The sequence below is a fragment of the Vipera ursinii genome (genome assembly GCF_947247035.1).
Source record: "Vipera ursinii genome assembly, chromosome: 2".
Taxonomy (NCBI): domain Eukaryota; kingdom Metazoa; phylum Chordata; class Lepidosauria; order Squamata; family Viperidae; genus Vipera; species Vipera ursinii.
The window spans coordinates 273044562-273166457 of NC_139513.1; the positions used below are offsets into that span (position 1 = coordinate 273044562).

At 38.5% G+C, this 121896-nt stretch overlaps 1 protein-coding gene across 1 annotated transcript; it reads left to right on the plus strand.

The window, feature by feature from the left end:
• Positions 1-7808: 7808 nt before the first annotated feature.
• On the plus strand, positions 7809-99523 carry FGF10 (fibroblast growth factor 10; the record flags this gene model as incomplete). The annotated part of the gene is made up of 3 exons (XM_083353166.1): positions 7809-8217; positions 92161-92264; positions 98509-99523. The coding sequence occupies 3 exons, from the start codon at positions 7809-7811 to the stop codon at positions 98725-98727; spliced, it is 732 nt and encodes a 243-aa protein (XP_083209292.1). The 3' UTR covers positions 98728-99523.
• Between the last annotated feature and the right edge of the window lie 22373 nt (positions 99524-121896).

The following is a 121896-nucleotide window of genomic DNA, read 5'->3' on the forward strand; positions in this document are numbered from 1 at the left end:
GGAGTGTACATGTTCTAGGCAAGATAAGGAAACAGAGATATTCCCTTTATTATCTTTTTCCTGAGCCCAACCAATTTCAATATGATATGTTTGACCCCATTTCGGGAAAGTGGTGAGAATGAGCCCACTTTTGTAGGCAGTATCCTAAACATTCACGAAAGGGGAAAGGGCCTTGTGTCCTTGACAGGCTGACTTGACTGTAACAGCCTGCTGGCAATTCTATTTTGCAGACCCTAAAAAAGAGCCCCTTGTGGTTTTCTAATGTGTGGGGTCTTATTCAAAAAGTAATTGGTTTGGTTAGGGGGGGGTTGTTTTGTCACTTTTTAGAATGCAAAGGCAACATAAGGATGCACAATTGTGTAGTTTGCAGTGGGGCAAGATGCACATGAAACCTAATGGCACATTCAGGAAAGACCTAGATTTCAGATCTTTCCATGAGGCTGGGGTCTGTGTGGCCAATTTATCAAAGATTTCCAAGATGGAAAGCCTACACTTCAGAAGGTTTTGTTAAATCTTTAACATGCTGGATGAATTTGAAATAATGCTCGAAAGAAGACCGTATTATTAAGCTTTGCTCATGCGCTCTGATGTTTGCATGAGCCTAAGCAATTTGCTAATAACTCTAAATCCTGACTCATTTCAGTATTTGGAGGTTTTGATTCAACCCGACATTTCCCACAATTTAATTAGATTATAGCCAGAGCAAACTTCTAAAATTATGGTCCATCCCAAGCCATATGGCCTACAGCAGTGGTGGATAATTAAGCTTCACATGGCTACAAAGAATAAAGATATCCGTGCTGGGAGGTGAGCACTGGCTTTTATACATATCTCAGCCTTCTCCAAATTACAGATGGTTCAGCCATCCAGAAAACAAGGACCTACCCTGATGGCCAACTGCCCACCAACAGTTTCTGAGAAATCAAGATCCTCTATTTCATAGCTTTCTTTCAAATCAGCAACCAGATACCTCTTAGCAGTTTCCAGGTACTATTACTCCATGACAATTCAAGGTAGCATGATTATGATTTATAATAACATGGGCTTTGGGAGGAGCACTACCTAATCCAGACATGGCTTCAAGTCAGGTGAAGTGAAGGAAGAATGTTGAACAAAGCAATTGCTAAATAAGCAACTGTCCTTTGTTACTTTTCTCTTGCCAATATAGCTTCAGTACATCCTATACCATACACTGTATGGAACACTGTATTGAATTATATTGCATTGTATTGGAATATATTATACGGCCCTAGCACTGTGTTATATTTGAAATTATATTATAAATATTATATTATAACAATTTACCTTCTGATATTTATACTCCATTAAGTCTAGATAAGAACTACAGTATGCTTGTAGCACACATAAAAATGACAATTGTAAAATAGACATACACATAAATAGTTCAGACAATGTCCAAACAAAGTTATTAAGCACAAATGAATCCAAAGTAGTCATAAAAGTGCCAAAAGTGCCACTTTCAAATCAGAATGGGTTACAGTGCTTTTGAGGAGGAAAGAGGAGGTAATGATTTAGAGCAGAAAAGTGGGAGTCAACTTATTTTCCACGGCACCAGAAGGCAAGACAGGAAACAATGGATGAAAACTAATCAAAGAGAGAAGCAACCTGGAGAAACTTCCTAACAATGAGGACATTTAACTAGTGAAACAACTTGCCTTCAGAAATTGTAGTTGTTTCATCACTGGAGGTTTTTAAGAAAACACTGGACAGCCATCTGTCCGAAATGGTATAGGGGGTTGGACTAGAAGACCTCCAAGGCCGATTCCAGTTCTATTCTGATTGATTGAGAATGGCAGCTCAGTAATACAATACACTGTGCTTAAATGATTTATGCTTTAACATCTGATAGATATAAATGTCTTATATCTTATTTGAAATTTTGGAAATGGTAACAGTCAATAGTTACAATATTGAATACGATGGCCAATGTGTTTCCAATTGCTAAAATTCTATGATATGGATATAAACTCACTGAACCTCAAACTTCATTGGAAGTACGAAGATGATACTCTCATTGAAATAACTACTGTAAAAATGTGAGGATTATCATTCACCCATGCACATACTTAACCCCCCCACACACACACAAACACACACACAGAGAGAGAGAGAGACTTCAGGTATTTGCAAATATAGCTGTTATGATGGGAATGGCTTATTAGATAAGATTCATTTTGCTGTCAAATAATAGAAAAGTTGATTATCTAAAATAGCCATTTCTTCTTTTTTGAGATTATATTATTAGCTCGTTGCAATAAGCAAGCCTTTTAAATGTTGGTAAAATGCACGACATGCAGATTTTCAGCCGTCTTGGATAAGGAGAAAGGGAGAGAGAAAGACACACAGTGTAGATGTATTCTTGTAGCCTAGGCCTTAGTCTGAAGATAGGTTTCTTTCAAATCTAGCAGGGGGAACAATTAATAAAGGAACCCATTAAGGTCTGATTGTTGCTGCTAAAAAGGAAGGTTGAATTTCAGTCCTTTGAAGTAACTGAGAATGATTCAGGCCTCATTATAGAGATATAATCTACATTCATACATTTATGTTAGTGATTCAGATCTATTGGGACAGATTGAATTCCGTTAAATAGTGCATCTTTCCTCTGGAACTTTTCTCAGGCTTTTTCAAACTACCCTAAGAGGGAACCTAACAATACGAAATAGTACGGTACTTAGGGATTCAACTGTGTTTCAAAAGAAAAGACTATAGAGAGAGCAGAAAAAAGGAATGAGATAGAATCTAAAAAGCTACGTCAGCTTTTCATTGGGCCTCTGTTTTGTAAGTGCCCATCTTGTCATCACTCAGTCGAGGGAAGAAAGAGGTCTATGAATGTTTCTTCACCTGCTCGAACTGAATTTTATAGGACAACATTTACCTTATTTTAAAGGAAAATGTTTTGTTTGTGACAACAGTTCAGTCTGATTGATTGGTTCTGCTTACATTCTTTTACGTGAAAAATAAAATCAGTTGCTCCTTTTTAAAAGAAAAATATTATATCTATCTCTCCCCATGCAAATGCACATTTAAAGACAGTATATAAAGCAATGTGTGACCGCACTTTGCTTAGTCAGGAATGCTACAGGGGTTCGGAGAAAGAACTCAAATAAAATGTAATGCTTGCAAATTAAGTGCCAGGAATAGATGGACCTGTCTATTTATAATGTTTTCCACTTATATATTTTGTTATTTAAATGAAGGCCACAGGCAGATTTACTTATTTGCAGTAAATTACATGCAAAAAAATATCTTTAAGATGTTGTCTCATGAATGAGACTTTGGATCTACCTAGGCTATTGTTATCATTGTTGGAGCAACTTTTCAAGTTTTTAAGCAGATTTTTTTTCCAGGCCAGCCTGGAGGCAATGAAGAACCTGGAGCTTTTTGCACCGGAAGCATTATTGTTTCTGAAGAACTTTGGAAATACTGCATCCACAGTTCCTACATGCTCTTCCATTGCCAGATCTAAGTATCTTAATGGAATGGATGAACACTGCAATAAAGAACTTCATCTAGTTAGGTTATCTATCCCAAAACATCTTTGTCTTGGATGACTAAAATGTGGTGAAAGCATATTGTAAGTCCCCAACCCCCCAACCTAATGCTTCTCCATTCTGCCTGGGAATTTTGGGGATTGCAATTCCAGTATTTTTGGAGAAGTGCACCACATTGAGAAAAGGCAACTACTGCTGGAAGTAGATATTTTGTGCCACTGAGTGAAATGACTGGTGACTCACAAATAACTGCCCTATTTATTTATTTATTTATTTATTTATTTAATTTGTATACCGCCCTTCTCCCGAAGGACTCAGGGCGGTGAACAGGGCAATACATAAAAACAAGATACAAAAATTAAAAATTATTAAAAAGTAATTAAACAGTGCCCGTAATAAATTAATTAAATAAATTAATACAGATTAACAGTTAAAATCCATTTATAAAATTAATGGCCTATTTCCAATTCCACGCTAATAATACCTTTACTAGACAGCTGAAGGCACAGAACTATTTATTGATCCCATGGTCAGAAGAGAGAAGGAGAAAGGACAGGCAAAAGCTACTGACTGATGCTCAAGTCATGTCGACCAGATGACATTTAAATTAGATCAAATAGCAGAGAATTGTTAGATATGTAACTTAAACTTCATCAGACATAGAAATGGTCTTTAAGCTGACATAAAGCTGATGTTGTTGATAAATGAACACGTACATAAATTGCATATATATAACAAATGATGCTACATTAACACATGTGCCTATACAACAAATGCACTTTCTGTATGTCAAAAAAATCCTTCAAATCAGATGCAACCTTGGTACTTTACGAAGGATGCAGCACATGCTTCAAATATGAAGACCAACTATTTCAAAGGAGCATAAACAATGTAATAAAGGACATGGATTCCAAAGCAGTCTTCTTTTTTTTTTCTTCTTCTTCTTCTTCATTCTGAGGGATGTATAAATGTTTCCTCTTGAATTGAAGTCCATAAATTTTAGAAATGAGTGTTCAGTAATCAAGTCCATATTGTAATTGGAGAAAATCATTTCAAATTTTCTACTGCATTACCAATATACTCAAAAGCCCAAGCTAATGAATCAATCCAATCTGAGAACTATTTGTTCTGTGTGTATGTTCTGCTAGTCAAGGAAAGATTGATTCCAAATGCAGACAGTATTATGCCCTGGCTGTTTTTCCATTGCATTCCATTGATCAGCATTTTCTTTAACTTGCACTTTATTCCAAGAAGTCCTCTGTTTATATATGATAGAATCCAATTGTGCTGTGTGTTTTTTAATTTTGTTTTATTTACAAGCTATTTTTTCCCTCTGTAGCATTTCCATAGAACATGAAAAAGAAGTCCACATTTTACATTTTGCAATATTTATTTTAGGCTGATGAATGCCAACCCACATTTTTATGGCCTGCTGCTGCAACCAAGGACCTTTTCCCACCGCTGATTTAGAGTGATTGCACCCATCCTTAAACTGGAGAAAACTATATTGCATAAAATGCATTGTTCTCATTCCCATTTCCTATCCTGCCTCCTCTACCTGTTCCAAGTCTCTGTAGGCACCTGGCTTCCTTCAGAAGTAATGGATGAGAAATTCAAGAGATTTTACATACCTTGAGGCTGGACTTAAATAGTATCAGAATAAAGGGAAAATACTACAATTGGCTTAAGCTAGTTTTTATTGTGGAATGGAGATGAGACGAAGGGGACAAAGCAGGAAAACACTGTTGCTCAGGAAGGTTACTGTGTTAAAAGGCCCTAATTGCCTACTGCAAGGTAATTTAATCATCATTGGAAAAGGACAGCTTCACTGTCTCTAGTCTTTTCTTTTAACCAAGTGGTAGGGATACAAATCTGGCAGGCTCCAATTCTGGAAGAGTATTAAAAATGCTGGCAGAAGTAGGAGCCATCACAGGAAAAACATAGTATATCTGTCATGAGGAACATGACAAACTTGCTAGGAAGGGTGAATAACAGCAGCACCTTCCATGGAAAATAAATCACTATCCACCCTTCAAAAACAATGGATGTTAGATGTGCAAACCAAGAACAACAATAAGCCAAAAGCAAAAGGCAGAATGATGGAAGAAAAATCAAAACAAAAATGTGTCCCTTTCTGGTAAAGGAAACCACATTAATAAAAAAACAGAAGAAAAAAAAAGACCAGATTTTTATGGGCCAAAGCTTTGCCATGCCAATAAAGCTCCCTTCTCCTAACTCTCCCCCCCTCTTTCTTTTGAAGTCATAGGCGAGATTCAGTAAGTTGAGCCATGTTAGCAATTAGAAATTTGGCCATCGCAGGGACCTTATTCTGCAGAGTTGGGGGGGGGAGATGTGTGATAAATCCCGAAAGCTCAAAAGAAAAAGTGTGATTTTTTCCTCCTCTGTGTTTTGCTTTTAATTTCAGCAACAGAAGCCAGAAATCGTGATTAATTAAAGCCAAGGGGAAAAGGGAGGCCAGGGCAGGCAAAAGAACTCCTTGGAAGCAAAGTGAGCTGCCTCCCTCCCCTTCTTTCTTTTTCTTCTAGCCACATTTTCTCCTGTCCAGCTACCTTGATTCTTAGCTAGACCACGGACACACACACACACACACACACACACACCCCTGGTCTTGCACTATATTGTTCTTTCTCTGTTCTTAACACACACACACACACACACACCCGTTCTTTTCTTTAAAGGGAGAAAGCAGGAGGGGGAGTCAGCAGGCAACATGCACCAGGTGGCTCTCAACTGCTGCCTGCCAAAAAAATGAAAATAAAAATCCTTCTCTAGAAAACAACTTTTTTTTAAAAAAAAAAAAAAAAGGAGGAGGGCTCCCTAGAGGGGATTGGCTGAGCCTGGAAGACAGGGAAATTAGGAAGGCAGGAGTCTCCCAGCCCTGCTGGTGGCCAGAACGGTTTGAGGAGCAATTAGCAGAAGGCGGCGGCTGCGGTGGCTCCTACAAAGAAGGAAGAGAGAGAGAGAGAGAGAGAGAGAGAGAGAGAGAGAGAGAGAGAGAGAGAGAGAGAGAGAGAGAGGGCAGATCTTGGGGAGTCGTTTTTCTCTGTGTGGGTCTCTTCCCCCCCCCCCGCCAGCAGGCGCTTGCTCTCTGCAACTTGCGAAAGGGTTTCAGATGTCCCAGCACCGCCGCTTGACCCCCCCCTCCCCCCGCAAATAAAACTTGACCACCAGAGGCACGTCTCACCTCTCAGCTTTGTAATCTTTAGCATTTAAGATACAGCCTCCAACCTGCCGGCAACCCAAGGAGAGAAAGGCGAGCAGACGCGTCTGAAGCCTGGTTCGATCGTCCCTATTTCCTTAGAGAAATAGAGCGCGGCGTGTACAGATTGCATCTCGCTCTCGGGAGGATTCCAGAGAGGGAGGGAGGGAAGAAAAAAGTGTATCGAAAAAAAAGAAAAGAAAAACCGGCAAAGGAAGAAGGCGATGCCTATCCCGCTTAGTTTTCACTAAGAAGACCGGCGCTTGAGCGAAGATCGCTGGGGTGCAGAAGGTGCAGAAGCCAGCCGGGGGAGGGAGGTTGCGGGGTGTGTGTGTGTGTGTGAACAGGGGAACTTCTCCACCCCTACTCCTACCCACCCCGGATTTGCTAACCCGTTTTATTTGGATTTTTAATCGATTCGATTAGAGAGCCATTCTTTGCCTCCGGTTGCTGACTCGCCTGTCATCTCCCTCTCCCTCTCTCTCTCTCTCTCTCTCTCTTTCAGAGCTTCGCCTGCCTCCTTGGGAAGATGGTGCGGAGACCCCCGAGGACCCAGCCGCGTTAGCCCCGGCCGTGGCGCGTGGGCTCGGCGTCCGGATCGTGGCCTCCGCCTGGCGGGGCGCGCGTGGTTTTCCTGGGGCTCCCGTCTCTCCCGCTCCCTAACCCCCACCCCCGCGCCCCCCACCCGCCAACTTGCTATCCAGTCGGTGGGTCTCCGCTTCGCCGAGAGGGACCGTAAGGCAACCCGAGCCGCCTTCCCTGCGCGGCGAGCGGCGGAACCGCCCGCCGCCCCCCGCCTCCCCCTCGAGGCGGAGAAGGGCCAAGTCTCCGCAGGGCAGACGTCAGGCGCCCCCCCCCCCCCCCGAGGCAGAGGGGAGGGGGAAGGCCGCCGTTTTTCGGAGAGCTGGCCCCCTGAGGCATGGATGTCGGCGCCCTCCCTCCAGGCCAGATCAGCGCGCCGGAGGCTCTGAGCGAGAGGGCTCCCCACCAGCTGTCCGCTCGCCTCGGCCGGGAGCTCGCCCTCCCAGCATGTTTCTTTCCATGAGGCCTCTCCCAGCGCCCAGAGCTTCAGTACAATGTGCAGATGGAGACTGATACAGGGTGCCTCCGCCTCTGCCCACCTGCCTTCCTCCTCTTCCTCCGCCTCGCCTTCCTCCTCCTCCGGGCGCGGCGGCTGCGGCTTCTTGCTGCTGCTCTGCCTGATGTCTTCGCTGACCGCCTCCAGCCATGAACACGGGCGCGGTATGCTGCTTCTCAAGGCCACCAACGCCTCGTCCCCCTCTTCTTACTCCCCTTCCTTTTCCTCCTCTTCCTCCTCCTTCTCTTCGGCCTCTTCGGCAGCCAGCGCGGGGAGACACGTGCGGAGCTACGATCACCTCCGAGGAGACGTGCGCTGGAGGAAACTCTACTGCTTCAACAAGTTCTTCCTCCGGATTGAGAAGAACGGGAACGTGAGCGGCACCAAGAAGGACAATTGCCCCTACAGTAAGTGCGTTGCTCTCTGCTTTGACTCTCAGGTGGTCTTCTTCGACCGCCCGGTCTGAGGCACCTCGTATCCCCCCTTCTTAGTTAAATGCAGTTATTAAGGTGACAACTTTGAGTCGTTCGCGGGGACAGGGCGGTGAACCTCTGCCTGAAGTCTACTCCGAGGGCTTTCTCTCTGGTCGAAGGCGGCAGGACCCTGCTTTTCCCCCCCTCCCTCCACGTCCTCGAGGCACCTGAAGGAGCCGCTTGAGGTAGAAGGGGGGTGTGTGTGGCAGGCCCTTTGCACATGCTCAGAAGCACTACACCTTGTGCGTCTTCCTCGGGTATATTCAGTTTTATTTTGTCTGATTGATTATGGGCAAACTGAAGTCTGGCGCATCTCGGTTGGTCCGAATAACGGTCGTTGGTCCTGATAACAATGCTGGGTTCCCCCCACCCTCTTCCCCCCCCCACCTCTCCTTGCTTATTTTTCCTCAGATCTAGACTTTTTCTCATCACTTTCTGGCTGACGCCCTTAGATCTCGGATTTTCTTGAATCGTCTGGGTGGATTAACGGGCTGGGACTTGATGGTGGGGGAAGTAAATTGGGTTGCTGAACGGAAGGGAGCCGACAGATTATACTCCAAGTTAAATTTGACTAAACCTGGCGTAGCCTAGATCGCATCTGGCTCTTCGTTGCCCATCTCCGTCCACTTGGAGTTTGCTACTTTCCTGGACAGTTTTGATCAGCTCGCTTGCTGCCTGGGGTTGCTGGGATGCGCAATCTATTACACGACCTGGAAGGCGTCAGGTTTTAATTAATCGCCACTATCATCACTCCGTTCCTCCCTCTTAGCGGGAGCGTAAGGTGGGGGATGTGGCAGAAAGACACACACACACACACACACACACACACACAAACCCCTTCCTCGTTGTCCCATCTGGTACCTGCCCGCCGGAGTGCGGTCCTGCCTAGTGGTTCCCCGAGCCCGGGAACAGACGGGAATGCCAGCTTCAAAGCTGTGGATTGCCCCCTTCGCGTGAAAAATTGACCGCCTTTCCTTCCACAAATCATCAAGCAGAAGGAAGGTTGCCTGATCTTCAGTAGGTTAAACGTGCAGAGAAGCTGGCGGTTGGGCGGTGCGGCGCTGTTCTTCGAATAACCGAATCTTTTGGCACAGTTCACTGGCCAGTTTTCGATTTAGAATAACCTCTTGAAGAAGAATGGAAGGTGGTTGTTCTTGGCGGGTTTGTTGTTGTTGTTGTTGTTGTTGTTTAAACGGCAGGTTTAAATGGTCCTTTCTTTTATCGTTAACTGGCTGGACAGCGCAGATCTTTTTTTTTTCTTTTCTTTTCCTGGAGTGTTAAATTTTTTAAAAGGGTATGCTTGGAGGCATTTGACATGAGTTTTTGCCTGGGTTTTGCCTGGGACATTGTTTGGGTGGCTTGGAGGCATCTGCCATGGAGTTTTGTGCATTTGGTCAGGTTTTCTCCGCTGCCCCTTGTCCCTGACTAAGGGTCTTAGGCTGCAAGGCTGAGAGAAGCCCTTTAAACATCTGACACTGTAAGGGACCTCACACACCCCTCCTCTTATTCAAATCTATTCAGATTTAAAGTTAAGTAGACCTGTCTTGGCCCTGGAGAAATGTCCCCCCACTTGTCTGCACAATCTCAGCAGAAGCAACTGTTGTAAATCACAGCCTGTTTCCTTCTACTTTTAAGTGACTCCATGCTGCTGAAATTAAATAAATAAATAGCATGTTGGGAAAGATAGCCTCTACTAGAAAAAATATTTGAATAAGCTTCTTTATTGCCTCTGGGTGTTGGGAAGAGCAGCTGGTGTTTCCCCTTCTGATGCCTTGGATTTCTACTTATTCCTACCCAGAGCCTGCCTTTTGTCAAGAATTTCCAGATGACAACCTTGGGGTTTTCCTTTTTTTTTTTATCCTTCCAGTAACTCAGTGAGGTAAACTGGGGACATCAGCAGGGCATGGCAGGGCTGGCTTTAATGTTGGCAGCTTCAGACAACTATCTTAGGCAGCACAGTCTGAAAAAGCTAGCACCGTTGCCCTGTGGTTGACACTATTGGGATGTCTCCTTTATTAGAGGACAAAATTGTATGGCCTTCAAACGTTTCCTGCGCCAGGCATGCTGGCTCAGGTCTCTTAGATGCCACTATTCAGTCTCCAGTGTTAGGTAGCACCTTTTAATTTTATTAAAAGCATATGCAAAAGGTTGTTAACACAATACACTTGTTATTTGGTAAGACACTTGGAATCTGTCTTACATGTCATTTGCATGAGTATAATGCAAGTGTAAGCTTCCACTACTTCTCACCTCAGTTTAAATCCCACATCAGACTAAGTGAGCTGCAGATGCTGAAAGCTTTTCAATAAAGGTGTTAGTTAGGTGTTAGTTTAAAGTGATTAAACAGGAAGATGGCATACTGCATCTTTGTTTCCAAGAATATAGTATACCAGACTCCAGAACAGATCTGTATGCTTTCTTAGAAATTTTTTTTAAATGGTATAGCCTAAGATTTGCTTGGAAATATTCTTTTCTGCCCAGAATACTGAAAGAAACTGGTCATTAGACAGTCTTGGGGAGATAGCACACAGCAACCTTGTCTGTTTGTCTTCTGGTGGATGGGTTTTTGTAAGAATGTCCACAAATGCTCTTAAGATGTCTGTATATGTCCACTTAATCAGAAAATTATCTGTTCCTTAACTTAAAGGCCATCTTGAATTTTTTTTTGCAAAAGTATATCAGAGTTCAAGACAGAAAACTTATCACTTCTTTAAGATTCCAAAGATATGACAGCTTGGCCTCAGTCTAATAAGATACAATAAATTAATGGTTTCCAGATCAACCCTTTGGGTAGACAGAATGAGGCAGCTGCCTTAAACAGTACATTTTTGGAAATGTGGGATTAACTACACACTTGTCAGTGAAATAAATTAAGGTGAGAGGTACTCATTGATCCAACTTGCATTATCATTGGAGAACTATGCAGTTAATTTGGACACATATACTGTGGGGAGGCAGTCTTACTATTTACTTCAGGAACTATAATAATTATTAGTGGTGTTTATAAAGCTGCCTTTCCTCCAAGAACTCAAGGAGGTTTATTTGTTATTCTTTCTTCATTTTATGGGCTGTGCTGAGAGAGATGACCAAAGTCAACCTGCCAAATATTTGTGACTGAGGGTAGAAGACTGTACCCTGTTGTCTCCAATCCTAACTTAGCACTTTGCAAACTGGCTCCCCACACCACAACTTGCCATTTGGATCTGTAGCCCAATTGTCTCCAAGAACACAATGAAGCTTACAATTTCATAGGAATAAAGTGTACACAGGCAGTGGAAAAAATAATCAAAATATTCCCTCGAATAAAGGGAAAGATACTTCATGATTCATCATCATCATCATCATCATCATCATCATCATAGCAAAAGCAAAAGCAAATCAACCAAAGTAACAATAATAACAATCAGTTGGATTAGTGCAATGGGTACTCCATGGGGCTGTCTTGTAGCTTCATCCTGAAACTACAAACTATAGGTTATCAGTTTTAAAACTCTGCAATTCATCAGAAACTCTGCCCACTCTGCCAGGTTGAGTAGGATAGTGCCTCATATCAAATGTTGTCATCGAGTGGGACCTTGGAAGCAGACCTTCTCAGTAGTAGTCCCTACCCTGTGGAGCACCCTTCCCCTGGGATCCAACAGGTGCCCGCTCTTTGAGTCTTCCAGAAAGCTTTGTCTTGTCACCAAGTATTGACATAGACTGAGGTTCAAACCCAGTAAAAATGACTTTTTATGTATTGGGAAGTATTATTTTACAAAACTGAGAGGTTATTTTAGTGGGGAGGTTGGTTTTTATCGTATGTTCTTATCATTGTCATATCAATGGCTGTTTAGCATCCTGGAATATTCTTATGACTGATGGAGTTACAAAATTCATGCAGTTGACTTTGGGTTTGTGCTCAGTCTTGCGCATGTTTTGCTCTCACACACAAAACAGATAATCAAATTTTAATTATCTTTATTCATGTAGTCATCTTTTCTTGCAGGTGTTATGCTTATGAAAAGCACAAAACTGAAGTACAGTATAACCTTTCTTTGTGTCATGTAAGCTTTAAAGTTGAATTGATGTTACTAAGCCTCAACTTATGATGGCAATTTTCTGGTAGTCCCAATTTTCTGTCACTAAGCCATTCAGTCATAAAGTGTAACTATATAGATCTTGAAAGGTGTTCAAGGGTGCAAGGAGGTATGCAAGAGACATGGCATGGTCTGAGAGGACAAGGGGGGCACAGCAAGGCTTGGTGAGGGTGCATGATTGGCTACTGCAGGATGAGCATTAAGGAACCAGGAGAGATTTACCATAGCAACTTGCAACCTTCCCTGCCAGCTTCTGCATTGACTTTCTGGGAAAGTCATCAGGGAAGGTTGCAAATGGCAATTACGTGATCGCAGAGCGCTTCAACTGGTTGTAAGTGCAAACTAGATGCCAGGCACTAAGACTGCAATCATGTGACCACAGGGGTGCTGTGACAGCTATAACTCCAAGGACTAGTCATAATCACCATTTGTTCACTGCCTTCCTAGCTTCAGTTGCTAAACAAATATTCATAGGCCAAAGAACCACCTGTAGGCAAATACTGAACATTGTTACAGAAAAGCCCCTTTTTAGTTGCTTGCTCAAGACATTTTGAATTAAAAAGTTACTTCTATGTTCTTGCTCTAGGCAGGTAAATACATTGAGCTAGTGCTACGGATTAATGAACTTGGGCATATTTATCCAGAAGCAAGTTAATTTTGATGGCAAGGATCCATATTGTCTAGTGTATGTTTAAATTATGTTTCCCTGTTGATTAATCAATCTCAGGAACAACAGGCGCAATGGCTGAAAAACAGGTTGTCAGAGGCGCAGTGTGTGGTGATTAAGATGTGCAATTTGAATCACTTCAAGTCCCTATTCAACTACTGAACTCACTGGGTGACTTTGTATCAATGATTATATTAGTCTGGACCAGGGGTCTTCAAATTTGGCAACTTTAAGACTTGTGGACTTCAATTCCTAGAATTCCTCAGCCAGCCATGCTGGCTGAAGAATTCTGGGAGTTGAAGTCCATAAGTCTTAAAGTTGCCAAGTTTGAAGACCCCCCTGGTCTGGACACTTCATAGAGTTCTAAGCCCTGTAGGTTAAGAGATTGTTAGCTTTAAAGGCAATGACTATATAAATGCTAATACAATTGAAGTTGGGAAGAGGGAATACTCAATGCCAGATTTAGTAGACATATTGTTTCTCTTTAGTGTCTCATCTCAAAAGAAATTGGCCCAGTTCCATTAGGCTTCTACCACTCAGGCTTATGACAACTGTGTTAATGGACCACAGTTCTCACTGAGGGTGCTCTCTGAGTTTGGTTGTTTTCTTGCAGATGTTTCATTATTCAAATTAGGTAACATCATCAGGGTTAGTGTTCACGGCTAGCATCAGGATGCTCACTGATAATGTTACCTAGTTTGGTAATGAAACATCTGCAAGAAAACAAGCAAGCTCAGAGAGCACCCTCAGTGAGAACTGTGGTCCAACATATCTTGAAGGTATTCATTTCAACCCTGAGCTACAAATAATCTCCTTTAATGGTACAGTTTTCATTACTTCCAGCCAACATGATACAAGAGGGAGAAAGACTAGTTTACGCCTAACAGAGAAAGAGAATAAAAGACTTAGGATTGATGGGAAATATAACCCAGCTTCAACAAGATTCATTTTCAAAACAGGTTTAACGTATAAATACTTTATATGAAGCCCCTAATAAAGGTTTACTTTGGCAGATGTTTCCCAACTTGATTACACAAAGCTTACATCAGCCTTTTCCCTACCTTTAGGATAATGGGAAAGTGGGATGAATTATGGTGGTTCTGTCAAAAGTCTGGGACAGCTTGCATAATTTAGCATTGCTGGAGTATATCTGTCACTTAAAATGTGTAGGATGACTTGAGTTTTGTTTTATTTTCTTTACTGCTGAAGCTTTATCCTGAAACTTGACCGCTTGGCTCTCCTTCTTACCTCAGTGGTGCAGCTGCAGAAGTCTTCCTGGGAAACTGCTCTTGAGAAATGAATTTCTAGGGAATAAAGCAGCTGTAAGGCTCTATCTTGAAAACTGCTAACATATGCAAAGTAAATAGTTGAGAGTAAGCACTACAGCTACTAAAGATTGCCTAGAAGGAGAAGGAGAGGGAGAAGGAGAAGGAGGAGGAGGAGGAGGAGAAGGAACATAGATATTCAGATTCTGGGAAGTTTTCAGTATGTTTCTACTCATTCTTATTCTGAAATAAACTTACTGGCTGTATTTTCAAATCAATTTATAGAGATCCATTGGGATTATATCCTGATCTTTCAGGTGAGGGCTTAGTAGCCCTCTCTTTGCAACATCCTTTGCCCCTGTAGCCCCTTCTAACTTCCATTGTAAGTTAATGACCAGCTTGGTCTCAACACAATTATTAAAGACTGCAATTTTTGACTAACAAAAATGGTCAAGAAAAGAGATTAACATAGAATATATGTAAGCGAAAAGAAGAACGATTGCAAGATTTGTGTTTGACTAGGCTAAAGAAAAGAAGGACTAGGGGGGACATGATAGTAATATTCCAGTGTTTGAGAGGTTGCTACAAAGAGAAAGGGGTCAATTTATTTTCCAAAGCACCAGAATGCAAGAAACAATGGATGGAAACTAATCAGGGAGAAAAGCAACCTGGAATTAAGGAGAAACTTCCAACAGTGAGGACAATTAACCAGTGGAACAGCATGCTGTCAGTTGTGGGTGCTTCATCACTGGAGGTTTTTAAGAAGAGACTGGACAGTCACTTGTCTGAAATCCTATACAACAGGGGTGTCCAACTGGCCGGCTGTGGCCCAGATGCATCATGTAGACTACACCTACCCCAGCTCCACAAAGGCAGAAAATGTTGCAACATGTCACGATATGTCATGTGACATGATCGAGTTTGACACCCGTAGTATATGATCTCCTGCTTGAGCAGAGGGCTGGACTAAAAGACTTCCAAGGTCCCTTCCAGCTTTATTCTGATTCTTAACAGCTACCATATTGGGGGAGAGCAATCTGGAACAGAGAAGCATAAAGAGTGAAGTGCCTAATCTTTTTCTTGTCCTCTCTTTTTCTGTGGCATATAAACCAAATGTTTGCTTCGTACTTTACTGATTCAAATCATTCCTTCCTGATGTTTTCTGCATCATCAGTAGATGATAGATAGATAGATAGATGATAGATAGATAGATAGATAGATAGATTTAATTTAGTCATATTTAATTTATATTTTAATTTATTTAAATTGAGTTCAAATTTGTGAGCTTAAATTCTTCACATCTGAAAGCAACTTATTAGCCAGAGGTATGATGGTTATAGTTCAAAACTTTTCCGTTTTTTCCCCCAGAATACCATTCTTTCTTCTTCAACTTCTTTGTTGAAGTGCCTCTTCCTGTTTTACCATGACACATGCATTTCCAAAGAATTTGGATAATATCCTCTGAGCTGAAATGTGGTTGGTTAGTTTGTAGCATAGCACAAGGAGTGAACCCAGCCAATGTAGTGATGATTCAGTGTGTTGAAAAAACCCAGACAATTTGATTAATTCAAGGAATCATAAGTTAGTATGATATTTTATAGCATGTTGTTTTACATTTTACCTTTACTACTGCTTCAAACAGATACTTCCCTGTTCCTGCACAATTTAGGAAAATCAGCAATAAAGATATATTTCAAGCAAATTCTTGGCCATGCTGATTTCACTGGAAATTTTTAATAACTTAACACAGCTGAGATCACTGCTATAGAATCTCCAGTGTCTGGGTTGAAATCCATCAAATAATGCTTTACAGCTAAGATGTGTCTGTTTATTGCCATCATAGAATCTGGTTGTGAGACATTTTCTCTTGATTCTTTGCTTTCCTTATTGCAGTATTTTACAACCTTGGTGGCTTGAAGCTGTGGCTTGAATTCTGGGAATTGAAGTCCACACAGCTTCAAGCTGTCAAGGTTGAGAAACATTGCATCATCTTTAAGAAACGGTAATTAGCAAGGCTGATTTTGATTGATTGTATTAGATACTGGTTCCTGGGGATTTAAAGAATTGAATTACAAATTGATCTGTTAATTTGCTTGCTTAAAACACTGATGTAAGAAGCCCAATTGAGTTTTCTATACCAGAGTTAATGTTCTATTCCTTGGGTTCACTGCCAGTATTATACATTTCAATGACCCAGAAGTATATCACTTAGAGTTGGCTAAGTTAATACTGTCCGATGGATAACTTTAAATGTAACCCAAGAGCAATAAAAGCACTGTTTAACTCAACATCTCTTCAAAACAGTACCTTATTATTACAGTACGCCTTCAGATTAAATGATTTATATTCAGTCATGTTTAATCATATTTAAAGGCAACCTGATGGTTTGGATAATGGCTAATTCTTATTTAAGGAACATCCACTGAAATTAAGGGAATAGATTACCAATGGTGAAAGAGTCACTGGTGTCTATAAGTGTCTTTTAAAACTAAATCTGGATACTATCCATCAACTTAGAAATAGATCTTAAAATTTAGTTTCCTCTTTATTGAAGCTGTAAGCTTTTTGTTATACCAAATGCTTTCTTGTTTAAGTCTAGATTGTTTCTGGATTTATAATCAGCAACTTTTGCTTGTGGATATTTGGGATTTATGAATGCAGAATGGATTGCACTCTATACTATTTACATGACACTCCTGTTATTTTTATTACATTCCCATAGGATAGATTCTTTATAGCCATCTGCTAAAGATGTCTATGAAAACATTTGGCAAAAATTACCTTGACAGCCTAAGAAGAATATGACACAACAGCCAAAGAAGCTCAGTTGTCCTACAGTATTTCAACAGATTTAAGCTTATGACCCCTTAGAAATTCATCTTTGATGGAAGGAATTCCAAAATATATGCTTGGCCTAGAGGAAAAACAGCATTTTTTCATACATTTTTTCAAAAGTTAGTGCCTTTCAATGATGTGGAACTTTGTCCTGTGGTAGAAGTTGAATAGATGTAGAAATGCTATTTAAAAGTTGTCCCTTTGCATGGTTTAACTTAAGGTTGAATCCTTTGGTCTCTTTCCAATTTTGTGGCTGCTTTTTGCAAAATACAAATTTGACCAGGACTACGCTATTTGACTATCCAAAGAAGGTTGCTATCTCAAGCATATTGATTACTTAAACCTAATAATGATCTTCATAACTCAATAGTTCATGAACCAGTTCAACTATGTGGTTCAATGGTTAGAATACTGTATTTTAGTCTAAGTCTGCCCATTGCCAGGAGTTCAGTCCTGATGGGCTCACGGTTGACTCAACCTTCCATCCTTCTGAGGTCAGTAAAATGAGGACCCAGATTGTTGGGAAAAATATGATGACTCTGTAAACCACTTAGAGAGGGCGGTAAAGCACTGTGAAGTGGTATATAAGTCTAAGGGCTATTGCTATTATTAAAACATCCATGCCCTTTATTGAACTTCAAATACAAAAGTTTCTTTTTAGCTTTAAGTCACCTGATTAGCTGTAAATATTGATGATTGAGAAATGTAGGGTCCATACATGTATGAGCCTGCCCTAATATGCTCTTTAAGCTTACAAATAAATATTTTATACCAGTAATGTAAAATAACCTTTGGGTATTCCTCATGTTTATTTGCTGGGGGACTGTCTATAAGTAGTAATACCTTTGAAGCAATCAATTTAATGAATTGCTCTCAGCTGCTACCTAGAAATATGAGAATTAACATTGGGTTAGATTTCATGGAGTTCAAATAAATGCTTCAATCAATACTGCATTTGTTAAAGGTGTCATTTGATACAGTCTGTTGATATCTTTGTTGGTCTCCTATCCTCCTTTGCTGCATTTTTACATTGTTTTTATTGATACAGCATTTGTGTCAAATGCTGAAAGCTGCAATTTTTGTGATAAGCTGTATAAAAAAATATTACCCAAAATAACTAAATTACCCAAAATAATGAAGACATGGTGAGAAACATAAATGATTCTACAGTCTCAGTATATACTTAGTATTAATCTCCACACTTCAGCATGCCTAGATAGGATCACGTTCTGTACTGTTTACCCCAAAATTTGATGCATAGATCTCAACTCTCAGTAATTTGATTCCTATTTAGTGGCAAAAATATTGTCCACCTTTCTATTCTCTATTCAAAGTTACAGCTAACCTTGTATGACCAATTTTTTTATTCTGATAAGGTCAGAATAGTTGTTACCAGAGCAAGTATATTTGTAGTTATTCTACAATTATTTGTGCATTTCATTTCTATTTAAGTCTACCCCAAGTCTTTTTTTTTGAAGAACTCTATTCTATATTACATGGAATTTGAAGAATAGGTGGGTGGAAGATACAGTTTCTCATAAATCAAATCCTTCTCCTGTGATTGGATTGCTTAGTTAATTCCACATGGTCCTGATTTTTACTGAGATGTGATTGAGGAAATGTGTGAACATTTATAATGTGACATGTGTCACATATTTAAAGAATGCTTTTATGGACATTTTTTGATTTTCAGTTGGGTCACCAGCATTCTTTCTTTGAACATTCTGTTCTAATTGTAGCTATAAATCACTGAAGATACAGAATAGTTTCCCTTGTAAGGTGGACAACTGGACATTGCCTTTTGCTGCTCCGGACATATGCTGCAAATTCTGTTACTGCCTGCTAAGAGACATGGTGTCAGGAAGAAAGCATTGCCTTTTCTTTATTTGGTCATCATTCAGAAGTTATCTTTGTCATTCATTGTCTTATAACAAATGAATAGAGGCATAGCTGTATGTAAAGACTCTGGTGCAATAACAGCTTTATGTGCACAAGTTGATTGAATTAGACAGAGAGGAAATAAGATGTACATTCAGGTAGCATTTCAAGAAAACCTATATTGAAGAGAGTTAACAGCCACAAATAATGGTCTCCCTCATGCATTTGTAGGTCATGACCCATTCATCCAACAAATGCTTGCAAAGAATTCCCCTTATGTAGTTGATTTCTGATGTTCTCCTTTTGTGTCCTGTACCCACAGATTTCTGCTTCTTATCTGGATGGAGAAGTGAAGGTCTGGAAACATTCCAAATTAGGAAAGAGGGGGAGGATTTTATTTTTTCAGAATCCAAAATGGAAAAAAGATGAAATGGAGAGAGGAAGAGAAGGCTGTACAGAGAAAGTAAAATTAGGTTGATTCTACTTTAAGAATTTATTTATTTTTTTGAAGGATTGCTTATCCAGCCAAAGAATTTTCTCTGGCTTTTTCAAAACTATTCACAAGTGCCACAAAGTGATGGATTTAGGTCTGTTAGAATGAACATCTTAGATCATTTATAGTGTATCTTTTCATAGTAACACTAAAATATTACAATTTCTTACTAAATTAGATGAACAGAGGTATTTTATGTAATGCTATAGAAGTGACCATCAAAGTCTCCATCCCTGTAGTTACAGAAGTATAGCTTTAGTCACAATATCATTGAGGTTCTACAGACAATCCTCAATTTATGATCACAGATGAGACCAGAATTTCTGTCACTAAGTGATGTGATGAGTTGCACTCAAGTTTACAACCTTTTTTGCCATGGTTGTTAAGTGAATCACATGGTTGTTAAATGAATCCAACTTCCTCCACTGATTTTCCTTGGTGGAAGGTTGCAGATAGCAATCACATGACCCCAGGACATTGCAACCATAATAAATACATGAACGTTGCCAAGGACCCAAATTTGCATTACATGATGTAAGTCAAGGATTATGTATTTCAGGGGTTTTCAAACATATTCAAGTCTTAGAACCTAGTAGATTTTTTTAAAAAAAATATCCTAGGACCTCTGATCAAGATTAAAAAGTTTACTGATAAAAAATTGGCTGCATTGCAGTAAACTATTTTTAATTTCCCTTTAGTGTCTTATGTAACCATCAGACTCTGCTCTAATTGAAGGAGCTTTAAAAGAATGTTTATATGTGACTAGTTATTCCAGAGTGTGTCTACGGAGAGGGAAGTAAAAAAGTCTTAAAATGCCCACAGGACTTGAAAATATAACACTTTAACTGACACCTTGATATAATTTTTTAAATGGGCATTTGTTCATACTAGCATATAGTGCAAACAATACATGGATGAAATGTAGATTTTATTGGGAAGGTCAAGTGATTGATTAATTAACCCTCAGCTTAATTTCAAAAACCCTGTAGCAATCATTTCAGATGAGTGCCAGGTGGACAACTGCTCTTGCAATTTCTTTCTACAAGTTTTCATTTCTTTTGGTGAGAAATAATTTCCTTTCAAAAGAGTGGAGAACTTTAGATAGATTCTTACGATGTGGCATTCTTGCATTTATTTCATTGTAGCGTAGATATCCAGCAGAGAATGTCTACACTTTCATTACATAAACATTTCTCTCGTAGACTCCCTTCCTTCTCACACTTCTATTAAAATCCGAAGGAAATTTCTTCTCTGGCTTTTTTCTAGTAGTGGCACTATTGTGAGCACCAAGGGGGTCATGCTGTCTAGTAACGGTGAAAATGTTTACTTTCCCTAGAGAAATTCAGTGAAATTTTCCACCCAATTTCTTGCCCATAAACCAGTGAATAATTTTGAAATATTGTTCATATCCAACTGTAGTTCAGATTTTTAGCAAGAGCAATTTGTCCAACCAACAAAAAACAGTGTACATGTAGCATTATTCAGTAGCATTCCCAAGGGGTGGATCAATGTTCAAAATAGGCAAGACGGCAACCATACTGTGATTCAGGACCTTCCCCTTTTTTGTAAGCGCTTCAAAATAAACAATATGTACCAAGAGCTAGCACTCGGATAACAATGCTGCAACTATCATTTTGCTTTTTTGACTTCCTTCATCCGAGAGCCAATTGGCAACGTGAGAAAGAGAGATGAATGAGAGAAGAGATAGAGAAAAAAGGAGAGGGAGAGGGGGAAGGAGGGAGGGAGGGAGAGAGAGAGAGAGAGAGAGAGAGAGAGAGAGAGAGAGAGAGAGAGAGAGAGAACAAACTGCACTTTTTTTCTATCCTTTTCATTACCAACCAAGTGCCCTCAAGGGAATGCAGCCTCCAGACATAAATAGTCCCCCCTTCTTTTAAATGGATTAGGAACTTGGTCTTAGATTTTTAAATGAAATATGATTTGATAAGTGTGTATTGTACTGTATATAAAATGGGGATTCCCATAATGTCTGCATTTTATTCTCCAGTGGTGTCCGCAACAGAAGAAAAAGGTTCTATTTAATTGACCCCAATACACGGCAGATTTCCAGAAATTTTACACCTCTAAGCCTGATATGTACGTGTCTCAGAGCCTTGGATTCAGGCCAAGGCTGAATGCATTCAACAACTATGTTTGCTTTGCAAGCTTATATTAGTGGAAAATAGCAGTCTCCTGTCTAGTCAATTAGACATTTCAGATCTTTCCTCTTCTGTCATTTCTCCTTCCATTCTTCAGCATGATTGTCCATCCTATCCCATCCTATTACTCCATTTCATGAGATCATACAAATGCCCTTTGCATGACTTTGTTCCAATCATATGCCCATTAACGTGAGTAGATCCCCCGAAATTAATCTGAGATACACCTGAGTAAATAATGCATTGAGTTGAACTGTTCATTTGTCAGGTTTTATTTTGTACTCATCAACTACTATCTAGACTATAAACAGGAGAAGCAGAACTTTATAAAATGACCTAATTCTAAAACTGCTTAAATATGGGCAGATTATTGCAGTTGCATGCCCTAGCTGGAAATCACGTAAACTATTGCTGCTACCAATGGCATACATGTAGTCCTTGACTTACAACCATTTGTTTAGTGACATTTGAAGTTACAATGGCACAGTTGAGAAAAAGTGGCTTATGACCAGTTTTCACCCTTAAAACCAACATTCAAAAGCTAAGCAACTGGCTCACATTTATGATAGTTGCACTGTATCAGGATCCTATGATCATCTTTTGCAACCTTCTGTCTATCAAGCCATTGGGGAAGCTAGATTCACTTTACAATTGTGTTACTAACTAATCAAGAGTGATTCACTTAACCTTGACAAGACAGGTCATAAAATGGGGCAAAACTCACTTAATAACTATCTTGCTTTGTGACATAAAGTTTTGGCTCAATTGTGGTTGTAGGTCAAGGACTACCTATATTTTAGCATAACTTATGTTAAAATTTTAGTGCATAGTTCTTACTAGGTTTTTGAGAACTCATTGGACATATTTAGCTGCTGCTGATTTTACAGGTCACATGTACACGTTTCTAGCACATGTGAACACATGGAAATAGATCAAATTATTCCAATGAGAATTGAAATAGTGGACCGTTTTTATTATGTACTGACAATATTTGTGTGTGCTGATGTAAAAATGCTACATATTTGCAAAAGAGATCTAAGTGGCAGATAGACAGGATTTTCCCAATACCATTTTGCCATGCTTGTGTTGCAAAGGAGGAAATAAACTGGGAATAATTCATGGAAAAATGATCTTATCAGCCATGAACTGTTCTGGTCGTGGCTGATAAGCCACCTTTAGTGGTGGAAGTGTGGAAGGTGTTTTTATTTTTCTCTCAGGCATTCTCATGAGAGCTGCTAAGCCTGCTTAATGCTGAGACCAGGTTATATTTGCCAGCTGAAGAGTCTAGATTTTAAGATTTTTACCAAACTTTGGTGTTTTGCTTTGACAGTGTTTCACGCAAATCATTCCTTTGAAGCTGCTTCCTAAAGCAGCACATACTGCCTTGTAAAGCAAAGTGGCCACATTGCTTCATTTCAGGCCTTGACTAAAATGCTTCTCACAATGCATAGGAGCTTCTACCAGTAGTTGGAACTGCTAGCAAAGGCCTGAGTTCAATACAGAGAACCTAGACAAGGCAAGTTGTATCACTTTTGTGGAATGATGGGTCTTCTCATGACAAAGTATAACTGCCTTGCACAAGTCTAGTGGATATGTAGATGACATAGATACATATAGATATGTAGCTATATAATTCATCCATAATGCAGGTTGTACATTATTACAGCATCTCTAATTTATGCTTTTTAATTCTAACAAAACAGACTCTTCACTTGGTGTAAGGAATAGAATAGAATAGAATAGAATAGAATAGAATAGAATAGAATAGAATAGAATAGAATAGAATAGAATAGAATAGAATAGCTTTATTTGCCCAATAAATAAAGGAATTTGTCTCCAATACAGAAACACTCAGCATACTTGCAAAACAACCGAGATAATAATATACTAAAAGTATACAACTAGTATTAGGGAGAAATAAGAGATAATAAAAGGATAAATAATACTACAGCCATAGTATATGGATTTTACACAAGTAGATTCCAACACCACTCCATGATAGCTACTAATTTTGCAATTCTAATTCTTGTGAGAAGCCACTGCATTTTAACTGTTATTAACCTATTGCACAGAAATAGAATAAAGTCAGAGCATCTTTCTCTTTCTCATAGTGGCTGGATAGCACTGAAGTTCTTTTTGGGTATGAAGCACTATTGAGGAGCAATTTTTCAAAAAGGAAGTTTTGCTCAGGAGCCCAGTACAGTGTAATATTCACTGGATTTTGATCATGAGGAGAGATAATTATGGGCGAAATAAGAGTTGCTAGTAGATGTTTTTGGTGACAGTAACAGTAACTACAATTGATAAGTGTAGTTGCTACAGTGTTTATTTTAGTTTAATTTCTGTGATAAGCAGAAATTGAACAGAAACCAGTAAATTAGCACGTGGAAAAGTAAGAATTGTGGGTGTTTCTTTCTTCCCCTGTTCCATTAGTTCCATTGGTATTTCCAATAGCTGTGGACTATGCTTAACATTTTAGGGCTAAGAATAAACTGATGAAGCTAAGTGGCAGAGTGCTTCATATACGTGGTGGTGGCCAACGATTACTGACTTTTTAAAAGTTTTTGTAGAGGGTATGTGGGGAATCTTTAATTTCCCACAACTGTACAAGTTTTGTTCTATAAACTACATGGAAATCATAACAACAAATTTTGACAATGATGGTCAGAGGCTGCAAAATTTAAAAAAATACAAAAGAGGAGTAATTACCAGAAGTTACCAGCCTCAGCCCTCTCCAAATCCTGTGTAGTATTTGCTGCTGATACCAAGGAGAAGCCTGGCAGTTCAGACACATTTTTGGCCAGCATGCCAAAAATACAACCAAGGCCCAATTTTACACTAGGCATGGTCTCCTATTAGCATTTCAAATTTAAAGACACATTTCAACAAGTAGGGGCATATGCTATGAAATGACAAAGAACACTGTATGAAAAACTGTATAGATGAGATAAAAGCAAGGATAGTTTACAAAAATAGAACAGTATGGAGAGATACATGGAAGGGTGTTGATGTAAACTAGATTTAATTAAATTTCCCTTCCTTTTCTCTTATCTTCTACCTTTGGTTTCTTCTCTTTACTATTTCTCAATCTTCACTGCTTTGCATGAGATTGCTTCTCACAAAGAGGTAATAGATGCTGGGCTATCTCTGCAGTTTATGAATGTGCCCAATTTCCCAATGCTGATGGAAAAGTATATTGCTTAATTTTTCCTGTTTAGATGAGTAAATGCACAAATTCTTTCTAGTAGTATTCTACAAGTACAACTAGTGCTTTGGAACAAATTGTACCTATTGGTACATAAAAATTACAAGCATCCCAAACAATTATCATTAATGCAATAAGGAAAAATTGATTCTTGGGAGAAGTGGCATTTAAAAGATTGTATGGAATGTATGTATACATTCCGAAAATGAAGCAGTCAATATTTCCTAGTGGGAAATATTAATCAAACAGATCTGTCTGTAGAATTTATGCTATGTCTACAAATAGCATCACAGGCAAGAACCCCTATTTTATTGTTCCCTAAAATGCTTTCTGTGTTTCTGGGGTTTATTATTTTTTTATAAAATAATAACCTTTATTATTTTTATAAATAACTCAAGGTAGCAAAAATTATTATTATTATTATTATTATTATTATTATTATTATTATTATTATTATTATTTATTGAATTTTTATACCGCCCTTCTCCCGAAGGACTCAGGGCGGTGAACAGGGCATATAAATAGAAATACAAAAGTTGAAAAAAAGGATTAAATAATTGCCCAATTAAAACAATCAGAATATAAAACCCATTAAAACCCTAACATTCCCCCATCAGGCCAGGCCAGCTTGTTCGAATAGATGAGTCTTTAACCCGCGCCGGAAGGAGCAAAGATCCGGTGCCATCTGGAGCTCAACCGGCAGTTGGTTCAATAAAGCCGGGGCACCCACAGAGAAGGCCCTCCCCCTGGGGGCCACCAGCCGGCATTCTCTGACCGGAGGCACCCTGAGGAGGCCCTCTCTGTGGGAACGCACAGGGCGGAGGGGAGTCGACGCCGGCAGCAGGTGGTCCCCGAGGTATTCCGGACCCATGCCATGTAAGGACTTAAAAACCATCACCAAGACCTTGAACCTCACCCGGAAGACAACTGGTAGCCAATGCAGCTCGCGGAGCAAAGGTGTAACATGGGAGTACCGGGAAACTCCCAAGACAACTGTCGCGGCCGCATTCTGTACCAGTTGGAGCCTCCGGGTGGTCTTCAAGGGAAGCCCCATGTAAAGAGCATTGCAGTAGTCCAGATGAGAGGTCACGAGCGCATGAGTGACCGTACACAGGGCATCCCGGTCCAGATAGGGCCGCAGCTGACGCACCAGGCGAACCTGAGCGAAAGCCCCCCTAGTCACGGCTACTAGGGGCTACTAGTCACGGCTACTAGTCACGGCTACTTCTAGAGTAAGCTGTGAATCTAGGAGGACTCCCAAGTTGCAAGCCCTGTCCACAGGGGGTAAAAACTCACCCCCCATAGAAAGAGATGGAACATTTTGAATGTCCCGGGATGCCGGAATGTACAGCCACTCAGTCTTTTCAGGGTTGAGCTGAAGTCTGTTCCTCCCCATCCAGACCCGAACTGCCTCCAGGCAATGGGACATCACAGCGAGGGCATCACTGGGGTGGTTTGGGGTCGAAATAAAAAGTTGGGTATCATCGGCGTATTGATGATACCCAACTCCAAAATCACGAATGATCTCACCCAGCGGTTTCATGTAGATGTTAAACAGGAGAGGCGAGAGGACCGATCCCTGAGGAACTCCACAAACGAGAGCCCTTGGGGTCGACCTCTGCCCCCCTGCCAACACCGACTGCGAGTGTCCCAGGAGATAGGAGGAGAACCACTGAAGAACTGTGCCTCCCACTCCCAATCCCCTGAGACGCCGCAGCAGGATACCATGGAATGCTAAATAATATTAGTCAATGTCCATTAGGGAATGTGCATTTGGTCTCTGCAAAATAGCTAGAGATAATTCTTGGATTCAAATGTGTATACATTAAGACACCTTTTCAGTACTAGCTTGACTCATTCATATTTTTGTTCGTGTTAAATGTATATTAAATGTATATAGCGTTAAGTGTATATTTAAATTACAATGCATAAAGAACTGTGTAATTCATAATATTTGAAAATAAGGAAAACCAGAACGTGTTTTACACTGTAAACACGTGACTCCAAATGAAGAGGGAGCCATTTTACTGGACTTTAATTAAGGAAAGAAAAAAAAGGAAACAAAAAAAAATAAATAAATAATTCAACAAGTTAAAAATTTGCTTGAGACTTTCAGTAATTAAACTCATATATTTGAAACACTGAGATGAAATACTATATCTTTTCATTAATATCAGAAGGTTACATCTAGTTCTTTGTGTTTATTTTGAATTGTGTTGCTTTTTTTTAAAAAAAAAAGGCAAGTTGAAAGAGAAAATTACAGTTTATCCTGCCAAGCACAGAAGCCTGTAAGATGCCAAAGTAACTATGTTTGACATAGTCCTATCCAGTTCTGGAACTAGGTAATGAAATTCTACCATTGCCTGGTTGGGATTGCTTGAAAACTGGGCATCGTACAGCCTCAAATGTTTCTTTAGATTGTTTATTATGGGAAATTTACTATACAACCTCATTTTACAACAATTTAAATCCAAGACAAGATTGATATTCAAGATATTGTAGATAGTTTGTAACTTGGGTACTGTAGACAATGCACAATCTTTAGGTAAGACTTAAATATTAATATATTTAGCATAGTATAAACTAGGGAATCACCTAATCTTTGGGAACCTATCTGACCATGGTGTGACCAGTCAAAAAATGCACTTTACCAGAAGTAATCCTAATATATATTTGGTTTGGAGTTGCCAGTAAATCCAACAATGAAATAAATAAACTTCCCCAGAGTACTCATTATCCTCAGAGGTCAGGTTTGGTTTGGGGAGGATAGTTAGTCCCTTAATAATAGGATTTAAATAATTAAACAGTGAGTGATACAATTGATCAAATGGGTTTTTAATTGACTTAAATGTTTCTGACTATTTACAAGTATGAATATGTGGGTACACCAAAATAGGTGCCAAAATAGGAGGAAAAACTTCATTTAAACGTTGGGTGCATTATCTGAAAATAAAGAACAAGTTTTCTTGACTGGGTGCCTACGAGCTCTATTGGGAAACATGGCCTGCTGGAATTTCAGTCCAATTCATCTGGAAGGAATCACATTGAAAAAAAGTAACAATGAAAATAGGCTTCTTTCTCAATAAATCTTTTATCAATGCACATATTTAGTAATTGGATCTATTGACCTACTAAAGCCCAAATAGTGGCTCATTAAAATTTATTTAATTGAATTGCAGTACCAGGGTGGAGTTAATTACTTGTTTTGTATTAATCCTAATCCTATCCAGACCCAAAAACCTCAAACAGACTTGGTAAAGTAAGAATTTACAGCATAAAAATAACTCTTTTCCAGCCTAGTATGATTTTTGATCATAGGTTTTGCATTGTTTTTAAAAAGCTTAACCTAAAACCACATGTTGAACCTCTCTTATCTGAGACAAACAGATTCCTAAAGCTATATGTTGAAATTGTGTCTGGTTTCTCACTATTCATTACACTAAAATGTGATTATCTGTTTTATGATTCAGCATATTGTGCAAATCCCATCCCTACTGTTAGCTTAATATAGAGGAACACATTGTACAAATCTAGAATTTGTATTAATTGAGAAAAGTGTGATCTAATTAAATATAATACATGTGTGGTACAGCATAGCCAATCTGGAGGTTGCAGATATTAGGATAAAGCAGTTTAGAGTAGCTTCTTCTGACACTTTTTGTTCTTCAGCAAATGTTTCTACCCTGATGATGTTACCCAGTTTGGGTAATGAAATGTTGTAAGAAAACAACAAGCTCAGACAGCACTAAAGACCCCTCAATGTTTCCCAAGGTCCTTTTCCCAGAAAAAGTAGTAGAATGGGTAAAAGATCTATGTTGACTGGGAAATTCTGGGAGTTCATTCACAACATGTCTAAAGAATTCCAGGTTGGGGAGTGTGGGTCTTGCAGAAAGATTTCCCCTACTTCTTCTCCCTCCCCATTGCAAATATGTATCTAAAAATTTGAATTAGGATTATAACATTCTCATATCTTTGTCAGATTTCTCTGAAGAACTGTTCTATGGACATAGCTCCTGGTAACTAACTGTCTGAATAATTTAAAATCAATGCCATTCCAATAGTCCCTTTCTATTTTTTCCTTCCCTTCTCTCTACTTTTAACCTCCAAACCCCCACCCCCCATATTTCAATGGTACATTCTGTACCATGTCCAAACTAATTAAATTCCTCTCTTTAAAAATGACTTTTTTCACAAGTAAAGGTTCATACATACATATTATGAAAGAAACAAATAATAATAAGATTTGTGTAATGGTTATCTGTTTTGCAACAAGTATTGACTTCTCTTTATGCTTTAAGAGACAATGTTGCAACTGTGTTGTCAGAAAAATGCAAATTTTCACTGTAGTTTTGCTTACCGCAATTCTTTGTTTAGTTATAATTTGGAACCTCCCCTTTAGGCACAAACACATGACTTTAAGGAATTTCACTAGACAGTAAGAAAAGTCCATTGACTAAACACTAGGGATCAGTTTATTTCTGTTAAGTGTTTTCAAGATTCCTCCTGGCTGGATTTAACAATATGCATTCAATGCTAGTTGGAGGAAAAGTATCCAGAAGATGAGTAGGCCTCTGTCTCCATGTTACAAGCACCCTAGAGGCCTCTGGTTGACAACTGTGAGGAAACAAAATGCTGGATTAAAATATACCTTGATCCAGCAATCTATTATATTCTTACAGTATATGTAGCTAGTAGGTAATTGGACCTCACCCTATCAACAATAGGGAAATTTACCATAGTTCTACATAGAAAATTTGAGCCTGAGAAAGGAAGGCAATTGCAGTATAATTTTGAAGTTGTAAACCTTTCCTTTCCCATTATTTTTTATTTTACTTTCTGTACTTCTATCTATGCCCACACCATTTTGTTAGACTCTAACATTAAACCTTATGTTAAAATGGATGTCTTGTCCTCATTTAAAGGGAAATTCTTTGGCATTAAATGTACTTAGCTTTAGAGTTGATATAACTTTAACTATAGTGAGATGGGATGGAATATTCTCAAGGTGTAAAAAAACTGAGGAAATAATGTATGATTCTTGATATCATGTAAAGTGATCTGACGGCATTCTAGGAAAGTGCTGATTCATTTATATAAATTAATGTACTGTATTTATATGAATTTGTAGCTAAAGTATTTATATGAACAGGTCTCATTCTATTACCCAAATGCTAAATCAGTTCCTTTCAAATAAAATCCCATAAAACAGCTTTCTCCAATTTGGTGCCCTCTATTTATACAACAGGGACGCACGCGGTGGCTCAGTGGGTTAAGACGCTGAGCTTGTCGATCAGAAGGTTGGCAGTTTGGTGGCTCGAACACTGAGTGCCGCGTAGCAGAGTGAGTGCCTGTTACTCGTCCCAGCTTCTGCCAACCTAGCAGTTTGAAAGCACGTAAAAATGCAAGTAGAAAAATAGGGACCACTACGGTAGGAAGGTAACAGCATTCCATGCGCCTTTGGCATCTAGTCATGCTGGCCACATGACCACGGAGACGTCCTTGGACAAGCGCTGGTTCTTTGGCTTTGAAACGAAGATGAGCGCCGGCCCCTAGAGTTGGAAACGACTAGCACGCATCTGTGGGGGAACCTTTACCTTTATTTATACAACTCCTAGAATTCTCACATTTAAAGGGCAGTGGATTGGATAAAGCTGCTCAGTTATATTCTTGGGAAAAATATTCCATTCAAATCAAGTCCCATTAGTATAGGATCACACAGCAATCAGATAGTTATCAAAACTCAGGATGAAAAATTAACTTGAAACAATGTTGCCTTGAAATAGATGTGCTTTTGTTGTCAACAAACTGCCTTGATGTTCTTTGCTAATAATGTTTTTGTGTAAGAAAATTAGTACTACTCTGGTATTGTAAACATGATGAGTTTCATTATTAGTGTTTGATGATGAGCTTCATTATTTTTGTTATAAATATATAGAATAATTGTAGGATTATAGACTGAAATGATTTTGAAAGTCACATAGTCCAATCTTTTGCTTAATTTGGAACTGATTGATTTATGTGCTATCAAGTTGATGTTGACTCTTAATGGCCACATTGATAGATTTTTCTCAACAAAAACCTGTTCCCAGTGTGTCCTTTCAAGTCTCCCAATAGTGCACCTATCACCAGTATAAATGAATCTATCCATCTTGTTGCTGGTTGTCCTTGTCTCTTTTCTTCATCAACCAGCATTTCTCCAGAGAGCTGGGTTTTCATATAATATGTACAATATATGGTGATATGAGTTTGGTCATTTGTGCCTCAAGTGAGTACACTGGCTTGAGTTGTTCCATGTTCAGTCAAATTCAAAGGCATCAACAGTTTTTCTATTCTGCTTCTACAATATTCATAACAAAGAATTCAAGTACACAAATCTGAAGTGGATGACTGTGTTTCTACATTGAACCTAGATAGGTGGAAACCCTAAGCCAAACGTGTCTGATATTAGAAAAACAAAGAAGGGTTGAGGATGTCTAATGTTTTGATGATAGATCACCAGGAAATCTTAATTCTATATATTATATTAAGAAGTTTAAAAAAAGATCAGAAGGTAATGACAAACCACTTCTGTACTGTTCAAATATCTATAAAATAGTTAGAAATCAAGTGTGATTTGCCAGAATTGTTATCTTTAGTGAAATATGTTCAGGGATATCAGAATATTTATTTATAAGTATTTATAAATAATGTAGGTGTTCAATCATTTGAATGATTCAAGTAGTTTATATACAGTCTAAATTATATTATTCAATTATAATATTCCTTTAGTGCTGATATGGGAGGGAGAGAGGGAGAGAATACTGGTTTGCTTAAAGCTTAAGGAAACCAATATAAGTACAAAGTCATAAACCTCTGAATTTACGATAGACTAGTGTATGTGATAGACATGTAAGTTGCCATTCTTGATCCATGCCTGAAATAATGCAGTTCAAGTCTGCCTTTGTTTACCTTTTGGGAAGCATCATTTTAATGATTGTGAAATGCTGCCTCAATCCTAAATATTTATTTACAGAAAATCTTGTTTGAGTTCCAGGGCGAAGAGTCACATCATGCAATCACTGACCAATGAGACAATCTTAGAAGCTCTGATTATTTACATTTAGGCTTCTTAGATATTTTCTGAATTAGAAGTTTATTTTCCAGAATGGTACACTATGGCAAAATTGCAATCAGAGTTTTGGTAACAAAGGTAATAGATATTCCAAGGCCACACTTGGAACACTGCATACAGTTTTGGTCACCATGATGTAAAAAAGATGTTGAGACTCTGGAAAGAGTACAGAGAAGAGCAACAAAGATGATTAGAGGACTGAACGCTAAAACATATAAAGAACGGCTGCTGGAATTGGGTATGTCTAGTTTAATGAAGAGAAGGACTAGGGATGACATGATAGCAGTGTTCCAATATCTCAGGGGCTGCCACAAAGAAGAGGGACTTAAGCTATTCTCCAAAGTGCCCAAAGGCAAAACAAGAAGCAATGGATGGAAACTAATCAAGGAGAGAAGCAACCTAGAACTTAGGACGGAACAATTAACCAGTGGAACAACCTGCCCCCAGAAGCTGTGAATGCTCCAACACAGGAAGTTTTTAAGAAGAGACTGGACAGCCATTTGTCTGAAATGGTATAGGGTTTCCTACCTGAGCAGGGGGTTGGGCTAGACCTCCAAAGTCCCTTCCAACTTTACTCTTATGATTATGATTATGATCCTGGCTACCTGTTATGTTTTGAGGCTGGGCCATTTCATATTTAGTACCCTTTGCAGCTATAAAAATTATGGGGCGTTGCATCACAGTAGAAGCTGCCTATGGTCATCCTAATAAATCTCCCCATGCTGCCACAAACTTTCTTGTGCCTTTTCCAAATCTTTATTTTATTATTTTATTTTACTATTTTATTGATTTCATTGTGTTATTTTATTTTTTGCTAAAAAACTGCTTTTTTCTTTTTTTTGTGCCCAAATAAATACCAGCTATTTATTTGTTGGTTCGTTTGCTTGCATCCTCATTTAGAAACCATTTTCCCTCCAGGCAAGGACCATAATAATTTCCCCCTTCAGCAGAGAAAGTAAATTTAATGGCAAAGTCGTGATTTGAACCTAGTCTGAATCAGATCTTGCCCAAATTCCAACTATACCATACTGGCAGAACAATAGCGAATTCCTAACTCCTTTTGTTATCATGCAATGTCTCCTTTGTTTGCTTATTTTTCTCCTTCCTCCTGTCCAACATTTTATCACTCGGCATTTTTTAATGTATAATATACAATTCTATCCTTCCTATTTTACAAGGAACTCAAATCACTAAGGATCTTTGTGTCAATTTTGCTGTTGCAATACTGTAAACCTGTAAGTTAAATTAAACTTAAATATAGTAATTGTCTTACTGAATATTTGAACTATATGTCATCAATTCCAGTCTGAAATATAAGATACTACATCACGTTGACCCACATTATTAATAAGAGAAATAATAGATCTGGTTTTAATTTTTCCCTTAGTCCTGCAATTTGGTTTTGCTGCAAAATATCCCAGGAACGCACTAAATATTGTTCAACAGAGAGGAATGGAAAAACGAGAGACCTCTCAGAGTGAAGGGTGGAGATGTAATCTTGATTGGATAATTACCTTAAGGAATACAATAAAATATAGTTGGGAAATTTCACTCAGCACAGAGGCCCTGTAGTAAGGTTAAATAAGGTTCATTAATAAATCTAAGTTAGAAACCAAATAAAAATGGAATCATTTGCTTGAAATAGCCTTGAAAAAAACCAAAGAACCTCATTAATTTAAGAACCAAATGTCATAGAACTTTTTGGAAGATCAATTATGTGCCAAACAGAGATATACCAGGATTGTTCATTCTGTGACCATAGAAAATGTTCAAAGTAAAGCAAAAATAATGATGGGAAAGCTAAATAAGCAACCAGAAATAGTACCATATTTGTTTACTACTGACTTTGGTCATTCCACAGACTGCTCACTATAATAAGAGTATTTTAGGTAAATTAATCCAATAAAACATAGCAAGGGAGCAAAAGACCATTTTGCATGGACCAAACCAACAAATGCTTATTTTTCAATTGTCTCCATGCAGTCATCTCCATTATATTATGGGAGATCCTTGAGGAGATCTATAATTTACAAATCCACATGATCTTCCATTAGCCAGCTCTAAAATATTGCTGCATCAAGTAATGGTTTGAGCTGAATAAGCAGTCAGCCTTCTCATGGCTTTAAGGTAATCTTTCTCATCCTGGGCAATTTTAAGATGTGTGGACTTCTGCTCCCAGAATTCCTCAGGCAGTCTTGCTGGCTGGGGAATTCTGGGAGCTGAAGTCTACATATCTTAAAGCTGCCAAGGATGAGAAACAACGCTTTAGAGCTTTAAACCAGCCAAACCTACCCAGCCCACGCCCATACTAAGTCAGCTGCACCGAGAAAGCGACATTGAGCTGGCCACATCGAGCCACTCACTCAGTGTTGCTGACTCAGTATGGCCAGGTGGGTGTGGCTGGGTAGGAGTGGTGGGGTAGGTGCAGCTGGCCCAGCTCTGATGATTCAGGATAGCTGGGTCGGCATGGGCTAACTTGAGTGGGGACAACTCAGTTCCCCACAAGCTCCTCACCTTCCCAAACTGCTGGCAGCCAAGCACACAAACACACACACACACACATTCCATGTTTAGGGACTTTTATCCAGAGAGAAAGCAGAGTTCCTGTTAAGTCGTGGGCTCTGGTGAGCAGGAATGAAGACACAAGGCTGAGTACACAGAAACTCATTCTTTTATTCTTGCCGAAACTGTACTTGAGCTTGGGCCGCACCTGGCCACAATATATAGCCTAGCCCTAAGGTAGCAACCTGGGGCTGACCAATTGCAGGACTGGAGACGCCCTATCTGGGTTGCTGGAGAACCGTTAGCTCTCCAGCAACGCACGTGGTATAGTACCACAAGCCCAATACATAACACCCCTCCCTCCTAAGATCAGGCTATAATTTCCCTTAATAAGCTTGACAACAGTTAAGACTTATGAATCACTCCCAACAACCATAATAAAATAATAACAAAATAATAATAAATAATAATGCTTATAAATTCAAGGTGGCTAGAATGACATTAAGTGACCTTTACAGATGTGCCATTGTAGTAGGGACTACAATAAGATTAAACATTGGCTAAACGGCTTGCCAATACAGTAAGGACTACTATGAGATTAAACAACGTCTCAATGAACATGCTTACAAACAGTACAGGCAGTTTCAAAATGCCCCAATTTCTGTAGGTAGTGGTACAACACTATACATGTGGACAAAAGTCTCCAGCATGTGTGCAGCATGCCACAGTTCTTGCTTGAATTACAAATATCTCTGAAGAAGGTGGGGTGGCGGGCAGCTGCTTGAGGGATGGCTGCCCCAACAAGCCAGCATCCTTCTCAAAAGGATTCCCTTTCAAGGCAAAAGTTTGACTCTATACTTCCATGCACAGCAGCATCACCCTCCAACTCCTGCTTTGCCAGGAGGGGGCACCAGCCAGGGAAACACCAATGCTCAGATGTCTGGGATTGAGAAAAGAACATGTCCTTTGGCATGCTGTGCGCATATCTGGACGCGCACACCTTTCCAAGTCTGGAGACTTTTATCCACATCTGGGTTGGCAAGCTGCCAATCATGCCTAGACTTGGGGAGAAAGACTTTTCCTTCCTCTGTGGATAAAAGTCCCCAAACTTAAAATGCAGAGTGTGTGTGTGTGTGTGTGTGTGTGTGTGTGTGTGTGTGCATGCGCTTGGCTGCTGTCCCCATCTCAAATTAGCTGGTATGACTTGTTCTGTGCCAACCCAGCCATCCTGAGTCAGTGAGGCCAGGCCAGCTGCACCTACCTGGCCACGCCTACCCATCCATGCCCACCTGGCCACTGTGAGTTGTCATAGAACCATGCTGGCCTGCCCCTGTGGCTACCTCTGCCGTACAGCTCCCTGTGTTGGAGAGGCTCCACTGCCCACCCTCTGCTAGCATTCTGCCACTGACAAGACACCCAAAGAAGCAAGGAAGTAACTACTCAATCACCTCCTCCTCCTAGTCTGCTTACAGGCCAGATCTAAACATATGGTGGCCTGGATCTGGCCTGCGGATCTTGAGTTTGACATGTCTGCTCTAAAGGAAGCATCCCTTTCTTTGAAATGCTGCCATCTATTGAAATATGAAGGAATAATAATTGTTTACCAAACTTTTATCCATTCTGAAGGGAGTTAAACATATTTTCCAATTGTCTCTCACTTACTCTGTTCTTTCCAAAAAGTTCAGATTTTGATCCTTACAATACAGACATCAATAGAGACTCCTTTCTAGGAAAAAAAAGTGACAGATATTCATGACATTCCCAGAAGACCACAATGCAAGTTGATGGGCTAAGCATAATTTTTGGCTCTCTTTATCTATTTTTGTTATGCATTACATAGATCCACTTTTTCATGCAGAAATAAAACAAAGTCACATTTTTATGTATTCCGTGTTATATATTTATCAGCTTGGTTCTGTCCAACTCTCAAGATGCTGGGTTATTCCATGAACGTCTGCATGTTGATGAAAACCTGTTGATAAAGACATTCAAAAATGGGGAAGGGATTAACGGACACTACTATTAAAATTATACTGCTCTCTTTTTTCTTCTCCTATTTAGTCACTTCTCCATGACTTTGGATAGTCTGCAGACTAAACGGGAATATGCAAAATCTATTTCAACCAGCAAAAAAATCAAATAAAAAAATATGGCTTCATGCCTCAGACCACACACCGAACAGCACAGAGAGTAGCATCCAGATTTTGCACAAAATTTACCATGCTGGCTTTGCTTCTCGCTTCTGCCACATACATATTTGTGGACAGAGTCTACAGCTGATTCAGCTTATGGAGCAGGAAGTGTTTCGCAATGGTGAAAGGTTCATAAAGGGAACTGTAGTTAAAAATTTTTTGCAAAAGAAGTAGAAGACAACTGAAAATATTCTCTTCATTATTGCCACATGCGCCAATTTGACTTATGTAACATTTGGAGAGATGTTTGATCTTATAAGAAAGGTATAACATTCTAAGTACAGTGTAATATAAGAAGATATGTTTACTTGTTGTCCAGAAGGAAAGATCTCAGGAGCTTGAAGGTATGTTCTAACTTCTTCTATCATACTTTTATCTTTAGAGATTTGTGATTTGTTATTCAGTTAGGTCTTCGATAAAGACTTAGTAGAAGTCAGATTTTTTCCCCCAATGAAAGAAATATCACATTTAAGCATACTTTAAAGTGAGAAAAAACACAACAGACATCCAACTCTGCCACTTTTATTCTTAGTGATATGCCATACATCTGATACAAGTCATCATATACAGCTTTCATTGTCTTTCATTCCTGCAATTTGTAATATTCTTTCGGTTAGCAGTATTCACTATCTGTCTTGCTCAATCTTATAATCATAAGATTGTAATACTGTGGTGTGGCATCAGTTCTGAATGAACCCAGTTCAGGCCTTTATGAGGGTTATCCATTGTGAAGGAGTCTGTCTGAGAAGTCCAATGCTAAATTTGAGGCATGGTGAAATTTAGTTACTGATTTAGATTTTCAAAGGGAAGCAGTGGCTCAGTGGGTTAGGACGCTGAGCTTGTCGATCAGAAGATTGGCAGTTTGGCGGGTCAAATCCCGAGTGCCGCGTAGCAGAGTGAGCACCTGTTACTCGTCCCAGCTTCTGCCAACCTAGCAGTTCAAAAGCACGTAAAAATGCAAGTAGAAAAATAGGGACCACTATGGTGGGAAGGTAACAGCGTTCCATGCGCCTTTGGCGTCTAGTCATGCCAGCCACATAACCACGGAGACGTCCTCGGACAAGCACTGGCTCTTCGGCTTTGAAACAAAGATGAGCACCGGCCCCTAGAATTGGAAACGACTAGCATGCATGTGCAGGGGAACCTTTACCTTTACCTTTAGATTTTCAAAATGATACCTTTTCATAATAATGTTAGAAAAATACAGTGGGAAAAGGAGAGAGATGAAGGAAAGCATAATTTATGATTGACAGCTCTTTGTTGTCATGGTGAATAATTTGAGTTCTCCAGCCATAGTTGGTGGATTATAATATTGTTTGATAATGCTAGATTGTTCCTGTATTCAGTAGTTTTCTTCACAAGGAGCAGTTTAAAATGGTTTGTGAAGACTGCAGTTTATAAAAATTGCATCCTTGCTTTAAAAATATGCCCTTCTCCTTCTCTTTTCCTTATATAAACCATATTTCAAGCCATATTTACCATCTACCCTATCTAAGAATTGGTTAAGCTCAACTCTTGGTAGATCCACAGATAGATCCATCTAGTTTTTTACATGCAAATGTTTTGCATTGCTCTTTCTGATCTGTTTTTTCAAGTTTCCAGTCTAACTTGCAGAAGAAAAATATATTAAAGAACAGGTTAGCAGTTTTTTCAGATATGGACATCATGATGTGCAATTCTACAGTACATGACAATGAGGAAGTCAAAATATTATTATTACATTTCATCACACAACCAGATGTTTAGACTGGATTTGGCATTTTTAACCACTTATTGAATCCTTCCCAGGGACCTGGTATAGGCAGATGTAGTTTGATGGTGTTAAAGGTACTGCTGTGGTTGTGGTGTTGGGCTTGAAATTTTGCAAAAATATCAAATCTCTATGGTTTTTTTCTTCTTCAATACCTCTGCCATTCTGAGATTTTATGATTTTCTTGGCAAGGGACAATTTTGTGACACTTTTTATGGATTTATTGTAATTTCTTGGTTTGGTTGTTGTGATCTGCCTAGAATTTATGAGGCTGAGGCTGCAAGCAGTATAGGTTTAATGAATTGTTGTTTATGCCATTTTCATACAACTTGTCAGAAAAGGAAAGGAAATAGAGAGGAGGAAATAAAATTAAAAAATTTCCCCTATCACAGATTTTTTTTAAAAAGTATATGTTAATTGCCACTATCTTAAAGTAAGATGGATAACCAATAAATTAGATAGATAGATAGATAGATAGATAGATAGATAGATAGATAGATAGATAGATAGATAGATAGATAGATAGATAGGGTAGGTAGGTAGGTAGGTAGGGGGAGGGAGAGAGAGAGAGAGAGAGAGAGAAAGAGAGAGAGAGGCAGACAGATAGACAGACAGACAGACAGACAGACATAGTCTACGTAAACTATGGCACTAGTGAAGTTGTGTGATTCCAACCACCATTATCCCTTGCTGTGGTGGGCTGATGCATATTAAAGTTCAATAGCATCTGGAAAGCCATAGGTTCTTTGTGTCTGTTCTGTATAGCAAGCACACTCACATAATTTGAGGTCACATGGAGGTGTCATCAAGCAGGGTTGAACTTCCCCCTCCCCGATTTTTCCTGTCTGGATTGATTACTCTCTCCATTGTTTATTTTAACATGACGAGTAAGTCACGGCAATGATAGCACATATAATTCACAAAGGGATGCAGTATCATTTCAGCTTTAGGGGAAGTGCTTTTCCCTCTTCCCCCAACAAATATTATTTTGTACAGATCCAGTTGCGCAACAGAATTCATCAGATGTGCTTAAGGGTCTTGGCTGTTTACTGCACTTGCTATTAACTACAATCTGTAGACGATTAAGGGATGTGGAGGGCTGATCAGACTAATGAACTAAATGTGACTTGATGCATGAATAAACTCTTCTCTCTTTTTCTGGGAGGATTATTGGGGAGAGTTATGGAGCTCGAGAAGACGATTTGTTATATCCTACTAAGTTACATCTAATGCTATAATTGGCCTAGTGCCTCTCTATGATGCCATTTTGTTTTACTTCTGACATCCAGTTTACACAATTTAAAACAAATGGGATTTTTCCCCTCCGCAGCCATTCATTTCCCACAAGGGTAATTTGCATGAGTATGCAAAACCCCGGGATGTGAAATTTCTGCTCATACTTCAGTCTAAACAGGTAGCTCTAAAATGATAAAAGCAAGGCAACGTTCATGCATCTAGAAGGTTGTGTTTTTTTTTGCTGTTCTCATTTATTGCTTATCCTTTAGCAGCCTTTGATATCCTTCAAATGGATTGGATTTTGTCACTTATTAATTTATATACCACCTTTCAGGAAGTCATTGCAGTGTATAGAGTGTTTCTTTTTCTATTTTTCCCATAACAACTATTATTTGAATTGGGTAGACTGAAAGAAAATAGCTAGCTTAAAGTCACTCAATGAACTTCCATGCCTGTGAATGAGTGAGTCTCTCTGCTCCTCATCCAATATCTTAAGCAAACTGGATACTGGCCCATAGTTGTGCCGGATGGCTAGGGTGATTAGAGCTGAGATCCAATTTGCTTAAGTAAAGGAGAAAGGTGGGGGGAAAATAATTTTTAGTCAGCCTGTGTAGCGGGAGGCAGACAGCTCACTCTCTCAAGGGCAGGGCCTGACTCCAACATTTCACTGGATTTCAAGCCTGGTCAGGAACAGTTTCAAACCTGACAAACATTTCCCACCCTCAGAAAAAAAAAGCTATTTAGGTACTAGCCTTGTAGAGTGTATTTAATCCCATGCTTATTGTTTCCACGTCACTTTTGTAAATATGGTCTGGTATAAAACTAGTAAAGCTTTAAGCAGACGTAGAAGGTAACTCCCTAAATGACACTAAATCAAATGCCTTCTAGGACAAGAGGAACATTGACAGACTTGTGTGACACCAGGTTTTCCTCCATCTTGGTAAAATTACACCATTCATGATGTGAGCTGGTACTAATATATATTTTGTATATTATGTGAGGTGATACTAATATTTGAAAGACATAAAGAATATCTAAAAGAATCCTAAATTTGACTTGGTAAGGCCCTTCCTACTCCAGCAAATAGTCTTTCTCTATATCAGTTTATCTTGTGGGGAAATAAGAGAATGTGTTTGGTGGGGGGGGTGGAAATCCTTCACTTTCTATGTACAAATGATAATTTGTTTTCTGTGGTGTGCTAAGAAAAAGAGTTGCTGCTCACAAATCGTATGTCAGAAGCCACTAAAAGTGTCAGAATCCCACAGCAGGCCTTTGGTGGCTTGTTAACATCTTCTCTGTCAAGGAAGCAGCCTAATTCATTTAGCTGTAATAAAAGCCATGCCCGTTTGGGTGAAGCCTCAAAACCGTGTCAGCCTTAACAAGCCCAGCCTTTTTTCTTCACCTCCTTTTTTGGCTTTAGCCCTTAAACAAGAACTGTGATGTTTTTGTGTCTGTGGTCTCTCAGATGTCACAGATGTAAAAAAAAAAAAGAAGAAGAAGAATTTGCAGTTATTGCAGCAGGGGAAAATATATACATTTACGATTTTTTTCCATTTCACTCCGTTATTGTTCTCTTCTTTCCCTCAGAATGATTGTCTGCACAGTGTAAAATTGATCAGTCGAAATGTTAAATGGATAGACCAGATGTATTCCTAACCTTTTGCCCTTGTATTTGATTCAGCTTCCATTAAGTCAACCCCAAATAACAACTTAGCAGCAAGAAAAAAAATAAGTGACAAAAATTATATAAGTAATTTGACTGACAGGTTTTACAGAATATAAAATAAACCCATTGCCCATTAAGCTTACAAACAGAGATGGCCCGATGCCATCCTCATACCTAAATCCTTCTATCCAAATACTTCCCAGAACATAGCAATAAAATAGTTATCCTGAGGTGAACAACTGATATGATTATTAATCTCTCATAGTGGTAAAAACATTGTAACTTTAGTACAAACTTGCAGCACTTTAATTCTATCACCAGCACCACACCACTATATGCCATATCTGCAGCCTTCATAAATTTTTGTACTATATCAAGTCACACAACTGGAAGTAATTGCATGGGGTAGATGGAGAGTCTTTTAGGATCAGTCTTCAGGGGAAGAAAAAAATAATCCTTACCACTCAAATACTCAGAGTATTGTTTGAATGAGATGCATGTTTACAAACCCACAGAAACCTTTGCTAAAGTTGTATTGTGGAGCTAAATGCAGATTCACAGAGCATCTGCAAATCTGGTTTTCAAGTACTGTATGTGTCAGCCCTTTATCACTAGATGATACTTTTGAAAGGTAAATAGCTAGCTGATGACAGCATCGAGCAATACCTGCCCTTAAGTTGTCAGTATCTATTTTGCAGCTAAAATAAAAATCACTTCAAAATTCTTTGGAATCCATAATATCTCCAGAGTGATTATGTTTGTTCCAATAAAAAAATGTACCATATGTAGTTCAAGTTTGAATTGTTCTTGGTACTCCCTAACTTTGAATATATTCTATTTCTCACCATCTTACATCAACTAATCAATAATACAGTATAACATTCTTATTTTCTATTAATTTCCAAATGCCTTAACTTTAGTAATCAAAATTTCTCTTATTTCAACATTAAATACTTCCTCTTTTTCTCTTGATGTCTACTATCTCATATTTAAGCTAGTAGTTTTTATTATAACAGCTAAGTAAAAACATATTTATTACATTTATCAATAGATTTTTAGCTTATATATATCTTAATTACTTTTACATTCAACCTTTATAGGCAAATCAATATTCAAAATTAACTCCCTAACTTTGATGTTTGCTTGCAGACATTTCATTAGCCAAGGAGGTTACATCATCACTGCTAGTGAGTGTGGGGTTTGCTCGCTGTTTATATACATTAGCTTACCCTGCCAGTGGGGGTGTGATTTTCTCTTGGTAAGTCCTTGAGTAGGTATTGTTTTCTGCTTGATTGTTTGGTATTAATCTGAATGTTGGTTGTTGGAGAGGACCTATTCTGATCTTATTGTTTTCTTCTTAGTTTTTTTTATTTCCTCTTTTAAATCGTATGTAAATGTAGTTCATCTCTATTACATCCATTCATGGCTGATGTGTCTGAATTCCAAGTTTGTTCTTTTCTTTTTCCACTTATGAATTTTATTACTTTAAAGATGTTGTTAATTGTTTCATGTGTCTTGTCTAGTTCTTTTCTATTATGATGGTGTCATCTACCTACTGGATCCATACTTTTGCTTGTATATGTGGGAGTGCTATAATTTCTAGATGCTACATTATAGCCTTGCTTATGAGTCCTGAGAGTGGTGATTCCATGGGTGATGGTGATCCTCTGATTTGTTTGTATGTTTGTTCATCACAGGGAAAGTAGGTAGTGAGACAGATGTTGGTGAGGTTCATGTTCTGGGTATTTTAGTCCCAATGTATTTGGCTAGATCAAATGTTACAGACTCAATTGCAGTCATAACCAAGGACTTTTTGTATACTGCTTCCTATGATGATCAACTGCAGACTCTGAAGAAGCCACAAGGAATAGTTCTTCCTGTTTATAATTGGGAACAAATCTGAATACTGAATACTGGATTTCACTTCTAGGAAATTCTATGAGGGATGGACAGAAACACAAATTATTATTATTAATTATCGTACAGTCAGACTGGGTTTAGCATTTTTGTCTACTTATCGAGTCCTTATCAAGGACCTGGGATAAGCCGATCTGGATGTTTGATGGTGTTACAGATATCATCGCAGGATGGAAGCTGTTCCCAGTGAGGCCGCCTTTTGCAATTGACTGATGGTGAATTTGTCAATGCCAATTATGTTCAAGTAGTGCTCCAGTTGCTTTGGGATTGCACCAGAGGCACTTATCATCATCATCATCATCATTATGTTTATTATTATGTTTATTATGTGTATATCCTATTTAAAAAAATGATCTTGGGGATTTGCACTTACTTTAGTTTGCAAAGTGGTTAAATCCTTTAAAAAGTCTCAGCCACTTTATAAAGTGCCACCTCATTTGTTCTCACATTAAACTGGATAAATTTCCTTAGATTTTTATTGAATAAAAGTCCAGAATTTGTTGGATCAGAAATCTCTCTATAAAAACCAACTATTAGAATGAACAATGTCTATCAGTAATTGACTCTGAGGCTGGAGATCAGAGCTCTTTAAAAGCTCTTTAAATTAGCAACCATGATATCTCAGAGCAGCAGATTTTGTGCGGGTGTTTCATGAGTAAGGGAGGCACATTCATTACATACTGCACTTTCCAAGATACAATTGCTCGGGTTACTTTAAAATCAAACATTTGGAAAGAATTAATCTTTGCATGCCGAGACTCAAAAATGACTCCAAAATAAAGGGTTGGGGGGGGATTTTCCATGTATACAGACATTCCATAGCTTTCTACTTATTTGGTTATGGACACTGAATTACAGTTCCTTAGGCTATTACACTGACACTAGTACCAATGTTGTAGTAAGTAGTTTGATGATTCTTTTTGGCATTTCCTGTTTTTCTCCAGTAATGGATAAAACAGGTATAAATTGGACCCCAGGGCTAGGAAAAAAAACTGTGTTGTGTGGCATACTCAGGTTAACAAATCCAAAGTAGTATTCCAGCTTTGAACTGAGAGGGTGGGCTTGGCCCTTGATTTTAAACTTGCAAGCCAAATTCTTGATCTTTTTTTTTCCTTTGTACTTTGAACTTGGCAAACCATAAGAATTAAAGTGTTTTCATGCTGTGAGTTTTGTATCTACCCCACATACTTTTATCGGAAGGGGGGGGAAGAATAATGATAATTTTTGCCAATTTGACAGAAATTGGGAGAGCATGGCATATTACAATATAAAAGTAAAATTGCTAGCTACAGGAAGGGAAGCTAGACTGTAAGAGAGTCCTTCCCAGATCTGATTCCTTCCAGACTCTTTGGATAATAGCATAGCTGTTGGTCATGCATATTGATATGGATAGTAATTTGAATCTGAAGGCAGCAAATTGGGAAAAGCTATTTCAGCACTACATGGGATAAAGTATAAAAGGGAATTTGAATCCACTGTTTTGGAGTAGATTATTATTCAGAATTCACTGTATATTTGCCAAAAATACATAGGAGTGGTCAATGATCTAGGAGGGGGTTCACCAACCATTGTTCCCCTGTCATGGTCAGATCATCATCTCCTGCGGCTAGTCTTCCATTATGCCACCCCCCACCGCTGGGCTGCGGAACCGACCAGGTGGTTCCGCCCCAGGTGCCTAATGGACCCAGAACGGTTCCAGATGGTGCTTGGTTCTATACCCATCACCCTCACCCACAGCCCAGTCGATGCCTTGGTGGATGCCTGGGAAAGGGCAGCCGCCAGGGCACTTGACTGTGTTGTACCCTTATGACCTCTGACCCAGCGCAGATCCCGCTGGGCTCCATGGTTTTCTGCAGAGCTCCAGGAGATGAAGCATCGGAGACGGGGTCTAGAGAGCGGTTGGAGGTCCAGCCGATCCGATTCTGACCAATTGCAGCTAAGAACCTTTATAAGGTCTTATCTTGCAGCGATGAGGACGGCGAAGTCTAATTACTTCGCTGCTCTCATCGCGTCCACAGATAATCACCCGGCCACCCTGTTTAGGGTAACTCGCTCCCTTCTTAACCAGGAGGTAAGGGAGAATCCCTTACAGGGACGGGCCGAGGAGTTTAGTCACCATCTGACAGACAAAATCGCTCAGATCCGGGCCGGTCTGGACTCTGACAGGGTGGAGTCTGACGTGGAGGAATCGGACGGTCTTGAGCATGTTATCTGGACTGAGTTCGATCCTGTTTCCCCTGATGATGTGGACAGGATCATGGGGAGGCTGAGCTCCACCACCTGTTTGTTGGATCCGTGCCCCTCCTGGCTGGTTTATGCAGCCCGGGAGGAGACACGAGGCTGGTTTTAGGCAGTAATAACTGCTTCTTTGAAGGAGGGTGTCTTCCCCACTGCCTTGAAGGAGGCGGTGGTGAGACCCCTCCTAAAAAAGCCTGTCCTGGACCTGGCTGTTTTAAATAATTATCGTCCAGTCTCCAACCTTCGCTTTTTGGCGAAGGTTGTTGAGAGTGTGGTGGTGCATCAGCTTCCTCTGTTCCTGGAGGAAACTGATTATCTGGACCCGTACCAATCGGGTTTCAGGCCTGGACACAGCACGGAGACGGCATTGGTCGCGCTGATGAATGATCTCTGGCGGGCTCGGGACAGGGGTTGTTCCTCTGTCCTAGTCCTATTAGATCTCTCAACGGCTTTTGATACCATCTACCATGGTATCCTACTGTGGCATCTCAGGGGGTTGGGAGTGGGAGGCACCATTTTACGGTGGTTCTCCTCCTATCTCCTGGGCCGCTCGCAGTTGGTGTTGATGGGAGGGCAGAGGTCCACCCCAAGGCCTCTCGTTTGTGGAGTTCCACAGGTGTTGGTTCTCTCGCCCCTCCTGTTCAACATCTACATGAAGCCACTGGGTGAGATCATTTGTGGTTTCAGGGTGGGGTATCATCAGTACGCTGATACCCAACTTTTTCTTTTCACCCTGAACCAACCCAGCGATGCCCTCGCCGTGATGTCCCATTGCCTGGAGGCGGTCCAGGTCTGGATGGGGAGAAACAGGCTTTGTCTCAATCCTGCCAAGACTGAGTGGCTGTGCATATTGGCATCTCAGGTTAACCAGACCATTCCGCCTTTAACGATGGGGGGTGAGGTGTTACCCCCCATTGATAGGGCTCGCAACTTGGGCATCCTCCTTGACTCCCGGCTCAATTTTGAAGACCATATAGGAGCCGTGACCAGGGGGGCTTTTGCCCAGGTTCGCCTAGTGAGTCAGTTGTGACCCTACCTGGACCAAGATGCCCTACGCACAGTCACTCATGCGCTTGTGACCTCTCGTTTAGACTACTGCAATGGTCTCTACATGGGGCTGCCCTTCAGGACCACTCGGAGGCTTCAGCTGGTGCAGAATGCGGCCGTGCAAGTTGTGATGGGGGTTTCCCGATACTCCCATGTAACACCTCTCCTCCACGAGCTGCATTGGCTCCCGGTTGCCCTCCGGGTGAGATTAAAGGTGCTGGTGATGACCTATAAAGCCCTAAATGGCTTTGGTCCGGGATATCTGAGGGAACACCTGCTGCCAGCATCAAGTTCCTTTCGTCCAGTGCGCTCCCACAGGGAGGGTCTTCTCAGGGTGCCGCCGGTAAAAGATTGCTGGCGGATAACACCCAGGGGGAGGGCCTTCTCAGTGGGTGCGCCTGCCCTCTGGAACCAGCTCCCCGTGGAGCTCAGGACTGCCCCCGACCTCCGTTCATTCCGCCGGGACCTGAAGTCCTGGCTCTTTGAGCTCTCTGGCCCAGGCTGAGAATTTTAATTTTAATTTAATTGGGGCTTTTACTTTTTTCAGGGATTGATGTAATTTTTAATTGTTTTTAACTTCTGTATTTCTTGTTTTAAATACCCTGTAAACCGCCCTGAGTCCTTCGGGAAAGGGTGGTATATAAATCAAATAAATAAATAAATAAATAAAATATCTGGCAGCGTGCATGCCAACTCCAAATTTAAAAAAATCCTTTCTTTGCTTTCTACTCAATTAGAGGAAGAGGAGGAGGAGGAAGAGGAGCCCAAAGGGCTTCTTATTAATTTGTAAGATTACTTTTCCCCATATTTTTCTCATCTCCATTTCCATGTTTTTAGGCAATTGGAAATATAGCACTGTCACAGACTTAAATAACCTAGACAAGGTGGAGAAATTATAAAAAGTAGAGTGACAAAAGCCAAAAGGTAAGAGATGAAGAGTGTGCGTTTTTGCAGTTTGGGTAATATTTTTTGAAGCTGGAAAAATCTTGGTAAATGATTTTCTTCATTCTGATATAAAGTCTGATCATTTCTGAAATACCCACTAGCATTTATGAATAAGCCACTGCAGTTTTACAGATAAAATAATACTGGGAGAGGAGGTAATGAATCTCTGCATGGAAAATTTCTGGTGATGCTGATCAAAAGGAATGCTCTACCTGTTCTTCTCTCAATGGATTTATATTTATACGATTAAAGTCAGACCAAAATACTATTGGTGGACCAAATACTATTGACAGGCAGGGGAACTGCATGAGAAGTAAAATCCTGATTTAAAAGCACCTCATGTGGCTTTCAGATCATAATGATTGTCTCATAGTTGTACTGCATGATTTTACAAATGTTCTGGGGTACTTTAGATGCATAAATATGAGAATGCATGGATAATGTATGGAATTATATAAGGCATCTAGATAGAAATAATTATTAGAAAGAAAGAAATTCTTCCAAAACTACTTATTTTCACTTTGATCTATTCAGGAAAAATGATTAGCAGTGCCCTTCTTAAGTGAAACGGTTGATTTTCAATAGATATGCCAGTTCTTTGGCATGGTCTTTCAGTAGTTGGCTCCTATTCTATGCCAGTTCTTTGGCATGGTCTTTCAGTAGTTGGCTCCTATTCTATGCCAGTTCTTTGGCATGGTCTTTCAGTAGTGGGCTCCTATTCTATGCCAGTTCTTTGGCATGGTGTTTCAGTAGTTGTCTCCTATTCTAACTGCTTTCCAGAAGCTGGTCAAAATACTGCTCTGTCAGAAGGCATTTGGGCCTTGCTTTTGTTATACTTTCATTTGGTTAATTTAATTTTAGTCTCTATTTTTCATTAGTTTGTGGACCTTTTAGTTTTATACATTTTCTTCTATTGCTTCTTATGTAATTTATCTGTGAACTGCTGATAGCCCTTACAGATCTAGCCATCTGTAAATAATAATACTAATTACTGTAATAGGTACCTTGGGCGCAATTCTGGAACATCTCAAGCACCACTTGAATGCCATCAACATTGACAAAATCACCACCAGTCAATTGTAAAAGGCAACTTTACTTGGAACAGCTTATGTCCTGCAACAATACCTTTAACACCATCAAATAATAACATCTGTCTAATCCAGGTCCTTCGAAAAGCTTCTAGGATCTTCCATCTTCTTACAGTATCTCACCTTATATTATAGAACACATGTGGTTAAGATGAGCCAATGTACTTCCATAGAAAATATGATAAAGGTTCATTTCATTCTCAATTAGAAACATAGTCTCATATGTCTGGGTTAATCTGAGTATTCCTATCCACAGCGGGGAATTGAACAAGAAGACCTCCAATGTCTCTTTCAACTGTAGGATTCTGTGATCTCCATACAAAGTCTTCCTACATTAAGGTCCCTAGTCCACCTTTCTCTAACAATACCACAAGCATTCCATATGCCTTTATCCATAAATACATTAAACAACCAAGAGAACTCCACACATGTTTGTCTTACTTCCTGTTCAGTGTTGAAACTATTGTAAGCATTCCATTTATTCTTGTACATGCTTTATTTCCATCGCATACCATTCTTATTGTATAAATGGCTAATTTCACACCACACTTAAAGCCAAAAAACATGGCTGGATTTATATTTTGGCCTGGTCTGGTGGGTGAACCCTGTTACATAATAGACATGTTGTAATATCTAGATGAAGTTTTTAAGTTATGCATGAGAAGCAGGACACACATTAAGGTTCCTATTGAAGAATTTAGCTCTTCCATTCCTTTAGCTTCATTGTTTCCATCTGTTCGGGTAATCGCTTTGACAGTCAATTCTATATGTTCAGGATATCAGTATGATGGGAAGAATAGTTTTAGCACATCCCACAGTGATGATGATGGGGGAGAGAAATGTATGTATATGACCTCTTTCCAAATGAGCCAGACAGCATAAGTACTGTGCAGAATCTATGGCAGGAAAAGACCGATTGAATGAAACATCACCAAGCATTATTCATCTGTATATATTCTATAATAATTACAAAAATGATGAGTTTATAAAATTATCTCTTTTATCTCTTTTCCTTCCCAGACAGTCTGTAAGATGCTCCCGAGGGGGGGGGGGCAACCCTGAGTTTAGAAATATGATTCTGTTTCCATTCAAAGTCCAAGTATTGCAACCATGTTTCTTTAGCTTTGTGTCCATCAAAGAAAAGGGGGGATGACAAATAGTAAAAAGAAATTTATATGGTATGTAAGTATGCTGCAAGATAATTTAGTTGGCTCTTCAGAATGTTTTGATTTCTGTATGAATAGTCCATCTATACAGTTTGCTTCATTATTATCATTATTCCTTCCAATGAAGCCCAGAGCAATTTACAAGGGAACAATAAAAGTAATCTTTAATCATCAGTAAAATCACATAGTGCTTTAAAAGAAGTCCACAAAAATTTAAAAATAAAAACAAAATTCATTTTTTAAAAGGCCATTTAAAAAGAATTCTAAAAGATACTGATTATGCACGATTCCATGTTTGTTTATTTATTCAATTTCTATAGATTCCCAACTCAGGCAATTGCCTCAGTTATTGTCAGTCTTCAGATTTCTTCATATACTTTATTATTTAATGTTATATCTATCTATCTATCTATCTATCTATCTATCTATCTATCTATCTATCTATCCATAATTAATCTAATCTAATCTAATCTAATCTAATCTAATCTAATCTATCATCTATCCTATCAGAAGAGTCCATGGTAATGGTTAAAGCATTAGGCTAGAAACCTGAAGAATTTGAGTTCTAGTTCCATCCACTCTCACCCCTAGGAAAGAGGTAATGGCACTTCTGAAAAAGATCTTGCTAAGAAAACTGCAGGAACTCTCTCCAAGAATGGAAGAAAAAAAATCTGTCATAGCATTCAAGATGCAAAACCAACCCAAATATTACTCATTTGTAAGTGACTTAAGAATTTGTACACTACAGGGGTTCCTCAACTTATGACCACAATTGAGCCCAAAATTTATGTTGCTAAGTGAAACATTTGTTAAGTGAATTTTGCCCTATTTTCTTGCCACAGTTGTTAAGTAAATCACTGCAGTTATTAAGTTAGTAATACACTTATTAAGTGAATCTGGGTTCCACATTGACTTTGCTGGTCAGAAGGTTGCAAAACCTGACCCTGGGACACTGCAACCATCATCAATATGAGTCAGTTGCCAAGTGTCTGAATTTTGATCATGTGACCATGGGGATGCTGCAACGGTCATGTTAAAAACAATCATAAGTCACTTTTTCAATGCTGTTGTAACTTTAAACAGTCATTAAAGGAACTCTTGTAAGTCAAGGACCACTTGTACTATAAATTTCAGGGTAATCTATTCTATGTCAATGAAGATGCAGATAACTTAATAAAGCAATTACATTGACTAAAGGAAATACTGTACATTTTGAATCCTTCTTAAAAGTCCAAATTCCCCATTTGCAAGGAAAGTGCATTTCCAAGCTAATAGATGGTGACCAAAATGGATTTATCACCAGCTGATTAATAAAGATAGCACTTGACGTATGACCAGTCAGTTAGGGACTGTTCTGAGTTATGACAGACCCCCCCACCCCCAAAGAGTACTTATGAACTAGTTGCACAGTTCTGATGGCCAGATCAACCCCACAGGCCTGGGCATTCGGCAATTGGGCTGCGTTTACAGCTGTTTGTGGCATCCATGGTCACAATGTTTTTGCTGAAAACCAGCATTTACTTCTAGTTATCAGTAAACTGCCTATAGCAAACAATGGGTTCGCTTAATGATCACAGATTCACTTAACAGCCATGGTGATTTGCTTAATGACCACTATCTAGGAACAGCAAACACCTGTTCACGTGCCTGTACACATCAAATATTTGCACATGTTCAATTCAGCAATGTGGCATCCATCAGAGTCCTGAGAAAACTAATTGTTCACAACCTCTTGTGAGATCTTATATCAAAATTCCAAAATCTTCAGGGAATTCAGTCCTTTTATCCGGAGATACCTGGGTTTTTAAGGTTTCTAGCCATAATAAAAATTAATTAAAAGATTCTAACAGGCAATACAGAATATTCTAAGCACGTCATAATTTGACCATTTAAATCACACACATCTCTGAGCATCCATTTCAGCTTGATGCCTGCCAGCTTGCAAGGTGGTCTAGACAAGAAGTTCACCCAGATGTACTAGTTCTAACTTTATTGTAAAGTTACATTAACAGAATCTTGCATGACTGAAAGTACATCTCTGCCTCCTTCACCTTTTATGAACACTGCAGTCTGCCATGCCCCCATTCTTTCTGGGGTCTCTAACCATTGTCTAGTTTGCAGCTCTTCCTCCTGTCTCCCAAGCTCATTTCCACATACCATTACAATGCCCTGACAAAATGACCACTATTAACATGGCATGTTTAATTTGCAAATATACCACTTGACCTATTTTACTGACAATCCAAAATAAAGATAATTCCCCCCTCCTCTGTTTGCTTAACAGAAACTTTATGCCCAAAGGCAAATCATTTGGGATAAGCAAAGTTTTGTCTCTAGAAGAAAGCAGGCTCTTTGACAAATACCAAAAGTTATTTTTTTCCAAACATAACACTCAGAGTTCTCATTAGAAAGATTTATTGGGATGAAAGAGACAGGATTACACAAATTCCAGCAATTGAACTTAAAATCATTGTATACTTTCTGATTTTCTTTCTAACAGTCTTCTGTGACCCAGCAATTTATTAATAATGGAGAAGTTCACAGCCAATTGTTTAACAATCTCCTGAATATTTATTAGTTTGAAAACCAATGATTACATCTAAGAAGATAATGAGGAGTGACTAAGAAACTTTGCTGCCATAATTAACCCCTATAGCTGCTGAGGCAATTACTCATTTTATTTAATGGCACTGTGTCTATCTTTCCATTCCTAAAAGACCATCTTGTCTCTAGATAAAGTATAAAAACGCTGGTATTAACCAATATCTGGAATGTATTCAATTAGCAATCTCTATTCAATTCAATTAAAATATAAATTACATATTTATATCTTTTGATATATATTATATTGTGTTACCAACGCTAGGGGAAGAATTGCACTTTTACAAATGGATATATATGAAAGATATATAATATTCCCTTGCTTAGTATCTTGTTTCCATTATAACACTTTATGGATAATTTGAAATATATGACACATAATCTAATTTGGATTAAAGTTGAAATTATGGTATATAAATAAACCAATAATACATCATAGCAAAACTACATCTTTGTGTTACCATGTTATGCAATTCTTGCAGTCTCTAAAGCAGGGGTGCCAAACTGCCGGCCCACAGGCCGGACATGTCACCAGGAAACCGCACCCACCCCATTGCCAGCAATGGGGGAAAAGCTCTGATACGTTGTGTGGCATCACAGGAGGTTGTGAGTTTGACATGTCTGCTCTAAAGCAAAAGGAATCAGGCCATTCCCCGAGCAATTAAGGTGAAACTGCAAATTGACTTTTTTCCCTCACTTACAAAATCTGATCCTGAAGGCCTCCCAAAATCCAGAACATGTTTTGAAGGCACAAGGGGGAAAGAGTTTACAAAGGGAGGGAGAATTACCTTTCACTCAGTCTGGTTCTGCTGAGGGAAACAGATTTGTCAGCAGAAAAACTGCACTGGCATTTCATCTTCTATCTATAGCCACCTAAACTTCTATTATAGAAGTAAAGTTGATAGATGTGTTTTCCTATTGTGACAGATCTTTCTAATATAATATTTCCTGGGGCCAGTCTGTGCAATTTTATCTGTTCATCACTTTTCCTGACAGATATATCAACAGGGAATATTCTCAGCAAACTGGCTTTTAAAATATGTCATGAGTAGAGTGTTCACCATTACAAGCAATGTATACAGATAATGTACACCACATGGACATAATTCCATCTTTGTGTCTGGCTTTAATCATTGACTAATCCATGAAATGTTGCAATCTTGAATTGGAAGAGCCATTGCACTCTTCTGTAGAATATAACGGTGGATTATAGGTGCACTGCATAAACAGGCTACAGAAGTTAATTATGTCTGAAGGTTTCCAGGGCTATCTGCTTCAGCTGACACTCTCAGAAAGCTGTAGAAACAACCTAGTGACCATTATTATACTGTAAGGAATTAGCTGTTTTTCTCTAGTCTGCAATATGGTTGGGAAGTTGCCCTGCCATTGAATTAATAAAATCTTACTCTCCAGCCTTTGGCACTTACCTATTATAGAGGTCCCTCATTGTATGCTCCCTCATTTACCAGATCTATGCCTTATAGATCTTGCCAAAAATTAGTGTCCTCAGATGTGTTAAGATTACACATTCCAAAAATCTCTTCCAGCCATCAGAGGAAATAGGATGAAAAACACTTGGTCTAATCCAGCATGAATCTAATGTTCTTCTTACGTAGGCCTGCATCCAAGTCAGCCACTGATTCAACCTAGTCTTTTCACTAATGGTTCTTAAAGCATAGACTCACATAGATTCTGGGGGGGGGGAGAAAAACATTATTTGTGTAATATAGTACAGAAAAGTGTCTGCTTTCCTGTGAGATTTCATGGTCCTTTGTTTCTGTAAAGCCAAGTAATTTTATAGCCCGCTTTTCATAGACCTCAAAATATCTGATGCTCTGAACTCTGTACTAAACAATATAAAGGCTACCTTGGCTCTTGTACAAAATTCTTAGTCTTACTCTTCCATTTTTTTGCTCAGAGGGCAGTTAACAAAAGATTACCCATCATTTACTAAAACAAAACATTTACTAAAACAAACAGTTGTAAATTAAGGACTACCTGTTGTAGTGATGAACATATTATTGCTAAGGTTTATAAACTGTTATTGAATTTGAATATGGAAAATGAATATGTAAAGCATTGCATGATTCAGTGGACAAGGAACTTTGGATATAATGTAATACTTGAACAATGGGAGAATATGTGGACAAAAAGTTTGAAATTTACACTAAATTATAATTTAAAAGAAAACTTCTATAAGATGGTGTATTGTTGATATTTAACACCAGACAAGTTGTCAAAAATGTATAAAGGTATTTCAAATGAATATTGGAAATGCAAAAGTAAAGATGGGACCATTTATCACTTATGGTGGACAAGTGACAAAGCAAAGAAATATTGGAATAGGATTCACATCCTACTACAGAAGATTCTCAGAGTGAATATAGAGATAAAACCAGAAATTTTTCTTTTGTGTTTAATGGAAAAAGACTTGGAAAATTTTTTGGAACTTTGATGTTATATATATTGATGGCAGCAAGATTATTTTATGCACAAAAAGGGAAGGACACTTTAATTCCCACAGTTGATGAATGGCTGCAAATGTTGATGGAGTTAGCAGAGATGGCTAAACTGACTGCTTTGATTAAAGAAAAAAACCCACAGGTGCTTGGAAACCACTTCTGGACTTTGTGTGGGGAAAAAAGTGAAATTTTGAGACTTTCCAGAGTGTCAATACCTATTTTATATTACAGTGACCAAAAATGGATACAATATTCTAAGTGTAGCCTTATTAAAGAAGTATATGGGGTACTAAACTTCACACAGTATGATCTTGATACTATTCCTCTGTTAATGGAGCATTGGCTTCTTTGGCAGCTGTAGCACACAGCTGGCTCATACTTAAGCAGTTGACCACTAGAACTCCTAGATCCGTCTCACAGTTACTGCTTTTGAGCCAGGTACCACCTATTCTATACCTGTGCATTAGTTTTTTCTTGCATGAGTATAAATCTTACTTTTCTCACCACTGAATTGGATTTAGTTGGAGGCTAAAACATATAAGAAACGGTTGCTGGAATTGGGTTTGTCTAGTTTAATGTAGACAAGGACGAGGGGGGACAGGATAGCAGTGTTCCAATATCTCAGGGGCTGCCACAAAGAAGAGGGAGTCAAGCTATTCTCCAAAGCACCTGAAAGCAGGACAAGAAGCAACGGATGGAAACTAGTCAAGGAGAGAAGCAACCTAGAACTAAGGAGAAACTTCCTGACAGTTAGAACAATTAACCAGTGGAACAACCTGCCTCCAGAAGCAGTGAATGCTCCAACACTGGAAGTTTTTAAGAAGAGACTGGACAGCCATTTGTCTGAAATGGTATAGGGTTTCCTGCCTGAACAGGGGGTTGGAATAGATGACCTCCAAAGTCCCTTCCAACTTTATTATTATTATTATTATAATTTAGGATAGGACCCAAATCTATCTAGATCCTTCTGGATATTGTGCCTATCTTCTAAAGTGTTAAATATTCCTCCTAGCTTGGTGTCCTCTGAAAATTTATGATTAAATTTAAAGAAATCATTTATGAAGATATTGAAGAGTACTGGGGCTTGGGGTATCCACTGCTTTTTTCTCTCCATGTAGATGTAGCATGTTTTTCAGTCAGTTATTAATCTATCTGGTGATGATGCTATGTATCCCACATTGTTCTATCTTACCAAGAAGTAGGTTCTAATCTACTTTGTCAAGCGCCTTACCAAAGTCCTAATATATTATGTCTACACATCTCCTGGGTCCACTGATTTATTCACTTTGTCAAAGAATGCAATAAGATTTGTTTGGCATGATCTGTTTTTGACAAACCCATGTTGGCTTCTTCCAATAGCTATGCTTGATTCTAGATGTTTGTAGATCTGTTGCTTGGTTATCTTTTCTAGGATCTTCCCAGAAGTGCTAAATTTTTAGCCTGGAATACAATTGTACTGCCTTAATGCTTTAAAAAGTGGCATTTTAAGTAATAGGGCATGCAAAGGAACATGTTTTTTAAAACTTTTGTTAATACAAGTACATATGTATGTTAAAAACTAAAAATAAAGCTGGCAGTGATAATTACAGTATATTAAAAAGACTATGCAACACCTCCCAATGTCAAAATATAATTAGAAAGTACAACAAATGCTAGAAGTATGTTATTTAAAAGGAAGGTACAAATCTTATGACTGATTAGTGATTGTTTTATATTTGTTTATATATTAATTCTGCATTCAAAAACTAACATGGATGTGCTGTGCTGTGCTGTGCTGTGCTGTGCTGTGCTGTGCTGTGCTGTGCTGTGCTGTGCTGTGCTGTGCTGTGCTACTTGGTCCTTGTACTGAAATCTCCACCAAAATCATGTACTGTATACAACATTTTAATGTGATGTGTAAGACGAGAGTTGGGCAATTCAGCTAATCAAATGATTAATCTTTAATTTTGGCATGTAAAGTTCAGTTTATATCTTCTACTATTTGTAGAAATGGTTTAATGTCAAAGTAGCAAACAGTCTTGGCTACTGATGAAATGAAAAGCACTTCGAAGGTCATTTTAAGAAATTATTTTACTAACAAAACAACATAATAACTCTTAGCACTGATAACCTCCCCCAATTAGTTAATGCCCTTTCCCATTTTAAAAATAAAAGTCTTAGTATTGTTTTAAATTCTACCCGCTGAAACTGGATGGCACGTATAAACACTTTTCTTTCTCCCTCTGCCTCTTCACAAATAATGGCAATATTCAGTCTCAAAAGGGGATGGCAGCTTCAGCCCAACTGGAAGTGAGGAGAGTGAATCTCATTTTACAATGTAATTTGAGATTACATTTTTGTTATATTTGTATTTCACCTTTTTTATTAAATGAGGAAAGTTCTGAATACTACAATTATGCTATTCAAATTCTGATGCCTTACAATCAGGGTATGTGGGGGAGCTTGAGCCCCTTTGCATACTCTATCAGGAGAAAGAATTCCAAAATTTTATTTCTTAGTTTCCTAGGTTCAAGATGCATGTGTACATCGGCATGCAGTCCTCAAGTGGTACATTATAGTAATTTATAATGTGCATTTGTTGTGTGCATGTTGAGTTTTACAATTATAAAAATTGTATTATGAAGACTGTTTTTGTCCTCTGATTGACTATGCATCTCCAACATGGACCAGAGTTCAACATATTCAAACTGAAAAATACACAATGTTTGCACAAAGAGTTTCCTGTGAATTGATATGAAATATGGAGACCTTTTACCAAATCTGCCAGTTAATTAGACAATAGAGTAGCTTTTGCTTCAGCCTGATCTCTTTCAGCAGTACATCTTTGAGACTGTATGGTATATTCAAAGTTATGATGAAGTGTTCCCCCAAAAAAATATTTACAACCTTGTTCTGATAGCTGCGTCCCCATGACCACATTTTGGGCTGCTTTTACAGCCACTTGCAGCATTCAACATTCACTTGACCATGATTTATGGAAATCAGCATATTATTATTATTATTATTATTTTGGAAACCAGCATTTGCTTCAGGTTTCCAGTAAAAAACTCCCATGCTAAACAATTCCCTTAACAACCACTGCAAAAAAGGTCACAAAAACATGTCCAATCAAATAGTGACCTGCTTTACAACCATCATGACTTACAATTGTAACTGCCAGTCTTGATTACAGTCATACATTGAGGATTACCTGTATATAATATATCTTAGGGTCAGAATGGGGTATGACTTTTCCTGTTGCCAGAGAACTAGTGTTTCTAATAACTAGTATTATTAAGGAATTTTATCTTAATGACAATCTGTGAGAGAATATGATGAATAGCTATAAAGATGTGATATTACAAAGCTTGATGCATCATGAAAGGTAATGAAATCCAGATTAGACCCAAGTAGTATCTGAAAGTGGCATTCTTAACAGCAGATAAAAAGTGAGCTAATTATTGGATTAGAGCAGGGATGTCAAACTGCCAGCCCATGGGCCGGATGTGCCACACTAAAACCGCACCCACCCCATTGCTGGCAATGAGGGAAAAAATGTGATACGTCGTGACAAGTCACATGACATCGTGAGTTTGATACCCATGGATTAGTGTCTTTCGAATGGATACTATTGTATAACATAACTAAGATAAAGCAATGGAACATCCATTGTTTATCTATTATAAACTCAGACCTGAATTTTAGTTGTTTTGCATCTTATAAAAAACTATTTGTATCAAGTGAACATCATATTTATCCTTTTGCTCCATGTTTGCAGAATCATTAAAAATGCTTAGGCATCAATCGAAGCATTTTGGTGAGTTTAGATAAACTCACTGTTTTCTTAAATATTTTCTTAAATATTACTATATATTACTTAAATATTACTAAATATTTAAATACTAAATATTGCCTTTGTTGGATTTGTTGAAGATTTCATGTGCTTTATTGTCTAATGAATTGTATAAAAGTCTTTTTTTAAAATCTTAGGTCACTTTCCCGCTGCCTGAGACATTTTGTCAGAAATATTTTTATGCCATTCAAAATGCCTTGAAAACTTTTCGGAGAAAATTACCTAGCTTGCTCTGAAATTTCAGTTTATGCCAAATTTAGTGACCAGTTTCCCCCCATTAACATTGCTTGTCAAAAGCCAGTTGGGGAGGTTATAAATGGTGATCACATGACCCCAGACACTGCAACTGTCATAAATATGACAGTTGCCAAGTGCCTGAATTTTGAACGTGACCATGCAGATGGTGCAACAGTTGTAAGTGTGAAAATATAGTCATAACTGACTTTTCTCAGTGACATTGTAACTTTGAATGGTCACTAAATGAATGGTTGTAAGTCAACTACCTGTATTTCCAGGGACTGTCTTAAGATGTAAATATCTTCTTGCCAGATATCCACTTTATACTGTAATAATAATAATAATAATAATAATAATAATAATAATAATAATAATAATAATAATGACGATGATGATTATGATGATGATGATGATGCCACAAGTGAAGAACGGTTAACAGCTGGTTGAACATACTTGATAATTAAAGACCCTGAAAAGAGCACAGAACCAAGAAACTACCACCCAATTACTTGTCTCCCAACAACGTTCAAACTTTTTACAAGAATACTGGCAAATTCAGTATTCAATCATCTGATGGAAAACAATTTGTATCCCTCAGAACAAAAAGGAAATTATAAAAAAATCAAGAGGAACAAAAGATCAATTGCTCATTGACAAAATGGTACTTAAAAATGCAAAACGATGAAAAACAAATTTAAATATGGTGTGGATTGATTATAAGAAAACATTTGATTCATTACCCCACAGTTGGATTAATGCGTGTTTGGAAAACTTTGGAATCAGCAAAAACATCTGTACATTTTTGAAAGCAAATATGCAAAAATGGAAAACATTTATAACAGCAAATGGGGAGAACATTGGTGAAATCAACATCAGACGAGGAATCTTCCAAGGGGACTCACTTTCACCATTACTATTCAACATTGCATTAATTCCATTGACAATAATATTACAAAACACAAAACTGGGATACCACATCTCAAGCCAGCATGGCAAGATAAACCATCTACTATACATGGATGACTTAAAATTGTATGTGAAAAACCACACTAAACTTGAATCAATACTCAACACAGTTCATCAGCGACATCAGAATGGACTTTGGACTTGGAAAATGTGCTATTTTATCCATGCAGCGAGGAAAAATGGGGAAAATAGGAGTAGAACTGGGAAATGGAAGTATTATGAAAGCACTAGCAAAGGATGATGGTTACAAATACCTAGGCATATTGGAAGCAGATAACATCTTGAATGTAAAAGTCAAAGAGTCAACACAAAAGGAATACATCAGGAGAGTCCGCAAAATACTAAAATCAAAGCTGAATGCTGGAAATATAATTAAAGCTATAAATACATGGGCAGTCCCAGTGATACGCTACCCAACTGGAATTATCAACTGGACTTTGGCTGAATTGGAACACCTAGACTGAAAAACACGAAAACTCTTGAATATGCACCACGTTCTACATCCACGAAGTGACATTGACCTGCCAAGAAGAATAGGGGGCAGAGGGCTACTGCATATCCACCAAACTGTAGAAGAAGAAAAATGAAGTTTGAATGACTATGTAAATCAAAGTACAGAAAAATTGCTGCAGGCTGTGAAAACAGAGAGCATTATAAAAATAACAGAAACAAAGGCAGAATATAAGGAAAAACGGCTGGATGACAGATTAAATAGATGGAAAACCAAAGCTTTGCATGGACAGCATTTGAAAAACATAGAAGGAAAATGTGATAAAAAGTTGACATGGGCATGGCTTAAGATGGGAACCATCAAGAAAGAAACAGAAGGCTTAATACTGGCTGCTCAAGAACAAGCACTACAAACTAATGCCATGAAAGCGAAGATATAAAAATCTACTGACAATCCAAATTGCCGACTTTGCAATGACAAATTTGAAACTGTATCACATTTAATATGTGAGTGCAGAAAAATCGCGCAAACTGATTACAAAGCTAGACATGACCAAGTTGCTAAACTAATCCACTGGGCATTGTGTAAAAAAATACAACTTGCCTGTGTCCGAAAAGTCGTGGGAACATAGGGTGGAAAAAGTTGTCGAGAATGGGAGGGTGAAGATCTTGTGGAACTTCTGAATACAGACAGATCGCCATTTGGAACACAACACGCCAGATATCGCAGTCATAGAGAACCGAAGCGTACAGTTGATTGATATCGCTGTACCAGGAGATGCCAGAGTTGAAGAAAAAGAACTGGAAAAAATTACAAAATACCACAACCTGGCCATTGAAACTGCGTGATTATGGATGCAACGTGTAACAGTGATACCCATTGTCATCAGGGCACTGGGAACTATGTACAAAAACTTTGCAAAATACATCAGGAAATTGCAGCTTCCTGCAATAACTCCAGCAAAGCTACAAAAAACTGTGCTACTTGGAACATCTTACATTTTAAGGAGATACCTGGTTGATACCTAGGATGCTGGCAGCAACCCGTGTCAGCCATTAGTGCCAGTCAATTTGAGTATTCAGTTGACTGAGTTTCATGTTTTATGAATAAAAGCTTTATAATAATAGATGATCTGAAGCTGTATGGAAAACATCATCTGAAATAGAATTTCTGCTCAACACTGTCTGTATACAGTATATAGCCAAGATATTGCAATGGAGTTTGGCTTGGACAAATGTGCCACACTTACTCTCAAACCAGGAAAACTAGTGAAAACTGAAGGAATCAAGATGCCCCACAAAAATAACATTAAGAGTCTGGATGAGGAAGATTACTACAAATACTTGGGTATCCTTCAAGCTGACAACATCAAGTCTAATGAAGTCAAGAAAAAGATTAGAGGTGAATACATCAAGAGAGTGAAGAAGATCTTAAAGTCCAAACTCAATGGAGGAAATACCATGAAGGCAATAAACACCTGGGCAATTCCAGTCATTAGATACACAGCTGGAATAGTGGACTGGACTCAAGCAGAACTAAAAGCAATGGATAGGAAGACCAAAAAATGGTGACAATGAATCATGCCCATCATCCACACAGTGACATTATCAGACTCTGTCTATCAAGGCAAATAGGTGGACGTGGAATGTTGCAAGTACATCAGATGGTTGAAGAAGAAAAAATTGCCTTGGAAGACTATCTGAAGGACAATGATGAAGATGCACTGAAATTAATATATCAGGAAGGCTTACTGACTACTGGAGAGAACAAACTGGCCTACAAGAAAGACCAAATGAATAACAGAATGAAGGCATGGGAAGACAAAGCACTACATGGCCAGTGCATTAAAAAACAGCTGGGGAAGCAGATAATAACAAGACCTGGCAATGGCTAAGAGCAGGAAAGTTGAAGAAAGAGACTGAGGGACTAATTCTGGCTACACAAAACCAAGCCTTAAGGACAAATGTATACAAAGTCAAAATTGAGAAGAGAGCAACAGACAGTAAGTGCCACCTATGCAAAGAAGCTGAAGAAACAATGGACCACCTGGTAAGCTGCTGCAAGATCGCACAGACTGACTACAACTAGCAGCATGACAAAGTAGCAACAATGGTGCATTGGAAGATCTGCAAAAAATATTATTTGCCTGTAAGCAAGAACTAGTAGGATCATAAAATAGAGAAAGACATAGAAAATGATAAAGTTAAACTGCTCTGGGACTTCAGAATTCAAACAGACAAGCACCTACCACATAACATCCCAGACTTAACAATTGTCGAAAAGAAAGACAAAAAAGTCTTGATACTGGACATGCCAGTGCCTGGAGACAGCAGAATAGATGAGAAAGAACTGGAGAAAATAACAAAATACAAAGACCTACAAATAGAAATAGAAAGACTGTGGCAAATGCAAGCAAGGGTAGTACCAATAGTAATAGGCATCTTCGGTGAAATCCCAAAACAACTGGAGCACCACTTGAACACCATTGGCATTGATAAATTCACCATTAGTCAACTGCAAAAGGTGGCCTTACTAGGAACTGCTTCCATCCTGCGACAACGATATCTATAATACCATTAAACATCCACATCTGGCTATCCCAGGTACCTATTGATAGGTAGACAAAAATGCCAAATCCAGTCTGAACATCTGGCTGACTGTGCGATGATTTTATTATTATTATTATTATTATTATTATTATTATTATTATTATTATTATTATTGTTGTTGTTGTTGTTGTTGTTGTTCTTATTGTTATTATTGTTGTTATTATTATTATTGTTGTTGTTATTATTATTATTATTATTATTATTATTATTATTATTATATTATATTATATAATAAAAATTGGAAGGGACCTTGCAATTCATCTAGTCCAACCCCTGCTCAAGCAGGAGAACCTATACCATTTCAGACAAATGGTTGTCCAATCTCTTCTTAAAAACTGGAGCATTCACAACTTCTGGAGGCAGGTTGTTCCCCTGATTAATTGTTCTAACTGTCAGGAAATTTCTCCTTAGTTCTAGGTTGCTTCTCTCCTTGACTAGTTTCCATCCGTTGCTTCCTATCCTGCTTTGAGGTGCTTTGGAGAATAGCTTGACTCCCTCTTCTTTGTGGCATAACTAACATAATACAGCTAATGATGCCTTTAGATGAGGAGTTTGAGGAACAGAGTCACCTTAAGAAGACTATAAAATGACAATATGATTTTGAGGACTTGATTCTGTTATTCCTAAATGTTCTTAGCAAAGAGGGTTTTGGAGATAACCTTGGGCTGGGAAAAAATATTGTTTTCTGCAGTCTATTAAGGACGCAAACTATTTATTTGTGGATGTATCCCACTTAGTTATGGTATCTCCAGGGGTGGGATTCAGCTGGTTTGCATCAGTCCAGAAGAACCGGTAGCTAATTTTTTGTTGCCCAGGCCCAGAATGGATTTCCAGAAGCGGCATCCACACAGAGAACCGGTTGTTCACATACCTGAATCCCACCACTAGGTATCTTCCTTACTTCTTTCTTTGAATCTGTTGGTAGGTCAGTACTTTTAGCCACAATAAAATATATTTACATGAGATATATAAAGTATAGTTTTTGTAAAACAAGGTATCATTATTTTTCTCCTTTAAAATATATGAATTAGAAATCTAAGCATGTAATAAAAGTGAAACAAAAATCAAAGAATCACATTTGTCTGTGCAAGAAATGTTTATTATAATGCAGTACTTAACATATTTAAAGACAGCCTTTCACCCCATCTGAATGTCACATTTAAATATATTGATATTTAAACATCATGTAACACTTATCTAATAAGCTTTTAAGAATGTATGATTTTCTGGCAAGGCATAGCCACTCATCAGGCTAATTATATTAAGCATTTACACTTTACATTTATAAAAGTTTTCAAAACATAAATTAATTAATGTTGCAGGACCACAGGAAGCAATAAACCTTTAATAGAGGTTTAGTATGGGACAGAGTAGTGCAACTTTAATCAGTCTATTTGGCTAAGTGGAAAATTGGCTTAACTGAATGCCATGGTATGATATTCATTCGCTTTTACAACTGAAGCAAAAAAAATGCTGTGAACCCTTGTCTGAACAGTTTGCTCAGTGATAATGGCAATATTTTTTTTAAAAAAGGGGGGGAGACAGAGGCACATAAAGGTAACATGTGAATGTACCATGTTACTTTAAAAAACAAAACAATAATAGTATATTTCACATCAACCTCAAAGTATAAGGGGTGAGGCATTGAAGAAAATTACTTGCACATATTCTGGTGTGCCTTGTATTCTTCAGAATCAACCAAACTAATTGATTTCCAGAGTAAAGAATTAATATGTGTCTCAGGCAGTAACTTAAAAGATACTCAGAATTACAACACTAATTCATTTTATTAAAGCAGAGTACATATATTCAGGAAAAGGTACATAAATTGGCAATCCTTTGGTGAAAAAGGGAACTGCTAGCTTAGCATAAGGGAAATACAACTTCCTAGATTTGGAAAAGCCACAGTTTTGCATTTGAGAGCTAGGAATGTAGGAATCTATAAAATTCAGCCCTTTTAAAAAAAAAACAACTTACAGTTGGTTTTATCTTACTTTTGCCTGCAGCGCTCTCTCTCTCTCTCTCTCTCTCTCTCTCTCTCTCTCTCTCTCTCTCTCTCTCTCTCTCTCTCTCTCTCTCTCTCTCTCTCTCTCTCACACACACACACACACACACACACACACACACTCACCAGAGCAATAACCAAACAACTTTCCCTCTCAAGTATATTCCTTTTATCCACGAAAGCATCTGCAGCTGTCTTTAATTGTTACAGGCTGATTTTTATGTATTCACTTATTGGTGGATTCACTTAGGATGAGGCTGTTTTGGCTTTTTGATCCTGCTAAGTTTGTCCAGGATGCGACCCATCAAGTCGAAAATAGCATGTGAGTCATGGATGATCATCCAACCATATAGGTTAAGAAAAGTTTTAGTTTCTTTTGCCTCTTAGCAGGTGGGTGTGTGGAGGGCGAGAGCAGATGACAAAATTAGTGCAGAAATATGCAAACTTTGATGACAAAAATATGTACACTTATTACATGGTGAGTTCTCATAAAAATTTAATTGGAAAATTTCATGGGATGTAGAATTTGTATTAGTTAAATCAGTCATTGCTAAGTGTGCTGATTTCATTTTTATAGAATTAATGAATGAACAAACGAACGAATGAATGAACAAATGAATGAATGAATGACACAATTGTTGATAAGCTGTTGTTCCTACATAGGAATGTGCCAAAATAAAAATCACATTTTTAGCAGTGGGCAGGTATTTTCAAGTAAAAAGAAGTTATTATTTTTCACGGTTCTCTGACTGGAATCCTCATATCTTTGAACTATAAAATTATTAATAAAACCTTAATAATGCAGAAACACTGTAAAGCGATGACTGAAATTTCACTTTATTCTTGCATATTTTTATTTTTCATTTTCTGTTAATGAGTTACTCAAATAATTTAATAATTATAATAATAATAATAATATATGACTAATCACATAATGACATGATAAACATACAAATAACATTTTGAAAAACTGCATCAATAACTCACAGTACTTGCCAAGAACATTCGACATCTCACATTCAAATCAACTATGAAACAGGCTCACCAATGCTGTCAGCATGCCTGGCTAGATGGCAAAACCAAGTTTTTAATGCTTTCTGAAAGGCCAGCCAAGTTGTGGCAACTCTGACTTCAGGGGGATGGCACAAGACTAAATGACACTGGATTTTGGAGCCCACTGATTCTAGGACTGTATCATATCTGGTGCTGAATTGGATTGCACTGCTCCTAACAGACTCTGTGAAAAAAATGGAGGCCCTCCTGGACTCATGAATCCTGTTCAAGGAGCAGATGGCAAGCATAGCTAGAAGATCCTTTGCACAATTTTGTATTGTGTGTCAACTGTACCTTTTCCTGGATCAAGGGGCCATGCTCATGGTCATTCATGCCTTTTGTAGGCAGAAAAAACAATCTCATGGTTTTTTAGTGCAGGTGTAGGAATCCTTGTTTGCAGTCACGGATCTCGCTTTGTTTAAAAATATATAGTGGGGCCAGTGAGGACTACCAGAGATGTGGAATAACTTTTAAAATATTTGGCCCAGTTATTTGTTTTTGCCTTGATTTGTTTTTGCAGAATTCAAGAGTGATAGGGTGCAAAATAGCTTTTGTTTAATTTTAGGATATTATTTCATTAAAAAAATATTGGGAAAAACCATTATGCCATGGTGTTGCCAAAAACAGATGTGTTGAACACCAAAATCTAGTACAATAATCTGAGAGTGCACTGAAGGCTACAGAAATGGAGTTAGGGGCTGTATTGGGTCCAAATGTTGTGTTTTATACATCCTGGTTTACTGGGTCACAAATAATAAAGGCCTATAAAATGTAACTCTTAGATTCAAAACACTGAGCATTTTGTCTCATGGCCCTGAACTTGCCACTGACAATTCAGAAGGTTTGTTTCTTTGAGCACATCTTTATCTCAACAAAAGCCCTCTTGGATCGTGTTAGCTATTAAGGTTTTACTGATAATTTAAGGTCAGGTCACTGAAATGACCCTTCTTTAACCCCTTCATCCACAGTTTTAAATTCTTTTTCAGTCTGTACTGAATTGTGTCTGAAGATGATAGAATAGAGTAGATTATCTGGGACTTATTTTTTTTTCCTTCCTAGTGTTTTCTTGTAGGGACGCGGTGGCTCAGTGGGTTAGGACGCTGAGCTTGTTGATCCGAAGGTCGGCAGTTTGGCGGGTCAAATACCGAATGCCGCGTAGCAGAGTGAGCACCTGTTACTCATCCCAGCTTCTGCCCACCTAGCAGTTTGAAAGCACGTAAAAATACAAGTAGAAAAATAGGGACCACTACGGTGGGAAGGTAACAGCGTTCCGTGCCGGCCACATGACCACGGAGACATCCTTGGACAAGCGCTGGCTCTTCGGCTTTGAAACAGAGATGAGCACTGGCCCCTAGAGTTGGAAACGACTAGCACGCATGTGTGGGGGAACCTTTACCTTTACCTTTATCTAGTGTTTTCTTGCAAGTGCAGAGCCTACTTTTCTTTAGATCAACCAAGTATTGATCCATTTGGTTGCAATTGGAATTAACTGACCAGCTTGTTCCTTGAGCTGAGACAATGATTAGTCCAAAGTCACTTTCTTTCCTAAAACAGAGCTAGAACTCACATCTTCCTAATTTCTAGCCTTGTTCCTTAACACTGGACCAGTTTGGCTATCTGGGTGCCAATCTTTCCATTATTTAAACTAATTCCATGAAGATAAATGCTACAACACGTAGGTCTCAATTGTAAATCTGCCAAAAATGGTGGGGATTCTTTGTTGATTCATGCTTTCAAACCCAAGAAAGATGATATTCTGATATAATGTCAATTTATGGTTTTGGGGGGAAAAAATCTCTGGTATAATTTCCATTTCTGTAACTCAGCTGAAGAATGCTGAAGCATAAACTTTTGTGTGTGTGTGTGTGTGTGTGTGTGTGTAGAATTATATATTATATGTAGGTGATATCATCACAAAATTGTTTACTTAACAGCAGTCATCAATAAAACTAATCAAAGCACTAAGACAATGTAAAGCCAGAATAAAACTATTAATCACATTTAAAATATACCAAAACTTGAATGACTAAAAAATGTGTCTGCTAGTCTTCAGAAAATAAGAAACAATGAAAATGATCTTTCCTGGTAACATAACTCAATATTCTTGGTGTTCATGAAAACACCATACAGCATGGTTTATTTAACCATGTGCCAACTGTTGAGAGAAGCCGAATTATTTCAACATATTACATCAACACAGTAGTCTGAATGGTTTTTTTTAGAGAAGCATATTTAACTTTTTTTTTCTTTTACTATATATGTAATCATCTCCTTTTTGTCTGTACATGAGCAAAACCTTTACTGTACCAGAACTATGGTACCTATGTCTATTTTAATGCAAACACAAGAACTTTATTGTTTTTCATGTGTAATGGGGTAGGCAACATATTGTTTGCAAATGTTCAGGCATTACTTATTTACTTATTTATTCAATTTATACACTGCTCTTCTATTCAAATTGGCCAGTGGCAAGGGATTATGGGACTTGTTACATAAAATAAAACATCTGGAAAGTACAGGGTTGTCTGCTCCTGTTCTTTAGGAATAGAATTAGATTTGCTTATATTAGAAATTGCACTTCCTTTGATAGTTGGCAACCTATCAACAATATTCAGTACCTACCTGACAACTTAGTAACTGAAAAGTACTGAATATCTATTCTCCCATTAATTTGAAGACAAAAGTATCATCATTTTATGGTGATCAATTACTAATTCTTTTCAAATAATATTGTACGCTTTAATAAGCAGGGCTGCTTTCTGACTCCTCTAACTTGTAATTATTTGGGACAGAGACTAATCTGAGACCTGCATATAATCAGCAGTTATAGCACTATAATAACTTCTTACACCATTTTTAGATTTCAGTAGTTGATTGAGGGGTTATGAGTTCAAATAAGCTCAATCAAAAGAGATGAGAAATTTGGTTTACATTTCAGTGCGAACTTTCCTAATTTTTCCATTTCAGACCAAAGCATGAAGCGAAACTTGGATATCCTTTGAACTTTGCTCCAAATCTTGTGATGCAGTTTTGTAGTCAAAACATGTATGGATTGTAAAGTACAAACATTAAGCCAAAACTCTTACAAATATCTATCTATTAGGATAAAATTATAAAGGCGTATATACACATTTATATATAGGTACACAAACACATTTTAAAAAGTACTCACAAATTGTTGTGGAAGTAGATAAAAATCAATTCTTAAGAATAGAGAATTAGAAACTGAAAAAAGCAAATGCATTACGGGTATTAGAGTATGCATGGATTTCTTTTTTTAAAAAATCATGCATTCTTTAAATTTAGCTTTCAGATCTCTGATTTATATGCATACAGAATATAGAGCAACAGAAATGGAAAGGATCTCGGTGGTCTTGTAGCTGAACCTAGTTCAATGCATGATGAAGATGAGACTTGGTGGAGCAGTGGGCTAATGCCTCCTTAAGTAACACCAGCTGCCTGCAATTAGTGCAGGTTCGCATCCCACCAGGCTCAAGGTTGACTCAGCCTTCCATCCTTCCGAGGTAGGTAAAATGAGGACCCAGATTGTTGGGGGCAATAACCTGACTTTGTAATAATGCCACTTGGCGGGGGCCGAAAGCCCTAATAAGCAGGCATATACATAGAATGAAGGCTACTGCTAAGCTTGTAAGCCGCCCTGAGTCTTTGGAGAAGGGCGGGATATAAATGGAATTAAAAAAAAAAGTTTAGAAATAGATTAAGCCATTAGATGTCAAGAAGACACATCTTCTGGGGAAAAACAAACCCCATCTTCTGGATCCCTACTGAATTGGGTGACACTGTAGATGCTATTTTGTCTGGCTCTCTTTGCTGAAGAAGAAATTGTCCTTCATAACCTGCACAACTGTACTTTGCAATGCAGCTACAAGCACTGTGACTCATATTATCATACATTTATTCATTTTGTCTCTTGACACCAGAAGTCCATTGCATCTGAGTTACCCTTTGGAGTTGATGTAGTACCTGGCAGGCCACATAACCCTGAAAGATAAAGAAGGTGTCAAAAATCTCCAAAGCACTTGAGAGCACGGGCACTTTAATCTGTCAGCGGGCAATCATTAGGCTTATGGTGTGTGGCATACTTGTGATCACAGCCCTTGCTTTAGAGCTGATTCCTTGGCCTGCAGTCAGCTATTTATAATTTGCTTGCAGAGTTGCAAATCAAATATTGTTGAATTAATCCAACCCAAGGCTTATGGCTAGGTACAGGACTTGGAGCTGAGATTTTTTTTAAAAAAAAATATTTATTTATTTTTGGTCGTGGTTACTTTGCTGAAACCTTCCCTTGGGAGCTAAAATTATTCATTGCAAGTGGGAAGATTTGTTATGACTGGAGCTGAGTTGAGCTTCTGGCTTATATTTAGTCTTCCAAGCCACTTTGCCATTGCTGGGGCTTAGAAAAGGAAGCAGCAGCTGAACCTCTTTCCTCTTCGGAGATTTTACTTTTTTTTCTTTTAAGCAGGGCTAACAGCAGGGTTCTGCAACCTTGACATCTTTAACACTTGTGGACTTCAGTTCCCAGAATTCCTCAGCCAGCTATGCCTATCTCTAACCCCTGGCTTAGACAACCTTTCTAAAGTATAGGAGTATTGTGTGTGCATGGATGTGATTCCATTTAGACCAGGGGTGTCAAACTCAATTTCATTGAGGGCCGCATCAGCATTGCAGTTGCCCTCAGGGGGCTGGGTGGGTATGGCCAGGGTGGGCGTGGCCTACTGGGTGGGCGTGGCTAGAGTGTGTATGGCCTACTGGGTGGGCGTGGCCAGCTCTACATCATTTGCATCAAGGGTGCCTATGGAGGCCTGGGCAGGAGTGGGACAGATCTGAGGGTCTCTGGCAGAAGGAGGGTCTCTGGGCCAGGGCCAAGGCAGTGGGGGCCGTTCCCTCACTGTTTCCAGGATGGCTTCGTGGGCCGCATGAAACAACTTCGCGGGCCGGATCTGGCCCCCGGGCCTTGTGTTTGACATGTCTGATTTAGACAAAAAAATATCAGTTGGACCTTCTCTGGATTTTACTACTGCTTTTCCCATGTGTTTCAGTTTATAATTGCATTCAATAGAAACAACTACAAGTAGTCATCAACTTATAACCAAAACTGAGCCCAAAATTTCTTTGGCTAACTGAGACATTTATTTAAGTGAGTTTTGCCCCACTTTACAATCTTTCTTGCCACAGTTAAGTGAATCACTACAGTTGATAAATTAGTAACTCAATTGTTAAGTTAATCTGGCTTCCCCATTGACTTTGCTTGTCAAAAGGTTGTAACCTTGGGATGCAACAACAGTCATAAGTATGAACCAGTTGCCAAGCATCTGAATTTTGATCACATGATCATGGGGTTTCTGCAAAGGTTGTAACTGTCAAAAATGGTCATAAGTCATTTTTCAGTGTCATTCACTAAATGAACCGTTGTAAGTTGAGGGCAATAGCATTTGCAAATAAGCCTTTTTTGTTTCTGTAATGGTGGTGTGGAATTGCTTGTCCCCCCCCCCAAAAAAAAAAAATCAGATGGCCTCAATCCTACTGGTCTTCAAAAAGACTCTGGCCCAACACTCTTGAGTGTTGGGCCAGCATGTTGAAAGAGTTCATCTCTAGGGAGCGTCTTTAGTTGTCAGTTTGTTTTATTTGACATGATATGCATTATTTGTTATGATTGTTTTTGTTTGTAAGCTGTCTGGAGTCAGCATGACTTGGACAGCCATACAAGTTGAAGGAGGAAATAAATAAACCATTCCCCTCAGTGCTTCCATTAATGACTATATTCCCTTCTTGGATTAACTTTCTGAAACATTTAGATGTAGCTTATTTGGCTCTCTAATATGTATTCCAAATGTATTCCCAAATACTTAGTTTCTAGTCCTTCACCTTGTCTCATTCTTCCAATAATAACATTAAGTAATATTATCCTTCTTCCTCCATTTTGCATGGGCCATATACTATATATTCATTAACAGTATTTTAGAGCTACTAAAATACTGGTTTAAATCATGTCCTTTTGATATAACATAATGGATTTCTTCAACCTAGGGTTTGGTAGAGAAAATTATATTATTTTCAGAAAACTTACGGTAATAGATTATTTTCTATTACATTCTTGCTTGTAAAAAGTGATAAATTCTATGGATCATACCATTTAAATCTAGTGGCTTTATTTTTATCTTCATTGTAATTTCTTCTTGGCAGCATGTATAAAGACAGTACATTTGAAATATTTGGAACCAAGGGGTAAATGATTGTGTGGTGTGAAATAAAACTTTCTAGATCTTTCAAGTAATAAAATTGCTCATAAATATGACATTATAGCAGTAATCCTTAAATCCATTCTGTAAATTAATACTGCTGCCTTATTGTAAAAGGGCCCACTCTCATTGAAACAAAGAACATTGCCTAGAATTAGAGTTAATTGTAACGATGAAAATCTGACTGTGGTTTCCTTCATAGTTCAAGCAGTTTTTTACATCAGCTTTTTATATTAGTACTGGGACTTTATAGCTCAATCTCTGATCAATCCTGAACACTAGAGACATGCTACTGTTTTGATAATGATAGTGTCTAGTTTTTTTTCCTCCCGTAATATTTTAAATCTGTAGAAGCCATAGAACCTTAATTGCATTTCCTTTGTTCTTATAATATCAGCTATAATGTCTTAAAACTTCTTCCCATATTCAAAAGTTAGGTGGAGAAGGACATATATTATTGATGTAGACATCCTCATAGATGTGCACATCAGACTTTTATAATTATCCATCTCATCCCACCCTGAGGGATGGAGGAATGAGTGCTAGATGAAACAAAACAGTCTAATCATTACCCTGCTAAAAGTAATATACTAGGCTGCTTTGGCTTTGATGTGAAGGTATTTCAGACACTTTCTATTGCAATAGTTCAAAGCAATAAGGAAGTGTTGGTTACAACTAGCCTCCTCATACTTCTTTGAACTTCTACCTCAGTGACAGAGAAAGACAAGAGAAAGTGCTTTCCTGAAATGCTAAGTACATCAAAGATTTAAGAAACTAAACACTTTGTGCAGATGCGTTTGTCAACCTGAAACATATTTCCTCTTCCTACCTTCTCATAGCAGGAGGAGGATGACTTATACAGCATGAAGATAACAGAGAATTTGGGCAAAGACTAATCACTGGATCTGGCAGTTCAAGTCATGCCATGTATTCAGTGCTTAGTGAGACTATGTTGAAGCAGCATGTTCTGGTAGAACTATCCTGTAGGTGCGAGTGTCTTCTGTCTTGGCCTTCTTGCACATATTCCAGAGCAAAACAAAAGAACTGGGAAAATAGAAATAAACTTTATGCAATGGGCTACAGCTCAGTTTATTTCAGAAGAAATAAGAATTGGAACTAGAATTGTGCCTGATAGACAGAAGCTATTTTACCGGAGCACCACAATCCTGGTACTCCTGGTTTTGATGCTCTTTTCCCTTGTTGATATGGTGACTTTTCTGAGCCATGCGTAAAATAATCCTCCCCACCACAAACAAATAACATTTCATGCTTGAGATTTTGCAGCTAGCTGTGCGGGCATGAAGGTTTAGGAGATTTAATTTAGAGAGTGAAAGTGATTATCTAAGGTGTTCTGCTTCTAGAAGCTGGCATGACTTTTATGAAACCCTATTTGAAACTAGAATTCCTTGACCCAAGTAACTATTTAAAAAAGTAAGTTGGGGGAAAAAGCCAGTTCAGTCTAGTGGTTAAGACCTCAAGCTAGCAACAGGAGCTGTGAGTTCTAATCCTACCTTTAGGCATGCAAGCCAGCTGGGTGATTTTGGACGAGTTACTCTCGCTCTCTCAGCCTGACTCACTTCACAGGGTTCTTGTGGAGAAAATAGGAGGAGGAATAAATATTAGATATATTTTCTGTCTTGAGTTCTTTATAAAAATAATAAAGGCAGCTTAGAAAAATTTAAAGTTAAAAAAAGGAACTTTGAATTGGTAGGTCGACTATTTATTTGTTTCTTTAAAGCCATGTTTTATGCTGACTGGGGAATATTGAGAGTGTCTCTTAAAGTTGTCAGGGTTGAGAAACTCTGCTTTAAGTATATTTACCTCATTCTTTAATATCCAGAACACCTCACCTGGTCACAATTTTCTACACTACAATTTCTATTTCTACTTGAGTTAAAGCCTTTTTTTTCTAAATTGTGTAGTCTAGAGGTCAGCAGAATGGCAATCACAAATGCTAGGGTAACTGTTACCACCAGAATTGAGTTCTCAAACCTCTAAGATCAAATTAAAATAACTTTAAAAGTGGTTGAAATATTCCTTATACTTTGTGATCTTTTGAGGCTTCAAATTATTTTGTAAATTATGTAAACGTTACATGTCAAAAGTTACAAGTCAAAAGTCCCTCTGTCTTTTCTTTTTCTTCTGATGTTACGTTGTCTGTTCTGGTAAAGCCAGTTGCCATTCTAATAAAAGTATTTGTTTGGGAGGATGAGGAGGCAGAAAAATCTTCTATTTCAGAAATGCTCATCCATAAAATATAATACCGCTCTGTTTCTTGGCCACAGTTCTATACACAAGCAGTTCATAAATAACTGCTTTTTAAATTGCAGCTTCCAAATATCTCTCATTTTCCACAATGGGGCCTAGATTGCTCTCTCTTAATGGAGAAGAAAGATGTTGCCAAATAAATATTTTTATGTGGAAAATAGTCCAAAATCCTTGTGTTCTTGGGGTGAAGACAGAGCTGGTGGATTCAATTAAAAATCGAAAATAAAGATTCTCCATTCCAAATCAGTCCATTTTCAAGACCAGATTCCTAAGACCATCCAGTCTTATAAAATGAATCTGTTTCATGGCCACATAGATTATAACCATGTGTCAGCCATTATGTGGACCTCTGATCTGAGTTAAACCCATCCTCTGTACCATATTCTTGGGAATGTTTGACTCTTATTCTAACTGAGGCATTGATTTCCTGTTCATTTCCAACCCAATACAAACTACCACAAGCTTAGTAGTTTTTAAATGGCATAGCAGCATGGTGCTATAGCAGTGGTGGGATTCAGCCAGTTCATACCAGTTCGGTAGAACTTGTAGCTAATTTTTTTTGTTGCCCAAGCCCAGAAAGGACTTCTGGAAGCAGCATCGACACAGAGAACCATTTGTTCACATATTTGAATCCCACCACTGGCTAGCATGTGGCATTTTGGGGAGCGACAGCTAATCAATTAGCCCAGCTCATCAGGACTATGAAACATTTTTTTAATTTCTCACAATATCTCAGAAGAGTGTTAGGTACCATGAATATTTGTGAGAACTATAAATTGTATCTTCTAGCTGACCTGAAAACAGGAGGGTCCTTGCCCAGTAGGCAAAACCTTCCTCCAGTGCAGAGTTAGCCTTTTGACTGAGTATTCATATACCTACAGGATAACCTCTTTTCATAAAATATTTTTCACTGAGAAAAAAGAGCAGAACTTTCTGAAGCAAAGAAATCTGTCTTTTACATATTGCCCTGTTAACCGCCCTGAGTCTCTTGAGAGAAGGGCGGTATATAAATTAAATAAATAAATAAATAAATAAAATGAGATCCAGATTGGTATACATGTTGTATACTTCGACTTATAACCAGAATTAGGCCTGCAATTTCTGTCACAAGTTGGGGCAATCTTAAAGTGCATCATTATGTGTTTCTAAGTGAATCACATGATTGTTAATCAAATACAGCTTCCCCAATTAATGTTTTTTTTTGGTTGGAAACTGGCTGGGAAAGTCACCAAATTGCAATCACCACAGAATGCTGCAACTGGTCATAAATACAAGCTGGTTGCAAATTGCCATCATGTGACCATGGGAATGATGCAGTGGTCAAGCAGGGGTGTCAACCTGCCAGCCCGTGGGCCGGATGCATCACACGGAAGCCACGCCCACCCCATTGCCGGCAATGGCAAAACAGTCCCGATACGTCACGTGATGTCATGTGACATCATGAGTTTGACATGTCTGGTCTTAAGTATGAGGACAGATCATAAATTATTTTTTCCAAGGCCATCAGAACTTTGAACCATCTTTAAATGAATGGTCATGTGTTTAGGATTGTGATGATTAAAGGTTCTAGACTAGACACCTAGATCACAAATTAAAGTCCTGCGTGAGGCATGAAGCCAACAGGGTGACTGTGGACCAGTCATTCTCTTTTAACTTTTAAAAGAAGACAAAGGCAACCCATTCTTTTAAAATTTGCTAAGGAAACTGCAAGGGTTTCTAGCAGAGACTTTTCAGTATTTCCACCCAACTTGTGAACTTTTTCAGTTAGAAAGTTGCTGATTGATAGTCATCTTTCAATAAATAAATGTTTGACCTGCCAACATGAGGCTGTTTTGGTGATCCCTCTAAAATGAATTGCTGTTGTTTCATATATAAGTGAGATGTTATGATCTGATTTACTCTTCAGCTGGGCTACCTAACGTCAGATCTTCAAACAGGCATTGGTCTGTATTCTATGACATGTCCAGCCTTTGTTCTGCTTCTCTCTGCCATTTATTATTCACTAGATGAGATGGTATTTGTCATCCAGAAAGCTTTTACAGCATCGAGAGATAATGCCGCTTGGGGTGTGTGTGGAAGCCCTAATAAGCAGGCATATACATAGAATGAAGGCTACTGCTAAGCTTGTAAGCCGCCCTGAGTCTTCGGAGAAGGGCGGGATATAAATGGAATAAAAATAAAAATAAATAAAATAAGGACATATTTTTGGAGCTGAACACAAGGGACCAACATGTGCTGGAGTTCTGTTGCACCATTGCACCATTTTATGTGTTCTGCTTTGATCTGATTTGTGTGGTTTTTGCTGTGAAGAGGGGATTGTACACAGCTCAGAGTCCATTGTGACTGGAGCAACCTGTTAATCCCATAATATAATTTTAAATATGAGGATCTAGTAAAATGCTTTCCATTTCATTGTACTTCATTGTATCCATTCTGGGTTTTTTTCTCCTGTAAACACTCATTTTGTTATATCATTTCACTTTTCTCATATTCAGGATTGCATTTTTAATGACCTTGTTTTCCAAATGCCAGCAGTTGCATTCTCCTGCCATTTGAAAATGTAATATTTCAGTCCCCACCCTTTTGTATGCATGCATAGACCTTAGAATAAACCTTGCTTTAACCAGACATGAACTAAGAATGTCAACTCTGCTTTATTCTCCTATAATAAAAATCACAGCCTTTAATGATTACCAGCAATATTAATGGCACACCGGTGTTTACATCCGGAATATGCTTCCAATTTTCACAGTCAAAGGCAAGTTGTTGGCGATATCTTAGTGTTTTGTTCTCTCTAGGCAGTTAATGCCTAGAGAGAACAAAACCTCAAGGTTATGATCTTGAACTGAATATTTCCCAGATGTGTGGAAAAGTGAAAGGTGGCACGCCTAACAGAACCTGACTTTCTATCTACGTTGGTCTTACTTAGGTAAATTTTAAGTCAGGCTTAATTAAAGAATGAGTCTGACAAGCTTTCACCTTTGCATGGCTTCAGATGAAAGGTTCCTGGAGCTTGTATGACTGGTAACATAAGCCACATGTTGGGCAGTGGGGGAAAAAAAGAAACCTAAGAATTAGTTGTTGGTCCTGCTTGGTTTATGGAGACCTCATAGTCATTTTCCTGCCAAAAGTAAATGAATTTGGAAAAATGCGTTGTACTTGTATCTTCTCAATTCCAGAACTTTTCCTTCTTTGCATAAACAGGGCTTGCAAACTCAGATGGTTTGCCATGATCTGTGGAATTCTGAATTATAGTCATTTTAGTTTCTTTCAAGAAATACCTGGATATGACCCTGGCTGCCCTCCTATAGATTTGCAGCTACTACTACCATCAATTTCAATGACCTTATACCTCAAAGGACAAACACATGAAGGGATCCTGCCATTAGGCAGATGTTTTATAAAGACTGACTGTGTTGGCAGTTACTACGATTGGCAACTGCCAACTTTTAAAAGAAAATATCATTCTTAAAGATCTCCATGACTACTGCGTTAAAAAATAAATCATTCCTGAAATATGTTTTAGGGTGTGCAGAGGCAGGCAAATGTTGGCATTTAAACTATCTTGGGGTAGGCAAACTTTTGGAATTGGTGAATACAATAGGAATTTAGAAATAATTTTTGTGGGCGCCATCATAGAATTTGCTTTCATGCTTACTTCCTTGTGACAGTCTCCAGTAGGTCTATAATCATCCAGACAAAGATTAACTTTGCCTTTTATTTTTATGCAGAAGTAGATAAAAATCAAGACTATTTTTTTGGCCCTCATGGATGCCCACTGAGCACAGAAGCATTCTTGGAAATAACAGTAATGTGAGAGATTGGCACTGTGCTTCCTAGCATGATACATCTGATATTTTAATTTAAAAAATGTTTAGAAAGGCAATAGTTATGGAAAGAGCCTGATGGATGTCAAAGAAAGGTGACCTCCATACTGTTCAGTGCTGAGATCATTTATATTTTGAGCTAGATTATAGGGGGGAAAATCCATTTCCGTGGGCCTTTTCTTTTTTGAAGGTCAGTTACAATGAACAAACGTAATTTTGTGAGATGTAAGGAATCTGAGCTGGGCTGATCCATTCATTTTCTCTTGGTTTGAAGCAGAATTTTAATTGATGTGATTGTGCAACATCACATCATGTGGTAATGATGCTTTAGGATTATCCAATGCATCACATCATACTAGAAATTGGAAAAGGAAGACAAGAGGAAGAGCCACTGCTAAGACAGTGCTTAGGTAAAATAAACCTGAATCCAAGGCAGAAATGTAACCTGAGGGGGAAAAAACAACCCATAGTTCTCATGAAGACAAAGGAGTAAAGCATTCAGACTTGCAAGAGTCTGTTACTATAACTTTACAATAAAAGTACTATTGGCCTACATGATTTTAGTTTTCTTTGCTGGTCTACCTTGAAGAGCTGATTGAAATCTACAAAATGAATTTGCCATGGCCTAATCTAAAGCAATAAAAGAAATAAAAGAAAATGGCTGACTAGCTCAAACATCCCCATGTTAAATTTACATTAACAATAATAATTGTTTTGTGGTTGTTCATTATTGTAGATGCAATTTCATTTCAGCCTAGAGGTCAGAAAAGTATCAGACTTTAATAGGCAATAATTAGGCAGTGTTAAATTCTTGGGATCTGTGCCAAAAATCTGTGACTATATGGGAAAAGTGTACATTTAACAGAGGGAACAGAAATAACAGGCATAATCAAAACATGAGAATACCTCTTCTGTGTTATGTCTGCCTGAACTCATTAGTCATCTTTAGACTGCCAGGTTCAGATATCTCCATCAAGCAAAGGGAGCTAGATGGCTAAAAGGGAGAGGGCCTTTGGGATCCTTGGTGTGCATCCCAATTTTTCTCTATCTTTCTTCTCAATTTCATTTTAAGTTCCTGCTATTTGCTGAAATAATGAGCTTTATCTGGTGTATTTGTTTCTGTGATATTTATGTATTAATTGCCTTTTATTGTTTTATGGCAAAGTTTTTTTTACATTTAGAATAGAATAGAATAGAATAGAATAGAATAGAATAGAATAGAATAGAATAGAATAGAATAGAATAGAATAGAATAGAATAGAATAGAATAGAATAGAATAGAATAGAATCTGGAAAGGACTTTGGAGGTCTTCTAGTCCAGCCCCCTACTCAAGCAGGAGAACCTATACCATCTCAGTCCAGTCTCTTCTTAAAACCTCCAGTGATGGAGCCTCCATGATTTCTGAAGGCAAGTTCTTCCACTGGTTAATTGTCCTCAGTGTTTGGAAGTTTCTCCTTAATTCCAGGTTGCTTCTCTCTTTGAACAGTTTCCAACCATTGTTTCTTGTCCTGCCATCTGGTTCTTTGGAAAATAAGTTGCCTCTTCTTTGTGGCAGCCTCTCAAATACTGGAATACTGCTATCATGTCTATTTCTCCTTTTTTTTAGACCAGGGGTGTCAAACTCAATTTCATTGAGGGCCGCATCAGCATTACGATTGCCCTCAGGGAGCCGGGTGGGTATGGCCAGGATGGGCGTGGCCTACTGGGTGGGCGTGGCTAGAGTGCGTATGGCCTACTGGGTGGGCATGGCCAGCTCTATATCATTGGCATCAATGTCTATGGGGGCCTGGGCAGGAGTGGGACAGATCTGGCGGAAGGAGGGTCTCTGGGCCAGGGCCAAGGCAATAGGGACTGTTCCCTCACTGTTTCCAGGATGGCTTCGGGGGCCACATGAAACTACTTCGCAGGCCGGATCTGGCCCCCGGACCTTGTGTTTGAAATGTCTGCTTTAGACAGTCACTAGCCAAACCCAAGTCCTGCAGCCATTCTTCATATGTTTTAGTCTCCAGGCCTTTGATCATCTTAGTTGCTCTTCTCTGAACTTTTTCCAAGGTCTCAACATCTTTTTTGTAGTATGGTGACCAAAATTCTAGATGTGGAATACTAGGGTTATGCCTCTGTTTATGCAACCAAGGTTTGTATTAGCTTTTTTGGCTGCTGCTGCTGCTGCACATTGCTGGCTCGTAGTCAAGTGATTGTTTTAAGGAGCTATTGTCATCCACAACAGGACTTTGAACTGTTGGCTAAATTTGAAAATATATTCATAAATGCTTGCATCCAATTCTACAGAAAAGAATGGCAGGCCATTACCTGGCTCACTGTCAGTGGAGTGAGACAATTTCGGGATTGATTTGTGTGCTTTGAGAGCTGAAGAACTTTAAAACTATTGGGCTTCCCATCCCTGCCTTCCAGAGTATTCAGAAAAGCTAAGACTTTACTTTCTGATCTTTTTTTAAATGAAGTGTTGAAAGAATGTTTAGGGAAATGGTGCTTATTGTTATTACAATGGAGAGAATGTTAAGAGAGATAGGGAGCATAATCCAGACAAAGAGGAGCATATTGTGTATCCAAAGATAAAAACACTGTAAAAGGCATGATGTGCCTGATCTATGCAATGCAGGCATACCTGGAAGATATTGCAGGTTTGGTCTTGGACCACAGCAATAAAGTGAATATGGCAATAGAGCAAATTTTATTATACAATTATTTTTAGTTTCACAGTGCATATAAAAGTTATAGTTACACTATACATGATTTATTAAGTATGGAATAGCATTTTGCCTAAATAAACAACATATATGCCTTAATTAAAAATACTTCATTGCAGTAAATGCTAGTCATCCTCTTAGCCTTCAGTGAGTTGTAATCTTTTGGCTGGTGGAGGATCTTGTAAAAAAAAGTGCATAAAATGAGGCTTGAATTATGGGCAACTGTTTACATAGGTACACAGGAGAGCTAGCGTTGAGTTGCTTTGAATGTATTACATAGGGAAGTCAAAAATGAACCATTCAAAGTTGCCATCAGGGTACCAAGGTACAGATAACACAACAGAGCTGAAAATCAAATGATATTTTTATGAAGGTACAGTTTTGTCATTGTACCTTCTCTCATGCTGTGGAGTTAGAGAAAGCTTCTTATTTATCTATTAAATTTATGTAGGATATTCTTCATTTTTGCACATCCCTATTTAGATTTAGAACATTTCCCAGCATTGTTTGCAATTATACAGTAACCAATAATGCAAAATATATTTGCATGGCTATATGGAATATTTCACTCCAATCATTTCTATACGTTATTATCAAAGTTATTATCATAGAAAATTTCAAACTTTCCTACCGTGTCTTCACATGCTTAGTTAGACAAGCAGCATATGATAACAGTAGCCAGAACTGATTAAAGATTTCCAGAATCTGATATTCATCATTTTGGTGACTGATAGCAATTTTGATAATTGTTTTGGTAGCAGAGTTTTTTAAGTACTTTTGTTAGCCTTTGTAAGGCATTAAAATTGGGGAGAGAGTATACATTCTGGTATTTTTCTAGCTACAGCAATCCACAAATGACAGAGGTGGTCCCATCCTGCAGAAGTCTTAATGATCATCCAGAGGTGTAGAATGATTTTTGCAGCATCCAATATTTTAGTGAGAAACAGTCAAAGCATTGTTAATGCAAGTTTAACCAACTAAATGGCCTCCATTCTCAATGTTTCAGAGTTCTTAAAATATTTAACTAGTAGGTGACCATCTGGAGAGATAACAGGAGTTTTGACGAACTACTTTATGTAGTGATCTAAGACAGCTGATAACAAGGCCTCCCTGAAGTAGCTCTGCCACAGGGAAACCTGTATCTTCTCAAATCTTTGCCTGTCTTTTGACTTAATACAACAGCTGCTTTATCAGTGGTGCTTGTCACCCAGTTGCTTTGAAAGAAGGGAGGAAAAGAAAGTTTCTGGTCAGACTTTTAACTGAATTACTATTTAGCTACATTAACCACCAAATGAATGACTTATAAGGAGCATTTCAGGAATTTATGTGCAGTATAATGAACAAAATATAAATGGTTGGCTAAGCTTGCTTATGTTTACAATTCTTTCAGGATTAAGATGAGAAGGGAGAAAAACAAGTCAGAGTTAGAAAGATTAGGAGTAGCCATGGATGAATAGAGATGGGAGGTGTCTTTACTACATACATAAACCTATGTCAAATCTGCTGAATTGTGCTTAGCCAAGGGATAAGGGATAACTGAAACACCAGTAGCTGTTGCAGCTGAAACACAAGTAGTCCCAATCAGATTATTAGTATGTCTAACACTTATTGATAGGGACGCGGTGGCTCAGTGGGTTAGGATGCTGAGCTTGTCAATCAGAAGGTCGGCAGTTTGGCGGGTCAAATCCCGAGTGCCGTGTAGCAGAGTGAGCGCCTGTTACTTGTCCCAGCTTCTGCCAACCTAGCAGTTCGAAAGCACGTAAAAATGCAAGTAGAAAAATAGGGACCACTACGGTGGGAAGGTAACAGTGTTCTGTGTGCCTTTGGCGTCTAGTCATGCTGGCCACATGACTACGGAGACGTCCTCGGACAAGCACTGGCTCTTTGTCTTTGAAATGGAGATGAGCACCGGCCCCTAGAGTCGGAAACGACTAGTACACATGTGTGGGGGAACCTTTACCTTTACCTAACACTTATTGATTCTGACTGGAAGTAGCTGACTAAAATTTTAGACATTTTTCTCTTCTGGTCTGTGTTTTACTACTATCAGCCCTTTGAGTTAGGTAACATCAAGAAATAGAATTCCAGGAATGTGCTTTATTGTTGTAGGGTACCCTATTGTTGTAGGGTAAAATCTTGAAAATTTTCCAAGTTTCAATATGCCATATTTTATACCAAGCAAAATGAAGATAGGATTATTTTGAGGGTTTTTTCCCCCATGTGTTCTACTTCCTCAGGACTTGAATTACTATTTTCTCTTTCCTTAATGGTTCATTGCTCTCTTCCCTCTTTCCAAGGGCAGTGCTACATTATTTTACAAATACTAAACCAAAGATAGTAGAAGTTAGACAGAATTAGGCCAGCATTGCTGTATCTTGATTTTTAGTACAATTGATGTGGCCACTTGACTCAGAAGAATTGAAATAAAAGCACATTAAGACATTACTGGTTTGAGCATATACAATGTTGTACACTAGGTGGCACTTTCTCATATTCTTGACTAGACTGGTAGCAAAAACACCTAAAAAGGGTGAGTAAACCAGAGAAACTAGTTCTGTGGGAGTTAGAGGACTTTAACAGACAATTCACAGTATCATAAGCAAACTGTAATTTCCAGATGTTTTATAAGGAAACATCAATCAGTTTGTAACGGGCTTCAAAGTGATTTGTGTTTGCAATACAGATGTGTCCTTATATTCATGCGATGAATATAATTCTTCAGGTGATGTCACTGGCATATACTATTTTTAACAAAAGCAGACTTCGTTGGTTACAACACAGTAATATTTTTGCTGCTGAGTGAAGGAAAACAAAGCAAGGCAAAGTAAAAAAAAAATCCACACAGAATGGAAAATTGGTTCAAAAATAAAGTCCTTTTCAACCTGTCACAATGTTCCAACTAAAGACAACATTCAGATCTCTTCCTGTAACTGTCACTCCAGTTGGGATGAACTAATCCCTTAGAAAATATTCACTCATATATTCAAAGAACCCACCCATGAGAGCAACTGTGAAGAATTCATACATTGCTCATTTCATTTTAAACCTTAATACATCCTTCTCGAGGGGGTTTTTACTACAAAAAAGAATATATTCTCCAGTTATGTTTGATTATGTCTCCTATTTCTCTTGCCTCATTCTGAAAATTTAAGTTTATTTTAAAGATACTACAGCAAAGCCATTGACAATTAAAAGAGATCTGAATTTTCAGCCTTAGTCAATAAATGAGATAGCTGAAAAAATACAATATTTTCCAAAGAGTATCACCTCCAGGCTTCAACCTAAATCTTCAGAAGAATGAGAAGCATCCTTGCAAACTCAAATGGGCAAACAGGTGAGAATAACGCCATTTCCAGATGTGTGCTTTGCACTACTCTAGAATCAGTTCCAGAATTGAGAATTGCCATTCTGTCATCTGTGTTTGAAGTTAAAAAAGTATAAAGCTCTGCAGAGCTTGTGGGCTTTTCCTGTTGCTGGAAACTTTTAACACACACACACACACACACACACACACAAACTCCTGATAACTAGGCTTCAGTTGAGACCATATTCTGTTTTCTTAAAGCAGATTCAGGCGTTCATGGAGTTCCTGTTTATAACAAAGTTTCTCCCCAACTCCATGCTGCTTTCACTCCTTTTTTAATCCAAGTGCACATGACTGTAGGGTAACACAGATTGGTCTACCAAAGCTTGTTCCTCCAACACAGCAGCCCAGCCAAGGGAGCTCAGGTGCAACTCACATAAATTATATCCCTTCTGAACCTGCAAATTTGTCTTCATCTTAATACAACTTTTGTATAAAATTGTGAGATGTGAACTCTACAACGAAAGTTTTTGGCATATAACTCAGCTCAAGTTAGCTTATGTGCTTAGAAAATACTATATGGTCTTTTTGTTACAAAAAACATCAAGGGTCTGACCATCTCATTTATTTTCAAAGATTTTTTTAAAATCTTTGTCCCTAAACAAACCAGAAAACATATGTCAAAATCTGGACATATTCCTTCTAAAGCAAAATTTATCCTTCAAGCCAAAAAGTAAAAAGAATCAGATTTACACTGATTCACACATTCCAAGTAGGGGAAGCCAAGGAAGATGATCAAGAGATTTCAAGAAACGAAAACTACTGATACAGGGCCCATTCCCCTGAGCATCAGTTTGGGAGAAATTGTTTGGAAATCCATATGTGTTATGGCTGGGTTCCATAAGCAAGCAGAAGTTTCCAATTTCAATGCACAAAAGCACAATATGCTACACTATGTAGACTTTAGACATGTTGAAATATATATATATTCCACTTCAAAGGTAGATTATTTGATGCTTAAAGATTAGACTTAAATTAATGGCCAGTTAGGAATATTATACGGATTGTGCACACCATGTAGAGACAGCCAATATTGTATGAAGTTGAACATTTGTTGGATCACAGAGGCTGAGAATGTGCATACAGAGTATTCTGGTTATGGTTTTCCATGGGCACTTTTGGAAATCTGAAGCCTACAGCTAGCTCTCTTGCAGATCTTCATCAGAAGTCAACAACCTGTGAATATTCAAAGCAAAGTATTCCTTCCCATTCCCCAGGTTTATTCATATGCATTTAATATGATATTTGGGCATTTGTATCTGTCAGTCAGTGAGATTCCAGGCACATTTAGTGAAACGCACAAAACTCAATAATCTTGTGTCCATTCCAAGTGTTTAATTTTTTTTTTCTTTTAAGCATAAATTTAGAGACTGGAGGATGATGAATAGTGTTACAATCAAGAGTACTAAGTGGCTGAACCTTAGAACTAGTATTATCTAACTAGTCATTTGTCTTAATAAGAATTAACTAGACTTCTACCATAGCCTGTGATTTTCTGTAAGTGTCTTTTGTTTCTCTCACCTTGTTTAATAAGAATATAAAGAAGTGTGGAAACAATGTAAAAAATCACAGAGAACATAAGGCAACCATTCTTCAGTTTTCTTGTCATTTTGGATAAAAAGAATTTGTTTTAATTCCAAAGGGACAGTTGATTTTAGCTAGCATATTTGGTTGTTCTGGAAAGTATTGTCCTGAGTGATAGATCTATAAAGCAAGCATTTGCAATGTCTATAGGAGATATCTCATATTGATATTTAAAATGTTTCTAACTAACATAGAGTTGGAAATGGTTCCATTATTGAGAAACCTGCTTTTATAGTGGATGTAGGCAAGTAGAATTAGCCATAATTGTTGCCATTTTCTGATGTTAAAAAAGGATGAAAAATAGTATATTTGCCTGAAAACAATATGAGGACTGCAAATGTGTATTTCAAGACAGTACAAGCTAGAAAGAGTACAGAGAAGAGCAACAAAGATGATTGGGGGACTGGAGGCTAAAACATATAGGGAACGGTTGCTGGAATTGGGTATGTGTAGTTTAACGAAGAGAAGGGTGAGGGGTGACACGATAGCAGTGTTCCAATATGTCAGGGGCTGCCACAAAGAAGAGGGAGCCAAGCTATTCTCCAAAGCACCTGAAAGCAGGACAAGAAGCAACAGATGGAAACTAGTCAAGGAGAGAAGCAACCTAGAACTAAGGAGAAATTTCCTGACAGTTAGAACAGCTAACCAGTGGAACAACCTTCCTCCAGAAGTGGTGAATTGTGCATGTACTACTGAGAAACACCAAAGCTGTTTTCCTCCCTTTCTTTTCTTTGTTGTTAACCATCTATGGAGATTCTCAATCATACAGGTCATGGTTGTTCCAAAAGTGCTTTTTCAGAAACAATGGGAACGATCAGATAACTGCAAGAAATATAAATCCTTCCAACCTCCACCATTTCATCAGAAGCTTCTTGGATTGAAAGTGAAATGTCTTCAAGGAAAAAAACAAAGTCCAGTTGCCTTGAAAAAGCACTTTTGGGTTTGCTGTTAACAGTGAAGTCATCTGGTAACACATTTTTCAGAAACAAATACTTTGAAGGAGCAAAGGGTTGGGGTTTTTTTGTAATTGATTCACTCTTATAAGTCTTTACCCATAGAAATAAATAATAATAATAAACCGCCCTGAGTCCTTCGGGAGAAGGGCGGTATACAAATTTAATAAATAATAATAAATGTCCCTTCACAAAATAAAGGGAAAACACCATCTTAATGAAACCATGCTTGTTCATTATGAAACGTATACGAAGTGTTTCCTTTTTGCTGATTTACATACTTAGTCAAACAAGAAGACAAACAGCAAATTCATGAGTAAGCAGTAAAGTTTATATTTGGTCCACATTTGTAAAATTGACACACTATGGAAATATATGCTCCTATTTCACTTTTTAGCTTATTCGTCAGAACATTTTGTTTGTTTATCACAACTATAATAAATCCCAAAAACAGGTTACAAAGAGAAAACCTATTTTATACACAAAAAACTCTTCTCAAAACTGAGAAGAGATTTGAAATCAGAAATAACTAAACTCATGGTCTTCCCACATGCCATTCTGGTTGAGAGCCTTCTAGAAGCAGCATAAAATATTTCAGACATCACATCATTTGAATTAAGCAAGTTGAGGATTCTTTCAAATTTCTCTGTTTGTTCCATTGTACATCTGGAAATATTCATAAGGAAAATTACACTAAACGGGATGATAGATTATGATAGTAGAATATTAGATTATGCTATTACATATGAAGAGAGGGAACATATTTTAAATATTCCCTGCATTTTTCTTGGTTTCGATAAATATTTTCAAGATAGGAAGGAATACATCAGATTTTCACCAATCTACCCACTGTGCTTGTTTACAAAATAAAAGCATGCCATTATGTGGGATATATACATATATATATATACATCCGTGTGTGTGTGTCTGTGTGTGTGTGTGTGTCTGTGTTTATGCACTAACATGCATGTTTAATGTGACACCCAGCTTTGTGTCTGTTAAAAATTGACAGTAGATTATCTCAGAAAACATGGTGTCAATAAACTTTCCTGATTTATTCCTTTCTTACCAGTACATCTAGAAATCAGATTTAGTCTAGCAATGGGATTTGTATAATTTGCAACTCTGAACTACAACTACAACCTACCACCAGTTTTTCTATAGTTTGGTTTTGGGGTTTTTGGGGGGGGTTTTTGCCACTGCCCTTGCAGGACAAAAGGTTTGCAGGATTACAAATTAATAAATGGAGACCAGATCCCCAGAATTGGAGTTGAGACCACCTGAGGATATGAAAATCAATTCCAATTCATCTTTTACATCACAAAATCCAGAATTCATCCAAGTGCAATCAAAATTCTCCCTATTATTAAATCTAGCTTAATTTAGACAAACATAAGAGAGGAAAATCCAGATTTCATTCTTTCACTATGTGGCACAAAGGTCATAAATTCTGATCAGAACTACCTAAATATGAATATAATTGATTCATTTGATTAAATGGTCCAACTAGCCATTATTTTATTCTGTAATTACACTGTATTAGGAAGCTCTACATTGGTTAAATATTGGGTCAAAGCAAAATAAGTTGCTGGATCCACTTGAACTGCTCTACTTGCCAGCTTCATATCTGAACATGTTATCCAGCTCAAAAGTTGAACAGATGTCTAGTGCTGCAAAATTATGCTTATTAGTTAACAGAAATGCAGTTTATTGTAAAATGTTGCAATCCTTATAAGCAAAATAAGATAAAAAAAATTAGACAATTGGCACATAAACTAATAAAATTCCATGAAAATGTTAATGCAACAAGGAATTAATTCAGTCTGGCATTACTACAGAGGCCACAGCAAACAAACATATGCTTATGAAATAATTGTCTACATTCCCTATTGCTGTCTGACAAGCAGCAGAGTATTGATCACAAAAAGGAAAATGAGCCAGTTCAAGCTGCAGTGAGACATAAATACTCTTTTGATGAAAAGAAAACTGTATTGCTTGGATTACAACACAGGTTTTCAATGCAAATCATCAAACTGGCCATTTTATACCTCTTGCTAAACAAAGATAGATTAAGGTGGACAGGACCATTTTTCCTCTTTGTTTTAAAGCTGGAATGACAGTTACTACAATCCTTATGTGTCAGAAATCAAACGGCACCAGACTGTCTGTAAGAAATTTAACATATGATGGACTCTACAATCCATGAACCTTGAAGTATCACTATAAATGTGGCATTTCCAGGAGAAGAAAGCAATAGCTTTATAGTTGATTTCTGGGGGAAAAATAGTTTTGATTGATTCCAACTAGAAAACTCAGAGCAGATTCTATTTATTTTGTTCTCACTTCCGTATCTTGCCCTTTCTCCAAGAATTTAATGGTCAACAATTATTGGACAAAAGAAAATATTTCACATGATTACTTCCTGGAGTTCACTGTCACCAGATGTGGAAATGATCATTAGCTTAAATAGACTTAAAGAAGAAAAAGTCATGAACAATGGATCTTTACGTGGATTATGGGACCTACACAATGAGCTAGCAATCTGTCACTGAGTATCAGTTACTATAGAACAGGAGAAGATAACCTGTGCATAAACAGCTTTCAGTTCTTTCCATCTGAAAGGCAGCTATGGGAATAGAAAAACCTGGAGCCTGATACATCTGTTGCCGTTATCAAATTGGAAGATGGTATAGGAAAAGTTTGTACCATATCATTAATGAGCCTATTTTTAAAAAGGAAAAACAAATTGCCCCAGACTCAGAGCTGGTTCTAACAGTATAGAGAACAAGGAACACAATGTTAACTGGGAATGATAATGTCACATTAGAAGACCCATAAAGTTTTGAAGCAAATAAAACATTATTTATGAGTGTTTTATTACTTATATTGTAACCTATTAAATGTGGTAGGCTAATCAGATGCTAGGCATGGTAAAGAATTCACAAATCTTGTGGCAGAAAGGAAAAGAAAATTGTTTTGCCTGGCCCCATTCATGTGGATTGCATTAATGGCTTATGTCTGACAAAATGGATGGTTTATTATTGGAGAAGAGAACTGCGTCCCATATCTGTTGTCATTATGAAAACTACACAAAATATTACTAAAAACAAAAATCAGTTCTGATTTTTGTTTACTTCCTTTCATCTTATTGTATTACAATATTAGGGTAATATATTACTGGGCCCTGAATGGATGCAACTGGAGAAGTAAGTGATATTAGAATTAATTTCTATGCTAATTACTATGAGTAAATTGTATAAAATTAATACTGTAACATAATAATAGCCCCAACAAATTTCCAGATTTATACAGTTAGATGCAGACAACCCTGAACCTCCGGATTTTTCTAAAAATCATCATTTATAACTGTTTTATTATGACTTTACTCAAATGCTACTAAGTGAAAGGCACATGTTCTCATTACATATTGTATATTCTCTTTCATCACTACATTTCCCATCATGCATTAAAAGTGCACAGATGGAGAGAGAAGAGTTTGAATGGCAATGGTCATTTTTGGCATTTTTCCTCCAACTGCTTGTCTTTCTAATTTCTAATATCTCTTTCTTCTCCATTTTCTTTCTCTTCTTACACCAGAACTAAAAAATTTAAGAAAACAAAATCCAAGGTAGAGCAATCTGAATCTGTAACACAGCTGTCCTCAAAATCCCTTTTTTTTTTACTTGTATCACCAGTGTAGATTAACCCTAATTAATGCTAAAGCCCTGGTTTGGAATATTAAACTATTACACAGAACAATTCAAACAGCCTGTAGAAGAGGGTGAGCCCATGGGAGGGGGTCAAATACATCATCAGTCATGATTCCCTGCATGCCCACAAGGGATCTAAGACTCTAAGTCCAGTCTACCTTGAATTTCTTCTTAAATCCCATTAATATCACTTGACTGTTAGTAGTTCAGATTCTGGAGAAACCTGAAGCTTGCAATAAATCCTTATACTCATTTGAACTGCTTGAATCTCCTGATTTCTCCGGTGCTTGACACAGCCATAATGAGCCAAATAAATGATATATCTGTAAATAGGTGTTTAGATTGGACAGTTAATCTGATGTTTCAAAGCTATATTTGGCTCCCAGTAACTTTGGATGGGGCCTCAAGAATCTCTCCAAACGTTAGCACTGAATTGCAGTTTTCAGTACGAATAGAGAGTAATCCATTTAACTAAATAAAATTAATGTGATTTATGTTCAATTAAAATTAATTAAAAATCCATTTCTTTGACCTCTGTCCACCTACTTTTTGAAATATGACTGGCAGGTGCCAGTGAAATACTGAGTATAAACCTCAACCTACAAATATATTTTATGTACTCCTGGGACAATAATTTTCCAGGATATCTGCTTATAATGAGGCATTCCATAGACAGGGAAGCAGAATCAATCTGCCTTTTCAATTTAACGTTTATTGCAGGCAATGACTGTTTAATACAACAAAACAAAAATTACATAAACTACATGACAAATTAAAATATGCAGTATGTTATCATGCTAGAAGAAATGGGATGGAATATAAGCAATTTGAAATATATCACCTGGCCAAGATTTGAAGTTAAGTTGTTAATATTATCATTAAATAAACATAATATTGCTTACCCAGTTTGGGGAGATGTGGCGGGGGATAGAGAAAGAGGCAAAGACATCCACACTCCACAGAGAGGAAACTCTATGGATTACTTTTCTCAAAGAAAAAAGGTAAAACATATTTTACTGAAAACGAAATCGAATTTTATGTGAACAATGTGAACCATCAGATTTAGCTCAGCCATATTCTAAAATATAATTGCAAAAAACATAAAGTACAGCCAAGATATTTAATTTTATCTAAATATCCTATAAGGAATAAAGTGCTTGCCACTGTTTCTGCTTATCATAATGAATCTGCTATTCTATTGACATATGCTATAAATTTAATTCAATATTGTGGTTTAGATGTCTCTTTTGATAAATTTCATTGAAAATCTGTGCTAAGAAGAGTTGAGCTGTTTCACTAGTTAAGGAGTTTGAAAGGCAAAGAGAGGAAAGGAAAGATGATAATTAAAACAATGTTCATGCAAATCCATGCCATAAAAGTTTCTGGGGCTCATTGCCTGGTTGTTTTGGAAGTTAAAAGAATTTGAGTAGTTCTTGATCCTATTATACAAAAAAAAGTTTATCTTGGTTTCCCTCAATCTTTTCTTTGTTAGCTCCAAAGTCTTAGATCTTGATCTGTGCTTGTCTGACTTTCTATCTGTTCTTGTGTTATAGGCATATTGGAAATAACATCTGTGGAAATTGGAGTGGTGGCTGTTAAATCCATTAACAGCAATTACTATCTTGCCATGAATAAGAATGGCAAAGTCTATGGATCTGTAAGTATATTTCACTTGAGTTCAAATTCTGTACCTACAGGACTTGCAAGGCAAGTTGTTATATATAAACAGGGAGCAAACCCCACTGATGATGTTACTATAGTTCCATTGTCAGGCAATGCTCTTCAGACTGATTGTAAGAAGCTCACGAGTGAAACGTAGACCTTCCACATCCAAAGAAAATGCTCTTCAATTACTTATACTCCATTATTTCAAGCTGTTGTTACCCCTTTCCCTCATGGACTGGGAATAACCCTCTATAGCTCAGAAACATGGAACATTTTTTATAGGTTGCTTTTACCTGGGATAGCATTAAGCTAATGTTTATAGCTCCAATAAATGTTTTTCATTTTTTCTTGGAGTAAATAGCCTCAAATAGCAGTATTTTAACATTACTCTATCCGTAAAAATAAATTCTGCCCTGACAGGCATGTTTCAAAGTTATAAATAATGTGGATATGCAGCTATGTTGTTATCTATCTGTATACTACTAAAACCTGTAACCTTTAACTGGTTGAAACAGGGCAATGATTTTTGAACCAAGGTTCCTTAAGTGGATTGACTTACAGAATGTATCCAAAATCCAGGAGTCATGAAATGGAAATTTGACAAATTTTATAAAACATTTTATGAATAAAAATTATCAAAAACAGTTTATAACATAATACAAAATGTCATAAAACATTTTCTCTGCTAATGTTTGTGCTATGCTGTTCAACATGGGCTACTTTCAAGACTGGTACATCTCTGAAGAATGGGACAACTCACCATAGCCAACTTTCCACGGCCAATTTGCCATGGCCAACTCACCACAGAACAACTCCCTGTGGGACAATTCAACAATTCAGTTTAATTATTTAAAATAATTTTAAAAATATTTTAATTTTTGTCATTCACATTTTATTTTTTCTCTTCTTTGGCATCCTTTCTTCAATGATTCTATTGGACTATTTCTTTGATATATTAGTGTAACTCTTGTCCTGTGTGAGTTGTCCCACAGCAAGTTGGCAGTGGTGAATTGTCCATGGTGAATTGTCCATGGCAAGTTATCATAGACCCACATCTCTGAGTGTATCACAACTTTTCCAGGGAAAGCAGCACATTGTCATTGTTGAAGACATTGAGGAATGTGATAAGGAAATATCTCTGAAAAGATGACACAAGAATGACAGGTTGTCTAGGTTAATAATAAAAATAATGTTAAAACCCATAAAAGAAAATTCAAGTACATATTTAGCTTATATCTATCTAATTTTTTATCCTTTTACCAAGCTTACCCTGACATTGATAATGATATTGATTATATGATTGATGCAACATTTGGATTTGTAGACAGTTCATATAGCTTACAAATGTCTGTTATCCTGGGAAATGTTTAAAAAGGTAAACAAACAAATCAGATTCCCAGATCTATTATTTTATCGGGATAAAATAATAGATCTGGGAATCTGATTTGTTTGTTTACCTTTTTAAACATTTCCCAGGATAACAGACATTTGTAAGCTATATGAACTGTCTACAAATCCAAATGTTGCATCAATCATACAATCAATATCCCCTTCTATAGTAGAATATGGGGGACATGGTGGCTCAGTGGGTTAGGATGCTGAGCTTGTTGATCAGAAGGTCGGCAGTTTGGCGGGTTGAATCCCGAGTGCCGCGTAACAGAGTGAGCGCCTGTTACTCGTCCCAGCTTCTGCCAACCTAGCAGTTCAAAAGCACGTAAAAATGCAAGTAGAAAAATAGGGACCACTACGGTGGGAAGGTAACAGCATTCCGTGCGCCTTTCGCGTCTAGTCATGCCAGCCACATGACCACAGAGACATCCTTGGACAAAAGCTGGCTCTTCGGCTTTGAAACGGAGATGAGCACCGGCCCCTAGAGTTGGAAACGACTAGCACGCATGTGCAGGGGAACCTTTACCTTTACCTAATATATTTACCTTTACCTTTACCTAATATATTTCATTGGAACCCACAGTACCCCAGAATTCATTTCATTCCAATTTTATCAGACATTTTTCTTCTGGGAAATTTGTCAAATCATCTGATTTTTATAGGCTTTGAAATCCAATAAATCCAGAGAATGCCAGAGTGGGGAAAAAGACTAATATGCAATGTATAAAATATTTCTTCATGTTTAGTTTAGATCTTCTAATAAAAACCAGAGTCACTGATTTTTGTGCAACTTTACAAATATGAATAATGTCTTAACTGATGTTGCACATGTACAACTTTCACAATGACATGGTCCAATAAATTATGTCTAGCATTTATATAACTCATTATATTAATGGTCCTTAGTAGCCTTTATAAATTAATTTGCATTATTATGCTCATCTGCCAAACTCGGTACAGCAGATTTAAGGCTAAGAGATAAGTTTCTAAAGCTACTTGCTAAATTTATGGCAGAAGCAATATATTTATAAAGCAGATTAGACTAATGACTTTTATTTTTGCATTTTATTTCATCTATGATATAAAAATTGAAAATGTCCCAAAGATGGGAAGTATCACATGATTAATTTAATTGATTTGTTGCTGCAGTAGTCAACAACATCTACCTGGTGAGTCTAAGGAACTCCAAACTTTTTTTTAAAAAAATGAAATCTCTCAAGATCATTCAATAATATAGAAATGCTAGTGATATTGCACGAAGTCTTGCAAGATTTCTGAATTCTCATATGATATCAAAATATATAGATATTATGGGAAATGAGCAAAAAAATAAAAATGGCAGGAAAAATTTCATGGTGAAATTGTTTTGCATGCATGAGATATATATTAAAAGGGGATGAGGCTTACCATCTTGACTTTTCTTAACCTCACCCCCCAAAAAAACTCCATCATATAAAATATTATAAGTGAGATTACCAAGTTTCTTAAGATTTGACTGTCCATAGGATTTTGGCCATTTTAATTTGTATGGAGGAGATGGATCTGTACAGATAAATCTGAATATATTTGTAGAAATTAAACATTCTAAGAAAAACACTTTCATTTGGATGGGGTAGTTATGTCACATATATTCTAAATAAAAAATAGATAATTTACTTCCTTTAATTTTAATTTACGTTCAAAGATGAATAATGTTTCATATTTATTTAAAATAACTTTTAGTATTGTAACTATATGGTTTTGAGCCATTTAAAAAGACTCCCTATGTGCCATCACAAAAATAGTGATTCATTTATTCAGCAACTCGGTTACAGAATTTCTACACAAAGAGAGTGTTTTATGGGTTTGCTTTTTCTTTGAAAGTAAGTTCCCTAGTTAAACCTCTTGAGCAAGTCTTTCTGGGAGTGATAAGCAATGTGACAATACTTTTATAAGTGAAACAATAAATGTAATAGATTAATCTGATTACTTGACTAGACCAAAATTCTAGAAGGAAGGCTGTGTCCCATAACCATCAAAGCCCCTTAATATAGAAGTCAAAAATATCATACTTGAAATGGTACTGCATTCCCCTAGTATCCATGTAAACTTACCAGGGATTTAATTATTCTTTTTCCACAACCAAACAAGGAAATGCTGCTAAAAATATTTGTTTTTTTCCAGAGGTCATCATGATTGCTTAGATCCACCCTGATCTCATCTGCTATGATTGTCTAGAACTGAAATACAGCTTTAGTTTGTAAACTACTTTCCTACTTAGGGCTTTGGCTTACATAATATTCTTATAAAATCAATAATTATGTCAGAAAGATTTCTGCAAAAGTTAAGATTCCTACTAAGACTGTCTAGGGTGGTTACAGAGTGATATAATAGAGGACTCTGGCTTTTGCAAGCTGATAGATACCCAAAATAGCATCAATAATTTTTTCTTTAATTATTTTTCAACACAGCTTTTTCAAAAAAAAAAAGGAGTATATGCACTAGTGTTCACGATAAATACAGTCAAAGTTGTGTTTCTGATATTTGTCATCTTTTCTCTTGACAAGGAAGATAGAGCAGTGCCATTTCTAGAGATGAAAGCAATAATAAGTAAAAACAACAAAACTACTTCAGAAAAATGAAATTAAATCTGTTCTAAATCCATGCATACAGTAGTTCATGGTACAACTTTTTTCTTAGATAATTGAATCAATTACCAAAAGTTCTGAAATATATTTCAGAGCCAAACTTTAAACTAAACATGATGCCAAATGAATCAAAAGGAAGCGCTTTTGTTTGTTTGTTTGTTTTTAAAAAAAGTAATAAGAAATAAAGGGGAAATTTTAATTAGAATTGCAAGGGATGGAATTTTAGTTGAAACTGACCAGATATGCATCCCCCATATATTAATGCATAACTGTAAGAGATAGTTGTGAATCAGATTATGGATTCTGGAATGTAGGAAACCAGATAATACTGTTAAACATAATCTAAAATGCTTAATGCTTTAGAGCAGACACATCAAACGTGCGAAGTCACGTGACTTCACACGATGTATCAGAACTTTATCCTCATTGCCAGCAATGGGATAGGCACGGTTTCCTCGTGACGCGTCTGGCCCACAGGCCGGCAGTTTGACACCCCTGTTTTAGAGAAACATTGTATTTGATATGTCCTTCACTAGGTCATCTCACAAGTCAATCACTTCACTAAATCTATATACTATTTCTCTTATTTGGAAAATTGCTAATACAGACTTATCTGAATGACGTTAGAACCCTTCTTTTTTCCTTCTCAGTTCTTCCATCTTTTAATAGAATATGTCAAAACATTCCTTCCATAATCAACAGCCACTTTTGTTCCTAACTTCCAATTATTTGAAAAAGTATAAAGTATAACTTTAATAAATGTAGGGTCTAAATGGATATCAAACCCTATGATAAAAGTGAGGTTCAGACTGAGAAATGATTAGAGAAGAGCAATCACACCTGTGCTTTTTTCATTGTTTTTTGAAGAGTTTTAACTTGCCTACTTTTAAAAGTGGCTTAAGGGCTTAGTATGTTTATTGTGCATGCTAAAAAGCAAGCATAAAATACATGAAGAGAGAGAAAGAGATTAGTGGTGTTTCTCATTACAAAAATAAAAGCATATCCATATTTGTTATTCAAAGAGCAGAGTTTGGGATTAACCTTGCAATCTCTCTCTCTCTCTCTCTCTCTCTCTCTCTCTCTCTCTCTCTCTCTCTCTCTCTCTCTCTCTCTCTCCCTCCCTCCCTCCCTCCCTCCCCTCTCCCTCTCCCTCCCCCTCTCCCTCTCCCTCTCCCTCTCCCTCCCTCTCTGAATGCTATCCATTTTGCATTTTCATCAACTGCAGGTCTTAATCCACCTATCTAGAGAGATGTTCATTGTGATCAACAGTTATTTAAGGTTGCCTGATCTTGCTCTAAATCAAGCAAAACATTCAAGCTATATACTGAACACATTACTTAGAAGAGCTAGATCTATGAAACGCTGCCTCTACATTCCAGGCAGATGCGCTATGAGTTTGCATCCATTTTACTTTGATCTTCTTTGACAGATAGATGATACTGTTGCTGCTGCTGTTTCTGCAGCACAATGAGGCTGTACACTAATGTTTGAAATTAAGTGGCTAGGCAAATTATCATATTCTAACATGTGCGCTGCTTATTTGTCATATCTGTTTATCGAGCAAGAATGATACAAACAAGGGAGAAGAGGAAATGTCCAAGAAATGTTTATTGTGAGCTTTGAAAGTTGGGTCTGAAGATCCCTTTTCAGAGGCAAAAGAAACTTACCATTTATGGGCAATAGCCACTCTGACAAACAGGATATTTGACCTTTAAAATGGACCTTTTGGTCTGAAGCAAGTTGAGGCCATAAAATAAATGTTTTCTTGGATACTTTGATGACCATCTCTAGCTCTCTGTGCTTTTTGCATCTACACTGTGGTTCGAGCCTTAATGGTGCATGGAGGGACACAATCCTACAGAAAGGATAGCCTCCCTATGTATAAAAATCAGTTCTAAACTGGTTCTCTTGCTTGAGCAGGGGCTGGATTAGAAGACATCTAAGGTTCTATTCTATTCTGTTCTGTTCTGTTCTGTTCTGTTCTGTTCTGTTCTGTTCTGTTCTGTTCTGTTCTATAAATACCCCAAAGTTATCCACTTCTTTTTTTTTTAAATCCCATTTATATCCCGCCCTTCTCCGAAGACTCAGGCCGGCTTACACTCTAAGAACAAATCAATATGCTTAGCATTGATTGATTGTACTTAGTGGTCTTCACTCCTCACCTTCTGATATTGTCTGTGTTTTTGTCTGCTGTGGTTTTTTTTTTCTCTTTTCATACAGAAAGAGTTTAACAACGATTGCAAACTAAAGGAGAGGATAGAAGAAAATGGATACAATACATATGCCTCATTCTCCTGGAAAAATAATGGAAAGCAAATGTTTGTGGCTTTGAATGGAAAAGGCGGGACAAGGAAAGGACAGAGGACCAGGAGGAAAAACACCACTGCTCATTTTCTTCCCATGGTAGTTGACACACAGATGAAGGACCTCTTCTACTGATAGCAGCTGTACCAAAGATTTTGTCACAAAGACTTTGTACTCCTGTCAAAAGGCAAAGGCAAAAACAGAGCAGATGTCTGCTTGACAGAAAAGGGGAAGGTTCTCTACTCTGTTGAATTATGAGTACCTCTAATTAGTTGCGTGTCATATCTTATAATCAAGACACAAGCTGGATCAAATGAGAACAGAGCTTTTTCCAGTGCAAGGAAATTATGATGATTATTTGTTATCTTGCTGATAGAACTGAAAGGATATGAGACAATGTATGGGGAAAGTTGGGGAAAGTTATTTATGGAATACTAACTCAAATCAAAGAACTTCATTCAAGCCTAATGATCCAATGAACAGTTAAGCATTTACTGTAAAGCACATGGGTCATATGCAGAAAAAAGAAAAGATTTTGGAATGGTCTCATATGGAAGAGATGAATAGGATTAAGAAATATAAACATATTAAAATTGTTCTAACGAAATAAATAGTATTTTTCCCCATCTCTTTGTATGCTAATGCCATGCCTTTGTATTTCTCCCTAAGTTATTTATTTAATAGGATGTTAAATATCTTTCTTCTCTTTTTTTTGATTGTTTGAAGGATTTTCTTAGTTGCTTCCTCTTGCATAATGGTTCTTTTCCTGCTGTCTATATTCTTTGCAAGACTGACAAAGTCAAACCTTGAAACCTTGCCCAAATTTCCATAAACAACACAAAAGAAAAACATAGGATTGTAAATTGTGTTCAGTTGTGTTTTCCCTTTTTTCCCCCTCTTGAAACTTATTTTTTTTTAAGATTTGCACTTAAAATCAACAGGATCAGAAATGAATGGAAATGGCAACAGGATCTGTGTGTATTTTATCAGTATCTTTGATTATTGCTTCCCTCACAGATCCAAAACTTCCTATACATCTGAAGAGTTTTGCTGCTGTTTTGAAATGGGCAGAATTTATTTGGGTACTCAAATATCATTTAATGCCTGACCTCAAAGGTATTGAAATTGAATCATAATTATTCTCTTTTTTTAAGTGAGGCATATCTATATATGGCCATATATAGGCCATATATACCAGTGTTTTTTTTAACCTCAGCCACTTTAAAATGTGTGGACCTTAATTCCCAGAATTCAACTCTGGAAGCTGAAGTCCACACATCTTAAATTTGCTGAGGATGAGAAAGGCTGTCTATACTAATGCAACTTCTTTTCAGAAAGACATTGAATTAAGTCTATTCAGCTGATAACATCTGAGCAGATATTCCTTTACATCACCCACACCCAAAAAAGTAAAAAGAAAAAGCCATTCCTTTGATTGCAGCCTACTTCAGAAAATAGCCCTGAAATACTTGGTGTTGAAAATTGCATCCTCAGTCTAAATAAAATCCAATTCAGGATAGTTTCAAATATTACATAGGAGTTGCAGAAGAGAAAGGAAATTGCATTTAATTTATACTATAAAATCCAATGCAAAAGCATATTCCATAAACTCTTAAAGAGATGTCTTTCTTTCAGAATCTGTTATCTCTTTGCAGGAAAATGTACACTTTCCTGTAATGACTGGAACCGTGTGGTATCCATGCTGCTCCTCTGTAGCGGTTCAATGTTCTTGAGCATATCAGTTTAAGATCTCTGTACTTGGTTCTGTTAAAATCTTACTGTTACAAATGGGAATAATACCTTAATTGAAGATAAAGAATTGGTTGAGAATTGGATATGAGCATTCACCTTTACTTAGGTGTGCTAATTGTCAGCTGTATTTCTGGGAACCTTGATTTTAAAAGTTTTAGAAGTAGTAGCTCAATTGATGATGCTGAAAAACTTTCCATGCAAAATGTAAAAGACTGATGGAAGAATATCGGGATCATATTGATCAAAACAAGTGATTTTCCCTTTTTACTTTGGTCATTATTTGCTGTTAATTTTTAATGCAGAGGTGGATAATCCATGAATCACATATTCCTATGCTCCATGTTCCTTTTGTACAATTTCTGGAGCTTTTAGGGCAAAACTACCAAACAATTGCAATGTACTTACCACCACAATCCTGCTACATAAACTCTCAGCCATGGGCCACCAATAAAAGTGGGTTCAAAAACAAAAGGAAGGTCCAAATCTTGCTCCAACTCTTCTGTGACATCATTTCAATCTTGGCCTACCCACTACATCCCTTGGCCACTAGGAGAAAAATAATTAAGCATGGCTTCCTAAGCTGAGGAATTCATCACTCCTACTTTAATGTTTAGAGGCTGCGGGGGGGGGGGTTGGTTTTTTTGCATTATATATTCAAATTAGTAATCCTAGTTCCAACTCCTGTGTATTGAGGGTGTACAATCTAGAAAAGGCTTCACAATGTGATATGTTGTCAATGTGAGCCCCAGAGGGAAAGAAATGCCTTGTCATCTTGGGGTGAATATTTAAGTTCTGAAATGGACAGTGGTGATCATACGGCCATTTCTGTCCATTTTAGCATAGTCTACTATAACTATATTGATGAAAATGGATCTGGTATAAATTATTTGAGGATTGCAGCCACTATTTTTCTTCTGTGTGTATATAACTCTTAAGAGCCAATCTACAAGCAACATCTTTCTTTGTCTATCAAAATATAAGCAATGGCTCTAAAGTGTAATATTGGGCATAATTTTAATGGAGAGGTGTTTTTTCTTCATAGCTTACACTGAAAAATGCAGTCTTCAGTTAAACATAATATCAACTTCTTTCAGTCTGAAAAAACCTGTATGAGTTTTGTTTGTTTGTTTTATTTTTTCTCTCTTTAACATTAGAGAACTATGGATCAATATAACCATAACAAGATTCATTTTTATTAGAGCAAGTTAAGTAGAAACTGTACATCCAACCAGCATGTAGCACTCTCTTCACAGTGTATCCCACTAAATAAATGAAGAAATGCTTATGTCTTCTTTGCAGTGTCTATAGTGAAGATCAAATGTAGTTTGTTGTTTAATTAATATTAATATTAATATTCAAAATACATTAAGGGACTAAGTGTATTGATACTGCAGGGTTTTTTTCTTTAGTATTTTTTTCTCACAAAAAGAATGGGTTTAAACTGTTTAGAAATTGTAGTTTGGTACAGATGCTTTACAAATAGGGTCCTTTTTGAAATAATCATAGCTGTACAGTGTTGATCATGTTGGTGATCTTCACTGTGCTCTTTTCCATTCTCCAATTCCCTGGAAAATCAGCTAAAACTGTCCAATGGGAAAGTTATTCCAGAATGGAGAAGTTATTCCAAAGTATAATTTAGACTGGTATAAAATTTATAAAGGTAGTCCTTACGTTATGGCCATAATGTTGCCTGCCCATCATGATGGTAACTCATGATGGTTGTAAAATGTGAACCAACCTGATTTTATTACCTTTCTTATGGATGTCGATAAGCAAATCTGTGGTTGTTAAGTGAATACTGCAGTTGCTATGGGCACGGTTTTGCCAAAAACTGGAAGTAAATGCTAGTTTCTGCAAAAAAGTTGTAAAATGGAGTGATGTGACTGCAAATAGACAAAAATGCAGCCTGGTTGCCAAATGCCCATAGTGAGGTCACATGACTTGGGATGAAGAGACCACTGTCAGAGCTTCAAATCCAATAAGTACCCCCAGTTAGATCCATCAGAACTTCAAATGGTCACTAAGTCTAGAAATGGTCTACTACTTGTAGAACAAGGAAAATTCATCCGTAATAAATATAATATATAATACAATATACTAAAGATAATAAAACACAGTCCAACTACAATTCCTGTGATACTGGCATATGTGCATGATAGCGCCTGTACTATATCATATTATTCTCATCTCAACCTCATCTTTTATCTGTTATACAATATTATTTGAAGGGTTTTTTTAATTGTTCTGTGGAGCCCATTTGCCAGCTTTCCCCAACCTAAGTGCATTCTGGAAAAATAGATTTCAAATCCCACCAGCCTGTTTGTGTCTGGGAAATCTCAAAATCAAATCTGACTAGAGATCACTGTGTGGGGGGAGGGGTGGGGGGGGAGATTGCCCTGTACCAATCATCCTTATTTAGACACAACACCTACCCTCGGATGTATTTGGCCTTGCAAAATGTTCAGACTGCAGTTTCTTAGCCTTAAAAACAGCATGCTTTGCCTGGGTGTTCCCTCATGCAAGCCCCCCCAATAAACATGAGATGGTGGAATAATTGTCTTGCACAGCTCCCCCTGCTTTTCACTAGACGTTGCCGACTGACTTCTGCTTCAAGTCACGTGGGCAAAACAGTATTTGGCACAAGGCACCTTTCCTTGCCTGATAGAGTGAAATGCAGTTCTCAGAAGACTTGAGAGTTGCACCACACTGGGAAAGGCTGAGCTAAAGTATCTCTTTATTTTTCTTGTGGTTGAACAAAAATGCTATATGTAAAACTACCAATACGTAGTTCGATTTGGAGATGATGCATAATGAAAGGCTTGTCCTATTAGGAAAAAGCTTTCCTTGTGTTACCTTTGTTGTTTTGTTTTCAAAGTGATAATTGCAACTGACAAGGCATGATGGACCACCCACAACAAAAAATAAATGTTTGGTTGACAGAGAAAGGATTGGATGACCACTCTTCAGAAGAGTCAATACGGTGTAAACGAGGTTCTCATGTCACAGAACGATTAGCATTGGTTTGGGGTCTTGGGGAAGGGAAGAAGAAGTGTAAACATTCATAATTACAGGACTTCAAAACTTTGTAGAAAAGCTTCTTGTGGAAAAAAAAGATTGGATATAAAACTATTTATTAATAAAACATAAAAGTTAAGGTGAACAGATGTAAAGATATACAAAGTGGGAGGTTAGAAATGTTGCTCTCCTTATAATAACGTCTATACTTTTCTTTCCAAATGTCTTTGATGTTTATTAGAGAAGGAAAAAGAATCATTTTTTTTTCCTGGTTTCAATTTGCTTTTACTGTGCAGAATGTAACCTCTGCCTCTGAAATGAGAATTATGTGTGCTGAAAATACAGTACATTAATGAAAGCAATTTTTTAGAACTTGGGAGTTTGAATTCAGAGTCATCCTTTCAAACAGGTAAAGTAATTGAAAAGGTTGAAAATAATGTAATTTGAAGGAAAAAAACTGAGAAGGAATGACTACATGTATTCAGAGTCTGCTTAGGTAGGTTTTTGAAAGACCTCTCAGCAGAGGTTCACAGCTGTTTCACTGATCATTGAGCTTTAAAACAAAACTTTAAAAATCCTGCTGAGGTAATGCGCTTTGGTGCCCACTGTAGCAGTTCTTTGCTGAAGCTGGGTTTTTCAGGAGTAATATTGTTCTACCAGAAATGGTGCATGTACAAGGAACTTTTCAATGTGAAATATTGTTTGAAATTAATCCAAGCACTGATATGACTCCCATCCATTTTAAAGGGACTTTGCTAGAGAATTCTTGGGTAGATGTAAAGTATCTTTCTGTATCCATCATAAACCTGAGACAATCTGATCATAATTTTAAAAAAGGATGTGCACGTATGTGTGTTATTGTGGTTATTGTTTTTTTTTAAAAAAAAATAGGTTGAACATGTACAGTATATTTAATTAATAAAAGTAAAAAATAACTACAGTTCTGAGAATAAAGACTGATTTCTTTGTTCAATTATCCTCAAAATATGAAGTGAGAAATGATTTTTTTTAAAAAAATTACACTGAAATTTTGTAGAAAAATGGCAAATTTGATAACCTGCCCTATGGAATCAATTGCCGGTGGAACTCCGGATCGCCCCCGACCTTCGTTTGTTTCGCCGAGACCTAAAAACCTGGCTTTTTGAGTTAGCTGGCCAGGACTGAGGGGTTTTAAGGTTTTTAAATACTAATTTTAAATTTTGGGGCTATTAATTTAATTTAATTTTAATTTTTATATTTTATTTTTTAAATTTTGCCCTGTAACCCGCCCTAAGTCCTTCGGGAAAAGGGCTGTATATAAATTGAATTAAATAAATAAATAAATAAATAATTTATTGAATTTCTATACCTCCCTTCTCCCAAAGGACTCAGGGCGGTGTACAGGGCAATAAAATACAACATACAAAAGTTAAAAGTAAAATTAAATTAATTTAGCCCCAACAATAAATAGTTAAAAATAAACCCAAACCCTTAGTCCAGGCCGGCCTGTTCAAACAACCAAGTCTTCAGGTCACAGCGGAAAGAGCGAAGGTCGGGAGCCATCCAGAGCTCAACAGGCAGTTGATTCCAAAGGGCTGGCATGCCCACAGAGAATGCTCTCCCCCTGGGGGCCACCGGCTGGCAATCCCTGAGCGACGGCACCCTGAGGAGGCCTTCTCTGTGGGAGTGCACAGGACGAAGGGAGGTTGACGCCGGCAGCAGGTGCTCCTATAGGTAATCCGGACCCATGCCATTTAGGGCTTTATAGGTCATCACCAGCACCTTGAATCTCACCCGGAGGGCAACTGGAAGCCAATGCAGCTCGTGGAAGAGAGGTGTTACATGGGAGTAGCGGGAGACCCCCATCACAACTCGCGCGGCCGCATTCTGCACCAGTTGAAGCCTCAGAGTGGTCCTCAAGGGCAGCCCCATATAGAGAGCATTGCAGTAGTCTATCCGAGAGGTCACGAGCGCATGAGTGACTGTATGCAGGGCATCCCGGTCCAGATAGGGCCACAACTGGCGCACCAGGCGAACCTGGCCACAGCTCCTACGTGGTCTTCCAAACTGAGCTGTGAGTCAAGGAGGATACCCAAGTTGCGAGCCCTATCTATGGGGGGTAACGCCTCACCCCCCATAGTTAAAGATGGAATGAACTGAATTTCCCGAGATGCCGGTACGTACAACCACTCAATCTTGTCGGGATTAAGCCGAAGCCTGTTCCTCCCCATCCAGACGCGGACCGCCTCCAGGCAATGGGACATCACATCGAGGGCATCACTGGGGTGTCTTGGGGTAGAGATAAAAAGCTGGGTATCATCAGCATACTGATGATACCCCACTCCAAAACCACGCATGATCTCGCCCAGCGGCTTCATATAGATGTTGAACAGGAGAGGTGAGAGGACCAACCTCTGAGGGACTCCACAAACAAGAGGCCTCGAGGACGACCTCTGCCCTCCTGCCAGCACCAACTGCGAATGACCCAGGAGGTAGGAAGAGAACCACTGCAAAACAGTGCCACCCACTCCCAACCCCCTGAGGGGCCGCAGTAAGATACCATGGTCAATGGTATCAAAAGCCGCTGAGAGATCTAATAGGACTAGGACAGAGGAACAACCCCTGTCCCAAGCCCGCCAGAGATCATTCACCAGCGCGACCAATGCCGTCTCCGTGCTGTATCCGGGCCTAAAGCCCGATTGGTACGGGTCCAGGTAATCAGTTTCCTCCAGGAACAGAGGGAGCTGATGTGCCACCACACTCTCAACAAACTTCGCAAGAAAGCAAAGGTTGGAGACCGGACGATAGTTGTTCAAAATAGCCAGGTCCAGGGCAGGCTTCTTGAGGAGGGGCCTCACCACCACCTCCTTCAAAGCGGCAGGAAAGCTACCCTCCCTCAAAGAAGCAAGTTATTACTGCCTGGAGCCAGCCTCGTGTCCCCTCCTGAGCCGCATACACCAGCCAGGAGGGGCACAGGTCCAATAAACATGTGGAGCTCAGCCTCCCCATGATCCTGTCCACATCTTCTGGAGTCACAGGGTCGAACTCTTCCCAGATAACATCACCAAGACCGCTCGTGTCTCCTCCATCAGACTCTGCCCAGTCGGAGTCCAGACCAGCCCGAATCCGAGCAACTTTGTCCACCAAATGTAGGCTAAACTCCTCAGCACGACCCTGCAAGAGCTCCCCCCTCACCTCCTGATTGAGGAGGGAGCGGGTCACCCTAAACAGGGCGGCCGGGCGATTATCTGCGGACGCGATGAGGGCAGCGAAGTGGTTAGACTTCACCATCCTCATCACCGCAAGGTAAGACCTGGTGAAGGTTCTTAATCACAATCTGTCAGATTCAGACCAGCTGGATCTCCAACAGCTCTCTAGGCCCCATCTCCGACGCTTCATCTCCAGAAGCTCCGCAGAAAACCACGGAGCCCAATGGGATCTGCACCGGGTCAGGGGCCACATGGGCACAACGCAGTCAAGTGCCTCCGTGGCTGCCCTTTCCCAGGCTTCCATCAAGGCATCAGGCGGGCTGTGAGCGAAGGCAGCAGGCGGAGACCCAAGCGCCACCTGAAACTGCTCAGGGTCCATTAGGCACCTAGGGTGGAACCATCTGGTTGGTTCTGTAGCCCAACGACGGGGGTGGCAAAACGGAAGGCCAGCCGCAGGAGATGATGATCGGTCCATGACAGGGGCATAATAGTTGGAAATCCCCCACCCAGATCATCTAACCACCGTCCAGATAAAAAAACAAAATCGAGCGTGTGACCCCCCCCATGAGTCGGGCCTGAATTATTTGCATCAGGTCCATGGCCATCATGGAAGCCATGAACTCCCGAGCCAACTCTGATGATCCCCCCAGGGATGGTAGATTAAAGTCCCCCAAATCATAAGCTTGGTGAACTCAATCACCAACCCCGAGAAGATGTCGAGAAGTTCAGGCAGGGCTGCTGCTATGCGACTAGGCAAAAGGTACACCAGCAGCAAGCCCAACTGAGCCCTAGGGCCACATCTCAGGAGGAGTGACTCAAACCTGGGTATCTGGACAACTGTGCCCTCCCGCAGACATAAGGCCTCCCTCACAATCACCGCCATACCCCCGCCCCTACCCTGAGCCTGAAGCCAGTGGAGCACCCGGAAACCTGGTGGGCAGAGCTCAGTCAGAGGGACACCACCCTCTAGGCCCAACTAGGTGTCCGTAATGCAAACCAGGTCTGCACGCTCCTCCTCAACCAAATCTTGGATGAGAGGAGCCTTATTAACTACGGACCTAGCATTAAAATGCACAAGCCTAAGCTCAGGTGACTGCTTACCCTCACTCCTGGAACCACGGGTCGAAACCGGAGAGTCGGAGTGCATCACTGCTTGGAGATAGCAGGGATGCGCTCCTGGATGTCGATACGGCCCTCCGTAGAATCGCCTGCTGCCATTCCCAAACATCATGGGGATCTGCAATCCCCCACCCCGCTCCAGAGCTCCGGAGGCGCCCGACCTAGGCCCCATCCTGCCGTGATCTGTCCCGAACCTGGACTGAACAGCAGTTGGTGGACACCCCCCAAATTCCAACCAAGGCCGCGATCTCTCATTCCTTCCCATCCTTTAAAAATCTAGATAACAAACAAACCAGGGGTCTCTTCCTAAATTTATACCGGAGACTCCTATCCCTGCCCAACCATGTCTCAGGGTCTCAACAATTGGGCCCGTCATCAAGAGGGGAGGTAAAAAAGAAGGCGGGTAGCACCCAGGAAGGGGGGGCACCCCTGAGAGCAAATAAATCCGTGCTAGAGTAAGATAGGCGAGCCATAATTGTCCATGTGAGTCCAGCAAAGGCAGTCCCATGATCGATAAAGATGGTCCAAAATCAGAAGGAAGATAGACATCCAGTCCGCCAAACCAGCTCCACTCTCACTCGAGCTGGATAACCTCCAAAGCAGGTCGGCCATCGTCCTCTCACGACCGTAACAGGCCTGATCGGGGAAGCGGAACGGAATGAACGTCCAGGGGAAGGCATACCCCCCCCATAGATCTCTCACCTCCAGGGGGGGTAGTGGTGGTACATCTGAGCCACCCTCTCACAGTGACTCAACTCCCGGGTCCTTCTGAGTCCTTTGGGGTCACGGAAGACAGAGGCACTAAGCAGCAATTGTCCAATGGCATAAAAGCCTTCTGATAACATAATAGAAAAGATGTCCCGGCTGCAAAAAAAAAAGTCCTTCTCCGTAGCAGGAAAGGGTCAGGCAACAAGCGGGTCCAGCACCAGCCAACAGAATGCAACAGGCCTGAATCCAGCACAACACGCCACACCAAGAGGAGCCATGGAAAACCATAGCTCCAAAATGCAGTTGGCAGGCCAATGTTAGCCTAAACAGGCCAGCACTCAGCCCAGCTGACCACATATCCACGGTTACCTTAGGGCAGGTGGGGGGGGAATTAAAATCAAAATCCCCACGAATCTTCCGCCAGGCCACAAACTTGGTCTGACTGGCTTCACAGAATGCAGGCGACGCGAAGATGGCCTGTGCCGCCCAAAAGCCAGCAACACGGACCATTAACAATCCAACTCTGGGCCGTAGGTCCCCACGTCGGAATGGCCGCAGCACTCCGACTCACCTCCCTGCCAGCCGTTCCTGCCATTCCTGCCGTTCCTGCAGTTCTTCCACCATCCTAAGCTGAGCAATTTTAAGCCACGGCTCTATCGGCTCCGAAAATCAGCTGGTCGGAGCCTTACAAGCCGCGGCTCTTCCGGCCTCGACCGAGGCCTTTCAGACGGTCGCAGGAACTCACAGGAACACAGGACCCATTTCCTGGTACGGAGGGCTATGCCGCCGCAAAAAAAATGGCGACGTGGAGCCATCCGTCCATCTGTCCTAGCCCTAACACGGAGAGCAAAAAACACCACTGTAGGGCTCCCAGGGCTGCAACAATAGCTGGAACTCCTCACGGAGCTCAGCCAAGCATGTCCGCCATCTTGGGCATGCGCAGTCTCTAAATAAACCTCTATGTGACTTTGAGAGGGATGCGGTGGCTCAGTGGGTTAGGACGCTGAGCTTGTCGATCAGAAGGTCAGCAGTTTGGCAGGTTGAATCCCGAGTACCGCATAACAGAGTGAGCGCCTGTTACTCGTCCCAGCTTCTGCCAACCTAGCAGTTCGAAAGCATGTAAAAATGCAAGTAGAAAAATAGGGACCATTACGGTGGGAAGGTAACAGCGTTCCGTGTGCCTTTGGCGTCTAGTCATGCCGGCCACATGACCACGGAGATGTCCTCAGACAAGCACTGGCTCTTCAGCTTTGAAACAGAGATGAGCACCGGCCCCTAGAGTCAGAAACGACTAGCACGCACGTGCGGGGGAACCTTTACCTTTACCTTTTATGTGACTTTAAAAAATCAATTCATCACAATACCTGGCTGTGTTATTAGCACTAACAAATAGTATCCATCTATATCTTTCTTCCACACTTGACCTGGCAGATGGACATAAATAAGGCCACCTTTTTTCACCATACAGGTAGTCCTCGACGTACAATCACAATTGATGCTAAGTAAGTTGCTAACTGAGAAATTTTTTAAATGAGTTTTGCCCCATTTTACAACTTTTCTTCCCACATTTGTTAAGTGAATCACTGCAGTTGTTAAATTAATAACCTCGTTGTTAAGTGAATCTGGCTTTCCCATTGACTTTGCTTGTCAGAAGGTCACAAAAGTTCATCACATGACCCTGGGACAATACAACTGTCAGAAAGATGAACCAATTATCAAGTATTCAAATGTAAATCATATGACCACAGGATGCTGCAATGGTCATAAGTGTGAAAAATAGTCATAGGCCACTTTTTTCAGTGCTGTTGTAACTTTGAACAGTCACTAAACAAATTGTGCTAAGTCGAGGACTACCTGTAGCTTAGAACAGTGTTCTCAATCTTAGCAATTTTAAGATGTGTGGACTTCAACTCTCAGAATTCCCAAGCCAGCATATTGGCAGCATGCATGAAATACTAAAAGTTGCAGCCCACACATCTTACCCAGGTTAAGAAACTCTAGAACAGGCATGTCAAACTCACAATGTCACGTGACATCGCACAATGTATCACGACTTTCAGCGTATCACACGGTTTCGGCGTGACACATCCAGCCCGTGGGCTGGCAGTTTGACATGCCTGCTCTAGAACAAATCAAATTGGGTAGCACATGATGTAATTCAGCTCTTACACCTGAATCAACTAGGGTTACGGGCATGTAGGCTCTCTTCTGAAGAGTTTTGTGTTATGATCAAAAAACAGACACACCGTCAGTTCAAAGCAGTGTTTTCAAGCCTGAGAATTTGATAGGGTTTCATGAGAAACTAAGAGGGAAAAAGTTCAACCATATTCTATCAATAGAACTTTGCCTTTTGATCAGAGGTTGTGGATTTCCCCCCCCCCCTTTTAACAAAATGTCCTGGAAAAGTTTGAAAACCCCTGAGCTAAAGTCACTCAGGCAGCCTTCTCTCCCCAAAGCCTTCTGTTTCGAAGAAAAACAAAAGTTTCAATACTTCATTTCTTCATCAGAGGTTAGAATAATCAGTCCATAATTGAGTCTGTATATGTATCAGTCCACGACTGAGCTCTGTATGTCCTATACTTACCATTGTAGAATCAGTTTTATAGTAATTCTTTCCATTTCAATTTTCACCTGTAACATAGGATGACATGGGGAAGGGTGCAGGATATTTATATCTGTTCTGCCTTTTTCTCCAGTTTCTCTTATTTAAAAAGCCTGGATAATTTTTCAGCCATTTGGAGTAAGCTCCAATTTTCATATATATTTACACAACTGCATAATTCTATATAATTAAACAACTTTTTGATATCAAAACACTTCTATAAACTTTTGTAGGTGAAAATATATTTGCTAGTTTTAAAAGGAATTGAAATGATCAATAGCATTTTTCTTCTCAATGCTATGGGGAAGCATTTCCATTATGAATATATACAATTAAATCTATAGACCTATTCGAATACCCATCTTTCCACAATGCAGTAGTGCAATTACATTATGACACTGTAAGATTCTAAATTGTAGAGCCATTCAGCAACTATATATGAGGAACAAATAATGTGCTGCAGTGCAAAAGAAAGATATTTCTTGGTTCCTTTAGAACCAAGATTCACTGTGAATCAACCAAATGGTGGTCTGCATTAAGAAACATGGGAATGAAAAGAACATGTTCCCACCTGACAATGGAACCCTTTCTTCCATCCATAAAAGTGCTACAATTTAATATCCTGGAAAGTCTTTGCACAGACAGAGAACCTTGAAAAATGTTCAATAGGACACTACTTGGACATCTGCCCTTGCTTCCTTCCTATACAGATGATATCAAATAGTATATAAACCAGCTCACTTTGCCTCTGATGATCACATTAGTGCTGCTTGTAAGAAAGAGCAGGATAAATGTGGTTCGAATGGATGTGAGAAATAAAGCAGAGAGATAATAATTGGGTTCATGTGTGTATGTGCATGTCCGTATAGCCCAGGAACTGTTCCAATGGATCCTAGCCCCAGATCACTGCAATAACTTCAATAAATGCAATCCATAAAAGATTTGCTAATAAAATGGGCTCATAAGTTCTATGCCAGAGAATCCACGGTTTTCCAGCTGCTGATAAACCACAATTAGTAGCATTTTGAAAGAGGCTATTGGAAATTGTCATTCATAAAACATAGAGAACAACAAATAGATGAGCTCTAATCCACACTATATGAGACTGAGTCAACTGGATTTAGTCAGGTGTTCCTCTATCTTTTTAACTGGTTCATTCATCCAAACTATGTGATCTTTCAGTAACTGGTTGACTTTTCCTCAAAAGTCAACTGAGTTCATCAAGAACAGGCCTTCTGGTGGCCCTGATTGATTAGTAAATCAGCCTAATCTTGAGAGCATTATCTCATCCATCCTTATTTATTCTTGGTGAAATGAGACTTCATTGGTTCTTGTGGATGGGATTCCTTCTGTGGTTTCCTTTGGCCAAAAGTTAGGGTTTAATGAGCCGGCTAAACGCCTATCATATTGTATTATTGAGTTCATTAATTTCAAACAAGAGGCAGGCCAAAATCCTGACATTAGCTCTTGGTTCTCCACCCAATGAAATGAATACCAATGATAATATATAGCTTTGTCACATGATTTTGAAGATTTAAATATGGATTGTTTACTATACTGTCCCAATTTACTGTTAGAAACCCTACATTCACATACAAACTGTTGCTCCCCAGATGATAAAAATGCAGTTTTATTTCCCCACAAACTACTTAGAGGATTCTTTTTCTCAATAAACTTATTTCCAAGGAATTTAACTTAAGTCTTTAGTATTACATTATAAATGGATTCTTGTTAAATCTGAATCCCACAAGTAGGAAAAGGGGCAAAATGTTACATTTTAATATATCATGCACTGGGTTAAGAGGCTATGAAATAATAAAAGAACCAGATGTTTGTAAGAAAGAGCTCATGCAGTAGAAGGTAGGATGTTAAATCTTTCACGGTGCTTTATTTCTCCACTGAGACAAGATCTTTGGCACGCTTATTAAGTATGACTCATATCTGACAGTTATCTTGAAAAGACGCTCAAGGTGAAACGCAATCACTAAGACAAAGACCACTTTATTATTTTCTAACTGTTCCAGTTAGCAAATGTGATTTTTGTTGTCTACTTATTCAGTTTTTTGTACTGGTTTGATTTTGACTTGTTTGACATCTCTTGCCTTGACATTAGAATGTTTGATCAAAAATGGAAGATATAATAGTTTTGGCAATAGTTTCTCAGAAGGGGGTAATTCTTCTGCAGTTCTCTTCATTAACCTCCATTTCAATTGTGACATTTCGTTCTTTTTCTTTTTCTTTTGTAGTGCTCATTTTAGTAGGAAAGTTCCCTGTCTGTGTTTCTTATTTAGAGACAAAAAAAAATTGAACAAATATCACCAAACTCAATTGGGTCAATTTGAAGATTGTATTTTCTGATCCATCTTGTCAAACTTTAGTCAATTTTCTGTTTGTCAATTATCTGTCTGTCTTTCCTAATATATAGTGGAACCATCAGGTGGCATAGAATTTGAGTACTCGAGGAACTGCAAGCTAAGACTTGTTTTGAAAGATAAATAATGTTAGAAGAGATGTTTCACCTAATTTATACATATTTTTAAGGAAACATGGGCCATTCATCTGTCATGGATTATTCAGGAAGTATAATCTCTAAGATCTGTTCCTCAAATAATTTGGTAAAATTCTAATAGAGTTCTGATCTTTCTTCTTGCTACTCGCATATTATATTCACCAAATAGGCTGCAGAATTTCTTCTATTTTTTAAAAAAAATGACCTAGTCTGCTATATATTTGTAGAATCATCAGATGTCTTGTTCTTTTTGTTCTTTTGCAATGTGAGTCAAGGTGTGATAGCAAATCCTTGTCTTTTGGCTTCTTCAGTTGAGAAGTACAGCAACTAGGAGGTATCATCAAGATGAATGTAATATACCATCCACCAAGCTTAGATACCACCAAACGAACTTCAAAAGAAACTCTTAAATGGCTTAAATATAAAATTAAAGTCCTCCCCCTAAAAAAAGACTTTTTTTCACAGATGAAGGTTTTGTTTTGTTTTGTTTTGTTGTTTTGTTTTGTGAAACCTCCAGGTAGATTTCAGCACAACATAGTTATCATTCACATCAAAGAATGATTTTCAGTGACTGACAGCAGCTTTTCCATTATGCTTCTTGAAAAATAAAGCGATTGACAGTTTATTACCTGTTGGATGGATGGCAAAGAAGAAAATTTAGGTTCTATGCCTATGTAGCCCTCAACATCTATTGAGACTACTAGTCAAATTCAATAGTTGTGTCTATTTTATGATATGATATGATATGATATGATATGATATGATATGATATGATATGATATGAAGAAGGCTACCTGTCTACAGGGAATAAGACTGAGACCACCAAGCATGTAGACCTATGTAAAAACTGCTACACAGTATTGATCATAGTTTTTATCATTACCAACATGGGGTCAAATAGAAGGCAGCAACTTCAGAGAGGAAGTGTGCTATATCCCATTACAAATCTCTTGAGCCTTCCAGTCTCCCAGAATTAAGTGTACAAAAGTGTTTAGAGAACCGAAAGCTTGGGAAACTTAAGCAGCTATGGTTTTAGAAACTTAAAAGGAATGAATGCAATTCACAACCAGTTATGTTCAAGGGAACTTACAGCGGTGTTTGGGGATGGGGAGGTTGGGGATGGGTTGCTTCTGGAATTCAGAAAAAAAATACCTCAAAAGAGTGAACCCAAGACCTTCTATTGCTATTAAGCTAGAGTGCCATCCTAATGAAGTCTACACTTCCAAAATAAAATACACTATCAACAATTATGACAGCATTTCCTTATTACCTTTCCATTCAGTGTTCAAAGGTTTTCTTCCTGCCTCACCAAAAAATTAATATAAAATGGTTAGAAGAATAGTAATTGGCCAAAGTAAGCATCATGGCTGACTGGGGAATGGATTCTTGATCAGGGGTCTTCAAACTTGGCAAGTGGCTGGCTGAGGAATTCTGGGAGTTGAAGTCCACAAGTCTTAAAGTTGCCAAGTTTGAAGACCCCTGTTCTAGATCTTTTTAGTCCGGTCCCATACTCTGCACCAAGACAGATAAGAGAAGAGTGATCTCTGTTCACTGCTCACATACCCAAAGGCCAACGTCTATTCCCTTCTAGACCGAAGCATTGAATTGTAGATTCCATTAAAGAAAGATACATTTCAGTTGAATATTACGAAAAACACCCGAATGGTGGGTACAAATAATGGAAACAATTGCTATGCCTATGCAGATCTTCAAGGGCCAATTTGTTTGAAGAGGTATACAAAGCATCTCTTTGAAACTGCTTTATGAAATAGCATGCATGCTATTAAAAGAAAAGGAAAACTGTTCCATTTCTTTTCTTTGGTTGCATTACTCTGAGTCCCTCATTCAGCAGATACAGATTTTCTACTGGACATATAACCCACAACTCATGAGTGGAACAGAGTCTACCCTAATTATCAAAGGTAGTAGGTTTCCTTTACTATTAAAGAAAGGCTAGAGAGTTATCTGTCAAGAATACACTCCTACAAAAGCAGGAAATTGGATTCAATTCCTATCCTTGGGATTTATTACATTATTTCTGAAGACTCCTTAGAAGTAGCTGAACTCTGAAAAGCATTATAATGGTAGTTTCTATTACTAATATCTTAATCAAAGGTCCTAAGATCAAGAGTCCTTGAAAGAGGGTGGCAAACTGTATGAACTTGGAAATACAAATACAACAGGTCTACCTGTTCTCGTTAGAATCCCACAAGGAAGTGTGCTATGGATAGAGAGGTAAAAATTTATTTTGTGTCCCTTCTTTGTTTATTACTCTTCTGACTCTGTATCCAACAAATTACTTATCTAAGGTAACTTCTTGCTGACTTTCTTCCCTGGAAAATATGCACAAACCACATAATCTTGGATTAACCCCCCCACACACACACACACCCCTGCCCCAGTATGACAAAACTAGCTAGGATTATATATTCATTTCTGCAAACAAATATTTTTTCTGCTACATTTGTAAAGCATGATTCACTCATCTTTTTTCATGTTAGATTCTCTTAGGAATACACACATACACATAGACAGAATATTCAATTTCCATCACATGGCCCCTTCAGTTGTACAAAAAGGAATCTATAAAGAATTTGGTTCAGAAAGTATCAACCTGCTTAGTTTTGTGCAAGCCTAGATTTTCACATGTATCAGCCATCTTGCAAAAGGTGTATTGGCTGCCAATTTGTTTCTGTGTACAATTCAAGGTGTTAATTTTTCAAAGCCCTACATGGCTTGAAACATCTTTTCCCAGTCATATCTACCCAACCAACCAAAGTGGAGAGGTAGGGAATGCTATGAGTCCCTTTTCCTAAGGGGGCCATCTAGTCCCACTAGATTCTAGATTCTAGTGGACCGAGAAGAAAGGGCTTTTCTGTAGTGGCTCCCTTCCTGTGGAACATCATCCGTCTAAGATAAGATTGGCCCCCACTACAAGGCCCTATAAATGTGGTTCTGTCAATTGGTCTGGTGACCCCAGAGTGATATGGAGCCCATCAAGTGGCTCATCTGATTTTTGTTACCAGGGAGTGAGGGGTTTTTGGTTTTTGTAGTGGGGTTTTATTCTTGCTTAGAATCACTGAGAATAAGTTAGGCAGCCATAAAAATTTTCTTAATAAATAATAGTAATAAATAAAACATCATCCTGGAGAGCTGAAGGGCAATCTATCCTGACCTCCTCCACAAGTCATATACTGTAGTCTCCATAAAGGGAGAAATTGTGAAGGACTTCTTTTCATTCTCTTTTCAGATTGGGCTGAGTAAATTTACAGTGTGAAGGAAAGTGATAATGCAGAAATCACTTGCAGTTGTAGCTTCTAACACTTCCAAGTAAAAAGATCAAGACACCACCAAGGTAGATTTTAAGAAAAAAAATCTTAAATATCCTAAGACTAAGATAGAAAAACAGAAGTGTCTTTCATAGGAAAAGAAATATTTAAGGAACTGTAAAGCAGATTTTCAGCACATCATTAATTCTGGCTTTCTCCATTAGCCAAACGAACAACAGCTATAATTTCTATTTGGGCAGGAGTGCCAAGAAGAGATCAGCTCAGCATAACTGCATTTAATTGCCTGCATATTGCTCATCACTGCTTTCCAACCCTGAAAAACTATCTCCTCCTTTCTTTGAGAGAAAATAAAGGTCTGAAAAGTAAGATAAAAACAAAGTCAATGCATGAATTCTGAAGTTATAACTTCAAAAGTTAAAAAAAAAGACAAACTAGGGGTAGCATTTACTAGAGATTTTGATCAGAAAACCTGTAGATCACTAAAGTGTATGAAGCATAATTGGTACACTGTTTTCTTACCTGTTGGCTAAAACTCAGAATTATGAGACGAGAAGGAGTTAAGAGTTAACATTTCCAATACTTCCATATACCCTGCTATTCTTGTTAAAGTTCACAAAGTTTGGGTCAAAATTCTGTGCTATCTACACTGCTTCTCCTCTCCGCAACATGCATCAAACTATTTGGTTTTAATTATTGATGTTGTCTTTGTTTGTTTGAGGCCTTCCCAGTTTCTCTATGTTGTTAACATTTCTTCAGCAACATTGCTCTGCTTTGTGTAAATACAAAGAATTTTTTAAGCTGAGCCAGATCACATTTAATACTCCATCATACAACTAGTGCAGCCCTAATTAAATAGAGGACAGATGGCAGTCCTTGTGTAATAAATAGAAATCTTGTGAGGTTTGCTTTTTTTTATTGAGCATAAAATACATAACAGATTTCTTGCCACCTAGGTAGAATTGAATGAGATACAACTTTCCTCCGCCCTCCGTCAAGTCTTCATAACAGCAGAAAGCAGCTTTGCAGAACTCCACACACACTAGAAATGGCAGACTACACTTCACATAATCCCCAGCCAACATAGTTGGGATTATGAGTTACATTCCAACATCTGGAAGGAACCCATACTGAGTCCTTTGGAAACCTGTCAGGCAAGGCAAATTCACATTAATTTAAAGGGAAGATTAGGAGATATTAATTTTTAAAGACCCCTGATTAAAGGGGAAAAAAGAATGAGAGTTAAGATATCACTTTGGAGAACATGTCAGCTGGGACCATTTAGAGGGAAGATAGTTATAGCATGATACAGATGATATATAAAGATAGATAAATAGATAGATAGATAGATAGATGATAGATAGATAGATAGATAGATAGATAGATAGATAGATAGATAGATAGATAGATAGATAGATAGATAGACAGATGACAGGTGATAGATAGATAGATAGATAGATAGATAGATAGATAGATAGATAGATAGATAGATAGATAGATAGATAGATAGATAGATAGATAGGCAGGCAGGCAGGCAGGCAGGCAGACAGACAGACAGACAGACAGACAGACAGACAGACAGACAGACAGTAGACAGTAGATAAACAGATAGAAAATAGTCAGGTAGACAGAGCACAATTGCTAACAAAAATCAAAAGCATGAATTTTCTTTATCTAAACATGGGCATCCAGGAAAGAAATTTTACATGTTTTATGTGCAAATTATTGAACTCATGGATCGTATGTAAAGGTTACACTACAATTTTCCTGCAACCAAAGGACATAATCCACATCTGACAAGAGGCCCCAGGTCTAACCATATCAGAAAATTTCCTTGTCTAAAATATAATTACAGAAAGTGAACACAACCCAGCTGACTTTGACCTATAGGCGTTCCAGATAAGTGGCCAGCCTCCAGAATTCCACCATCTTCATGGCTATTCCTGGACTTTGGGGGAATGAAAGCCCCTACTTCAAAAGGGTAAATGGGGAGGTCTCAGAAGAATGGAAATGGTTGTAATAGAAAATAAGAAAAATCCAGAGGTAACATCCTCTGCGACCTTGGACCATAAAAAAAAGTTCAAAACAACATCAGAAAAAAATAGAAATAAATTCTCAGTAATGCTGAGTAGATATAAAAACAGAAATCTCATTGCCAGGAAAAGAAAATATTTGAGAAATTGCAAAACAAACTTCAGCGTAGAATTTCCTCCAGGACCAGAGGCTATTGTATCCAACTCCTGGGTCAAGTGAGGAATCCAAATTAAAATATCTGCAGTAAATTGAGCCTCTACTAGAACAGATTCAGGTTTCCACCTTTCCAGGTAATTAGCTTTAATATTGTTCTTATTGTTAGGAAGTTTTCCTGTAACTTAGATCCCATTTTTTGTCAGGCATTCTATTCCCCCATAAATAGGATTGGAGCACAATTGGGCCACAATTCTCAACACTGATATCCTCCACTCCATTGCTGAGCATTTAATGAGTTGAAGTCCACACCTTTGTAGTGTGCCCAAAAGTAACTTCCTGAAAACAATATGGGCTTCACTTATTTTGGATCTGTCCCTTCTCTCACTTCATTCACTCTCCTTTTAGTTTTGGTCTCACCATCACATACATCTCTAAGTATGGGGAGGAATTACACACTATGTTGTTACCATTCACCTAATCTGAAAAAAAATCTTTTGAAGATCTTCACACTCCACTTCAGTTTTCTTCATCTCAGTGGCGTAGCGTGGGTTGTCAGCACCCGGGGCAAGGCAAGTAATTTGCGCCCCCTAACCCGTGGATTTTAGCACTCGAGTCTCTTCCACTAGCTCAGGAATTCTGGGAGTTGAAGTCCATGAGTCATAAAAGAGCCAAGGTTGCCTACCCTTGAGTTAGGTTCAAGGCAAAAAAGGGTCTCTGGAGAAGAGGGAAAATGCTAGTTTAAAACTGAAACAAGGCAACTTTAAGGTGCCTCAGCTGTGATTTAGGATGAGTCAAAGAGAGGACATGGCGTTGAAAATGGTTAAAGGGGCATGTTTGTTCCACTCTTAGTGGATGTCAAAATAAACCCCACGAGAGAATGACCTTACAACAGATGTGAATAGGCTTGGACTACGTTTGTAGATTGAGTGCATACATCACATGGAGCGATGATGGGCTTCATCAAGATTTATGATCCCACAATTGGCTAGTTTTCTCCATCTTGTCCTAAACCCTGGATACCAACCACGGTTTATGGCTTAGCATGTGGTGTGGGGTGACCCAACATGTTAGGCAACAAACAATGACTTCCAACTTACAATGCCTCAGCTTCCCAAGGTTATTCCAAAGCCGGAAAAGCCAACCAACCCACCCTGCAGCTTTGCCTGCTTAGGCTGTACCCCAGGAGTTCATACTTGCTGTGGCGCCTGACCTATTTTCTGCCCAGACGCTGCTTATCCAAGCCAAGCCGCCTCCTTCTCTTTGGCACCTCGCCCCAAAGATTCGCTGGACTGGCTGGAAACTCTCGCTGCTGGCGACGTGTGTCGGGGGGGCGTCCCGATCGCCTCCTGCAGGGGGAACCGAGTGGCCACAGAGAGTCAATACGGCAGGAGGAGGAGGAGAAGGAGGAGGAGGAGGAGCAGCAAGCAGCCGCAGGTGCAGCGGCTGCAGTTGTTACCTTTACCTCCGGGAAAGGAGGAGACGGGGGCGGGAGCTGGGTCGGGGGGGCCGGGCTTGCAGGTTGAGAGCCAAGCGGAGGAGAGCCGCGGCGGGAGAAAGAGAGGGAGGCGAGACGCCGCCAAGCCTCCCCACCCCCACCCGAGAAAGGAGGTGATCCGCAGCCGCGAGAGGACGGGATCCCGCTCTGGCTGGGCGCAGCGAATGCGGTTGCTTTCTACGCTCCGCCCACTCGCTCGCTCTTCCGACCCTCGGCGAAGCAGAATCGTCCCCCTCCGGCGAGCTTACTGGGCGCCCCCCCAGATGTTGCGCCCGGTGCGGCCGGCCCCCCCTGCACCCCCCACGCTACGCCACTGCTTCATCTTGAACTATTTGATTGAAGAGATATATGGGACCCTCAATAAACCACCACTCCAAATTGCAATTAATATGCTGCTTAAGCTTCTAACAACAACCCATTCTCAACCCTGGTATTTATGCGTTGAAGTGAGTAGGTCAAATGTCAACATGGTAGCCATGAGCACATGATCAAAATCCTGTCCTTTGTACATATATGTGACATTACAGCTGCCTTTTTGACTTTTTGAACTTCCCTCCCCTCAGGCAGATATCTGAGTGTGGTGATTAAGAAAAAACTTTTGTATCCCTACAGCAGGATGTGGAATTGACTTTGTATATGATAACAGCTGCAAATATACTTTATGTACCTTATTTGAAATCATACATAATTCCTTCTCTAGAAAATGGCAGACCAAACCTACAGTATACATCAATGACAAAAACAACTTCATATTTCAAAAACAGGTCTTAACTGAACTAAATTTAAAGTGGAGATAATTTATAGATTATAATCTGTATAGAATTTTATCACATGTAAAGTTGGGGTTCTTTTAACATAAGGATTTTAAATACTAGACTTTGCTTGCCTTCTTAAATTAGATAACAAACTCTTGTTTATTGTTTATTCTGATCAGTTATTGTTATTCTATTGTCTGTATTTGTTAGTTATTGAATATTAATCTGATTTTAACAATGGCCTTGTGATGCCAAATTGATATAATCACCTTATATATAGTATTAATTTAATGTTACTCCAAAGATCCTTATTCAATTGGATATAGCTTATAAATCTCTATTTTCTGTTGTTATTTTTTTTAATTCCTTTTCTGATCTTTTTCTTGGTTGTGTTTTCAAATATCTCTATCATCTATCTATCTATCTATCTATCTATCTATCTATCTATCTATCATCTATCTATCTATCTCTATCTGCTTTATTTATAAAATTTTAGATATGATATGATAGGGTGATATATGATATTATATGATGATATGAGAAAGTCTCAGAGAACAAATATTGCAAATAAAATGGCTGGAAATATTTAATTAGGTTACTTCAATCACAGGTCAGTGCTAATAATAACCCACAAATACAGTTCAGACTAAAGGGAAGCAGGTAATGTGAATATCAATAAAACAA